We start from the raw sequence: 120,897 nt of genomic DNA, 5'->3' as shown, positions 1-120,897 counted from the left end.
TCATTACAAACCCCAACGCAAACTCCACGTGAGACAGAAAATAAAACTTCTGTCTGTCCAGTGCCATGCGTCGGAATAAGACGAGAGTCAACATCGGGAAGCTTTCAACAAACGGAGAGATCTCCGGTCGTCTCTAGGGCTCAAACGGGTCATAGCCTATACAAAGTGATAACTGAACGTGTTTCCATAATAATTCAATCATAAGTGGATACAGTAAGCACAGGGAGATAGATGGAAACAAAAACCGAAGTTTTCTACTACCCCCGTCTCCCCCTCTCACACAAGTGTGTAATTTACTCGAATGCCTTTCCTTTCATATATTTTAAATGACTTGCAGATTTATTACTGTATTACCTCATTATGACTGTAACAAAAGATGTGTGCCGCACAGTGTGCGGCTGATGCTCCGTTATGTGTGTGTGTGTTCCATGAACGCGCACAGCTCTGGTTGCAGTTTCGCTTGTCGCCAGAGGGGGCGTAGTTCTGCAAAAACTCAGAGACTTGCGTTTAGCTCCTTTAACATTAAGTAATCTAGTAAGAAAAGCCAATAAATTTAATTTTCATCATAGTATATATATATATATGTGTGTGTGTGTGTTTAATTTTTAACCCACAGATGTCAAAATTACCCTGTGCACAAGAACATATTTTCCCAGAAATATGATACATTTTAAACAACAGACGTACAAATTTTGCCTGAAATATATTAACAGAATAGGTACTGTTATTTTTTAACTAATTAAATAATTTGCTTGTATATCTGCCTGTTACCCCTTTATTACCCCAAACTTAACATATTGTTCCGTTATACTTACACTAAAGTACACTATAATTACAGAAACGAACACCATAATTTCAGTGTACTTACAAAGTTATTTGCAGGTTGATATCTGTTTGTTACCCCTTTATTACCCCAAACTTAACATATTGTTCCCTTGTTACACGGAAGTACACTATAATTACAGAAAAGTACACCGTATTTTCAGTGTACTTACACAGTTGTTTCCGGGTCGTAAAATAAAGTGTTACCGATTGGTCAATTAAGCACTTTTTTTTTCTAAACACTTGAAAGTAACTCTGAACAAAATCAAACACAACATATAATTCAAAATGTTTTAATTGACATTCAAATGACGGATAGAACTAGTTAAATTAGAACACAGTCTGGGGGTCAGAACACAGGACCCTTAGAGTCTGGGGGTCAAAGCAAAGTACAATCAGAACCAGCTAGAACAGCCTGGGACTCAGAACACTGATTCCTCTGACTCAATATGATTCTTCTGAGAATTTGTGCAAGTATTTTGTCATCCTCAACTTCCTCAGCCATGCCATTGTAACAGACGCTTTTGTGTTATGATAAAGTCACCCACGAACAGATCTGTGTTTCCTGGATCATTTCTCTCATCCTCAGAGCTCTCTCTCTCTGTCAGACACATTATCGATTGGGACAGGGACATCACTTTCCTCAGGGATGCTAACTAAGATTTTCTTATTGGTTGCTTTCTTTTTCGTTTTTTCCCTGCCAGTTTCTTTTGTCTTTTTATAAGCCTTTTCAATTGACTGCTTCTCAGGAGTATCAGTTAGGATGGCTTGTATTCTGGGGTGGATAAATACACTCTTACCAGAATAGTTATATTAAACTAGAGTTTATTTTAGTTAAAGCTGTTTAAGTTTTGCCAAGAATAGCCAATAACTAGGGGACATTCAACAGGATTCACAGTGGGTGTTTCACTGAATGGGGAAAATCTGTTTAATGTTGTAATCAGAACGGAAGAGCTGTGTTTTGTCCTGCGACTACAGGGTCTCATGGTCACCCAGCTGCCCTGCTGCACAGGCTCTACAGCCAGAACTGAACAATGTACAGAGTTCACTAAGCTAGTCGCATCCAAAGCAGTATCTAAAGCCCTCGCATTCTTACTATCCTCAGTTAAAGTTTGGAAACGTGTCTCTTGCTCAGAAATCTTCTCCGTCAGCCTGATTATCTCCCTGCATTTATCACATTTAAATCCCTCGTTGCTGACAGAGAATGCTACACTATACATGTGGCACAAAGTGTTGCTGTCCTCCTAAACTGAGATCCAGGGTACTGGCAGAGCTGCACACTGGGCATCCGGGTGTCGTAAGGATGAAGGCAGTTGCTCGGAACTATGTCTGGTGGGCTGGCATTGATGCCCAAATTGAACAATTGTCAAAAACCTGTCACTCATGCCAAACGAAGCAAAAATCTCCTAGTCCATCACCATTACACCCTTGAAAGTGGCCGGAATCACCTTGGCAAAGAATACATGTGGACTTTGCAGGTCCATTTGAAGGACACATACTTGATAGTCCTGGATGCTCACTCCAAGTGGCCAGAGGTGTGTGGGATTTAGTCAACTACCTCTACCAAGACCATTCAGGTGCTGAGAGGATTATTTAGTCGTTATGGACTCCCAGAAGTGCTGGTTAGCGATAACGGACCTCAGTTCACCTCGGAGGAGTTCCAGACATTTCTCAAGTCTAATGGAGTGACACACACGTTCTGCACCTTTTCACCCAGCTACGAACGGTTTGGCTGAACACTTGGTCCAGACATTTAAGCAGGGGGCACTACGTTGTTCTAAGGGGCCAACTTCGATTCAACAAAGGCTGGACACCTTTCTACTGGCGAGGAGATACCCGGAACGTGCCATTAAGCCCCCGATATGGTTTAGCCCTTAAGGTTTACCTTGGTGGTATAAGTTATTTTGTATTCATTTTGACAGTCATGGCACTGGGGTTAGGTAAAAGAATAAGAACAACACAGTTCAATGAATGATTATAGTGTTCAATCACAGATGTTCTATATTTTTGGCATTACTCAAAGTACTGTATTAGACAGGAGTATAATTGTGTCAAGAATGTTATAGATTAATATATATATATATATATATATATATATATAGAGAGAGAGAGAGAGAGAGAGAGAGAGAGAGAGAGAGAGAGAGAGAGAGAGATGAAAAAAGGTTACACTGTTCATGTTCTATTTAAGTGTATATGTAACAATGTTACTATATGGGGAGGAAAATGTGATATATGCACTTAATATGCCTGTGCACTAGAGGGCTCTCTAGCTCAACCCCTGTATATGTTGTGTTGAACATGAAGAAGATTGCTCACCAAAATTGGACAGTTGTAGACTGGAAAAATGTTGCCTGGTCTGATGAGTCTCAATTTATGGTGAGACATTCAGATGGTAGAGTCAGAATTTAGCTTAAACAGAATGAGAACATGGATCCATCATGCCTTGTTACCATTGTGCAGGCTGGTGGTGGTGTAATGGTATGGGGGATGTTTTCTTGGCACACTTTAGGCCCCTTAGTGCCAGTTGGGCATCATTTAAATGCCACAGCCTACCTGAGCATTGTTTCTGACCATGTCCATCCCTTTATGGCCACCATGTACCCCATCCTCTGATGGCTACTTCCAGCAGGATAATGCACCATGTCACAAAGCTCGAATCATTTCAAATTGGTTTCTTGAACATGACAATGAGTTCACTGTACTAAAATGCCCCCCAGAGTCATCAGATCTCAATAGAGCATCTTTGGGGTGTGGTGGAACGGGAGCTTTGTGCCCTGGATGTGCATCCCACAAATCTCCATCAACTGCATGATGATATCCTCTCAATATGGGCCAACATTTCTTTTTTAAGACAGTTACCAATTAAGGCAGCACCAATTAAGGCAGTTCTGAAAGCTAAAAGGGTCAAACACAGTATTAGTATGGTGTTTCCAATAATCCTTTAGTTGAGTGTACATACTTTTTCTCTTGCATCCCGCCAGGCCAAAATGACAGCAGCAAAAGGGGGCAGGTATTACAACCGATCGCATCACACCATGGGCGCAGACCATTTTCCTGATCTGATTCTCCACACATATCCAATAGGTTGTCTTGTCTTTCTCCCGCTCCCTGTGTTTTCAAACTTGTGGATTATTATAATAAATCTCTAACTGCACATTAATATGATTCTCAGTAAGATCAGTCTGTCTGCGTCAAGGTAATCACCCCCTTGTTGACCACACTTGAGATTTTCATTTTCATCCGACTACATGTGGATCCAATTCTCAGCCTGCCTGAATACCAACATGTTACACTACATTTATCGTGAATAAAACAATGATCTGAACTTTTATCTTATGATGTTCATGAAGTGTTCATGTAATACAATTTTAAATTGTAAAATTGTATTTTAGATTAATTTCAAACAATTTTCATTTCCACCCTTCTGAAAAAAATAAAAGTGGGATGGCATGTTTTGGCACCTAAATGCAAAAATGCATAGTTACTGCTTGATGGAATTAAGAATTAAAAAGAATTTGATCTGCAATCAATTTTATTTTGTCACACTAAAATACAACTGCATTGCATCTGTTGTAAAAAAAAAAAAAAAGTAAATACAATTTAATGTCATACTAAAGTTTTACACACATTATTTAGCTTCTAAGAAATTATCACATTAGAAATTGTGACACTACATACAGTAAATATTTACAAACATGATACTTAGAGTCGTTCCATACAAGGGTAAGTAAATGAACATTATTATTGTTGTTGAGGGGTGGGGAGTCTATTTCTTCAACTTTAAGAAATACCATAAATCAGTATGATTTCTTTAGATAATCTCATGTTTCTTCAATCGCTTCAAACATGATCTCATGTTTCTTTAATCTCATAATCTTCAATTGCTGCTTGGGTGCTGCAGAAAATGGTTGCCCACTGCTCTAGGTGTGTGTGTCTCCAATTTGCAATGTTTGTTTTCACTACTACACCTAATGTGCACTAACTTGAATGGGTTAAGTACAGAGGACAAATTCCAAGTATGGGTTGGTTACCATAATTGACCTTCACTGTCACTGTCACTGTTTGTTTCCCACTACAAAAAGGACTTTACTAAGTGTAGAATGTTTAAATAATATCTAAATAAATATATTTAGCCAATGCACATGCAAAAGTTGGACTAATTATTTTAGAGAAACAGCATTTATTAAACACTACAGTATCTTAACTACAGTTAACTACAGTTTTTCCTCTTGTAAACTAAGTAAGAACCACCCAAACAATCTGTGATCAGATGCATCAGTTTCACAGTGAACATGCCACGATATGTACTGAGGTAACATTCATGTATCCATGCCAGTGTTGGAGAGACTATTTGAATAGCTAAGACATTGTCAACACATGATTTGCATAGATTCAAAGTCTGTCTTTCATGCTACATGTCTTGATTCATATTTCATTTAAATTTTGTGTGGAATGGTAAAACTGGGAAAACCCAGATAACTTCCAGCAAATTTAGATTTGCTCTGAAAGTTAGTCTGGTAAAGAGCTCATAGGCTTTATGCCGAGCGTCACGTGACCAAACCGGAAAACAGGTCTCATCGCATCCGCTTGTCATAGAAAGTGTTAACGGCTGAGAACTGACTACGATATCTATGGATTTTTAAGGTAATCAGCTAACCTACCTAGTTCACTTTGTTGTTGGCGTTTTATTCCATTTAAATATCTAAACGTTACTGTGGAGAAAAAATAAAACGTGTAAATAACAATCTGCACATGTGAGGGACATTGGTTATGCTAATCTTTGCTCGCTTCTTTTAAGTTATCTTGAGTAAAACCACAAAAAATTTCATGAAGCACATACAAAAGACCTGGACCGGAAGCGATGTGACCTGTTTAACAGAATGCGGAAGTAAGTTGTGCAAAGAGCCTATTCAAGCCCATTTCCAATCCGTCGAAATCGAGGCACCAATCAGAAATGCTGGGGCGGGCTTTACACAATGATTTTGGATTTTGAAGCAGATTCTGTAGCCTACATTACAAAGATGGATGCCGCCGTCAAACGTCACTCGTTCGAATCAGCTATCGCGTCTCTTTTAAGCGATTTGAACGTTTTCTTATTGTTAAAAATCAAGCAAAGAATAACACTCGGAGATATTTCTCCGCCGCTCTGAATACGTCATCTCTAATTGGTTTTAGGTCTATTCATGACGTGCGTTGGTGACGCCCCAAAGTGTCATAGACAATCTTAGACAATCATAGACAAAAGGGTAACACTTTATAATAACTGCACGCTATTAATCATTAGTTAAGCATGAGTAAACAGTTAATTCATCATTTATAAAACATTAATAGACATTAATATGCAGTTTATAAATACAGCTATACATGTTTTTTCTTGATTTATAAGCATATCTATAATGCGTTTAATGATTGTATTTTCATACTTTGTTAATGATCAATTAATAATTTCTAAATGAAGTATAGCATTATTTACAAACCAGTTGTTTAAGAGTTGTTAGTCATTCATAAGATCATTCAGAAAGTGTAAGTAAATGTAGTAATACAGGTAGTTATAAAGCATTTAGTAGTGGTTAGTTAACTATTTTTGTGAGCTAATCTAAAGTGAGGACTATTCATGCTTTGTAAAGCATTTATAAAGGTGATTTAAAGACTCGTCAATCTTCTAAACAGTAAAATGTAACAAACACAACGCAGTGATACAGAACATAGAAATATTTAACAGCCTTTAAAAATGCTTTACAAGGCATGACTAGTCCTCACTTTAGATTAGGTCACAAAAATAGTTAACTGACCACTACTAAATGCTTTATAACTACCCAAATTAACCCTTAATTACAGCATTAATACATGTTAATAAAGCATTTATTAACACATTAAGTTACCATCACTATATGTCTGAATAATAAGATGTATGAATGTACATTTAAATAGTTTATTAATCATTTACTTACTCTCTCTAAGTAATCGTATGAACCACTGAAAACTCTTAAATAACTGGTTAATAAAAAATGCAATTCTTCATTTAGAAATGATAAATTGATCATTAATAAAGGATGAAAATACAATTATTAAACAAATTATAGATATGCTTTTAAATCAAGAAGAACGCATTTATAGCTGTATTTATGAACTGCTTATTAATGTCTATTAATGCTTTATGAATGATGAATTAATGGTTTACTCATGCTTAACTAATGATTATTAGCGTGTAGTTATTATAAAGTGTTACCGACAAAAGTTGTCTATGACACTTTTGCTCAGTTACAACTGAATGGTCTGGCTTTAACCAGGCTAGTGGAATGGCGGATCCTCACTTGGACGGCACTCATTCACCTGATACCACACATTTGGGGTTTGTCTCTGGAGTAGACTCAGTTTACTGGGAAGTTTTTGGATAGGTTGATGGCAAGTTGGCAAGGTCAAATCACTGAATTACTTAAAAATAATTAATTTAATTGCATCATGGATTTTAATACAATCAGAAAAATTCATGTCAGTCATGAAGGAAAAAAAAAAAATGTTACACGGAAATCCAGGGGGTACTGTCCCTAAGAACAAAACTAAACAGACAATCGCCCCCCCACCCCCACCCCCCAAAAAAATTAATTTCATGACTTTCTTTATTCTGCAAAACACTAAATTATTATTTTTATATTTAGTAGACTTCTCTTTAATTTCCACCAATGCAAGAAGAATTCACAAAATTGCACTTTGATCTCAGCACTCACACACAGATCATATTCACATTTTCACTGACTCAGAGGTAAAAAAAAAAAAATACAATCTAGCCATATATAAAGCACTTTTATCACCTAACCCAAGTTAAATGTGGAAAGGATGTGCCGCAGAATGGTGTCCTTCACAGCGCTAAAAACAAAGCGGATATTCTCAGTGTCGGTTGCACATGTGAAATGTGCGTAGATGCGTTTATTTGTGTCCCTGTTCTGTTCCTCATACATACTCAAGATGAACTTCATTGCGGCGTCTGCATCATTTTTAGGGCCTGTTGAGTAAGCAGATAACACAGATTTCATTATGTCAGTGGAGTACAGTGGCACTGCAGCACTGTTGGGGAGTAACTAACAAAAACATTTGCAGTAGTATGAGAGTAGTTCAAACCAGAGTAATGTAGCTTTTCTTTTTAAATATATCATAATTTCATTGCTTTTAAAATAGCTTCCCCCACACTGCACTTTTACAATTTAATTCATTTTTATTTAGTAAACACTGCATAAAATAAGGCCTGTCTTGTCTTTAAAGTCAGTATGAAACGTAAGTGGCGATACTTTTTCTTCATTATATGACGTATATAAGTAAAACAGCTTCTTGAACTATACATTGTTTTGGAGTTGGAGTTGGATTTTGTCCATCAGTAATTGATTATATCATTGGATTGTTGTCATTTGCTAATTGCTGCGATCTCACTTAAGTGACAGGTTGCTGAGCGGGAGGTTTTGGTTCTGTCCTCACACCAGTGAAACCATCATGATTCATGACAGAATAGAAGAGATCGTAAGGGACAGGGGAAATAATTTTTATTCAATAATTACGAGGGCACATGAATTAAAAAAAATAATAATAATAATGTGCACAGAAAAATCATTTAAAATAAATACTGAAATATTCCCTATAGAAAGATTTTGTTCCAGCCTACTGGTAGATTTTTTTTCTTCACTTAAATTGTTTTAAACATGTTTATACCTCAAACAAGTGTGGAAAGACAAATAATTATGTCAAAACAAGTCTTATGCAGTGTTGTTTAAATTATTTATAGATATTTTAACTGAAAATTAAGACACAAATGCTTGTTAAGAATAAGAATTTAAGCCATTGTCGGCACTCCAACCTGTATAATGTGGAAAATACGTTACAAGGTCTGACTTTGAGATCTTCTCCTTCAGGATATCTGTCTTATTGAGGAAGAGGATGATAGATGATTCCTGGAACCAGGTGTAAGAGATGATTGTCTTAAAAAGTGCCTTACTCTCCTCCATGCGGTTCTGTGGGGGTAGAACATCAACAAAATTACCCACCATGAATCCAGAATTGATATGTCAGATGAATCACCTAAGAAGGCAAATCTTAATAAACCATAAGAGCTTTTCGAGAATGCAAGGAAGTGGGCTAACCTCATTCGCACACTCATATAAGACCTGATCGTACTCGCTCAGAGCCACCAGGTAGATGATGGAAGTAACGTTTTCAAAACAATGTATCCACTTCCGTCTTTCTGACTTTTGGCCTCCAACGTCAACCATTCTGCAGCAACAGCAGGGATTTTATCATGTACAAAAATGAGTTACAGTCATCTTCTCACCACCAATAAATTAAAAGTTACCTGAATATGACAGTCTGTAGGTCAAAGATGTATTCAATGATGCCTGTGGTTGGAACTCGGACTCGTAGAATATCCTGCAGAGTCGGCAAGTAAAAAGCTGCAGATATTCTGTCAATGTCATCAAGGTAACTAGTGAAGAGAAAAAAAACATTCAAATACCTTAAAAATGATTTGTCCCAATGAACACCAAAGCTCACCAAACACAGAATTAAGAATATTTAAGATTTGCTCGATAAACCGAGACAAAATATTTTGTTCTTAAATTACCAAGCATATGCCATAATAACTTTTGGTTTTCACAGAACTGTGGTATGTTTGATTGTGTTCTAAAAAATCACTCATTCAAGGAATACATTTTATCAGTTCATGAATTCCCTGGGAATCAAACCTTGCTGTTGCTAGTGTCATCCTGTACAGTCTGAACTATACAGGTATTAAAAATAGCAAAGAGCAGTTTTCTTCTAAATTGTAAGTAGAGCTCTAACAAAAAGCAATATAACACAGTGATAGTATCAGGGGTAAATAGCAGGTTTATATATATATATATATATATATATATATATATATACATACACACTCACCGTAAGGTTTATTAGTAACACCATACTAATACTGTGTTTGACCCCCTTTCGCCACCAGAACTGCCTTAATTCTACGTGGCATTGATTTGACAAGGTGCTGAAAGCATTCTTTAGAAATGTTGGGCCATTATGATAAGATAACATCTTGCAGTTGATGGAGTTTTGTGGGATGTACATCCAGGGCACGAAGCTCCCGTTCCACCACATTCCAAAGATGCTCTATAGGGTTGAGATCTGGTGACTGTGGGGGCCATTTTAGTACAGTGAACTCATTGTCATGTTTAAGAAACCAATTTGAAATGATTCGAGCTTTGTGACATTCCTGCATTATCCTGCTGGAAGTAGCCATCAGAGGATGGGTACATGGTGGCCATAAAGGGATGGACATGGTCAGAAACAATGGTCAGCTAGGCCATGGCATTTAAACGATACCCAATTGGCACTAAGGGGCCTAAAGTGTGCCAAGAAAACATCCCCCACATCATTAAACCACCACCAGCCTGCACAGTGGTAACAAGGCATGATGGATCCATGTTCTCATTCTGTTTACGCCAAATTCTGACTCTACCATCTGAATGTCTCAACAGAAATTGAGACTTATCAGACCAGGCAACATTTTTCTATTCTTCAACTGTCCAATTTTGGTGAGCTCTTGCAAATTGTAGCCTCTTTTTCCTATTTGTAGTGGAGATGAGTGGTACCCGGTGGGGTCTTCTGCTGTTTTAGCCCATTCGCCTCAAGGTTGTGCGTGTTGTGGCTTCACAAATGCTTTGCTGCATACCTCGGTTGTAACGAGTGGTTATTTCAGTCAAAGTTGCTCTTCTATCAGCTTGAATCAGTCGGCCCATTCTCATTTGATGTATTTCCCTTTTCACAACATTCTTTGTAAACCCTAGATGGTTGTGTGTGAAAATCCCAATAACTGAGCAGATTGTGAAATACTCAGCCCGGCCCGTCTGGCACCAACAACCATGCCACGCTCAAAATTGCTTAAATCACCTTTCTTTCCCATTCTAACATTCAATTTGGAGTTCAGGAGATTGTCTTGACCAGGACCACACCCCTAAATGCATTGAAGAAACTGCCATGTCATTGGTTGATTAGATAATTGCATTAATGAGAAATTGAACAGGTGTTCCTAATAATCCCAAGTAGAGTTCAATTCAGTAGTAATTGTTTCAATGCAGTTTCATAATAATAAACAGGAAATGTCATTATAGCTTGCCAGATTTGGGCCAGTTCGGCTTCGTTTGTTTTGTTTATGGCTGACATGTGGCATTGCTATGGATTAATTGTGGTCCAAATCTGGCAAACAGGAGTGGACCGCCCATTGCTCTCATTCCACGCGGTATGAGGGCCAGATGAAAGTGTAGAGTGTGGGCCGGATCTGGGCTACAGCAATTTTGCTTTCTGGGATAGTATTAACATGGTATTCCAAAAGAATACCATGGAAAATGCCCAAAATGTTGTTGTGCTATTGTAAGTCCAAAAAAACAACAACACTGCATTGCATGGTGTACATCTACAATATAGTAGCCTATAAAATACAATGGTATAAAATACAAGTGTCAGAAGTGAAATATTCAATGCACTTACTATTTGGTAGAGTCTGACAACTGGAACTCTCTCCTGCGTTCGAAGCATGTCTGCAGGCCTTGATCTTTCCACATACTCTTGATGGCTTCAGCATATTTAGCCTCCAGTGACAGTACTGTTTCGGGGATCACATTTTTAAGCATTGCAGCATATGTCTACAACACACAGATAGATTTCAGTGTTCTCTCTCTCTCTTTCTTTTTTGAGGGGGGGTATAACACATGTTTAGTTAGATATTATATATAAATATGTTGAATAAAACATATGCTTTGTCTTAGAATTCCTGGTGCATACTGCGTTTTTTCCATCAGCAAAGGGGATGCTCAGGTTCTCCATTGCTTGAAGTATGTGGTGGATGGAAACAAAGATATTTTGGAACACCAGCTTGGCATAGGCCCTCCTGTCTTCCTCACTGTAGCCCCTGCCATGTATAATTCTCATCTGCTTGATGAAAGTGCTCTTCCCGCTCTCCCCTGTGCCTGTGGAGGAACATATGCATAATGCATTGGATGGTTACTGTGTAGCTAAAATATTGTTTCTAGTGAGAGAAAGCTGTACCATCATTAAAGGAATAGTTTAACCAAAAATTTAAGTTCTGTCTTCCTGTCACTTAAACCTTGTTCTTTTAAAGGAGCATTATGACTTTTTTTTTTTAATTTTGCTCTCGGGGTCCCCCTACAGTTGGGAAACAGTATTGTCTTTTACTACTGTCGTAAAATCTGTCATGGTTACACTAGGGAATACACGCGTGCATTTGTTGACAAGCTCTACCCCGAACTCTGCAGAAGGAAGGAGTTCTTACATCTTGGGCAGACTGCCAGCGTTGCATGCGAAATGTCTTCATCCCAGGTACATTGGCATATATTTCTGCATATCATATGAATATAGTTTCATGGGCCTTATTTTTTTCAAATGTCAAAAGATCGAGTAGTTCACGTTTACAAGCCAGCATCTTTATACTGTAGTAACGTTAACCTAATTGGTTAGTGGTTATATGTTTTACATAATTGATATGCTAATTCAATGTTTGTGTGGTAGATAATAGCCATATCATCAATATTATAATATCAAGCTGCAATGAATCTGCAAATTTAAAAAATCGATTTGCATTATAGCCAGAGGCAAGACACTTTCACCAGAAAAATAAATATCAAACATGACTTATAAGCCTGCAGACATAGGATAGTTATCCTGACCGATTATTTTGTCCGTCTAATTATGTATTATTTACGTGCAAGAATATAGCCCCTACCAAACTCAGTAATCAGTATACTTTCACGTCTCGAGCTGGTGCGAGCTGCCTGCCTCGGCTCTACAGGGATGCTTGAGTGTGTTAAGTGCCCTCAAAAGAAAGCAATGAAATCTACATTGGATGCAGCGAGGGGCGAAGCTACACAACACATTACCAACAGTAAACTGATCATGCGCGCACTCTGTTTCTGACGCACTTCATGCTTCAGCTTTAGCTCGCTAGCGTGAGCAATATTGATCTCATCCAGCCTTTTATTTTGCCACTCTCCCTTTTTCTCTTTCTACTGTCCTCCGACAAAACCTTAATCTTCTTGGTTTTACTTGCTGCTTCAGCCATGACAACATACAGAGGGGAAAAAAACGCTTGTTGGGCTCTCGCGTCGGAATTTGAGGAAGTGGGGGAAGTGACGTATGCCGTAAAGGGTAACACTTTAATACGGTTCCTTCGTTAATGAATAACTACACAAGAACCAATGAGTAACACAATATTAACAATCTATTAACTATTATTAACTAACAAGAAAATCTGATTATGAATTAGTAAGTAATATTGCGCGGATGGAAGTGTTACTTATGTGGGAATTACGAATTATTTGGATCCGTATTATAAAGACCATGGGAACTAGTAATGACTCAAGTGTTACTACATGATCTAGTCATATTTGTGCAACCAAACACTAAAGTTATTTCAAGCGTTTGAGATTTTTGGTGAACTTTAGTATACTTTTAGAAAATATCTTTAGTAACTAGTCATTACTAGTTCCCATGGTCTTCACTTTATAATATGGATCCAAATAATTCGTAATTCCCACTTAAGTATGTAGTAACACTTTCATCTGCGCACTATTACTTACTAGTTTGTTAATCAGAGTCTTTTTTTAGGTAATGGTAGTTACTAGATTGTTAATAAACTTTTTCAGTAGTTCTCTGGGAAGCATTAAAAAATACTAGTTATTAATTAGTTAATAGCGAAGTACCACTTTCATCTGTGCACTATTACTTACTAGTTTGTTAATCGGAGTTTCTTGATAGTTAGTAGTTACTAGATTGTTAATATTGCATTACTTATTGGTTCTAGTGTAGTTATTCATAAATAAAGGAACCGTATTCTAAGGTGTTACCCCGTAAAGCAGTCGAATTTTGTAGTTCTCTTTGTGCTCGGGTTCCTACCTGCTCCCCAAAGTTACATCAGGCCACGTCAGGCTATGGCAGACCTGTCATTCAACCTATTGAAAGAAAAGGTTACATAGTGCTGCTTTGCTTTTGGCTTGCTTTTGGCTTGCTTAATCGGGGTTATTTAGTATTTAATATTTATCAATATTATTGATCTGTGTTGTACTACTTTCATGTTATCACTGTGAAGCTGCTTTGATACAATCTGTATTGTGAAAAGCGCTATATAAATAAATGTGACTTGACTTGACTTGACTTTAAAGCTTTATCTGGTCACCATCCAGTTTCATTTGAAAAAAAAAAAAAAATAGCTCTCTCTATTTGTGTTCCATGAGGAAACATAGGCCTACTGTATGTGTTGCAAACAATATTATGGTGAGTAAATGATGACAGAGATAAGGGTTAGGTTTCTTTTTTGTGTGATTATTCACTTATATAATGGCATAGCTTTAAAGACCTCTAGTGGACTACTGCTGTATTGCTGCAGTCAATGGCTAAATGTGTTCACTACTCACTGCTCCTAATGTATGTGCAGTGCACTAACTTGGATGTGTTAAATGCAGAGGACGAATTCCGAGTAAATTCTATTTTCCAAATCACCTGCTGGATGCTGGAGCCTTTCCCAGCATCTCAGGTCGTAGGCGGATAAACACCTTGGACAGATGGCCAATCCATCACAGGGCTGAAAAGACTGAAATATTTATTCATCGTTCACTAATAATTGTCTAAAGTTGTCTTCGACAGTACTTATTCAAATGGGGTTTTGTGTAGTGAAAAAGCAGCTTGGCAATCAAAACATCATAGTTTTTTGTTAAATCGAAGAAAGAAATTCATATTAGTCTGACACAACTAAATGACAGATGTGTTTGTGTGTTGGGGGAGAGGAGGCTACAATCTGTTTATAATATTACTGTTCTAACTGTTATTTTGCAGACAGCCAACTTTACCTACAATTCTCTCACACAAAAGGATATTCACTCATGCTCATTTTTAGAAACACATAAAGACCAGACAAAGACTTCTAGTATGAATTTACTAGTTTGCATATTTGCCTTAGAATATAAACATTGTGAGTGTGTCATCAAAATGGTCTGCCAGTAAGGTGTGAATGATTTGTATATGATTTGTATTAATATGAAAATATGAAACCATAGTTAAACTATGTTTAGACACAACTTTTCAGTATAATAATCTATAGACTGCAATACATCAACTTGAATCTTGAATTTTACTTAACTACTAAATTTGTACGGAAAACCAAACTCAATTTGTTGAGTTTGATAACACAAAACTACGTATGATGCCACCCACAAATAAATCATTCCAACATCGCAGCACTGCATGCTGATCTATTACATGTCAAACAGGTCTGACAAATGGGATGGGAATTTTGCTGAAAGGGTGCAGATTATTATCACAATTACAACAAGGAAACACTGGATGAGCTCATTCATCTCTTCTTTTATTAATTAGTATTAACTTAACTGATCGAAAACAAAATGAAACGAAAATTTAACATACAAGTACACACCAAGGAAAGAATCTGAAACACATGAATAAAAGCTTATACTCTAAAACAAGTAAAAAATCAACATCCTATGCGTGAGGAATTCATAGAATGTTCTTGTTCGCATGCTTGCCGTATCCTGAAATGCTTACTTGCATTTCAGATTCATTAAGAATAGAAAAAAATAATGCTATACTGTATAAGATGTGAATGACTTTCCATTGACATCTTTTTTGCATGTATTTGCATGTCACCACTAACAGTTAGAGGAAATATGTCATCTATACATCCGAAGAGTGAATTTCATAAGTTGTAAAAAATATTTTATATAAGTTGTAGCAAATATCATCTGACATTGTGTAAACAAATTTAAACGATTGTTAGGATTCTGAACAACTCAAATGATTAATATTGACCGTTACACATTTTTGGATGTCAATAAAAAGAAACCCACATACATAAACAAACAAAACAAAAAAACAAGAAAGTACATACCTAAAAGCAAAAGTTTCATTTGTCGGGTTGCATCCTTTTTGTCCATTCTAAGCTGTCTCTCAATTTCATTGTGAATCCTGGCACTTTCCCTGTCTTCACCTGACATGCAGCAGTCCCCCATCCTGGACAGCTTAAACCTCCTCCAGTACTTTGTAGTAAATAGATTCATCAACTCACTCGGCAGTGTTAAAAGAAGTGTCTTCAAGAAAACTCTACAGGAACACGCCTACCTCAGGAGAGGCTTGATACACTGCAATTTACAGGTGAAGTTTCTTCCTCATTCAATGGACGGGGTGGGTAGTGTTAGGTGAGGTATGTGTTTCCTTTTTCCTCTCCACTAATGTCAGTTGCTCTCTGATCATTAAGTAATAAATAAAACAAACAAAAAGTATGACACTGTAAAAAAATCCAACTTCCATTTGGTCACCACGTTTGATTGGACTGTCGAATGTAGAAAAAGTTGGCATTACATAAAGTATTAAAGTCCATTTTTAACCATTTAGTTTGACCAAGTTAAAATATTAAAGAGCAAGAGGTTAAGTTTGGTGTTAAATACAGCTTGCTGTGGTAGAAGTAATTTGATATAACCATTTCAGTTCTACACAAATTAAACAAACTAATAATGTTTTATAGCACTATTATGTTATATCAATGCTCATATAACCTTAAAATGGACGCTAATTAGCCAAAAAACATTATTCATTTTGATTTCATATATAGAACGTCTGGGTTTCTATTGTTACCTTTGTTCCCTTGATGACTGACACTAGGGGGTCGCAACTGGGAGCCCCAAACACCTCTGATACTTCGAGAAAAGCTTAATGACAACTGGCGAGTGGAATTTGCATGCTACTCCCCCAAACATAAGGGTGTGTATCACTCATTCAGGTTTGTGCAATTGGCTGAATACTATTTAACTATCAATTATAGACCAGACCGTGTACACTGGGATGCTGATAGACTGTCAAGGATGCCTTTAGACATGGAGAGTTACATGCAAACCTGTTCACAGGATGCCAGTGCAAGAGTCATAGATGCTGTCACTGATAGACTTCTCTTGAATAGGAGGAAGAGCCCTGGATGTGCCCAATCACCCTAGCTACAATTTGCTCTGAGTCAGAGCAGGAGAAGGTGGTAACTCAAGTGATCAAAGTGATTTTCTGCATCTGGAGGGCTGCATTGGTGGCTATGGATACATCCTGGTATTAATGGACCACTTCACACGCTTTTCTCAAGCTTTCCCAATCCACTCGCAATAACCTCCATTCTTTTCACAATCGCATCAGTGATTTCTACCCCTGCTCCCCGCAGGAGCCCCTTCGTTTTCTCTTAGCTTTCACAAGAGATTCACTTCATGAGCCACCCTATATTTCTCCATAGTGAGAAATATTCAGTGAAATATTCTACTCATCTTTGGGTGGGAGAGGACTTAATTTCTTAAGTCTTTTCAACCAAAGCCTATATCGGCAAACCATTCATGCTTTATTGCCTGGCTTGCTGTCTTTTCAATATTTTTGGGGAGGTTTTAACTCAGCCGAGCCAAGCCTCGGGTTCAAGCCTCCTCCAAAGACAGCAAGCCAAGCTAGTTTAGTTTACTATGAACCTTTGAGCCTGAAAGGGCAGGCGAACTGGTGAAATGAAGTCCAAACATTGGTTCGAGAGGACCCTAAACATTCAGTAGTGTCAATCATCATTACAGGCATACTATATGAGCAGAAGACAACACGTCATCTAATTGACAAATTCTCCTCCTCCCCTTCTAAATTATTGAGTAATTTATCTCTATCCTCTTATGCACAATTCCATCAAGACGAGCCTTGGGTTTAAGCCTCCTCAGAGGAGAGCAAGCCAAGTTAGTTTACTATTAACCTTTAATTTTATTTTTATAATTTATTTTTATAACAAGATTAAACAAACTCGTCAAATTATACATGCCTGGAAAATCATTCCTTTCGACATGCAACACTTGCATCACAAGTACTATGCCTGGGCATGTAGCCCGGCTGGGGTCTCAGGATTACGTGAGACGTTTTGCTGCCAGAGAATGCCTGCATGTCCCCAGCCCTTTTGATGGAAGTGAACACAGTCAGGAAGGCTGTCTTCATAGAAAGGGCACTTGACTCTACTGACTCCAATGGCTTAAAAGGAGCTCCCTGTAGGCCCAGCAAAACTACAGATACAACTTTTCCACCAAGGCAGAACTGGTGCTGGTTCGGAGCCAGAGCCTAGTTTCAAATCGGTTCTTTGTTTTTCGACCACCAAAGCACCAGCTGCGAACCAGTAAAAGTGGTTCTTAAGTAGCACCAAATCATTGCTGGTCTAAGAAGGAAGAACCGCTTAGGTCAGCGGCTGGCGGCGGGGTTACCGTGACCAACAAGATTAATAGAAACTTGTGACCGCCATTTTTTTTTTAAAAAGCAGCTAAACATGCTAATAGTAGCTCGATTGTAATCTCCGTTAATGCAAGTTACGGCGATCTGCACGAATGATGTATGATGAATGATTATGGTATGATTACGAACCATTATGGTAATGGCATGTTCATCTCCAACTATTGGAAATTATATCCTTTACCATCTCTGTCTGACAACAGCTAATTTGAATTACATTTAATTACTATCCCCAGTCCTATTAAAATCCATTTTATATATAGTTTATCATCCCCTGGGTCAGGTTGGCAGGTTCTCGAATGAGTTGGATGTGCTACCCTCATCCTACCCACCTTCTGAGGATGTTACTCTTCTCGTAGATCATGGAGACTTCAACATCCACCTAGCAAAGCCTCAGGCTGCTTTTTTCCACACTCTGCTTACCTATTCGACCTCAAACAAGTATCTACAGCAGCTACTCAAAATTCAGGTAACCAAGTCCTTATTTACACACTACTGCTGCTCCACTGACCATACACTAACACTGGTCACATTTCACACTGAACCCATTAGGCTAATTAATGGTTTAGTTAGTCATGAGTCATACATTAACTCATGATTATCTGTTAAGTATGAATTAATGCTTATTAGTGCACCCGTATTGTAAAGTGTTAAGAAACTTTTATATCCTATATGAAGTGAAACTGTTTGGAAATAAATCCAGAACTTGATTGTATATTTATTTACTTATTTTGAATAAAATAAGTTTGTTAATATAGCAAAGAATTCCATGCTAAGTGACACATTTGTGGAATATTCCACTCATTACATCACCCAAATGAAAATTTGAGAAACAAAATCACATCATCACGTTTTCCGATAGGGACAGGCTGGCTCATCTATGCCTCTTGTCTTCAGAAGACACTGGTTACTGATTACATCAACCAGTTCCAGTTTTCCAGTCTTACACTACGATAGTGAGCCAATAACCTGTGCTGTTTGCCACAAATATGCAGAAAAACATACTGTCATAAAGAAGATATATATATATATATATATATATATATATATATATATATATATATATATATATATGCAAATACAATTTGTGGCTGTTAAAGTGTTCTCTTGAAAGTTTTGTCAAAGGGGGTGCCTTGTCTAACTCCTGCACTAAATGTTCTTCAAATCTTCATGCTGGTTTTTAAGCAGCAGAAGATGGTTTTGTAAATAACTGGAAATATTACATTCTTTGTGAAATATTAACTTCTGTTGAATAGGAACAGACTACATACTTAAGAGTGTAAGGTGTCTTGTGTCACAGCACATTTATGTAATGTTTTGGGATGGAATGAGGAAGTATGAACAAAAACATGCTATTAAATAGCCTTAGTAAATCCAGCCTAGTCCAGAACTTATTAAACTTTTTAACTTATTTGTACTAGATTCAGTCCAATGTCTCCTGAAATTTCTATCAGAAGCATTAAGATATTGCAATAATCTGAGCAGAGAACAGTAATGTCTCATTCCAGCAAGCCTGTTCTGTAACCTGTTTTTAACACTGTGCAGCAAAATCATCAGGAGCATTTAACTTCTTGAACCGATAGGTATGAAATGAAAGTATAGAGTTTAACTTTCACTTTGCACACATGATTTGTTTTCATGTGTTTTCTGGAATGCTCGAAGTGTGGTTCTGCTTATGTTCTTTAAAATACATGCTGCTCGCTTTGATATTTTGTTTAATGCAGTGACATTCAAGCAGTTTTAAGTGGCTTACGTGTGTATGGGGTTTTATACTTATTGGTACCTTTTCAGCAAAAAGTATACAGTTCTCTCTAAAATAGCAGCCTTTTATTGCAAAAAAAAAAAAAAAGTTTTGAAGCAGAAAATTGTCCAGTGATAAACCCAAATTCAGCATCGTTCATACTATGCAAACCACACAATTGTCAGCTTCACTCCAAAAATAAATAAATAAATAAAGGTTTCAGAGGAATACAACAGCAATTGGGTCCTTTACTCTTGGCTGAAGCATCTAATCACATGATACTCTTTACAAATCCGCATTGTCTTTAAAAACAATATTGGCCTAAGCTTGATTACACCACACTAACCACACTGTACAGTCAATACAAATACCAGTAAGAGCATCATTGGCTCACTGAGAACACTTGTTGGGTAATTTATCACACACACAAAATTCAAAATAAGTGCTACAGAAAATCTGAATGGCACATTTGTAGTTTAAGATAAGGATGATTGCACAGGAATCGTCTCTCTTAGCACATCGTTCAAGCTTTGTTAAGGAACACTGATGACCTTAATGGATGAGATCTTGAACAGTATGTCATCATCTTTTCAGAATAAATACAAAGAACTGGTATGGTATAAAAAATAAATGTCACTGGCAAGTCTAACTTATTGCCTGTGGTATGATTAATAGTTTGGCAATACATAAAACTACCACATTAGAGGAACTTTGGCACTTTTAATGTAAACCTTAATGTAATCTAGCTGTTGTCTATTCTTTACCAATGCATGAGCCGTGAAAGGTTGAAAAGCCCCTTATCTACTAAGCTTGCTCTAATTCTTAAAAAGAAACTACCGTGTTACAAATAAGTACATTTCATTGCCTTCTAATGACCACTTACCCCACATAATACTTTATATGTCCAAGACGGAGAAATCTACATAACATTTATAGCAAATTGCTCAACGGGTACAGCTTAAACCAAAAATAACCTGCTACAGAATAAACCTTAAACAAGAGGAAATCATTTCATTTGTAATAAAAAGTTCAATAACAACATTTTTCATTAAAATGGAATAATAACATTCAAGTTGAATCCTGTGAAGTAGCTGCGAGGTGCAAATAAATAATGACAAAGTCGTGAGGAACTTGTTTTACAGTTCTTAGATAGAAATAACTTGTACGACCAATTTCATGGAGCAGAAACGGGGACAACCGAATGCTCCTACAATTAAAGCAGACTTTATTGGCTGACAGCAGGCTCTAGCAGCAGACTGATGAGTCCTTTAACCAGGCCAGAAGAATGACAAAATTTGTAACTGGCCGTTGTTCAGACTAGATTGTACTCCTTCAGTGTGAGCTGCAAGATGGTGTCCTTGACAGCAGCAAACACGAATCTGATGTTTTCTGTGTCAGTGGCGCAGGTGAAATGAGAATAAATGATTTTTTCGCAGTCTGGATTCAGGTCGACAAACATCTTCAGGATGAATTCCCGAGCGGCTTGAGCATCTCTCTGGGCACCTTGGAGAGGACAACAGATCTTGGTTAACTTGGTCATACTGAAAATCAATAAGATTTTACTTAAAATAACCTCTAACTTGGACCACGTTCACATTGTCAGTCCTATAATCTGATCACTTTTGTATCCGATTGGATTCGGATTGTGTATGGTAGTGATGGACGCTTTTGAATCACTGCTTCGTGTAGCTTCGGAATGTCTACGAATCTTTTGCTTCGGGGCATGTATGAAACTGCCAAAGTCATGTGATTTCAGTAAACGAGGCTTTGTTACGTCATAACAGTTTCAAAAGTTTTTGAAATTTCAGTGGTTAAAGGAGTAGTTCACTTTTAAAAAGACTTTTGCTGATAATTTACTCAAACCCTTCATCCAAGATGTCCAAGTCTGTCTTTCTTCAGTCGAAAATAAATTAAGGTTTTTGATGAAAACATTCCAGGATTTTCTCCATATAATGGACTTCATTGGGAACCAAACTGTTCAAGGTCCAAATGAGAGTTTCAGTGCAGCGTCAAAGGGCTTTAAACGACACCAGACCATGAATAAGGGTCTTATCTAGGGAAACAATCGGTCATTTAAAAAATAAATTTAAAAAAAGGTTAAGTTTTATAAGCACAAATGTTCGCCTTGCTCTATTCTGTGATGAGCGTCCGTGACTCTCCTGTTCGAACTCGTTCATCAAAATGAACAAATCCTTTTTCGAGTCATGACTCGAAGGGTCCTAGATACCCATCGTCTGGTGTCGTTTAAAGCCCTTTGAAGCTGCACTGAAACTCTCATTTGGACCTTGAACCGTTTGGTTCCCAATGAAGTCCATTATATGGAGAAAATCCTGGAATGTTTTCATCAAAAACCTTAATTTCTTTTCGACTGCAGAAAGAAAGACGCGGACATCTTGGATGACATGGGGGTGAGTAAATTATCAGCAAAAGTTTTTTTGTTTTGTTTTTAAAGTGAACTACTCCTTTAACCGGTGGGAAAGGGGGTGATGATCTCGAGGATTATGAAAGCGTCTGCGTTTTTTACCAGATCTCTGATCAATTTTAAACATGTAGACATTTTAATGAGACATTAGTGTTTTTAAAATGAATAATAATAGTTAATAGTCTCTCATTGGCCTGTTTAGCTGAGCCATCCATGGAAAAAACAAACAAACAAACAAACAAACAAACAGAAACCTAAAAATTGATCATATTAACCATTAGTTAATTCTATTTGATAGATTTAACTTTCAATAACACATTTGATTAATGTTTGTCCAGAATTTTTCTTGTATTTACATTTTTGACCAGCAGGCGTCAACAGTGAATCACTTTGCGAAGCACTTGATTCAATTGACTCACAGCTTTGTAAGGCTTTGTTTCTCCCATCACTAGTGTATCATAACTGTTCAGGGCTGTGTTTCCCAAAGGCATCATAAGCCTAAGTTGCTCAAAGAGACCATTGGCAATTGTTCTACGATTAACTTAGGCTTACAATGCTTTTGGGAAATGCAGTCCTGATCTGATTTGTGTGTCCCATTGCTCTCACTCTCTTCCATGGTAATGACATTGCGTTGGTAGAACTATGCCAAAAACAACATTGGGGGGTTTGCAAAGTTGTATTAGAATATGACAATGTGTAGCTACAGTGCTAGCACTGGACTATTAATGAAGCAGCGACATCAATGGAAGTGGCTTTACTTCATGCTGCCATGTCTGTCGCACAGTTAAAGAAGTGAAGATATCCCATTACTGGACCACAGAGAGTTGGACCACATAGGTGTCTCACAGTGGATTCAAACCCAGGTCTCTCACAACAAAGGCAATTGTCTTATCCACTGTGCCATCACCACCCCCTGAGATGCCTTCATTATATTACAGTTTTAAGCATGACTTGCACATTGACAACACAACGCAACCTGCAACGTCTGCCGCCTCAAGAGAAAATGGTAAGAGAAAAGCAATGGATTTCCAGATATGAGATTCGAACAGGATTTCAACCCACATATATTTTTGCCGTTCTCACTTGCTAAATATGATCGGAATCCAGTTGGATATGCATTTGGACTGACAGTCTGAACAATGCTTTAAAGTATGAGCAAAAGTATTAGCAATGCATTAGCAAGCACCACAGAAAGACTCATGAAATGCTACATAATGGATCATATACTCACAATGGTAAAAACGGAGTCTTAACCATTAGTTCGTTTCTCAGAAAACAGATTTAACAAAACAACAAAGTATTTTTAGACTTACCATCATATTCAGGAAAGTAATCAACAAGATGTGAAAACATTATTTTCTCTTCCAAAATGTCTTTCTTGTTCAGAAAGAGAATAACTGATGAATTCTGGAACCAGGGGTATGTTATTATCGTCCTAAACAAAGCTTTGCTTTCCTCCATTCGATTCTGTGGGGAGAAATAACATAACAGGGCCATTTCAGTGGTTATTTTAGTCCAACTTTAGTCCAGCAATCAACACTAACATTCAGTTCACTGCTTCTGACAATTTCAGAAAAAATAAAAATCAAAGTACTTTCATTCAAGCATTGCTAAAGTTTGCCAGCTTGCTATTTAAAGTAAATAAAATAAAATAAAAACTAGTTCAATCTCTCCTGGTTACATGATCACATCATTCAACCAGAGCTCAGAGAAAGCTAGTCAGATTTTATACGGTCAGTATAAGTACAAATTTGATTAAAATGTAAAAAAAAAAAAAATGCAGTGGTGTAACTATGTAAAAAAAAAAAAAGAAAAAAAAAAAGTTTCTTATCACACATCAACAAATGTCCCCCTGCCCATTGGTAACTGCAATAAATTTTGAAGGTATTGATTTCACAGATTGAATACAGAACAGTAAGTAATATTTCAAAACAGCTTTACTACTTTTTATTCTTTAAGAAATAACAATAAACAATCTTGAAAATTTTAATTCTATAACTATATCAATATTCTAGGGGCTCTATATTTTTATTCAAAATATTCACAAACTTGTTAACTATATAATGACCCATGATATATTCCAATCTGATTTGTCGTATTTATCAAATTATTGTCGTATTTATTTGTCAATCTGGATCTGTCGTATTTAGCCATTCTCCCGAAATGCGTAGATGGAAAAGGATAGAAGAAACTATAGTTTCCAACACAATGTGTAGGCCTATCTGAAACTAATAAAACACAATCAAATGAAGTATTATATTTAAAGCTACCATAGACACTGATGGTGTATGGAATTTGTATTTGATTAACTATAAATGTATTTTTTTTCTTCATTTAAATGTCTGAAACCTAAAACAAACACTGAATAGTTGTGATATATGAAAAGCACTGAACACGTCTGTCTGTGGCTCAGCGTCAGCATGTTTGAATTTAGCAGTAAAGTACTGAACGTTCCAATCACACCGGTGTGGTCGTATGTGTTAAAGGGTTCAAATCGCGTTTCGGAGGTGGTGGGGAGATGAACTGAAACTGAGAGGGCACACATCAGATATGAGGGAGCAATGCCCCCTTTTGCCCCATCGTCGCTAGGCCTCCCTGTCCTTTAGTACTACATTTTAGTGCTACTTACACTACCTCTGCCCACTGACAAACAGCTCAGACAAAATTATCTACAAGTTTCCGAGGGGCGCTCCTGTAAAAAATAAAGTGGGTGAAACTTCCGGTGAGGCGGCGGAAGTAGCATTCCAATGCTATTTTGTGTGTTAGTTAGCGAAGAGGCTAGCTGTTTTTCGGAGAATTATTTTACTATTTAAAGACGCAAATCTTTGAGAGATGTCGTTACGGAGCTCAGGGACAACATGTGCTGTTCGCGGTTGTACGTATAACCGGACTAAACTAATTCAGTGGCTTAAACGTGATAGTTTTGAACATAAGCTGAAAACGAAATCAGAGTGATCCTGCCAACGACTGTAGTTTCCATCACCTCCCAAAAGACGACGAATCTTCCTGTGTACATTTGTTTAAATTCTTAATATTCTATAAACTCTATCAGCAGGTGTTTGGCTGTTCGCTTCTGATGTTACACCTAAACTCAGGATCAAAGCCTGAGTTGACAGAATACCAAATGTGCCAGTAATGTATTCAAGTAGCACATTCCGTTATAATTTTGAATAAACTCCAAAGCACAATGACTAAGTGTGTATTTTTTTATTTTAATTGTTTGTAGCTCGCACAACTGTGTCACCATGCCTTGATGAGTATTGATTATTAATAATGTTATTATAATACTCCCAATCAGCTACTGCGGAGGGTAAAGGTACTGTTATTTCACCCTTTTGAATTTCGTTGAGGTTGTGTTCCCACATCGTTAGCTAGTTTGGATCGCTATAACTTGAATGACTGTCAACTGTTGAATGAACGAGTGTCAAGCATGTCAAATCGCGCTTTGTTTACTTCGAACCGGAAGTCGCGCCCACTTTTGGCGCAAGGCCTCATGGGGCGTAGGAAACTATTGGAAAATAGTGTAGGGGTAAGGTGCGTGGCAGAGGGTTTCGATGCAAATTGACCAGAGGTTTAAATCCGCCTTTTGCCGAATTCGCTTTACTCCCTTTTCCCCATCACATCATATCGGAAAGGCATTTATTTTCAATAAAAATGAATAAAATATTTTTAAAAAGTGTAAATAAAGTGTGTTTAATAATAAAATGTTTATTGGTTAGGGTTAGCTTTATTGTCCCAATAAGGCGGCATCCATTTAATAATTATAAAAAATTAGACCTTAGTCCTGCCCATGCAGTCTAGAATATAAGGCAACGAGAACTCTCCACTGCTCACGATCAGACGCACGGTCCTCGGGTTCCACCAAGCTGATGCTTCAATTTGTCTTTGAACGTGGATCTCCAGTTGGTCTTAGGTCATTATGTTTTTATTGCATACCGTTTAATGTACAACACTGATGTGCAAATAGTATCTTCCACTATTTATAAGTATAAATATCATCTAACTACTATTTACTCTTATTGCAACGAGAACACTGCTTTTTTTACATAGTAATCTGCTATTTACTCTAAGTGAAAATAGTGATTGATTTTATTTACACTAAGAAATGCTGTTATTTTCACTTTGTTTAAATAGCAATAGATTCTATTTACACTGTGTAAACAGCAGCTATTGCTATTTGTACTTATTTTCTTTGCGACAGATGCTATTTACACTGTGTAAATACTACACTAAGTGAAAATTAAAAACACTGCAAAAAAAAAAGAAAAGAAAAACACATATGCATGTATAAAAACACTGTGTGGATTTGTTGATTATAAAAGTTAAAGATGCCAAAATTTACATTAGATTATGTCACTGAATCTTATATTTGCAATTTAAAAAAAAATCCATCACACAGAATAGTGTGTTTGCCAGCATTTGATGCGACGAACAGCTTTGACTCCCTCTGCTGGTACTTCCTTTACCTCATTGTCAGACTCTACCAGAACTTGGTCATATTCGCTGAGTGCTACCAGGAACATGATGGAGGTGACGTTTTCAAAGCAGTGGATCCACTTCCGTCTTTCTGACCGCTGTCCCCCTACATCCACCATCCTGATGAGAACGAGAGGTCATGAGGTTAAAAGGTCACACGCTTTGGGAGCAGTTTGGGAACATGCATGCATCTGATCACGGGGCTGTATTTTTATATCAGTGCAGTACTAGATGAACACTTGACAAGAAGGGTAACTGTAAAGAGAGGACTTACCTGAATATGACACTGTGTAGGTCGAAGGGGTATTCAATGATGCCTGTTGTGGGCACTCTCACCCTGAGCACATCTTGCTGGGTGGGAACGTAGGAAGGGTTGGCGATGCGATCTAGTGAATTTAGGTAACTGTAGACAAACAATGAACATTTTACAGTTCTGAGGCATCTCTGTTTTCTACTGCAATATAAGAATATGTCTAAGTTGCATTTTACCTCAAACAACAACAAAAAGTATTATATGTAAATCAGGCTATGTTTACACGGAAACGATTCTGAAGAGAAAACGCAAAAGTGGCGTTGCATCATCTTTTTTTATTCTGCGTTTAGACGAGCGTTTTGTGTGGGAAATCTGCGTGCAAATGGAGACGCAAAAGTGTGTTAAATTCAATGTAGTATGCACTTCAGGCGGCTAGGAGTGCATACTACAACAACACCAAGTCAATACGCCTGCGTACAACCTTCACTGTCGAGCAGACTTTCGCGTTTTACCGTTTACACAGGAACGCGGCGGTGGAGCGTTTTTAAGATTTCCACTCTGGAGGGTGGTTTCACTTTTTTACGATTTGAGCCTCAAAAATGCCGTCGCCGTGTAAACGAAAGGCACATCCGATAAAATATTTTTACGTTTTCACCCGTGAGCATTCTCGTGTAAACAGGGCCTCACTCACCCAAAGGATTATTAGGAACACCAGTTCAATTTTGCATTAATGCAATTATCTAATCAACCAATCAAATGGCAGTTGCTTCAAAGCATTTAGGGGTGTAGTCCTGGTCAAGACAATCTCCTGAACCCCAAACTGAATGTCAGAACGGGAAAGAAAGGTGATTTAAGCAATTTTGAGCGTGGCATGGTTGTTGATGACAGACGGCCCGATCTGAGTATTTCACAATCTGCTCAGTATGGGCCAACATTTCTAAAGAATGCTTTCAGCAGCTTGTTGAATCATAGCCACATAGAATTAAGGCAGTTCTGATGGCGAAAGGGGGTCAAACACAGTATTAGTATGGTGTTCCTAAAAATCCTTTAGGTTAGTGTATATTCTGGATAAAGGAAGCTTATTTTGTTGGGATTTTTTGCACTGTGAAAATAAGCTAATTAAGCACATTCCCCATTCTCAGTAGCGTATTTTTTTTTTCTATTTATTTTTAAGAAAAATTTTTAAAAATACATTACAAAATAACACATATAAAAAAACTTTTCTACTAAAGTGATAAAAACAGATTTTTAAACAACTGTTTGTGTAGATTAGAATATAAAAAATACAGAACAATTTCGATGGTATCCCAGAGGTATCAGAATTACATGTTGGTTTAGCTTATTGAGTAAAGTGAGTTTTTGCAGAAGATGTAACCAATGTTTGTCAGACTACAGATAAATATTTCTCAGGAAGATTTCATTGAGTCACCCTGTAGCCAATAATTTTATCCCTTAAAACTTTTAAACGTTTTTGTTTTTTTTCTACATGCCTTAAAATATGTATGAATGTAACTACACCCTTGTCTCATTAAGTGTACGCGGTTTTATAAATATATGCAAATTAGCCCTGCCTCCACTCACTCGCACCAGCTCAGAGATCCACATGTTGACTATTATTTACTAGATACTAGTTTGTGGCGTCAGAAACACCAGTGTTTTCAAAGACTGTCTGTGGTTCACTGCAGAGAAAATACGATGGTGCTGACTTAATTTGGACATGAGTTTTCTTAAAGCATATTAAAAACATCAGACAGACATATAAACAACATTAAAAGCTTGATTTTCACCACAGGGGGACTCTGAGTATCAATTTGGTAACAAATGTTGACAGTAACAGTAAAGAGCTCAGATCATTCAGTCTTGGGAGAATTTGATGAGAAATGTTTGGATGAGAACTTTGAGTGCAGACTTTGGTGTCTTGGCAAATTTGAGCACTCATTAGAATAGCGGTGCCCTTTTCCTAACAAGAACACTCAGAGAAGCAGACGACTTAATTTAAAGCCCAATTTGTCGCCCATTTAATCTCATTGGCGTGTAGGAGAAACAACTGAGAAATTAGAGTGGTCTCATTGTGATTCTTCTATGGAAGGTAAAAAGCACTTACTATTTTGTGGAATCCGAGAGCTGGTATTCTCTCCTCCGGTCATAGCATTCCTGAATTCCTGGGTCATTCCATAAACTCTTGATGGCATCTACATAGGGGTTGACCAACATGAAGACCTTCTCTACATCTACTTCTCTGACAATGTTTGCATTAGCCTGCGAGGAGGAAAACCATTTAAAAACAAGGCAATGCATTTAAAACAGTGATAAGAAGCTGATGCTTCTTCAGCCAATGGGACACAATCTACACTAAACATCATGTCCTACTCCTAGCCCACTTATACGTAACCTGGTTACAACTTTATTGACCCATTTTACTTGAGACTCAAATTTGTTCAAGTACTACTTGTCTAAAGTTCTCACTTCACCTGACCCAATAAGATGGAACTTGATTGAGGCTGTGTTCCATAATATTTCAGCTACGCACAACGGAAAATGGGTTTTCCTTTGGGGGTATCCACAAATGGAAAAAAGCAAGACGGCCAGGCAGTAAAATGGTATAATTAATTTCATAGCTTGGAGGGGTAATTGTGTTAAGCCTAGGCAACATGATTAGCCAAAGTGATTGTATCTCTCTCAGGGTATTTGACTCAGTGTTTGACCTACTTCATGGCAAAGTTATTTGAGTGGCACCTAATCAGTTTCAACTTCAGTGTGTACTTTTATACACATTAATGAATTTGGAGCAGTGGCAAGCAGCACAATTGCTTGGACACAATTTGAGTCCAACTCGCAACATTTCCCCAATTCACTACAATATTTTTATATCCAGGGCTTGACATTAACTTTTTTTGCTCACCAGTCACTGTGGCTAGTGGTTTTGGTTACTAGCCACTCGGCATTTTCACTGGCCACAATTTTTACATTGATACCATAGGGAAAAACTGTCATATAGATATTTTTAATATTATCTCATAATTTGATGCCGATATATTAGGCTGCTGTTACTTTAAGACCTGACTCACAGATCCATTATACTGTTTTATCTAGCCAATATACTTATGTGCGTGCACTTCCAAAAAGGAATGAGTAATAATATGCTCAATACGAGAAATTCCAAGCCAAAATTCAAGCCCTGTAACACCAACAATATTGTTTACACACCACAGCTGAAATACACACTCATTTGGGAGGTTGGCAGTTGTTAATGTCAAGCCCTGGTCATATCTATGGAAGATGCAAAGAAATGCCAATCTATAACATCACAGCACTATATAACGTACTGTAACACAGGCGTAACTATCGGTAAGCAGGGTACACAGTTTCTTACGGGCCCGGACCAATCAGGGGCCCAAGTGGCTGGAAAATATTGATTGACAGCTGGCGCCCCCTATAACATTTTACTACTTTTAGTCTGATCGCATTTTACTTTTTCGCGAATTTATTGGAATAAATAATGACAAACCCGGAAAATGCCCCTATAATGTAACTGAGCATCTTTTTTATTTGTTTGGACCTAGGCCGTCTATGTGTGTGTAGACATAGCAGTAAGTAACTATATGTTATGGTGCACTGTCACCAGCAGTGTTTCTTCAAGTTTTATGGTGCGCATTCACCAGTTTTGTTGTTGTTGCTGTGGTGGTGGTGTGTGTGCGTAGGCTACTCATGATTTTATCAGTCATCTCATCTCTTATATGCTGACTCTATGATCCTATCCTGTCCTATTCATGGTAGCCTACTTGTGGACATTGCGTCATCACGTGCTGTACTGTAGTAGGGGGTCTTGTTAATACTGCATAAGGGCCCGGTGTTGGCTCGTTACGCCACTGTACTGTATATTCCTTCACGATGAAAGCCTTGGCTCACAAGGCTTAACAAGTTTGACCTGTGACCATGTCAAGGTAATGAAATGGAAATCACAAAAGAAAGAGTGAATGGGGTACGACAAATTAATGTACCTTATTATGTTCATATTTGTAAAGGATCTGGAGAGTTTCCATTGCTCGTATCATGGACTGCAAAGATGTGAAGATGTTTTGGTAGACCAGCTTGGTAAAGCTTTTCCTGTCCTCTTCTGAATAGCCTGAGCCATGAATGATTCTCATCTGTTTAATAAAGGTGCTTTTCCCACTCTCTCCAGTTCCTGAAAGTTGTGGAAAAACATGTGAAAAGTAAAGTGTTAAGAGTGGACAAATCGAGTTAATTCAACAAACTGGTTTGTTTGAATGGTTCTTTCCCATAAATAAAAGTGATTGCATTCGATTTTCATGAATCATCACTCCAAATATGTTCGGATGAAGTCTATTTCAAGTCAAGTCACCTTCATTTATATCTGAGCTTTTTGCAATATAGATAGTTTCAAAGCAGCTTTACAGCGATAACAGGACATTAATGCGACAAAGATTGTTTTGGCTGTACCGCAGCTCCAGAAGAAAGTCATTGTCTAGCTTAAGTAAGTTTTTAATTGATTCATTTCCGTTGTAAAAATCCTAAGGGCCATTTACACAACACAGTTTTCAACTGAAAACAGAAAATGTAAGGCCTTCTGACAGATCATTTACAAGACAACATGATCGCCTGAGAAAGCAAACTTAGAAGTAAGTTTCAAAGTGCAAGTTTTTGAAACGGGTTTTAAAAGCGGTACTGTTAACTTTAGGGGCTTTCGCACTAGACAGTTCTAGGATAAGTTCTAGGAACTAAGCACCATGGTTCCCCGAGAACTAATGGGCTCTATGCACGGCGGTATTTCCGGTGAAGGCTAAAGGATGCTCGATAACTTCCGCTGATCACAGAGTCCAATGCAAAACCGAGAATTTATATTGAATTTTATACTCCATGGTTATACTAAAGAAACGTTAGTCACAAAAACAGATAAAACAGACAGCCCTCGTTGTGTTTATGCTTCTTTTTAAAATTATATTAAATAAACCTAACTAAATATAAAATTACATCTAAACGCATGTACTTTTCGTTTCAAAGACGGGAGGACAGTCAATTTTGAAGACTCTGCCATAATCCCGTTTTCCTCGGTTTTCCTCCGCTTTAATCTCCACAACCGGAAATGGACGAGCATCCTTGTGTCAAATGCGGAACTTATGCGTGCATATAGCCCATTTCACAAGATGTAAACAACACTGGTCCAGAAACACTTCCTGTTTCAGTTTGTAACTGTTTTCTTTATTTCACATGTAAAGAAAACATCTTAAAGATGTTTGTTTAACTTTTCGATTCAGTTTTAAATGTTCTGTTGGTTGTATTTTATCCCAGCTTTTATGTAGTGTTAAAAAAAACTGAAACAGGAAGTGCTTCTGGACCAGTGTTGTTTACATCTTGTGAAATGGTCTATAGCCCATTGCTCCCCTAGGAACTTTTCTGGTTGCATTCGCACCGCCAGTAGGAACTCTGAAGTGACAAAATAAGCCGCGCATTGTTGTGACTTTTATTTTGACGGTGTTGAGAAACGCCAGAGCCTAACAAACAATGCTCCCATTTTCCGTGTACATTAGATTACGATCTGTCTAACAGTCCTGTCTAATCTGTTCTTAGATAGAACTATTATACATAGAAAGTAGACAGTAATGAAAAGTTATTAGCGTATGCTGTGTGGTTGATGTCCAGAGATGCTATGGCAGAAATACATAATCCTATTTCACTTGGTCCCCTCAAAGTTGCGTTGGATTTTCTCCTCCGAATAAAGGTTAAGAGGCCCATCTATCACTGTTTTTCATGTTCATAGAGTTAGTTTATGGAGTAAATATATAGGCAATAATTCAGCCAATCAGTGTACACCAATGACATGGATAGTCTATAATGCTGGTTTAACCCTACTCTGAAGTAGGAGCTAAATTAGCCAACGCGAAGTACTAAATTAGTACTTCGACCAATAGTTCTAGGAGGAACTGTGAAAAGGTTCCTCTGGTGTGAAAGCCTTTGAGTAAACTTCAAAAACGTGAATCTGTGAAAACGGTGACGGCGCACAGTCTATAGGCATGTGCGTTTGAATGCGTATGTGCGCAGTCATGTATGTTTGTATAGTTAAATAATCAGTTGTATCATTAAGTAATCAATTAAGGTATGTGAATGAGCACGTTTTCAATAAGGTTAAAGATTGTAGCTATGTTTTGGAGCATGGTAGCTTGTTTCTAGCTGGATGACCATCAATCATGTTCCTAACCAGCTTGACCAATTAAAGGATTGTTCACACAAAAATAACAATTTTATGGTTATTCAATTACTCACCCTCAAAAAGCTTATCCAAACCTGTATAATACTATGGAATTCAATGGGTGCCACCAACTCTCTGGTTACCAACATTCTTTAAAATATATTCTTTTGTGTTCAACAGCAGAAAGAATCATACCGGTTTGGAACAACGTGAGGGTGTGTAAATGATGACAAAGATTTATCTTTTAAGATGATAACTGGTCTCTTTCTGGTCTAAGATAGCAAACTTACACCAACTAAAGACCAGCTAATGTCCAGTTTAGACAAGTAAAAAAACAACAACTGTTAAATTGTATTTTCCAACAACATAGAGAAAAATAGAAGGTCAAAAAATTTTCTCTCTCAATAAATAATTCCCATTGGAATTCAGGAATTAATCTTAAAGGTCCTTTAAAATATTTTTCTTATAAGAATGAATGATGATAATAGGCATATTGTTAATATAGGTTATTATATAAATGTTTTGGGAGTCGACTCGAGTGACCAAAAAATCGAATCAAAAGAACAATTAGCCTATGCATCGAGTTAACATTTTGTTAACAAGCACTAAAGCACAATGTTAAGAGACAATCAAATCCCACCGCACCTGCAACAGTTGTCCCACCTGTCGAGCTTATAAAATTCTAAATATAGTGGATCTTTTTTCCTTCCTCTAAAAATAAAAAAATACGTGCAGTGGTCGAAGACACTGAATCAGTTACCTCAGAAACGTATTTGATTAAATACTTTCTGTTTACATATGCCAATTTAAAAATAAAACTATTTGCATTTGTTGCGCCTTGCTTGACACATGCACGCAAGTTTAGTAGAGTCGCACGGAGGCACCGACCCGTACCCAGCAGGAGCAGTTTGAGCTCGCGCCGAGCGTCCTTCTTGTCACGGCGGAGCTTTCGCTCGATCTCATCGTTGATCCGCCGCGCTTCTTTCGCCTCCTCGCTGAGGCAGCACGCCATGATGGAGTCCAGCGTCATGATTCTCGCCAACAATTCACAATTACGAGCTTATCAGCAATTCCATTGAAAGAACATCTGTCCCAACTCAAATGCAAGCGTCCAGTCCAGATGAGGCAAGAGAAAGAGTCCCCCTGTAGCGCGTTGAGGAGAGAATCCAAACCACATTCAATGCGTAACGTTAACTGAAATCCTGAAGCGGTGTGAGCTGTTTTATATCATTCACAAAAGCCACAGATCCTTTGGGATAATAACTCCATTGCACGTTGTTTTTATATTTGGTGGTCAGTCTTTCTTCAATACAGTGAGAGTTCCTCTTTAGACTGTGTTAAAAGCTGTCCATGAACTTGTGGTGGGGATTGTTTGCATGAATGGACGGTGTTGCCCCCGTGTAAAAGTCTCCACACCGGGCGTGGTATCGCTGAATATGGCCGACAATTCCCTGGAATGCCGTTTGCAAAGGTTGTGAACGCTAATGTTCCAACACACTCGTTCGTCGGACAGGATCCGCGCGTTTGAAGCGATTGTGTAATTTAATCCATGAGTTCTTTACGCCTGTTGAATTAAATCCGTTTGAATAGGCTCGATTTTGACTCTCGACTCTTCCATAATGCAATAGGGATGTATGATTCGCGAACGAATCATTCTTTTGAACAGACTCTTCTTAATGTTTCGAACGAACCGATTAGCACGCATTTGTGGAAAAAGTAACGGTTAGACCGTAAAGACATTGTAGTTAGTAAACCGTACAGCGGTTTGTGTTTTTAAAATATGTAAATGAACAAGCACAAACGGCTATATTTAGCCTACCTCAACATTTATTTTGCTACAAAAGTAACGAGAAAAATGATCAGAGGGACTCAATGAATCAATGTTTGAAATCGACTCAATAAAATGATCCGTCCGAACCAACCGAATCGCTAAAATGACTCGGACTTGTCTGCCAATAGCCTGCAATGTTCATCAAGGCATCAGCATCACAGGGTTCCTACGCAGTTTGAAAAAGATTGGAAAAAATAAAGTAATTTGATTTGAATATCAAATTGAATATAAAAAAAACAGAGCATGGAAAAATACCTATTTGTTTCCAGACTGTAAACTATTAAATTAGAATTTCTAAAATATATGTATTATAGCCTAAGCAGAGTGTTTCATGGCAAATTTTGATCATTAAGTGATTCTCAAACACGACCGAATGGATTCAATGCAAACATTTTCATTACACAAACTGTTAAACCATAAGCGAATCTCTTCTGAACTTCTCTAAAAGAATGTTTATTTGAAAGCCACTCGAACCAGCAACTGATTATCTAAACTGATTCAGATTTTGCTGTTTGCTGAGCGTCCAACATCAAACAATGCAATATCAAATATAGGCTATGCAGGTTATATCGTTTTAGGTTTCTTATCATCACTTAAGTGCATTTTATTACTAGAAAACACATAACAAAAATTATTTACAAATGACTGCCAAATATAATGCATGTATTGTTGCATGTATAAAGATGTATGACCCATTTATGTTAAATATGGTCTGAAAAATCCACAAGGTTCGGAAATTTGAGTCTGGAAAAGAATGGAATAATTTTGAAACGGAAAATGTGGAACCCTGGACCATCTTAATACATTAATGAAATTATATTAGAATTTGGAACCCATAATTTGTAAGTAATCCTTTCTTACATTATTCCAAAATACCACATAAAATAGATTGGAGACATTTTTTGTCCTACAGGGAGCTAAATGATTACAAACATAATCTGTATAGAACAAAGTAATTTAATGAAAATATTTCAGGATTTTAGCTATCAGTTTCAAAATAAAAAAATTTCTCATTATCTGTCCTGATCACCCTCTGGTTTATTTTGACTGATTAGTTAAATGATTTTCACACTTTCTTACAGTCACATGACATGTTTTCCTTTTACTGTCTTTTCAATACTGAAAAACACAACATTCCATAGAATATGATTTAGGAACTTGGCCTGTTGATCTTTGGGTCTCATCAGTTTTATAGTTAATGGTTCCCAATTACGGATATTTCCAAAGAAATCCTGTATTAATTTCTAGTAGTTCTAATTAGTGTTGGGAAATTATTTTCTTAACCTAAATTCATTTATTGACCTAAATTAGATTTTTAGTGAATATGGTAAAAAAAAAGTTCTAACAATTACTTACAACAAATCTTCCCAGGTTATTTAAATGGTAATACAATATGACAAGAACTCAGGGTTATCAAATCAGTTGATATTTCACTGGTTTTGTCCATCCTTCTGTTAGACTGTCTCACAAATTAATTAAGTTGAATAGCTGCTGTTAAATTTAAGTCCACAATTAGATAATACTAATTTAGGTCAACACATTACCAAGCAATGCTTAATTTTGTTCAGTCTGTGGTGTAAAAAGATCACGTAAGCAATAATAAAAGACAGGTCAGTGTCTGAATATATATATATTTTTTTTGGTCCTTAGTTTATATATATATATATATATATATATATATTTTTTTTTTTTTCCCACTAGTGGGTATACTGTCAAATCAGATTTTTCATATATTGGTGATTTTGGTCTTAATAATTGTTTGGTTTGATTATTCTGATTTTTCCAATCCAATTTGACTTCTGACCTGTAATGTCTGAATCATAATCATACACTGTTCGCTCGTTGGCCACGGGTCTGACCGAGCCCGGGTTCTCCCAAGGTTTTTTCCTCTATTCTGTCACATGATGAGTTTTGGTTCCTTGCCACTGTCGCCTTTGTTACCATTGGCTTTTGGCTTGTTTAGTTGGGAACATTAAATTTAACATTTAATGTTTTAAAATAATATTGATCTGCCTGCATTGACACTATATGCGAACTGAACTGGATGTTGACATCTCGGTTTTCTCCAGGGAAGCTATATAATTGAACTAAATTAATAACTTTTTCACAACAAAAATGAACCGAACTTACTTTTACCCTTTCACTCATAGTGGTCATTTTGGAATTTGCAAGGGTTTTGATGGGAAAGTTGCACAGTGGACCCTGGTGCATCATGCATTGCAACAAAGTTGTAAGCCATTGAGTTTTTTCCCCCCTCCGAACCAAGATAGAATGTAATTTTCATTGACGTCTAAAAAAGTTGTGTAAAAAAATGTAATTACATAATTTGTGACTTGTAATGCATTACTTTACTCATTTCATCAAAAAAGTAATCTAATTGTGTAATGCAAACTTCTTAGATCAAAAAATATCTGTTTACTTGTAATGTGTTTCTTTACTCGTAACATCAAAAAGTAATCTGATTACACAATGCATGTTACTTGCAATGCATTACTTGTTAGATCAAAAAGTAATCTGATTATGTAATGCATGTTACTTGTACATTCTTTTACTTGTGACATCAAACAAGTAATCTGAATGCAATATGCCTGCCCCAAAACTGCTCATTTTAGATGAGATTGAAAAAAACGTATCGGTTTTCTCTATGTGTCCATCTCTAACATAATCAGAATTTCAACGCATTCTCACCCCAAGGCGTCACCTTTGACCATGCTTCAATATTTGACGTTTTAGGCGCCCTTTAGCGTCACTTACATGACGCGATCCTTTCCTTTAGCGTCAGTTAGAGGACGCGGTTAGGTTTAGGTGTGGGGGTAGGGTACACGCGATCCTAGGGCGTCATCTAACTGACGCTAAAGGGCGCCTAAAGCGTCAGATATTGAAGCATGTCCAAATGCTTCCCAAGGCGTCAGTTAAGTGACGCCTTGGGGGTGAGAATGGGCTGAGAATTTTCAGCTAATAAAGGTAAATTGACATACTCTGGCACACTGAGGGAGCATCTGAGTGTTTCCACAGTTGTACATTGACAGGCAGACATGTCTGATGGAATCACATCCTCATGTTCTGATAACCAAGATACACAAAGAGCAACTTGTATGCAGGTCAATTGCCTTTGCAATATTTCAGATATATATATATATATATATATATATATATATATATATATATATATATATATATATATTAATCTATTTTATAGTTTTCACATGATGTGATGTAATTGTATTGATTAGTTTGTTAAATACACATAATTTATCTGTTTGATTATTGTAATACACTATCTCTTCACTATCTCTAAACTATAAATGCATGCTGTCCACTGGACATCTGAAAATCTCTGAAAAATGTGTTTAAAAAAAATCAAATCAATTCTTGTTTTTAGCAATAAAAACACAAAGGAAAAAATCCTGACTGAGGATATCATAATTTATACATGAAAGCTGGAATGTGACATTGTTTTCTTCTAAAAACAAACTTTGTTGCATTATTTTCCTGTTATCTCTGTAAAGCTACTTTGAAACAATCTGTATTAAAGCGCTATATAAATAAATGTGACTTGACATGACTATATACATATTTTTTATAGATTGCTGGGTAGATTAGGGGACACCGGGGACAGTTGCAACACTTTTTTTACTCAGATATGGTTTGAATTAGACAAACCAATTGTTTATACAATAATATTACATCTGTCTGTTAATAATCTAAACCATTTAAAGATAATTACAGAATCTACATTTTTCACAATTTGCATTTGAATGCAAGGAGTCAGATGTTGCAACTGTCCCTGGGCCTGGGGACAGTTGCAACATTGTTCGGGGATGGTTGCAACATGTTACAAAATAATATATGTCAGTGTAAGCAAAATGATTATTATCAAAAATGTAAGTTTTAATAATATCACAGTGTTATTTATTCACCAGCTTTGATTAGATGGCAATTGTAGATTTATCTAGATGAATAGGCCTTATGTTCAGATGTCAAATATTCAAACTGATATAAAATACAGTAGGCTTTTAGTGACATAGGAAGAATGGAACCATTTGTGAGGCAATACTTTTATTTAGCCTATTTTCATGTAAAACTCGTTTTAAAAACTATTTTATACGATGTTTATTTATTTATGCATTGTTCATGATTGTTTTATCATGGCTGAACAGGAACTGTTGCAACTGTACCCATTCCTGTCAGCCATGATAAAACCTCATGTGCCAGCTAAACAAGGCTTGATACATGCTAACCATACAGCTTAAATTTAACATATCACTCATTTAAACCATATAAGTTTGAGCTGAATCACATAAAAAGTGACAACAGTATAACAAAAACATACTTCAAAAACAGTTTTTCGTCAATAAATCCTGGAGCAGCTCAGAAATCTCCTTGATTTTTCTCTGCAAGGAGTGTGAGTGTCATCACTTTAACTTGTTTCTGATAAATGACCATGTTGCAACTGTCTCCGGTCTCCCCTACTTACAAATCGTAGTCAGTTACTGATTCCAAATTGCATGACAAAAATTGTAGTTACACTGTAAAAATGAATATGCTTTATCTAATCAATAAAATTGTGGCAACAGATTACAAACAATATTTTTAATAAAATTTTACAAATTAGAATTGAGTAATAATCAATCAAATTATTCCTTAAAAGTTAACCATTTAAAATGAGTAAAGTTTACACCAAATACATTAACAAAAATATCTGAATAACAGACAGACGTCAAAGATTAATTAAGAACTCTTTATTTTATATTGCCAACATTGAAGACACCTGATGTTAACAAGCAGAACCACAGGAGAAACCTAAAACAAACACCGATCACCATAATGGCGACTTAAATGTATGTTTTTTTTGTGTGTAAGTTTTACTCATTTTAAATAGTTTACTTTTAAGGAATTAATTTGAATAATTATTACTCAATTATAATTTGTTAAATTGAATTAATAATATTGCTTGTAATCTGTTGCCCCGATTTTTTTTGATTAGATAAAGCGCATTCATTTTTACAGAATGTAATCCAGATTACTCATTTTAGGTAATGTATTAATTCGGACTACTTTTTGATTACTTTTGACCAAACCTGTTTATCACATTGTTCATTTGAATAGGATATCGTACCATATTGTTCTAAATACACAGAGTAAATATATTTCATTCTTTATCATCAACACAAAGTGCATTCAATATTAAATTTCATCAGGGTTACCCAGACTGGGGTTTGTGGGTTTAATTAAAATCTATATTAAATCATAAAAATTTAAATAAATAATTTTGAAAATAAAAACGCACAAAACAAAACAATTTAAAAAAGGCCTATTTGTTTACCAGCATGTCATGTGACCATTAATATCAGAGAACCATGAACTTCATTTTATTATTATTGACCTAACTTAAAATCTAAGGGCTTACTTCAAGTAAATATAGGCTTTTTTGGGGGCAAAGAGGTTGCAGAGCAACCTTTCAGAGACAGGAATACAAGGTTAAATGAATCACTAATAGATCATTCAAATAATGTGTTTGGCAACTCAACAAACCTGAAAGACCTTCTGAATGTATAGACTTATAGAAAGGAAAATGTAAAATATAACACAATGGGAATCAATGAATTATGAATAATTTACTGCTATTGCGAAAATGTAATCATCATATTACATTTCAAAATAGGCTACTCTTAATCACACTACTTTTCTAATCTAATTAAAAGTACTTCATGTTTGTAATCCAGATTACATGTAATCAGTTACTAACCAGAACTGGGTTCTAGTTCATTAAAATAACCCTGGTTACTAGATTTCCTGCACATTTGAATTCCATCTGTCCCTTTGAAATTGAAATTCATTGGAAAAGCACAACAACCAAGACAAACACACACCCAACAAGTCATGTTTTAGTAAAAGGTGGCACAGATTTTATTTTGAATTTCTTTTAGATTACACCAGAGGAGACAATGAGAAAGAAAGATATATGATATCATGGAAGAGACCTGCCACAATTGTTTTTATTCCCCTCCTCCCCTAAACCATGGAGAGAAAGAAGTCTAGAAAGATCCATCTAAAATGGTAAAAATGCTTACAAACAGACGTACAAAAGCGCCAGCAAGATTTAACGGATCCCAATGTCAATGGAGTACAAACGGTCAATCCAGCTCTTGAAGTTTTTCCAATCTGAAAATCGGGTTGAGAAAACCAAAAAAAAAAAAAACAACAACTCAGGAATGAATCCTTTTCCCATCCTGAATACCTTCATTTTTCAAATCAAAATAGATGTTTATCCTTTAAATAAAATGGCACTGATATTAAAACTTTAAAGAACTGAGCTTAGTATTTACACTTCCCCCCAAAAAGTCTCATCATCAAGAAAACAAGATAATGGGACAATAAATTCATTGGCAAAAAAAGAAACATAAGATTACATTCTGCATGTTGCACAGACTAAGCATGCAGCTCTGGTAAGGCCAACAGCGGACATCACAGATGGGCTCCCTCTACTTACAAAACAGTACAATCAAAAATGGAAAAAAATCACGTGCAGAAAGAATATGTTAAACAAATAAGAGGATCCACTTGCTTTTGAGAAAACCTTTCCCTCAAATATGTTGTTGAAAAAATATTGTTAGGAGAACTGGCAAGGAGCACATCTACCCAAGAAGCAGAGGAATGTAGGTTCTGAAAACAAGTTGAAGTGAATGGGTATGGCAGTTTGGCTTCGATCTCCACCCTCTAGAAGAACCGACCAGAGTACTGCTTCACGCTGAAAGAGGAAATGACACGGATGAAAACAGAGACAAAACCTCACAGTGCTGCTGGGACAGTTCAGCCAGCGGCCAAGTGATTTATAATCGGAAAACGCTGTTACAATAAATACAAAAACTGTTTTATATAAAAAGGAAATACAGGGAGAACATCATCTGGTTTATGATACACAGTGCAGGAAATATTATTAAACATGTTGATTTATTTATGAGAGCATTTTAAGGTTGTTTCCTGACTCTATTAGCATCTTAATGCTTAAGTTTACTCATACTAGCAAGCAACAGGTATTTAAGTCATGAAACATTTTCATACTTTTATTTCAGAGTAAAACAGGATATTCACAAGCACATTACTGCTGGCCCATCTCTGTAATGTCCACACACAGCTGCTTTAAAGTAGTTCATTTTTAAAAAAATCTTTTGCTGATAATTTACTCACCCCCATGTCATCCAAGATGTCCACGTCTTTCTTTCTTCAGTCGAAAAGAAATGAAGGTTTTTGATGAAAACATTCCAGGATTTTCTCCATATAATGGACTTAAATGGGAACCAAACAGTTCAAAGTCCAAATGAGAGTTTCAGTGGAGTTTCAAAGGGCTTTAAATGACACCAGACGATGAATAAGGGTCTTATCTAGGACCCTTCGAGTCATGACTCAAAAAAGATTTGTTAATTTTGATGAACGAGTTTGAACAGTAGAGTCACAAACGCTCATTAAATAATAGAGCAAGGCGAGCATTTGTGCTTATAAAATTTAAACTTTTATTTATTTTTCAAATGACCAATCATTTCGCTTGATAAGACCCTTATTCATCGTCTGGTGTCGTTTAAAGCCCTTTGAAGCTGCACTGAAACTCTCATTTGGACCTTGAACCGTTTGGTTCCCATTGAAGTCCATTATATGGAGAAAATCCTGGAATGTTTTCATCAAAAACCTTCATTTCTTTTCGACTGAAGAAAGAAAGACATGGACATCTTGGATGACATGGGGGTGAGTAAACTATCAGCAATTTTCTTTTTAAAAAGTGAACTATTCCTTTAAAACATCAGGAATTTGACTTTAGCTCAAATTAGGAAGGGATCGACTAGTTGATTAGTACGGATGACTAGATTTTCCATTCATATTTTGTTTTGATATTTTAGCGGCTATGCTTTAAAGTGCAAGGACAATGGCAAATAAATTTGATTTGACTGCCATTTAACTGTTTTACCTAGGGCTGTGATGATTACCGCAATAATGAGACTCCTACTACGGTGTTAAGGTCATCACCGCACTTTTTCTCTGAGGCCTTTGCGACCAAAGTGACAACAGCGTGACTCGCTATTTGGTTGAAGAAATGGTGCCATTCCGTACTGTTGAGATGCCAGCGTTCAAAGCCATGCTACAGGCGTTTGATAAACAATATACTTCCTGACCAAAAGTACTTTTCTCAAACAGCGATCCCTGTAAAGTATCTGTCAGTGAAGGACAGCATAATCCGGGACTTGCATAAACATGATGCCCATACATGTCGCTAAATCGTACATATTTACGAATTGCCCAACTTGTATGAATTGCGAGCAGAGAAGTCAAGACGGTACAGACAGGTGGTTACAATTTTACATAGGGTTAGGTTTCGTCGCCAAAATCAACTGGTCCAACTGGCTCTCTTAGCTAACTTGAGTTGACAAGAGATGTATATAATTTGAGGGCATCAGGGAGCTGCTATAAATATGTGGGGTATTGAAATCACTTTATCAATGACGCTCAGGATATGTTGCGCACCAAAACCTCTGCCATCGTCTTCAGACATCACTCCTCACTCTCTTTACGTCATAATAAGTCTTGGTTCTACAGCTCTTTATGGAACAGAGCAGATGCTTTTAGTTTAAAATTGAAGTTTAATTGTACAACTCATTTGTGAATTCAAAATTGCTATTGAGAATTGTGAAAATTCAATGGCATCTAAAATTTTGCTTTTGTAGCAACCTTATTTCCAGCGAAAATAACTAAATTGTGGTATATCTCAGAGAGAAGAAATATCTTAGTAATTGTATCTCATGATAAGACAACCAGATCAATTAAGAAGAGTAAAACAGGTTTCATGCTGCATTCACAGCATTGATTTCATGCTGACTTTCCATTTAACAAAATGACTTTATACTCATGCAATAAAGGCCCTTTCACACTGAACGCGATTTAGACGCGCGAATAATTCGCGCGATGGTTTTATTTTTTGATCAGCTGTTTGTGTAATGAGTGCTTCCACACCGGACGCGAATCTGCTGCGGCGAAAAAACGAATTTTATTTTTTTCGCTTCAAGGTCGATTTTTTTTTACTGCTGCGGCGACAGAAAAGGCTTCATCCAATCATATACAAGGAAACAAATGTGACGTGACCACAGCAATGACGGATCTTCTGATTCCTTGTGTGTCGAGTCGTCTGTGAATGAAAATCTGAAACAAGGACTGGTGGGACGTTGTGCTCGTTCGTTCGTATCGAGCCCAACCGGGTGTTTACAAGGCTTTTCAGTCTATTTGAGCTTCAATCCGTTTACTAAAAGTGTTTATTTGATTGCATGTAAACGTAGCCCCTGATGAATGGGACAGCTCACCTTCTGCCATATGTTTCTAGCTCCGGTAGCTCTGTGGGTGCCCCAAACCTTCGTTTCTGCTTTTAAATAAAATGAAAAGCTTGTCTTCACTGGATGATAATGATGGTGATGAAGAAGCTGTTCCACGTCATAGCACTATATACCGCATTTTTTTTTTTTGTCTGCATCCTTTTAATAGTCCTTTAAATAACAATTCTACAATTTTAAAAAAATGTAATAAGAAAACATAGAAAATGCACAGCACAGACGCTAATGGAGCCATCACAAACAAACAAACTCTTCGTGGAGAGAGTGTTTGCTCTGATGAATGCTGCGTGGAAGGAACCAGGCAACTGTGGACCTAAAGTGAACTGGTGAAAGTGAGCTACACCTGCCAGTAGTTACTGACATGTACATAATGAAAAAGAAGGCCCTATCGAAGCTGCGAGATCATCAGACAAACAATATAAATTCAAAATGCACTGATCGAATCCGGTAAGAACGCATTCATCTTTATCTTTCCTAATGGACTTATATGTGCTTATTTGAAAATGTGCTATTTAGAGATTGGGATTTTTTTTTTATAAGCCTATTAAAGCATCATGTTAAAGGAACACTCCGACTTTTTGGGACTTTAGCCTATTCACCTTAACCCCCAGAGTTAGATAAGTCCATACATACCTTTTTCATCTCCGTGCGTGCTATAAGTCTGTTTGACGCACCCACCGCTAGCCTAGCTTAGCACAAAGACTCGATGTGACTGGTTGCAGCTTTCATACTGATCCAAATGAGTGGCAAAATAACGCAAACGTTTTCCTATTTACATGTTGTGATTTGTATAGTCACATAATGTACAAATAACAAAGTCAAATGAGACACAGACATCTTTTAACCGTATAAAACCTGGGAACTATTCTCTGAAGGCGAAGCACTGCTACTTTGACGGCGTAATAACCGCATCACCGGAGACACGCCGTGGTGAGGAGCGGAGAGTTCGCTCGGTGTTTGGGTAATAGAGTCAGCAATTTATAAATAGTAAAAGCGTAGTTTAGAGTCATGGGTTTTCGCTCTATTGTAAATAGCTGCGACTGTAAACAGGGGAGGTAATACCATGTTTCACAGAATTCCAACTAAAAACGCTGACTGGATGAAGAAATGGCTAACTTACTCTGGATATTTATCCAAACACACCTAAGATTATCAAGGGACATTATGTTTGCTCGGTACATTTCAATGAGGACGACTATTTTGAAAAAATGGAATTTGCCACACGGACCATAATGTGCTGAAGGATACGGCCATCCCATCGATAGCACAGACAAGTGGATCACCTGCGGCTGAGGTAAGTGTTCCGTTATGTTTTTAGATGACCTACTGTTACAGTGCCTTTAGCCAGATCTAATGTAACGTTAGTGACACTATTATATGATTAGGGTATGAATATGTTTTTATCTTGATGCGGTGCGGACGCGCTTGGGAAAAAAAAACGAGCGCGTTCACCGCGTTGAACTTGCACCCTGCGCGCGGCGCGCCTAGTAGCCTAAATTTGAAATAACCATGGAAATAACGAACTTGAGCGTGCAAAAGGGTACGATAGGCTGTGAGTTCATTGTGCAAAAACAATTTGTGCTATTACTTTCCCCTTATTCTATCCTATAGTAATGCAATACTGTATATTATATAGTCTTCTGTTGAATACATTTGGTTCAGCTAATAAATTGCATTTAAAATATATTGATTCCTGTAATAATAATTATTTATTCATGTGATATTTATAAATCTGGGTGCGTTTTTGGTTGGAAATCAATGAAACATGGTACTGTATTACCTGGTCTCCCCTGTTTATTGTCACAGCTCATACAATAAAGCAAACACCCATGATAAACTATGCTTTTCTATCTAACGTTAGTAATTGCTGACTCTTTATTCCAACGCTGAGCGAAGAGAACTCTCTGCTCCTCGTCACGGTGCGTCTCAGGTGATTGTTATCACTCTGCCCAAGTAGCAGTGCTTCCCCTTCAGAAAATATAGTATTTATACGGTCAAAAGATGTCTGTGTCTCATATGGCCTTGATATTTGCACACTCTGTGACTATACAAACCACAACATGTAAATAGGAAAACGTTTGCGTTATTTTGTCACTCATTTGGATTAGTATGAAAGCTGCAACCATTCACATCCAGTCTTTGTGCTAAGCTAGGCTAGCGGTGGGTGCGTCAAACAGACTTATAGCACGCACGGAGATGAAAAAGGTATGTATGGACTTATCTAACTCTGGGGGGTAAGGTGAATAGGCTAAAGTCCCAAAAAGTCGGAGTGTTCCTTTAACATCACTGCAAAAAGACATCTAATATAAAATCTATATTTATTCACCTAGTAGTAGGCTATAATCATAAGTATAGATTAGCCTACGTTTTCTGATGAAAATTAGGTCTGCTTTCCTCGGCGTGAATGTTTTGGAATGTTGAAGCTCTGAACGTCGCAAATTCGCGTCGCGGCTGATGTGAATGGTTTTGATGCGAACTATTCTCACGCGAACTATTCGCTTTTTCGTTTCGCTTTTCCGTTACGCGTCCGGTGTGAAAGGGCCTTAAGAGTGAATAATAAGAGCGTTTCATTTGCATGAGAACATATCATTGCATGTTACAGACAGGAGCCAGTTTTGCATTAGAAAGCAGTTCCAGTAGAAAGCTATCATGTAGAAAGGCTGGTTTACATCCATGCTGAATCAACAAACAGCAGAAACACTTCAAAACAGCTTGATTTCAGAGTCAGACAGAGTATAAACCAGCAAAGACATGGTCAGATGAGAGTACAGATGTTAGTCAGAGTAGGTTAAAATGGCAGGCCTCTTCAGTTAGGGTGGGTGAAATGTGTTTGAGGGTAGGGGCAGATGATGCTGGGCCTGTGCTGTAGGGCAGACTGTGATTTGTTGTCACTTCATCTAACTAACAACAACAAAATCACAAGTCTTCCACACAGAAGCAAGCCAGCGTTTACTCCATTCTCCTGGATCCCACTCATTTGCCCCTCTGTAAATTATGTTTGGATTCTATCCCAAATGGAACTAATAAAACAAACCCTTTCGTACACATTTCACAAAAGGAAAAAAAATGCGAAAGGTCAGGCAAAGAGAAGTGCATGAAACAGCAGTCAAATGTATATGAAGCATTAAGCAAGTGTGTAGAACTATTGAAAATACAATTTAGTTCCACATACAAAAGCAAAAAGAGACAGGCAATTTGGATAAGCATTTCAGCACCTTTAAAGAGGCTTTCACACCAGAGAGTTAGGATCTAGCCACCAGGGCAGTCCCCACGAGAACTACATTTTTTCCCTGGGGCTATTTTCCTGGATGCAATCGAACCGCCAGTAGGAACTCTGAAGCTGACACTCTGGTTGTTATGCAGGACTTGTATTTTGATGGCACAGCAGATTTAGACACTGCTGAGAAAGCCAGAACGCGAGCACACAATCCTCTAATTCTCCATCTACATTAGTTTATGATCTGTTCAACAGTCCTATATAATACGTTATTACATAGAAACGTTAAACAAAGAAAGTAAACGGTTTTATAGTATTATAGCGTTTACCGTGTGGTTAATCCCCGATGTCACTAAATGAGCAGAAATACGTAATCACGTTTTGCTTGGACGACTCAAATTCGTGTTGGATTTTCTCAGCGCCTAGACCTTTGGTGTCAGTCCATCTATCGCTGTTTTCCATGTTCATGTAGTTGGTTTGTGGAATGAGTCTACGTAAACTGTTTACACAGCTTTCTAAAAGTGGTTGGTGCCAGTGTTTCGTATGACGTGTTCGGCCAATCAACGTACAGTTCCTTCATTGGTAGTTCCTATTGTGGTGGGTTAGACTCTACTCTGATGTAGGAGCTACTTTAATCCCCACAAAAGCCATTCCTATAACTAAAATAGTTCCCAGTTCCTGCGGTGCGAACATGCCAAAAAGCAGGTACCTTCGCCAATAGCTATAGGAACTATGAAAATGTTTCTCCGGTGCGAAAGCCCCTAACAAAATACAAGACTTAGTATACTTAAGGAAACAAGGATTTGTATAACTGTGCTCAAACCAGGTATGACAATATAAAGCAGATGAAAATCGCTTTTTTTTTTTCGTCCAGGATCGTTATATGAAATCATTAAAGAACCGTAATTGTTAAGTGGAATCAGAACCCACTGAAATCTAATTGGTCCAAAAATCCCATTCTGATTGGCTATGATTCCGCACAGCATTTTCATGAGCACCTGTCGCACCTGGTCAGGACACATGATGGTTAGGTATCAGGATGGGGTTGTGGTAAAGTGATGGAATAGGTGATAGACTTGCCTGTTCTGTAGTAGATACTGGGCATTCTGAATCTGGTCCTGTGTGCCTGTGATGGTAATAATCCGGTCCTCTGAGCCCTCCAGAGGCTCATCTATTTTGATGGATGCTCCCGACTCATGACGAATCTGCTTGATCCTCTGTCCGCCTTTCCCAATGATAGAGCCGGCCAGCTAGAACAAGAGTTGAGAAAAGCTTAAGTAAGTACGATTCAGGGTTATTATGGTATGCTAAAACAATTGATTTGAAGACAGTATTGGAGTTAAATTAAATTAAATAAATATCTGCCAATAACTAAAACAACAAAAATAAATAGTTATTATTCAAAGGCAGTATTTTGGGTTTGAATTAGGGCTGGGTATAGACCTTTATCACCGTCCCCACGTCTTCACATCCGACTCCAAATGGTAGCGGAATCGAATTTCTGCCTGCATTGTTAATGGATTATAACCAATTTTGCCAAGAAAATAAAACTTAGTTGAATTTTATAATAAATGTAATATGTAGTATTATGTGATACCCCAGCATTTATGGGTCTCTTTCATTTTAATATGCACCATTATCCGAGCGATCAAGTTGTCAGGGCTGCCAGATTCGCCACAGTCATGTTATGAATAAGGATCTGCATGCTGCTAAAGTTAATGCCAGAGGAATAGTTATAATGCACTGTTTTAATTTGAGTTTTTTTGTTTTTATTGGTGCAACATGTTCATTCTGATTAATCTCGTATTTTGTCTACAATATAATGCCATCTGATTATTGCACTCAAACTTTGATGATGTCTCATTTAAGAGTTTTTAAAAAAATAAATAAAAAAAATCAACTTTGGGAAGAACTTTTCAACTGTACAATTTTGATACTAATTGATTGTATTAGAAAGTAAAGAAAAACCATTAAAAATGCAAACATTCTTTTTCATCTTTATTTGTAATTAATGGTTATTTGCAATTATGTACTACACATATATATCAGGGGTTCTCAACTCCAGTCCTCGCGACCCACTGCTCTGCATATTGTGTATGTCTCCCTTATTTAACACACCTGATTCAGATCCTCAGCTCGTTAGGATAGACTAATATATGTATAAGCATGTGCGCTCCCCTTTAAATCATGAAATGTGTGTTGGAATAACATTACACCACCTTTTCTGTCATTATACTAGATTAATGATTGTAAACTGGTGTTTTTTGATAAGAAGCTGTGATGAACTGAGCATGTTGTGAATTGGACTGCATTGGCTGAAGATTCAGTAGTGGGAGAACGCTGACAAAGAAACTTCTAATTGAACAGAATTAACAATAAAACCAAACTATACTGTTGTGAAAACAGAAAACAGACAGCGCAAAAAAAGTTATCATAAATAAACATGATTAAATATATAACAATGTGCACTATAATTTCTATTATATTCTATTATAAACAGTATTTAAATAATACCAAAATGGCACTGGTGCTTAGATGTCGGGTCATTTCCCACCCACTTCCTCCCTACTATTTCCACTCATTTAGGTGCACCACCAAAAAGCTGCAAAAACTAAAATCTATCTAATATATATATATATATATATATATATATATATTAATTTAAAATATTGAAGAAATGTTCTTTAAAAATGGTATAAAAGCACACACTATAATAAACTTCTATATATATAAATAAATGTGCATATTTTACACTCACATCTTTAGGGATGGTCACTTGTGTTGTAATAACAGGCCCACCAATGTCGCTGTAAGAACCTCGACCACCTGATGACACAAACATCTTACTGTGATTCAGCCATTTTATAGTTATACGTCAGCCTCTCATTCACACTCTTATACAAGCATAATTAAAATATATAATTCATATTCCATTATCACAGTATCTGACACACTCACCAGATTGGAAGGGCTCCCAAGAAGAATTATTGTCTTCAGGTGAAACAAGAAAAGAAAAGAAGATGGAAAAGGTGATCAAGATATCAGAGCTATGACAGTGAAGGATAGAGAGAAAAGCAGGAAACACTGTGCTATCAGGAGGAGAGCAGTGCTCCATTTGACTGGAGGTAACCTTGAGCTAGTGTGTGTGTGTGTGTGAAGCTGAAAAACACTCACCATATCCACCTCCACTCTGTGTACAACGATGGGGGGGAAAAAGAAAACATGGAGTCAATTCCAAGACCACAAGCATACAATCAAAGCACATGGATAACTCATTTTTCAAGCTCCAAATCTGATGCATACATTTAAAATTAAAGCAATAAACCACGAGGCCATGCAATACAGTGATTTTGCCCTGCTTAAAGGTTTTTAGGTCACCGCTTCACACACGTAACATTCCTAACTACTGTAAAACACTTGTAAGGCTTTGGTTCAAGCGGCCTATAGCTTATAAAAATCTGTGACAACAGCAATATGACAGATACTAGTAAAACTGATTTCTATTGCATTGCAACATTTTCATGGCAATTAAGCATATTTATCCAAATTTTTTATTACCGTAATCACATTCAAAACATTTCGAAATATTTAATTAATTGCATTACAATTTCTGTATTACAATAGTGAGCCCACTGAACAATGAAAACAGAAGGAATAAGTATTATGGTATCAGCAATCAAAGGAGGAAAATTGATTAGTTTGTCATGAATTTGCCAGAGTGCCAAAATCCTTCTAGACTGACTTTTTTTAATCGCAACAAAATATATAGCCGTTATAAAAATAAACTATTCTATAGAATTTATTACACTGTTGATATTAGATGATTGATAGATCACCGATAAATTGATATTATAGAAACAAGACCTGGATGCGTTTTTTTTTTTTTTTTTTTTGGCAAATGGTCCAGCTGAGCATATTGGCATATTAATCCGGCTGAGCATATTATATTGCATGTGCTTGATTCTCTATATGGACAACGACAGGCTTGCCATCTTCCAGAGCGCTCAACTCACTCAGAGCAGCGTTGCACAAAGTTCATTGGCAAGTGTGATGGCTTTCACCTACGTATTTAACTGCTCCTTGGTAACCAAGGCAACAAGTGATTCAAAAATCTGTTGCCAAGCAACAGCAGGCCAAACCAGTGCACTAGGCATAAGAGCTTCACATATGCATCTATTACACTGTCACTTCAGAGAGAAAGAATAAGCCATTACACTTTTTTGTTTCCTGAAAGTGCCCATTAATGACATGAAAAAGACTTTCCTTCACAATGATAAATGACAATTAAGTGATGAGTCTCAGTACAAATGTTACAAAAATACAAATTCACATGCAGATGTTCATTTGTCCTCACCATGCTCTCGTAGCGGTCTCCAGGTCGCCCCCTTCGGTCACTGCTTACAGGAATAAGAGACATGGTTCATTTGATATGCTTGTGGTGGGCATGCATCTGAAACCTCTCATATACACATATTTGTGCAGTCAACGTTAACGAATTAACACATGCAATTTTTTTTCCCTTCAGTTTAACGCGTTAAAAATAATAAACACAATTAATGCTGCATCCATAGGCTAGCTTTACACTTTATGATCCCAGTCTAATTCATGAAAATGCTTTTAAACCATTCAATCGCGAAAAGACAAAAGAGAACACGCTGCATGTGTATTTCCTGTGTGTCACACACACGACGCACAGAAAAACGTGAGCCAGTTTTGTGCGTGTTCTGCGGGTTCTCTTTTGCGCTTAAATATGAATTTATGTGAGGATTGTTTTAAGTTCACTTAAATGAAAAGTTGTTATATTTTTAGAATAATAAATGTTATTGTTTAATAGGTTTCAATTACATTAATGTTGAATGACTATTATCATGTTAAAAAAAATCTATTTCATTGAGACATCATGTAGCTGTATTAGTATCAGTGATACTGGCCTTCATATTGAAGTAAAAAAATATATATAAAATAGTAATACATTTTGTATATTAATTATATTAATATTTATAAAATAAATATTATATATTTAATTAAAATATGAATATTTAAAAAATAAACTAATTTTAATCTAGATTTAAATCTAAAAAGTGCTTAAATATAAAATGTGACTAATAATGATTATTATTACTAAATAAAAATGACTACTATTGTGACAAAATAAAAGAAGGTATTTAAGAATAAATATAATATTTTACAGAAAACCTTTATCTTACGGAAAACTGCAGGGTGCCCTGTTATCATGCAGGCTGTCAGGGACACAGGCGGCCAATAACTATAAATCATTAGCCAGGAACACTTCAGTACACAACTACACTGGAAAAAAACATGGATTATCTTCTCAAATTTGATGTTTACTTCAAATTTCTTTAGCGAGAAGTATTATTATTCATATTTTTACCCAACGTTGGGTAAGGTGAGCATTATAAATGCATGTTTGTTTCATTCATACTGGAAGCCGGAGGGCGACCTCGCGCAGATAGTCCAAAATAAGCCTCACACAAGTAAAACTTATAACTTTCCAGAAAATCCCTAATATGGACAAAGGCATCCAGCTATCACTGTAACTGAAGAAAAAAAGATAGAAAAGCTTTAACTTATTAAACAAAGATAATAAACAAGACTACAACAGTTGTGTACAACAATGTTTTTTCTGTATTCTTCAAGCAATCGCATGTATTTTCATAAGAATTAATTATATTTATAAACACAATAAATGCTAATCGACATTAATTAGATTGTAGAAAAAAAAAATTTAAAAAAAGAAGCTACAAAATAATATAAGCTTGTGATAATGGTAACATGTAATATTTGGCACGTTTTGCTTTTCAAATCCACATCATAAGTGACTCAAACTCACAGCACAGAAACGGAGCAGCATTTACTGAACTGATCAAATCGCTAATCACATTGCCACTCCTCACTATTTCATTTAAAAAAAATGAATATAAAAAACCATGCAGCCATTGCCATTTCATATTTAAGTCAAACCGAATCGAGATTTGTTTTATTTCGATTAATCGTTGCAGTCCTACATAACACAAATATTAAAAATTGAAAAAGGCCATCAGCTTTTAAGTTAAAAAACCCATCTCGAGTCCTTAATTGTCCTTTTATGTTGATTTGCAAACATTTAGTGTGCCAGTAAATTTTCTGCTTTTGTGTTTACTTACCTTGGTCTGTCGTCCATATTGCTGTGATAGCTCTGGTGGGAAAATCTATCACCTCTGGAAACAAAAATGGTGTAATCAATTATTCTGGTATGATTTATGATATTATGTGAAGTGAAATCCTGTAGGTTGTAGAAAACACTTTCTAGTGTAGGTTGCACAATAAGCAACATTCTCTACATACCCTCCTCTAGGTGGTGGTGGTGGGGGCAGAGGCAGATTTCGGGCCCTACTGCCCCCACGTCCTCCTCTCCCTGGTGGGGGTGGAGGTGGTCCACGGCGTGGGCTCATATCATCATAATCTCGTCTGGAAGGGGGCATGGGACGGCCACCACGGCCTGGAGGCATACGATCGAACCCTCCCCGGCCGCGCATGGGGAACCCACCCATAGGCCGTCGACCTCTCTCTTCATACATCATGGTAAAACCGCCATAATCATACGTTTCATCATAAAAGTTTGGGTCATAGGGCTGGGCTCGACCTTTAATAGGAGCCTACAGATAACACAGGACACATATTAGCTTTATTTATGAAGCAAAGTGTTTATCTAAAGAAACTGTGGATGTTGCTACAATGTCAAATGAGAAAACTGTATAATAAAAAAGGGGAAAAAAGTCTCTGTCATCATCTCACCTCTGAAATCAGCTCTAGAATGACCTTGATGCACTCAACGACACGCTCAGGTTTACCACCGACTAACACTACGCGGTCAGTGGAGTGGGGGCAGCATTCCTGGAAGAGCTTGATTGTAGTTTGGGTATTCTTAAAAATGAAAACAATGTCATACATATTTTTGGTTAAGCTGATATAAAAATACCACATCGTAAAATAATGGAACCAGGAAGCTTAAAATATTTATCACAGTGCTTACCTCCCTCAGTTCCTTGATCTTGGCACCTTTGACTCCGATAATGCCTCCGGCCAAACTCTGATGAATCAGCAGACGCAGCTCACAGTCAAAGTCAGTCCCGCTGTAATGCTGATACTACCAAATATACAGAGAAAAAAAAGAACGTTTAAGGACGTGCAAATCAACATACAGTCATATCCACAGCTTCTCTATTATTATTCATTGAAATATTTGATAGATTTCATATTTTTAAAACAGGTAATACATTTTTAGCAATGACAAAGGGCCAATCCCAATTCTACCCCTTACCCCTTCACTTTCCCCTTCCCCTCCGTTTTGCGCGTCCACGTGAAGGGGTAGGGCTGTCCCAATTCTCTTTTGGTCGGAGGGGGAGGGCTAGGGGGAAGGGCCAGATAGCCCTTCAAACGAAGATTTTTCGGGAGCACACTTCAAACGAAGGGGTATGAGAAGTGTCACTGCTAACCCAGGCTGGCTGCCCAAGCGACAAAGTAGACCCATAAATTTAATTATTTGTGGCTTTAATAAGTATTATAACGACAAATAATGATTTGCTTTATGTTACATTCAATATTGTGTTCATATTTACGGTCAGTTTCTTCACAGAAACGTTTGTAAAAAAATCGCTAAAATTACTGTAGTTTGCTAGTGATAGTCCCGCAACATATTTTCGTCGTCTCCGTTGTTTCCTGCGAACTTCACAAGATGCAAGAAAATAGCTGTAACCCACGCGACTGAGATAACAGCAGCTGTCAACGGCATCTTGGAAGTTGTGATAAACATCGGCGCATCTCCTGTGACGTAGGCGCTAGCGACGACTTATAATGACGTTTAACGGAGGCGTAGTGGTGTCCCATTTCTTAGGGGAATATTTTCACCCCTACGCATTGCCACTCTGTTTCAAGGGTCAAGGGGAAGGCGAAGTGGTAGGGCTAGGGGAAAGGGAAGGGGTAAGGGGTAGAATTGGGATTGGCCCAAACACTAATGTACTGTATACAAAGTCTACAGTAGGGATGCACCGATACCACTTTTTTTCAGACCAAGTACACTTACATTTGGGTACTTGCCGATACCAAGTACCGATATGAGTACTTAAAAAATTGTTAGAAGTAATGGTATTATTTTCATCAGATGTTTGACACTTTCTGACTGTAACAAAGTAAATATACAACTTGTATAATCAAATTGCTTGTGTTAAAGGAGCCATTTCTCACCCCTCCAAGCATAGTTTGCAGTCTGCTCTACTTTTATCATCATCGCTCATCTTAAATTATCTCCAAACGGCTGACATTACTCCTCCTCCGACTACCTGCTTAGCTGACAAGGGGCTAGGCTAATGTCACGTTGCCATGAGCATTTTTTTCTCGTGCAAATTCGTTATTTCAAAAGTAGACGTATTCTCATAATAGAAGCGGTGCCCTCGTTTTTCCAGGCACGCCTATGTTCATGGTTGCATAGCAATGAAAGACGCCACGGGAGCGTAAGCGCTTGTGGAAAGAAGGAGTAAGCGGTCTGGCTGCGATTTCCACACATTTTTAGATGCGATATGTGACCGGCCCCTTAAAGTGGTATCGGGTGTGTTTTGGGGTAATGGATATGGACTAAATCCTGCAAAACACCAATTTGGATTTCATAGGGTTTTTAATACCTTCGATAGTGGGTTTGGTATGCTCACCTCCTCCAGTGTAGGGATGATCTTCAGCAGAATTTCACCAATGGTCTCTATATCTGCACTCACACTCAGGATACTGTAGCAGAACATCAAGTGAATTGAAAGATAAAAGCAAAAAAAAGAAAACAAAAAAAAAAAGATACAAAACTTTAGATCCTGAGCCCTGCTGCATAGCAAAAAGCAATAAATAAGGGGAAAATAACACTTTAAACCAAAAGAAAGTAAATTATAAAGAGGACTGCTGAACACATGTTTTAAGTCTTCCAACACTGGACTGAGATGTGGGCAATCGACATGCACTCTCGCACATTCAATTAAAACAGGCCTTGAAGAGATGGGCGACAGTGGAAGGGCTGAGACTGAACAGGCACTGTACGGCTACACGAGCCGAGAAAATGAGAGAGAGCAAGACAGGCCTGCCTACCACTATGCCACCACCAGATCATTTGGGAGAAGAAAGGAAGAAATAAAAATAAAAAAAGTCTCTTGCACTTGACTCTATGGTGCCATCAGCACATCACATTCTCTCAACGACGAGAGAAACTAACAGAAGCAGCAAAAGAACAAGGCGAAGGGAAGGGAAGAATGAGAGATTTTTGCAGATTGAGAACCTGAACGTATGTGGGCTAAGAGAAGGGAAAAAAACAAGGGGAAGGAAATGCAGCACCAGAGAAAAATCAAAGACAACAGTGATGAGTGACAGAGAGGGCTGTGCCAGGGCACTGGCTCAGAATCATGGACAGTGATGTTGTGAACAGTGAGGGAGCTCAGGGGTTGGGGGCAACAAGGACAGAGCAAAAGAGAGATGGGCTTTTCCACAGTTCACCGTCAGTATCATCAGCTATGAAAATAATCATCCAAACTAGGGTTGGGCAGTATAATGATTTATAGGACACGATAACTGCTAGATATTTTGCTATATTATGGCAGCCATTATTGCATGCATTCATGCGATAGTCTGTTTTAAGTTACCAAGAAGTAATGTAAAACACTAGCAATGCACTTTTTCGCAAAACAATGTCGAAAAGGAAATTAAAGTCGCCATGAAGTTTTTTGGCTTTTAGTATGAATATGTTAGCCTTAAGGTTATCTGAATACGTTAGCCTTAAGCACAAAGAGGATCGCATGTTGAGTCGGTGCAGATTACAAAATGTAACGGACCCATTTTAATTATCCACAGATGCTATATTTTAAAGCGACATGGTGACGGTTAGGAGGAGAAACGATTGGAGATTAGGATGAAACTTTGGCTTTATCGAGTTCAACGGCTCTGGCCAAACTGTGATATAAACTGAGTATTTTCTTTTTGAAGTTTACCAAAGGCAGTCTCAAAAACGCGGTTTGAAATCGCCAGTGTTCCTTATGTCACAAACTACAACCAATCCTGTCAAATTAACTATGCTATGAAGCAGGGCAGTCACAAGAGAAGCCAGGTTGTCCTGGTATACTTTTGTGTTGATATGAAAAATATGGTACATTTAGCAATATAGAGAGTGAATTATGTATAAGATGTATATTCCGATGTTATGATGAACAATATGCCTTTCTCCACTGACGTTCTAAGTTGTTAAAAGGGTGTTGACGACGATGACTGATCTTCAATGGCACTATTTATTTATTAAGTATTACTAGTATCACTAATATTCTCCTGATATTTCGATGAAAATTATTTTCCCAAATATTTTAAATGAAAAGCTTGAAAAAATAAATTTTTTAAATTTAAGTAAACTTAAGACAATCCTCATTTAACCCATAATAATTATCATATTTAACTGTACCATAAAGAAATTGAATGTTATAAAACAGTCTGCCCTCCATACATTATAAATGAAATATAGATTAATCCTTATCAACGCTACAAGCATTCTTTAGTCAAGTGCAGATAGTAATTTTCTGTTCCCTCTGTTCTTTAGGTTAACTGAACTGACAGACAGAATTAATGCCCCCTGTCACTTTAAGATCTGTCGCTGCTGACAGGATCTCACGCTTCTCATTCTCTCACTACTATTTACTTCCATTTAAGATTTTATTTAACTCATTTAAAGGTATTGTAGGCTGGAATTTTATTAAAAAAAACTTTCCCAAATTTGTTTAAGCTTTCTGCATATATCAATGCATAATTAAAATATAAGTACTCTGAAAAAGAAAGTATAAAAATCGAGTGTCTGTAGACCTCTCACAACTGTTTTAAAGACAGCTCATTATTTCCATTCACTTCACTTCCTCCCTTCTGGGCTCCTTCCAAAGCCACACCCCCCAAAACACATGAACTCCGACACACTGCATGTGAACAGGTATCTGGATACGCGCAAGTGGGCAGGTCCTGTGTGGCAAAAGGGTGGTTGCCATGGTTGCGAGAGAGTGACAGTTGCCTAGGCCAATCCGATGTTTCGTCCCGGATTGAAATAATGAGCTGCTTTTATTGCAGATTAAACGGTCTAGTCACTCGATTTTTATACTCTTTTTATCAGAGTACTTACATTATAATTATGCATTGATATATACAGAAAGTTAAAACAAATTTGGAAAAAAGTTTTTTTTTATAAAATTACTACCTACACAACACAACCTTTAAGACTGTTCTTGAGAGGATATTCGACAAAATAGACATTGTGGCATACATGTGCGTGTTATTGTTCGTTCAAGCGCGAAATATTCAACTATTTCTTCAACTTCTCGAATATTGAACTCAATTGACGCATTCAAAAGTGTGCCGCCGATGTCACAGTTACATCACGGCACTAGCTGGAGGCAAAACAAAGTGAAAACTGGAGGAGGCCAATACAAACCAGCACAGATTTGGCTACATAATAAGGAGCTTAAATTATTGTTACCATTATTAAATGTCATCTTGTTGTGTTGTTTGGTGAAACAATTGATAAAAAATGAATATGCTGTATCTGGAATTTTTAAAATCGAACCGTAATGTCACTCTTTACATTGTTGTCGCCTCGGCAGAACTGCGGATTGTACACACAAGTCTTGTACGGGACCATATAGGCATCTAAAGATTTATATGCCCTCAGTTTCTCTTTACGATCGGTTTCTCTATAAGGTAGGTATAGAAGTCAGGCCACTCAACCGAGGTAAAGTAACGTTAATCCTGTCAGATCGTCCATGCATTGAGTGAGCGTGTAGGCGGCTACGGGTCGGTCAATCTGGTTCCGTCCGTTAAAAATAACTTTTGGAAATAACAATCACGGTCCTGGACACTAAGTGACCTTACACATTAAGATAAAATCGGATTTTCTCCAGTCATTGTTTAAAAAAAAAAACAAGCTAACAATACTTGCTAACTAGCGTTAGTGAAGCGGCCAGAGGGATCGTTCTGCCTCCACCGAAGCTCCACCCACGAAAAATCGTCACCGTGTTTACCAACTAAAAAGGGGTCTATTTTACAAATCTGAACACAGACTATCCAATCAAATTTAATATGTATAGTTTTATTGTTTTGAATCTTTTGTTTTATAAATGTTAAAGCTGTTTTTGCTATCAGACTAATCTGGTATTTTGGTTTGTATACATTATGTTCCAAATAAAAAGAGAAATAAATACCTTTAGCTTGAAAGTTAAAACATATTTAATTAACTCAATTATCTGAAAAGTGGAATTATATCATGGTCATAAAAATAAATAAATAAAAAAGTTGTTAAATGTGTACCAAAATCACATTATGTTCATACCGCCCACCCCTAATCCACACATTCAGCAGAGACTAATATAAGTGCAGTCTCTCTCCATCTGAAGCAGGAGAAGTGATTGATTACATACAATTCTGTGCAACAAAGAAAGTTCGCAAATTATATTCAAAGACTTAATGGGGGTGTTGGGGGAGGAGAAAAGACATTTAAATATATATATAAATAAATAAATAAAAAAATCAAATGGAACAATACACGTTTCTTAAAAGGGGGGGGGGGGACTATATGTGTGAAAATGTTAAAATGAAACAGAAGGCAGGTTATCAAAGACATGTGTTCTCTTTCTAATCAGGCAGTGAGGCAATAACTGGTGGGACATACCGCTCTGGGCCACTGCTGTCTGGGACTGATACACTGGCATTGTACTGCATTGGTCGTGGAGGTTGGCATTGGGCAGGGGCATTCAATCACATGATGTCAAGTAAGGTGCCCGTTTAAGGAGGGGCACGTTTATGGGCGGGGCCAACCGGGGTGTCAGGTGGGCGGGCGGGCGATCAGGGGCGGAGGTTGGGCCAACATCAAGGTGGGCAACGCAGGAGGGGCAAGTCGATCCAGTACATGGGCAACGGAGGAAGGTGGCCAAAAACAAAAAAAGTAAAGGAGAGGGAAGAGGGGAGAAGGAATACATTTTTAATTGAATACAAGGCTTTACTCAATCTACTGTCCAATTTTTTTTTTTCTTTTGAAGAGACTTGGCAAAGAATGCACAAGAAAAAGGGCTGGACAGATCTAAAGACACTTTTAAATGTAGAACCGCTGGGCAACAGTGGTTCATACAGGACTATGGGTCAGCTCAAGAGTCAAGACATCTGTAATTGGGTTTTCGAAGTGGGGGAGAGTGAAAGAGAATGCCTTCAACAATATAACGTTGAGAAGTACTTCCCCTTTTATACACAGTGTCAAAGACTCACAACATAGCCCCATTTCAGAGAGCTTGTCTGTCCAAATGAGCCAACCTATAGCTATAAAACGGAAGATCTGCCCTCAGGATCAAATGCATTCAAATCTTTGGAGGATTTTAGTGGGATTTTAATGGACGGATTGGTGTCATGAGTTTTGATTTCTGGGATTTCAAATCCGACTGATTCGTGTTTTTGACTGGTAAAGCTGAAATGCTCATGAAAACAACTGTTGGTCAAAGAATGTTGTCAGAAGTCTTGTTAATACTTGACCATTAGAGAACATTGTTTAAAAGCTCATGATAAGCATGCAGCATGTTCTTAATACTCACATCTGTGCGCAAGGCTTTAATGTTCTTGCCTCCCTTTCCAATCACAGCCCCTGCATTCTGAAAACACAGAATGACACTGTTAAAATGTCATTACACTAAAGAAATGGAGAAGAAAAGTGCATGTGTATGGCTTCACTAACTTTGCTCTGGAGAAGCACCCTGAGTTCCACCATTTCATCTGCGTTGCGGGAGCGTTTGAATGCCTGTTCCTCATCCATGTCCTCAGCGGGGCGCTTGCCTGAGGGAATACAAATCTGGCACTTGAGCCTCAGCCACAATTAAGACATTCCTGTTTATCAAACTGCTCGTTGTGAGAGAGTGCCACCATGGAATTCAAAACATATCAGACACTAGTGGATGAGGTTCTCACAAAATTTGAGGACCTACAGTATAGAAAGCAGTTTAAAGAAGTCCAGAGGAGACATCCAGAGAAAATGCTTTTAACAATCATTCATATACACATTTAGTGCTTTAAGCTAAAGATTTTGGGCCAATAGAGTGCAACAGTCAGGATCTGGAAGTAAAAATCCCTTTTTTTTCTTAATCTTATGAATCTTTAAAGACTATTAGACCAATTGTGAGCTCCAGAATTGCTAATCAATGGTATATGCTTTTTGCTGAAGCCATCAATCACTCCACAATTTCAACTCAACTTGCACCAAAAGAACATTTTAGTGCCACCCACTCCCATTAAACACTGCAAACAACACAAAGCCAATCCTCATTGTGTGTGTGTGTGTCGTATACAAATCAAAATCATTTTCATAGGTTTAAATAAAAGCTTTGTTATAAGAGACAATAAAAAACACTTAGTTCAAATTTTTTAAGTAAAAAATTGCGTGGGGTACAGAGGGAGGGGAACGGGATCGGCAAAAGACATAGGAATCAAACTCGGGTCGTCGGAGGCACAGGTGCAGTATATGTCGGTGCTCTAACCACGAGGCTATCACCGCCGACCAAATTCGCATCTTAATTGCAGGTAAAAACAGGGCCTGACTGTCTATGTGTTATGTATAATGTACATCTCTGTCTCTGACAGACAGTATGTTGAAGCCATTTATAATTTGATTGTCATTCAAAATGCTTCATGGGATGGTAGTTCTTTCCTCCATTAAAGTTAAGAACACAATCTTGTTGTACAGGTTGTCTTTTTGTCAGATTTTAGTCATGACTTAACTCTTTAATAGGGATGTGCAAGAGCACCCAATACTTGTACGAGACAGCAACAATCGATCGTGAAAACAATGATCACCATGACTTAAACATCGATGTACAAAAATACTGACGATTAATAATCCAGCAGTGTTATTTTTTCTCGTCATGTCTTAGAAAATGTGCAGGCATTCTGATGAAGCTTGAAACGTTAATTACGATTTGACTCACTTGATAAAGTAGATGAAAATACAATGAAGTGCGAGATGTGTAGTGCCAATCTGCCAAACATAACATTATAATGAGCACACTACAAAATGTTGTGAATTCTTTGTGCTTTAGTTGCCGGTGTTTGTCGCCATGAAAATAAAAAATACTTCCAAAACCAATGGCACAGAAAAAGTGGGTGGGCACTGTTGCACTCTATTAAGAGACTAGGCCTATATACATTACCGTTAGTGTCAATGTTACTGAAAGTGGTCTCTTCTTCCTGCTGATCAATTTTTGTCTCCATTGTCTTCAGTCAGCAGTCAAAATGGAATAGGCTGTCCTCGACGGGTCACTCTAAGAGAAAGTGTGTTGAGTGTTAAAAACAATGCAGAAAATACCATTTTAAGTCCACATGAAATCTATATGTAAAAAATATATATATCTTTATGTAAAGAATACTCAGGATGCATGCACAACATATCGTCTACCATATCTGTATCGGCCAATGTGTTCATTTTTTTATGTTATCGATAACAGTTTTGCTTTTGCTTATAATTCTAGGTTTTTATGTTTTTTGAACTGCCTTCATTGTGGCAGTGATTCAACAAAGTGCTGAACGCATTCTTTAGAAATGTTAGCCCATATTGAGAGGATATCATCTTGCAGTTGTTGTAGATTTGATGTAGACATCCAGGGCCAGAAGCTCCCGTTCCACCACATTCGAAAGATGCTCTATAGGGTTGAGATCTGGTGACTGTGGGGGCCATTTTAGTACAGTGAACCAATTTTGTTCAAGAAACCAATCTGAAATGATTCAAACTTTGTAACATGGTGCATTATCCTGCTGGAAGTAGCCAACAGAGGATGAGTACATGGTGGCCATAAAGGGATGGACATGGTAAGAAACAATGGTCAGGTAGGCCGTGGCATTTAAACATGCCCAATTGGCACTAAGGGGCCTAAAGTGTGCCAAGAAAATATGCCATTCTGTTCACGCCAAATTCTGACTCTACCATCTGAATGTCTCAACAGAAATCGAGACTCATCAGAATAGGCAACAATTTTTTTCCAGTTTTTGGTGAGCTCTTGCAAATTGTCACCTCTTTTTCCTATTTGTTGTGTAGATGAGTGGTACCCAGAGGGGTCTTCTGCTGTTGTAGCCCATCCACCTCAAAGTTGTGCATATTGTGGCTTCACAAATGCTTTGCTGCATACCTCGGTTGTAACGAGTGGTTATTTCAGTCAAAGTTGCTCTTCTATCAGCTTGAATAAGTCGGCCCATTCTCCTCTGACCTCTAGCATCAACAAGGTATTTTCGCCCACAGGACTGCAGCATACTGGATGTTTTTCCCTTTTCACACCATTCTTTGTAAACCATAGAAATGGTTCTATGTGAAAATCCCAGTAACTGAGCAGATTGTGAAATACTCAGACCAGTTCGTCTGGCACCAAAAACAATGCCACGCTCAAAATTGCTTAAACCACCTTTCTTTTCCATTCTGACATTCATTGATTGTCTTGAGATTGTCTTGACCAGGACCACACCCCTAAATCCATTGAGAAATTGAACAGGTGTTCATAATAATCCTTTAGGTGAGTGGGTCAAACTACCGGTCAAAAACCGGTCGCACACTACCGGTCAAAAGTTTTAGATCGGTAAGACTTCTTATGTTTTTAAAAGAAGTCTCTTCTGCTCCCCAAGGCTGCAATTATTTGATAAAAAAATACAACAACAAAAAAACAGAAATATTGTGAAATATTATTACAATTTAAAACAGCGGTTTTCTATGTGAACATATAGTGAAGTGTAACTTATTCCTGTGATCAAAGCTGAATATACAGCATCATTACTCCAGTCTTCAGTGTCACATGATCCTACAGAAATTATTATAATATGATGCTCAAGAAACGTTTAGGATATGGTCCATGTTGAAAACAGTTTTTTACATTTTTATTTCAGGATTCTTTGATGAATAGAAAGTTCAAAAGAACACAATTGATCTGAAATGGAAAGCTTTTGTAACATTGGGGTCAGTAAGAATTTATTTTTTATTTTTGGGGGAACGAACTTAGAAAATACTTTTATTCATCAAGGATGAGTTAAATTGATCAAAAGTTACAGTAAAGACATTTATAATGTTAGAAAAGATTATATTTTAAATAAATTCTTTTCTTTTGAACTTTCTATTCATTATAGAATTTTTTTGGGGGGAAATGGTACACGACTGTTTTCAACATTACAACATAAATAATAATTTATGTGTTTTGAGCATAAAATCAGCATATTAGAATGATTTCTGAAGGATCATGTGACACTGAAAACTGATGTGTAATCAGCAACAGTTATGATGTTGAAAATTCAGCTTTCAAATTACATTTTAAAATATATTAAAATAGAAAACAGTCATTTTAAATTGTCATAATAGTTCAGAATATTACTGTTTGTCATTTATTTTTCATCAAATAAAGCAGCCTTGGTGAGCAGAAGAGACTTAATTTAAAACATAAAAAAAATCTTACTGATCTAAAACTTTTGACCGGTAGCGTATATATTTTATATACTATATACACACACATATACGCGCACACACACTTAAAACTTCTCATATCAGATACGTTTGCTTGGTCAACGTGGTAGTAAAACACTTACCGGTGATCGTCTTTAGCTTCAGTGCATGCAGCTCAAACAACTGCTAACTTTAGTTTACCAGTGTTCGTTTGCTCATCAGCGCACACAGCCAAGTGCGGATATTTGAAACAGTAGCCCAGCTAATATTACTAATATGTTTAGCTAATATGTTTCTTTTTAATGATAATTATTAATAATAACAACAAGCACTCATTTTAGCACTCAACAAGCACTCTCACATTATTTTTGATCAACAATATGAGATTTAATTAAAAAAAAGATTTAATTAATTAAATTATTCTCTACACATAGGTCATTCCATTTTATTTATTAGTGGCACATAAATTGATTCTTTATGTGCAAGTAATTCTGTCCAATGACTTGTTTGCATTATTTAGACATCATCTTATTTAGTTGTATGGCAATAGATTTATTTTGTAATAAAGAAAGTTGGCAATAGCAGTGTCAAATTAATTTGAAAAATTAAGGAATACATTGGTTCAAACTAGGCTACTGTATTGTATAGGTTTGTATATGTTTGTAAGTGCTTGGGACATGGCATTGGCCAAAATCGGCACATCCCTAATGAACACACTTTCCTTGGTAATAGCTTGTTCCATATAAAATATGACTTTCAGCTGTTGTCAACAAGGGTTTAATTCTCTCAACCCCCCCCCCCCCCCCCCATCCACCTGTCAGTGGTTCTGATTTATGTGGCAATCTAACACCGTATCAGAATCGTACAACATTCAAGTAAAAGTCCTTAAAATCAAGAATTAAAATGTATTGATTATACGAAAAAATATGCAAAACTGTTGCATATTGTTTGTGTTTGACTGTCTGGACTAATGGTCTTTGACAACCACAGAAAATACAGGAAGTGTTTTCTCGTGAGTCCAGTATAGGAAGAGATAAGCCTGTTTATTCTTTCATCCTAACTACACATGATAACATGGTTAGTTCCATTATTAGCGCCTTACACCATTATTTCCCAGAATAAACTAGTTGAAAACCACTGATACAGAGACAACTTTTCACAATCCAATCATTTCCAGATTAATAAAAACCAAATCCTGTCCTATAGTTTTATCCGGTTCAGTGTTCACTCTAAGATTTGTTATTTTAGGCAGTCAAACAAGTCGGTGTCTGTACCATGGGACAGTATTAGTATTTACTATGGTACTGAATATAATAACCTTTTTCTTGCACAATGTTATTTGCATGGTAATTTATAGAATACGATCGATGAAATTACCACGGTGTATGTCTACAAAAATGGCATTATACCATGATACCTGTTATTTTTCTTGTATGATAAAATACAACTATGTAAGGCATACGGATACATATAAAGCAAATACAAACAAGGTCTACAAGAAAGAAAGCAATTAGAAGACATTCTAAATCAATTAATTTGATCAAACACAAGACCATTTAAACGCAAGGTGAATTTTGGGACCTGACGTTAACTAATATTCACACTGGTTATAAGGACTAGTTTAGGGCTGTGTCAAGGCCCGGTGCTTCAAAATGGTGCGCAAGTAACGTTAGCATTTAGCCAGCTAGCCTTCCAGTTACAGTTACCATAACAGTACAAGCCTTCACTAATTGACAACACAGCTGCATTTACTGAACTTCACAAGAGAAATGCATGTCAATTTTGCGGACTTTAACAAGAACATCTGTCTGAACATTTTTGCACAAACGTCCTATTTTTGCACAAACGATCTATGGGCACAAAATGGCTTGTAAAATGACAACACGGTTAAGTTAGACCATTTAACTTTCCTCTTTTAATATACAGTTTGTTTCTGCGTGCAAGACTCTGCTTTAGGTTCATAGTATGAGGAAAATTATTAACTGTTGACTGTTGCGACTGAAGAGCAGGAAACTCTCCATTTTGAAAAGGCTCGTCTTAGCAAGCTAGGAGGCTAATTTACAGAACGGCGACGTATTTAATGGTCTAATAATTACCCTTCGACATTTCTGTTATTTATTATTCCAAGAAATAACAGCACAATTTCCAACGGAAGTGTCTTTGTAGGAATGTGGTTCAAAATATTTAACAAACCTGCAGGCAGCCCTTCCGTCACACCAATTTTCGCCCGAAATTTCTGCGCCTTCTACCTTGATTTCATTGTAGGTTTACGTGCAATTTTTTAGCTTCGTGATTGGCTATGCCAGATTTAAACGCGCAGCTGTATTGGTTAAAAAGACTGTCAATATAAGGGCTAACAATCTAATTGGGTAGCGAGTCTGTCAGCCTTGTGATGTATATTGCCCCGCCCCTTAGCAGGCTATCGTCATAGCAACTGAGAAGCGCTGTAGTTGTCTAACAGCTTGGTATCATTTATCATAAATATAATAGGCAATTTATAATTTGTTTTATATACATATAAATTTACTGTCGATCAAGGTGCACGCTCTCATGTCTTTCACATTAGACTGTTTTGGTGAACACTGTATTGCAAAAAATAATGGGCTACAAAACCCAGTAAAACAGATTTAGACCGATACGAATTAGGACATATCTTGTAAGTTACAGATGCCTCTTTTTACGACCAAAAGGGTGGCTTTAATGGCAGGAATGTAATCATTTGTGCAGCTCACATGACATTGACCGTGATAAAAAATGTTCTGCCTAATGTATTTGTCGCCCTCTCCTGGTAAAAAAATATAACAGGCCGTCGCCTTTTACTTCATCTTTTGGCTTGTGCTGTAGTAATTTCCTAAACCAAGGGCCCTCAGTGTACACATGCTGAAATGTTCATATCTATTGTGCAGATGGACTCTTAACCTCTCTCCCAAGATAAAGACGGATGCTTAATGTGAGATTCAAACGCGCATTTTCCGAATTCATCATATAGGCTAGGCCTAGCGCTCGCGCCATACTCTTCAGTTCACATAAACTGATATTTTGGTAAACACCCCAAACAAAGTAATATAATTTATAATTTATTGCTAATATTATTTCGTCTTCCTGTCATAGACTACACTGCGATTGGAATGCAAGACTCGCATCAGTTAAAAAAAAAAAACATCCTGGCATTTTTGTTTAGTAATTATTTTTGTAGATGCAGCCCATCTTGTGCGTCAAACAGCACGTCACACTCTGGTAATGGCTATTCATGAAGTTGTGGTAGGATTGCTGAAAAGAGGATGGAAAAGCAACACAGCCAGCTCATACTGAACTGTTAAACAGACGAACAAATGAAAACAATCAAGCAATTTCCCAAATGACTCGATATAAAAACCATATTTGACAACCTATACCAATCTCCTCGTCCCTGTCAATATGCATCTCCCAAACATAGCCCCTTGACAACATAGGTGATCAATTATTGCCGATATGACATCGCTGAGAGCATCTTTAACGTCCCCCTCCACATGTAATTACAGCGATGGCTGAGGGAGATGCGGTCGGTAATCAATAGGCGCTTGCAGGTACGCGCTGCTGCCTCTTCACACGCGCGCGCACACGCACACTGTCTCGCTTGTTTTCTTCCTCAGCGCTGGATGTGAGACGTCAGCGTCACCACCGCAGCCCGTAGACACACACAGCCTGCGGCCACACGTTTTACCACCGCGTCTGGAAGAAGCGAAGCCCGGATAGCGCAACATATTGGCACGCGAACATTTCCCCGTTGCGTTATCACCTTTCTGCGGAGACCAGAAAAGGCCACTCCATGACAGTCTCGCGTCGCGCACAACGTCTTTGCGCATCCCACAGCAGCGGCGTCTCATCTCGGAATTGCTGAAAATACTACGAGACATTATACAACAGTGAATGCATCGCGCTAGACCTGCTATGGCCACAGGGGTTCATGGAATGGCTCGCTGGGGGTTGTGTGGGGTTTTATTCGGGCTGCTGAGGCTCAGCTCGGCTTGTCCGGTGTCGTGCTTTTGCAATGCCTCGAGGATCTCGTGTATCGATCAAGAACCGGGGATTGAGGATTTCCCTGTCTTGGTGCCAGAGTCTGATATGGAAAACATTACGGATATGTAAGTGCAGTGTTTTAGTGAGAAATAAACCGGGAGACCTGCTTCTCCAGCTTCACGGATGCGTGAAGGAAAAAAAAAAAAAAAAAAAACATGCGCGTGTGTTTGTGAGCGTGTGCGCGTGAGGTGTGTGGGTAGATTCCTCAATTCGTCGAGGGACAAAATAAGTTTAGTGCAGTGCTATTCCATGACATCCACAGCCTGACCATTTCAGCCACCGCTACGAGCATGTGTGGAGTTTGCTACGATCATTCAGGGCGTGCATACGAGCTCTTGACATCAAACAAGACCATAGGGTGACATGCAACAGACATCATGTCGTGTGTGAGAGAGGATGAGAGCGGTTGAAGGGAAGGTGTCGGGGACACGGACGGTAGCCTATACAAGCAAAGTTGACATAATAGCATAAGGTTTTTTTATTTATAAAGGTGATCAGTCAGAGAATAATTTAGTGGGGCTGCTGCTGACTCACCTCGACTGACTTTCTAGCACAAAAAAAATAGAAAACACAATCGGCTTACACTCAAATGTATAAATCGGCCACATAACGACATAACTTAACTCTTTTAGATGCATATCGGTGAAGATACAGCGTCCGCTTCACAGAAATTTAAATCAGTGATGATCTGATATGCATTAGGCAGCACTGACTGGCTTGAGAGACCGTCAAATGTCTTGATGCTGGGAGAAAAATGCCCTTTAGGCCTGCCGTGAGGGAAACGCTTATAAACTGCTGATATTTCCGAATAAAATTCAGTTTTACTCGAACATTATTCCATTAATTGTTGTGTACAGGCTAGTTGGGGAGTTGTCTAACGTGTCCGCAGAGCAATAGGCATCGGCGCCTACGCAAATATGTCACTCCGTTTCCACGACAACGGCTCACTGGACGCACTCCAGGCATGTGCGCGCGCTGTAGTGAAATCATGGCCTTTTCACGCGCACCTTTATTAACTTGTTCATATGGTGACAGTTGATGTCAAATAAGCGTGCGTCTATGTTAGCTGTCTCTGAAAAGAGAACTGCCTGTTGATATTTTCATTTTTGCTTTAATTTTATAATCACTGTTTGTGCGCCCTGAAAACAGCTGGCTTGAATGTTAGAGACCGGGGGCAATTGTAACAGGGGCCAATTGTAACACATTCAATTCCTTCAATCAGAAACAAGCTAGAGTGATATCACTTATACATGCCCAGTAGGATTCTCTCTATATCTGTGGAAAAGAAGCGAGAGATTTTCAACTTTAGCAGAAGTTAACAACAAACTGATTTTGAGGTATGGAAGTTATTTTTTTTTTAATGTAGCCAATACAATATTTTTCTTCTGCTGTCTAAAATTTAGATGTCTGTGAATTTAAACTTATATACATTTGATTTTATCCCTATAGGTTATTGAATAAAAACGAACATGAACAATATATGGCTACAGTATCGGGGGCAATTGTAACACTGTGTTACAATTGCTGTTACAATTGCCCCTGAGCCACAAGGACCATTGTAATAAGCTTGTCTGTGTGTGTTGACATACTTTTCTGTTAAAAAATGAACATATTTCACCAAATTCTATTATAAAACTTTTTTATTCTATTGTAAAAAAAAATAAAAAATTAAAGGGTGTATTAAAATAAATGTTTGTTCCAGTATTAACAAAGTAAACTTTTATTTTTTGAATGCGTGTGATGCCTGACATCTAAAAGAATTTGAACCATATACAAAAAAACTCTTAAGTAACATATTAAATACAACAGCAGTAAAGTGATTACTTGTAGGCTTTTACTTGAGATAAAGTAGGTTAATAGGAGTTATTTCTCAGTGTTACAAATGCCCCCACACACTGTTACAACTGCCCCCATGGCGGCATTTTGCATTTAATTAAATATTTTAGTCTTGTTCTTATACGTGAAAATATATAAATTGTATTATGAATTACTGCACATATATATGTTTCTTGTATCAAAAGATGGCTAGTCTATCTCAAGTAGTTTGTGAGTTATTAATTAAGGAAAATGTAAAATATGTTACAATTGCCCCTGGTCTCCCCTATTTGTTAGACGCGTAGCTACCTTGTTACTGTATATTGTGTTTTCATATAATATTACGGAAACAAATTAATTAGCAAATCAGTTGATATCATTATTTTCTTGAAAATAGACTGCAATATAAATACCAGCCTGTACGTTTTTGTAAGGTCAATATTCGCTGAAAACAATTGACTTTATTAATTATATAGTTACCTATAGTTCATATATTCTAATACTGAAACTTACTAATAAAAAAGTAACAAAAATACAATCAAAATGAGTTTTTTATAAGGTACCATGGTAATAACATAGAAGTTCTTTGAAGTAAGTAATAGCATTCAAAGGTTTAGTCAGTAGGATTTTTTTTAAAGAAATTAATAGGCCTACTTTTATTCAGCAAGAATGATTGAAATTGATCGAAATTGACAATAAAGCCATTGTTACTTATTTTCATTGAACTTTCTATTCATCAAAGAATTCTTTTACTGTTTTCACCTGAGTAATAAGCAGCACAACTGTTTTCAGCACTGATAATTATTTTTTTAATTCAGATGCTGAAAATTCAGCTTTGCCATCACAGGATTAATTTACAAGGAATATTGTTAAAATAGAAAATAGTTATTTTAAATTGTAAAACTATTTCACAATATTACTATTTTTACTGAATTTTAATCAAATAAATGCAGCCCTGGCTAGCATAAGAGACTTATTTGATCAACTTTAAAAATAATAACAACATAAAAAAACAACTTTTTAACAATAGTGTATAAATCACAGTACTATGGTACAACTTTGTTTTTTAACATGAAATTTCCATGATAGTTAAATTAAAATATCATTATACAAAGATGAGAATCATGTTCAATAAATCATGATGCTATTGTGGTATATTCATCAATGTACTACAGCACATTTGTAAGGTAATCATTCCGTTTGCTTTCCACAGCTATATCTCAAATCAAAAAAGGCTTTTTACAATTAACGAGGACCATATGAAATTCTACTCGAATCTCAGGAATTTGTGAGTATTTGATATTTTAATAAAATATTGACAATTTATGGAAGAGCAGGACTTATGTGAGCATTTACTGTCTCCCACAGAACAGTGACCAATACTCACCTTACATATGTATCTACATTGGCCTTCTTCAACAATTCTAAACTTCAATATCTGTGAGTCTATTTTTTTAAAAGCTTAATTGAAATGTAATTATTTAGCAAATCTGTGATGTTTTCAAAGAAATCTTTACTTTCAAGTAATTGAGTCTTTTTTTTCTATCTATAGGAATCTCAGAGGCAATAACTTATCAACACTCTCCTGGATGGCAATTCGTAATTCAAACTTGTCGACTTTGTAAGATCTTCTTTTCAATAATAACACATACAAAACTATGTACAGTGGGCTGTTTGTGCATCATACAAAGCAGCCTTAGGTTTCTGAATCTGTTTGGCTTTTCTATAGGTTGCTCTCTGGTAACCCTTTGCAATGTGCATGTGAAAACATCTGGATCAAAGTCTGGTTGGATGATAGTGAGAGAGAGGGTCTGCAGTGTCGACTAGAAGGAGGAGGGGCTAAATCCCTCTCTAGACTCACTCTACCATCATGTGGTAATGGAACTCAAACACTTAATGCACATCTAATTTGCACAGTTTGTGGTAAGAAGTATTAAAGCATAGTTCTTAAAAAACGTTGCATTTCTGTCCTTATTTCAGAGTATCCACGTGTCGATGTCATCCCTGCTGTCGTTAGTCAAATGGCAGGAAGTGATGCTACTGTGATATGCAGCAGCGTGTCTGGATCCCCGACCCCTGAGCTATCCTGGAGCTTAAATTCTAGTGATCACCCTCCTCTCTCAACCAGCCATGAGGTAACACCCTGTTTGCCCTTTAAGTATAAAGCTAGTTGGAATAGCAAACTCTTACTGTTTTTGCAGTATGCATATTGCAGTCAGCAAAGAAAAACATTGTGTGCAATATTGTATCCCACAATGGAATGCACTTTATACTTCACATTCCAATTTTTGTTAACAGATGTAATTATAACCATGACTTTAAAGGGGCACTTGGCAACTCTAGTCACTTCTTCGCTGATTTTCACTTCTGTTGTCTCGCGTGTTCTCCTCAGCGCCCCCTACAGCTGGGTGTCATATATTTCACAACACTGTCATAAGTCACGTTTCCACCGCAGGAACTTTCCCCAGGAACTAGGAAATTTGGGGTGGTACTCGGGTGTGTTTACCCCCCAGAAAGTCCCTGCTGGTGAGGTAGTACTTTTTCAGTGTTCGGGAACTTTCGGGGTGGGACTTGTGCTCTGAACATGCTGATTGGTTCTTACCACTTGTTCTTTCTGCTCGATGGCAGCATTCGTCCCATCCGTCTCACGGTCAATGTCAGCTGATGTCCGCGGTGTAAACGCAGTAAGCAAGCGGTCTGGGGCAAAAAAAGTTCCAATGAAAAAAGTTCCTGGGACAAATAGTTCTTGGTAATTGCGGTGGAAACGCGGCTATAAAGAAACTCACTTGCGGCACCTTCCTCTCGCTTTCTACTGCTGCTCATGTGCTTCTGTTTTTATCGGAGCCGGCCAACTCTATCGTGTGGAGCTGTCTACCGAGTGGGTAATACATCACACACAGTATCATAGAATTATGTTGAATTGACCCTTCGCTTAGCCACGCCCGAAAACCGCCACTGGCCAATCATGTCTTAGCAACCGTAACTATGCGCGGGAGGTCTGGCAAGCTTTCGAACGAGGGAAACACGCTGAAGCATTGTGCGTATGGATTGTGCAAATCTGATACCAGTATACTAAAAGTTTGGACGGGGGAGAGGAATTGTTTTCCTTCCAGAAAATCTAAAAGCCAAGGGGAGAAATGATTGGCGTGATCTAGCGTCTATGTGAGAGACCCATTCACAACTACTGGTAAATGTCGACATGCTTAACAAAAACACCTATTGCTTGGAAATATTGACGGTTCTTTGGTCATAATGATATAACGTAAAATAAGATGATTAAAGAGACAAGACAAAGGCTCACTGACATACTTTAAAATATATTTCAGCATTTTGTTAATCGACGTTAACGTTACCCCTTACTAACTAAGTAGCCTAACTTAACCCAATCCGATCATGGCTCTCCCGGTATTAGTCTTATTCCACAAGATTTATTGATAAGCTGTTTGATTTATAATTATAAAGATTATTTTCACATACCCTGCTGTGTATGAACATAGCTGTTCCTCAATTTGTGTTTCCCATTTGAACGGTCAGCGTATGAGGCGCTGCTGCTTGCGCTGGGACTATAACTTAGGCTTTAACTTCAATTTTCAAGAAATGATTCTCTAATCGGTTGTATATAATGTCATGAATATATCCCTCGAATGCATACTGTAGTCCCCTTTGTCTTGCTCTCTCAGATATTTCACTTGTTCGCCGAAAATTTCTAATTATCTCATTGAAATGTCTGACACCGGGTGCATCCACACTATAATAGATGGGCCAGCCGCGAAAGCTTGACAGGCGTAGCAACAGTAACTAGGGAGGGCGGGGCTTAGCGAAGGGTCAATTGCCATGAAGCAGCTCGTGTTTCTCGCTCATTCTCGCTTCTCACAAGACTTCTATTTCCAACTTACCGGGACCTTAGTCCTCATGTTGCAAGGTTGGTTTTCCACCTGGAGACGCTGGGGGGAACGGGGAAAGCCCCCATTCTCTCCTGAACAGGTTATTGAACAGGTTATTGAACCATTCAAATGATTTCTAAACAGTTTTATTAAGTTGGAATAGTTGCCAAGTGCCCCTTTAAAGGGGTTATGACATAAGAAATAAATTTGGAGGATCCCTCTGGAAACAAGTGGATGGTCTTGATTCGTGTCAAAGGATTATTTGTTTGTATGAAGAATTTTGCTTTGTAAATGAGGCACATTGTAATGTAGAGTTCCCAAAGAAACTTTTGTTGAAAGATGAAGCAGCCAACTCTATAGAGCATCACAGTCCCGCCCACAGCCCGAGAGAGCGCTGGTGCCGGAAGTAAATTTCCCATTCATTTCTCCCATTGACATTTTGTAAAATCCATATCTAAAGAGTATTAGAGCATGTCTGAGGATAATCAGCTACGGCTAAACTCATAAGCATACAACACATCATTTCGAGTGAAAAAACGAAGAGAAAATCCCCAAAAAGTCGAGGGTACAAGCCTGTGTACATATTTTCATTTCCGAGCAAAGGAACTACTCCTCCCATAAACCACCGCGCCTCAGTGAAGTCGTCTGAAAGCCACCGTGAAAGAGCCTCCAGTGAATTTTATATAGTGAATGTGCAGGGAAACTCATTTCATTTTTTTGCAGCTCGACATGCAAAAACATTGAGTATCTGGCTCGCTCATCAGCTAAGCTGTGGCAACTGCACATCCAATGGCGTGCGGGCGTCTCAGAAGTGTGACCAATGAACTTAGCCCTACGTCATTACGTGATCTTCAGTCTTCACGTACCTTTGCGGGGTTTCAGACACGTGACACGACTTCCACCAATCAGATGCATCACTGTTGGATTGTGGGATTGTTCAGGATTGTGGGTAATGAAGTACTTATCCAATACATCACGAATAAAAGGCATTTATCTTAAAACAAGGTTAGTGCCCCATGAACTTTTGGCGTTTATATGAGCATATGCAATCGCTTAGTAGCTGGTTTTAAGTCTACGATATATGGTTACCAGTGGCGGCTGCTGGTCTTTCAAAGAGGGGAAGCTCTTTTTTCTTCTTCTTTTTTTTTAAACTCGACTGTCAGGTGTGGGGATGGTGAAAAGAGCGAGGATTCGATGCAGAGTTGATGGGCTTTATTTTATTGATAAAAACAAACAAAAAACAAACAAGGGGAATAAATTGGGAGCAAAAAAGGCAGGTAACGAGGGAGGACAGGTGGGGCAAAATAACTAATAATCAGGAAACAAGATGGGAGTCACAATGACAGGAAAGCACATATGGCACAACAAACACATGACAAGCACAAGCCATGTGCTCATACCAAACATGACAAAAACACATGACCAATAAAACAAATTAAAAAGCAATTGTGCTCACACAAAATGAGACCTGAAGAACGATGAGAACACTCATAAGCAGGCATGTACTGGCCATCGGGACTACCGGGACATTCCCGGTGGGCCGCGGTCTGGTTGGGCCGGTGTCGTGCCAAGGTACTTACCCCTGAAAGGAAGTGTATCCCCGGTCGCGGGAGCGCGCACGCATTCAGCAGGAGGTGTGTCATTACTTTGTCCAAGATGAATTAAACTATAACACGTGAATTGTTTAAGTCATCGTTTTACTGTTGTTGTTGTTTTGTTTTTTTTTATCGACGAGGTTTAGCAAAGACAGATATCATGTGGCCCATCAAAAACTAATTATTTTGTGGGCAAACGATCTAGCTTCATGCACGGAATGGATCAATTCTCACGAGAATGTACTGAAAAACTAAGACGACCATATCGTTTCACAAGCAAACAGCCCGTGGATATAAAATTGTTCTTACCCCCCCCCCCCTCCTCCTCCTTCCATGGTGAATTATTACCAAAATCATTCAATAATGCATTGCACTTATACATAGGCAAACAACGATTTTACCGATGATGGCCTATCATCAAGTGTTTTATTTTATGAATACTGTACATCATGTCTAATAACAGCAGTGAATATGAACACATTTCCTATTTCCTGACTAAAGTTATAGTGGGATACAGATTTTTTCAGACCGTATTTTCGACCTGCCAAAATATGTACCCCCCCCCTAAAATCTACAGGTGATGGCCTATCATCTAGTGTTTTATTTTATGAATACTGTACATCATGTCTAATAACAGCAGTGAATATGAACACATTTCTTGTTTTCTGACAAAAGTTATAGTGGGATACAGATTTTTTCAGACCGTATTTTCGACCTGCCAAAATATGTATCCCCCCCCCCCAAAATCTACAGGTGATGGCCTATCATCTAGTGTTTTATTTTATGAATACTGTACATCATGTCTAATAACAGCAGTGAATATGAACACATTTCCTATTTCCTGACTAAAGTTATAGTGGGATACAGATTTTTTCAGACCGTATTTTCGACCTGCCAAAATATGTACCCCCCCCCCCCCCTAAAATCTACAGGTGATGGCCTATCATCTAGTGTTTTATTTTATGAATACTGTACATCATGTCTAATAACAGCAGTGAATATGAACACATTTCCTATTTCCTGACTAAAGTTATAGTGGGATACAGATTTTTTCAGACCGTATTTTCGACCTGCCAAAATATGTATCCCCCCCCCCTAAAATCTACAGGTGATGGCCTATCATCTAGTGTTTTATTTTATGAATACTGTACATCATGTCTAATAACAGCAGTGAATATGAACACATTTCCTATTTCCTGACTAAAGTTATAGTGGGATACAGATTTTTTCAGACCGTATTTTCGACCTGCCAAAATATGTATCCCCCCCCCAAAATCTACAGGTGATGGCCTATCATCTAGTGTTTTATTTTATGAATACTGTACATCATGTCTAATAACAGCAGTGAATATGAACACATTTCCTATTTCCTGACTAAAGTTATAGTGGGATACAGATTTTTTCAGACCGTATTTTCGACCTGCCAAAATATGTATCCCCCCCCCTAAAATCTACAGGTGATGGCCTATAATCTAGTGTTTTATTTTATGAATACTGTACATCATGTCAAATAACAGCAGTGAATATGAACACATTTCCTATTTCCTGACTAAAGTTATAGTGGGATACAGATTTTTTCAGACCGTATTTTCGACCTGCCAAAATATGTATCCCCCCCCCCAAAATCTACAGGTGATGGCCTATCATCTAGTGTTTTATTTTATGAATACTGTACATCATGTCTAATAACAGCAGTGAATATGAACACATTTCCTATTTCCTGACTAAAGTTATAGTGGGATACAGATTTTTTCAGACCGTATTTTCGACCTGCCAAAATATGTATCCCCCCCCCCTAAAATCTACAGGTGATGGCCTATAATCTAGTGTTTTATTTTATGAATACTGTACATCATGTCAAATAACAGCAGTGAATATGAACACATTTCCTATTTCCTGACTAAAGTTATAGTGGGATACAGATTTTTTCAGACCGTATTTTCGACCTGCCAAAATATGTATCCCCCCCCCCAAAATCTACAGGTGATGGCCTATCATCTAGTGTTTTATTTTATGAATACTGTACATCATGTCAAATAACAGCAGTGAATATGAACACATTTCCTATTTCCTGACTAAAGTTATAGTGGGATACAGATTTTTTCAGACCGTATTTTCGACCTGCCAAAATATGTATCCCCCCCCCCAAAATCTACAGGTGATGGCCTATCATCTAGTGTTTTATTTTATGAATACTGTACATCATGTCTAATAACAGCAGTGAATATGAACACATTTCTTGTTTTCTGACAAAAGTTATAGTGGGATACAGATTTTTTCAGACCGTATTTTCGACCTGCCAAAATATGTACCCCCCCCCCCCCCCTAAAATCTACAGGTGATGGCCTATCATCTAGTGTTTTATTTTATGAATACTGTACATCATGTCTAATAACAGCAGTGAATATGAACACATTTCTTGTTTTCTGACAAAAGTTATAGTGGGATACAGATTTTTTCAGACCGTATTTTCGACCTGCCAAAATATGTATCCCCCCCCCCCCCTAAAATCTACAGGTGATGGCCTATCATCTAGCGTTTTATTTTATGAATACTGTACATCATGTCAAATAACAGCAGTGAATATGAACACATTTCCTATTTCCTGACTAAAGTTATAGTGGGATACAGATTTTTTCAGACCGTATTTTCGACCTGCCAAAATATGTATCCCCCCCCCCAAAATCTACAGGTGATGGCCTATCATCTAGTGTTTTATTTTATGAATACTGTACATCATGTCAAATAACAGCAGTGAATATGAACACATTTCCTATTTCCTGACTAAAGTTATAGTGGGATACAGATTTTTTCAGACCGTATTTTCGACCTGCCAAAATATGTATCCCCCCCCCCAAAATCTACAGGTGATGGCCTATCATCTAGTGTTTTATTTTATGAATACTGTACATCATGTCTAATAACAGCAGTGAATATGAACACATTTCTTGTTTTCTGACAAAAGTTATAGTGGGATACAGATTTTTTCAGACCGTATTTTCGACCTGCCAAAATATGTACCCCCCCCCCCCCCCTAAAATCTACAGGTGATGGCCTATCATCTAGTGTTTTATTTTATGAATACTGTACATCATGTCTAATAACAGCAGTGAATATGAACACATTTCTTGTTTTCTGACAAAAGTTATAGTGGGATACAGATTTTTTCAGACCGTATTTTCGACCTGCCAAAATATGTACCCCCCCCCCCCCCCCCCCTAAAATCTACAGGTGATGGCCTATCATCTAGTGTTTTATTTTATGAATACTGTACATCATGTCTAATAACAGCAGTGAATATGAACACATTTCTTGTTTTCTGACAAAAGTTATAGTGGGATACAGATTTTTTCAGACCGTATTTTCGACCTGCCAAAATATGTATCCCCCCCCCCAAAATCTACAGGTGATGGCCTATAATCTAGTGTTTTATTTTATGAATACTGTACATCATGTCAAATAACAGCAGTGAATATGAACACATTTCCTATTTCCTGACTAAAGTTATAGTGGGATACAGATTTTTTCAGACCGTATTTTCGACCTGCCAAAATATGTATCCCCCCCCCCAAAATCTACAGGTGATGGCCTATCATCTAGTGTTTTATTTTATGAATACTGTACATCATGTCTAATAACAGCAGTGAATATGAACACATTTCTTGTTTTCTGACAAAAGTTATAGTGGGATACAGATTTTTTCAGACCGTATTTTCGACCTGCCAAAATATGTACCCCCCCCCTAAAATCTACAGGTGATGGCCTATCATCTAGTGTTTTATTTTATGAATACTGTACATCATGTCTAATAACAGCAGTGAATATGAACACATTTCTTGTTTTCTGACAAAAGTTATAGTGGGATACAGATTTTTTCAGACCGTATTTTCGACCTGCCAAAATATGTACCCCCCCCCCCCTAAAATCTACAGGTGATGGCCTATCATCTAGTGTTTTATTTTATGAATACTGTACATCATGTCAAATAACAGCAGTGAATATGAACACATTTCCTATTTCCTGACTAAAGTTATAGTGGGATACAGATTTTTTCAGACCGTATTTTCGACCTGCCAAAATATGTATCCCCCCCCCCAAAATCTACAGGTGATGGCCTATCATCTAGTGTTTTATTTTATGAATACTGTACATCATGTCTAATAACAGCAGTGAATATGAACACATTTCTTGTTTTCTGACAAAAGTTATAGTGGGATACAGATTTTTTCAGACCGTATTTTCGACCTGCCAAAATATGTACCCCCCCCCCCCCTAAAATCTACAGGTGATGGCCTATCATCTAGTGTTTTATTTTATGAATACTGTACATCATGTCTAATAACAGCAGTGAATATGAACACATTTCTTGTTTTCTGACAAAAGTTATAGTGGGATACAGATTTTTTCAGACCGTATTTTCGACCTGCCAAAATATGTATCCCCCCCCCCCTAAAATCTACAGGTGATGGCCTATCATCTAGCGTTTTATTTTATGAATACTGTACATCATGTCAAATAACAGCAGTGAATATGAACACATTTCCTATTTCCTGACTAAAGTTATAGTGGGATACAGATTTTTTCAGACCGTATTTTCGACCTGCCAAAATATGTATCCCCCCCCCCAAAATCTACAGGTGATGGCCTATCATCTAGTGTTTTATTTTATGAATACTGTACATCATGTCAAATAACAGCAGTGAATATGAACACATTTCCTATTTCCTGACTAAAGTTATAGTGGGATACAGATTTTTTCAGACCGTATTTTCGACCTGCCAAAATATGTATCCCCCCCCCCAAAATCTACAGGTGATGGCCTATCATCTAGTGTTTTATTTTATGAATACTGTACATCATGTCTAATAACAGCAGTGAATATGAACACATTTCTTGTTTTCTGACAAAAGTTATAGTGGGATACAGATTTTTTCAGACCGTATTTTCGACCTGCCAAAATATGTACCCCCCCCCCCCCTAAAATCTACAGGTGATGGCCTATCATCTAGTGTTTTATTTTATGAATACTGTACATCATGTCTAATAACAGCAGTGAATATGAACACATTTCTTGTTTTCTGACAAAAGTTATAGTGGGATACAGATTTTTTCAGACCGTATTTTCGACCTGCCAAAATATGTACCCCCCCCCCCCCCCTAAAATCTACAGGTGATGGCCTATCATCTAGTGTTTTATTTTATGAATACTGTACATCATGTCTAATAACAGCAGTGAATATGAACACATTTCTTGTTTTCTGACAAAAGTTATAGTGGGATACAGATTTTTTCAGACCGTATTTTCGACCTGCCAAAATATGTATCCCCCCCCCCCTAAAATCTACAGGTGATGGCCTATCATCTAGCGTTTTATTTTATGAATACTGTACATCATGTCTAATAACAGCAGTGAATATGAACACATTTCCTATTTCCTGACTAAAGTTATAGTGGGATACAGATTTTTTCAGACCGTATTTTCGACCTGCCAAAATATGTATCCCCCCCCCCAAAATCTACAGGTGATGGCCTATAATCTAGTGTTTTATTTTATGAATACTGTACATCATGTCAAATAACAGCAGTGAATATGAACACATTTCCTATTTCCTGACTAAAGTTATAGTGGGATACAGATTTTTTCAGACCGTATTTTCGACCTGCCAAAATATGTATCCCCCCCCCAAAATCTACAGGTGATGGCCTATCATCTAGTGTTTTATTTTATGAATACTGTACATCATGTCTAATAACAGCAGTGAATATGAACACATTTCTTGTTTTCTGACAAAAGTTATAGTGGGATACAGATTTTTTCAGACCGTATTTTCGACCTGCCAAAATATGTACCCCCCCCCTAAAATCTACAGGTGATGGCCTATCATCTAGTGTTTTATTTTATGAATACTGTACATCATGTCTAATAACAGCAGTGAATATGAACACATTTCTTGTTTTCTGACAAAAGTTATAGTGGGATACAGATTTTTTCAGACCGTATTTTCGACCTGCCAAAATATGTACCCCCCCCCCCTAAAATCTACAGGTGATGGCCTATCATCTAGTGTTTTATTTTATGAATACTGTACATCATGTCTAATAACAGCAGTGAATATGAACACATTTCTTGTTTTCTGACAAAAGTTATAGTGGGATACAGATTTTTTCAGACCGTATTTTCGACCTGCCAAAATATGTATCCCCCCCCCTAAAATCTACAGGTGATGGCTTATCATCTAGTGTTTTATTTTATGAATACTGTACATCATGTCTAATAACAGCAGTGAATATGAACACATTTCCTATTTCCTGACTAAAGTTATAGTGGGATACAGATTTTTTCAGACCGTATTTTCGACCTGCTATAAAAGGTATCCCCCTCTCCATATTCCACAGATGATGGACTATCAACGTCTCCACTTCCTGTGGCGCCAAGAAAGCAAGATAAGACCCCCGCCATCCATCTTGAGCAGCACCCGTCCCACTTTGTGCTGGACCGCACGTCGCATATTGAGATAATGTCCCGCATCAGTCTGTTGGTTTTTAATAATTTTAAGATGATAAGACACATACTTGGAAGGTGTAATAATACAACAAGATTTAATCAATAAATTCCTCCGGAACAATAATGTACACAAAATTAAGGAGTACAAGCAGTACACAGGAAGGCCTCCTCCGTTGGTGGGCTTTTAACACACATATGGTGGAACCACCGCAAACAAACGTCACACTGAATCTGGAAAACAAATTATTTGGATTCAGTAAGAGGTTGCAAATTTTCATTCCTGTGTAATTGATATTTGTAATATACTGTACAGTAATTATTGTGGAGATAAAATAATTATGTAATGTTTGTAAGTCCTGGGCAAAATAGAAGAAATATAATATAAATATCCAACATAACACTACAATAAAATTCTTAATAACTTTATATCAAAACATATTTCATTTCACATTTCTTAAGTTTGATTTACCCAGCTCAAATCTTCCTTGGGTCCTTCTGATCCACAGAAGTGACATATGTCAGTCAGGTCATCTTAGAAACAAAACAAAACACAGAGCATGAATCTATAATTCTTAGTTTTTCCACACAAATATTTTTTAGGTTAGTATGGAATAATTCTGATGGCTCCATAAAATTAAAAATTCAAATAGTATGAATAATGAACAAATAAAATATACACCACCATTAATTTAGATCATTGACAGTTTTATACATTGAGAATTTATTAAACCAAAAACGTTCACTGCTGTTATTAGACATGATGTACAGTATTCACAAAATAAAACACTAGATTATAGGCCATCACATGTAGATTTTAGGGGGGGGATACATATTTTGGCAGGTCGAAAATACGGTCTGAAAAAATCTGTATCCCACTATAACTTTAGTCAGGAAATAGGAAATGTGTTCATATTCACTGCTGTTATTAGACATGATGTACAGTATTCATAAAATAAAACACTAGATGATAAGCCATCACCTGTAGATTTTAGGGGGGGGGGATACATATTTTGGCAGGTCGAAAATACGGTCTGAAAAAATCTGTATCCCACTATAACTTTTGTCAGAAAACAAGAAATGTGTTCATATTCACTGCTGTTATTAGACATGATGTACAGTATTCATAAAATAAAACACTAGATGATAGGCCATCACCTGTAGATTTTAGGGGGGGGGGGGGGTACATATTTTGGCAGGTCGAAAATACGGTCTGAAAAAATCTGTATCCCACTATAACTTTTGTCAGAAAACAAGAAATGTGTTCATATTCACTGCTGTTATTAGACATGATGTACAGTATTCATAAAATAAAACACTAGATGATAGGCCATCACCTGTAGATTTTAGGGGGGGGGGGGGATACATCTTTTGGCAGGTCGAAAATACGGTCTGAAAAAATCTGTATCCCACTATAACTTTAGTCAGGAAATAGGAAATGTGTTCATATTCACTGCTGTTATTTGACATGATGTACAGTATTCATAAAATAAAACACTAGATGATAGGCCATCACCTGTAGATTTTGGGGGGGGGGATACATCTTTTGGCAGGTCGAAAATACGGTCTGAAAAAATCTGTATCCCACTATAACTTTAGTCAGGAAATAGGAAATGTGTTCATATTCACTGCTGTTATTTGACATGATGTACAGTATTCATAAAATAAAACACTAGATGATAGGCCATCACCTGTAGATTTTGGGGGGGGGGATACATATTTTGGCAGGTCGAAAATACGGTCTGAAAAAATCTGTATCCCACTATAACTTTAGTCAGGAAATAGGAAATGTGTTCATATTCACTGCTGTTATTTGACATGATGTACAGTATTCATAAAATAAAACACTAGATTATAGGCCATCACCTGTAGATTTTAGGGGGGGGGATACATATTTTGGCAGGTCGAAAATACGGTCTGAAAAAATCTGTATCCCACTATAACTTTAGTCAGGAAATAGGAAATGTGTTCATATTCACTGCTGTTATTAGACATGATGTACAGTATTCATAAAATAAAACACTAGATGATAGGCCATCACCTGTAGATTTTAGGGGGGGGGATACATATTTTGGCAGGTCGAAAATACGGTCTGAAAAAATCTGTATCCCACTATAACTTTAGTCAGGAAATAGGAAATGTGTTCATATTCACTGCTGTTATTAGACATGATGTACAGTATTCATAAAATAAAACACTAGATGATAGGCCATCACCTGTAGATTTTGGGGGGGGGGATACATATTTTGGCAGGTCGAAAATACGGTCTGAAAAAATCTGTATCCCACTATAACTTTAGTCAGGAAATAGGAAATGTGTTCATATTCACTGCTGTTATTAGACATGATGTACAGTATTCATAAAATAAAACACTAGATGATAGGCCATCACCTGTAGATTTTAGGGGGGGGGGATACATATTTTGGCAGGTCGAAAATACGGTCTGAAAAAATCTGTATCCCACTATAACTTTTGTCAGAAAACAAGAAATGTGTTCATATTCACTGCTGTTATTAGACATGATGTACAGTATTCATAAAATAAAACACTAGATGATAGGCCATCACCTGTAGATTTTAGGGGGGGGGTACATATTTTGGCAGGTCGAAAATACGGTCTGAAAAAATCTGTATCCCACTATAACTTTAGTCAGGAAATAGGAAATGTGTTCATATTCACTGCTGTTATTAGACATGATGTACAGTATTCATAAAATAAAACACTTGATGATAGGCCATCATCGGTAAAATCGTTGTTTGCCTATGTATAAGTGCAATGCATTATTGAATGATTTTGGTAATAATTCACCATGGAAGGAGGAGGAGGGGGGGGGGGGGGTAAGAACAATTTTATATCCACGGGCTGTTTGCTTGTGAAACGATATGGTCGTCTTAGTTTTTCAGTACATTCTCGTGAGAATTGATCCATTCCGTGCATGAAGCTAGATCGTTTGCCCACAAAATAATTAGTTTTTGATGGGCCACATGATATCTGTCTTTGCTAAACCTCGTCGATAAAAAAAAACAAAACAACAACAACAGTAAAACGATGACTTAAACAATTCACGTGTTATAGTTTAATTCATCTTGGACAAAGTAATGACACACCTCCTGCTGAATGCGTGCGCGCTCCCGCGACCGGGGATACACTTCCTTTCAGGGGTAAGTACCTTGGCACGACACCGGCGGCCCGGCGCGTTATGTATTTTGTTTTTAAATCATTATTAATTGTAAATATAGCCTATTCTATCGTAAGTATATTGTTATATTGTCCAATTCCGGGCATGTGTCTCTCTCATGAAGCCGCATGAAGCTGACGCGAGCTGCGAGACTAACAGGTTTGATGGCCAATCGGAATCAAGTTCAAATCTAGACTTGAAAAGCGGCCGCTTTACAACAACTGCAGTGATGCGATGTGATGATGTGCAACGAAATTCATGTCAAAAGAGTAACATCTCTAAACGTAAAGGGGGACCGAGAAGTCGAGAGAGAAAAAACGACAAGACAACGACAATAACTTGAGGCAGATGCCACCAAATGTGTTAAAATAAATGAATTATTTGCTGGACTTTAGTGAAGATGTCAGCAGGGCGCGCCTGACTGCTGAGGTGAGACATTTAGAATGATAGGCTACACGTAGCCTTCTGCATTGTTTTGTTTAAGCATGTTACGATATTCCAGCTGTAATAGGCCTCCACTCACTGATCGATATAAATGACATTTAAAATTCTCAGCTCTCTGGTTCTGTCCATTTTATTACGAAATTCAGACAATACCGTTTTGCCGCTAAATAACGTGACAGGTCGCTTTAGCGCCTCAGTTCAAGTAAACCGATCATCTGTTACTTTTTATTTAAAGATAAGATACAATAGCCTACAACTTATCAAACGGTATATGCCTCATAAATAATATCAATCAGTGCTTTTCAACAACGGAAAGAGATTAATAAAACAGCAGGAGAACAATTATGTCACAGAACGTTACAGTTACCTCAGGAAAGCCATTTAATGACAATAGCACATAGTTGACTTGAAAAATAGCTATAGAATGGAGTATTTTGCATACTTGCATACCTTTCAAATAGCTATAGAAAGGAGTATTTTGCATATAAATATCCACATATATATATTTTTTTTTCAATTTGTATCCCTGAAAGTGCCTGGCAGAAGCCTTATGTGTCATAGGCTAAATGTGAACAAAAGACAAAGATAAATAACTCACTGCTCTTGACTAATAGCTTTAACAATGATTTATATATATATATATATATATATATATATATATATATATATATATATATATATATATATATATATATATACTATATACACTATATAAATGATATAGTATAAATGAAATATAGGTATACTATATAAACTATATTTCATGAGGTGAAATGTGAGATGTTGCACCTCATGAAATATAGTTTATATAGTATAGCCTAAGAATATTCTATTAGAATAATAAGCGGCACATAAATTAAGACCAGTTATTTACAATAAAGCCTTATAAAATCATTTCCATTTTATTTGTTTATTATTTTAATATTTTTTTCTTGGTTCTGGTTCTTGGTTCAGTAATTTTACATGCAGATTAATGCACGTATAGATGTGTGTGTGTTTGTGTGTGTGTGTGTGTGTGTGTGTGCATAGTGGGCCGGTCTGGATGAAGTGTCCAGGGCTGATTTTTTGTCCCAGTCCAGCCCTGCTCATAAGACACGTGTTCACACAGAACATGACAACATGAAAGCACACAGCTAGTGTAAAACACAAGCTGTGTGCTACACAGCACAAGACAAAACATGACATGAAAGCACGCGGCCGATGTAAACACAAGCCATGTGCCACACAATACACAACACACTGAACAGAGCGAACACGACAAGACAGAACGCTAACGTTACGCATGAGTACGACCATAAGGTCATCCTGTGCACTCACAACCGAAAACAAACACGCGGAGAATGCATGTCCGAATCCCAACACAAAAGTGAAACCAAACTAGACAGATGTGCCGTGATTCAAACACCACGCCCGCACATGTAACAACAAGACACCTGACATCGACGGAAGAAATGTGGGAATTAGGTTGAACTGTGAAATGTCTGATGAAAATTGCAAATACTAAGAAATATGTTACAGTAGTTCGTCTTTCGAGTAAAATACACACAAAATTCGCGACGAGACTGAGCACGAAGTCTTTAAACTAGCTTCCGCGTCAGCGATTTTTTTATTGGGTGAAATCGCTGTCAATCAAAAGGAGATGCAATCCTCCAATCATCACGCGGACGCCAGGCCAGCCCACTTCCCTATTAACCCCAGAGACGCCCGGCGTCCGTGGGCGGGACATAATCGCAGCATTTATCCAATGACCGTCTAGTTTAACAGCACTGAAAAAAACTGTTCAAAGCAGCCCCATTGAAGTCAATGGACGCCGAGCTTCAACGGGGAAATGCCATAGGAAAACGCATGCACTGTGACGGGCTACAGGAGGCGCTGCATGAGAAGGAGATCAAGTCAGCCAACCTGCTATTTGTTGCTTAATCTGAACGAACTAGAAAGAACTGTTCTAACGCATTTTTACTCATTAAAATGTTAACACAATAGTACACATTTGATTATTATTTGTTTGACATTATAGGGGAAGCTGAGCTTCCCTTGCAGTCTTAAAGAAATCTCCACTGATGGTTACGTTTTTATGGCTTATATCTCAAATGTCAATGGTTGTATTGAATTTTTACTTCCGGCACTGGCTGTGGGCGGGACTGTGATGCTCCATTGGATCTGACCGCAGCTGCATCACAAACTATAAGAAAATTATTTAATAATGCTTTGTCTGTAAATGATGGTTGTGTATGGATAATGTTTTCAAAACACGTCCAATAGCAAGTGTACGTTTACAATGCATTAGCCAATTATGCGGTGGGAGGAAAAATGAACGAACGAACGCAAAGTTTCTTGTGGGAACACAAAAGCATTGAAATATTTTTCCTCCCATCTCGTATTTTTTCTATCACCATGTCCCTCTAGGGCCTCGGTCGAGTGTTTAACAGTGTTACAGTATATACATTGTTTAACACACTAAACTGAAGTACAGTGATCATGTTTTATGGTAGCCCTTGTCGTAGCCCTATACGCATCTGTCATCCTCACATCTTTTTTAACCTCTTTACTCCTTGCACCAGTTTTACACATAAAGGAAGTTTAAACATTTAATCTCTGTAGCATCCTATAATGGGCTTTCAAAAATCATGACTGATCACAGTGCTGAAACCACAGATGCATTATGTTTCCATTAATATTTAAAATGCTCACTATACTTACATTAAAGGAGCCTTCACCCATGGTATAGCAGCCTGTATGACAGATAAAATACACTGAGATTTATACTAAGAACATGGATTATTTAGCTCCTGTTAATGGTGCTTTGTTCACCTGGGATGTTTGGTGTGACTGCATAGTTAAGAAGGCTATGGCGAGGATCACATAGATCATTAATCATGTAACTCGCCTAGCACTGTTTTGTGCTACAGATATGAATGATTTTGTAAGCAAAAAGATTAGTATTTTTCCCTAGTGATAAAATGACATCTCATAAACTCGTGAGAAATCTCATAGACTCATAGAGGAGAAACAGTGAAAAGATATAGAAAATCATGGTTTGCAGGTTAAACCAACCGGTTTTAAGGTGAAGCAAATAATATTCAACACAGAAACAATTAAAAAATTAATAAAAATTATAATACAATTTGAGAAAAAAAATAAAAATAAAGTCCTATTTCCAGAAAAATTGGGACATTTTATAAAATGCGATCAAATCAAGAATGTGTGATTTGTTAATTCTTTTGATCCTTTACTTAACTAACAAAAGTACAAAGAAAATAATTCCAAAACTGACCAATCTAATTGTATTTTGATTTTGATGGATGCAACACACTCCAAAAAAGTTTGGACAGAAGCAAAACAAAAGTGAAAAGGTTATAGAACACCCAAGCTAAACTATTTTGAAACAGCCCACAATAAGTATGAGAATTGGTGAGGGTATTGGGATTGAGGGTAAAATGAACATCTTCATAAGCAAAGGCTGGTCATGGCTTTTCACAATTTCATGAGAGAATTCTCAAACAATTCAAAAAATGTTTAATTTATATTTAAAATATTTCTCAATGCAAGATTGCAAAGAATTTGATGCAATAGCAAACATCTGTCATGGTATGGGGGTTCATCATTGCAAACGGTATGACTTGCATTAAGTGTAGGTACCATTGAGGTGAAGGCAGATACTGCCATCAAGATGACATCTTTCAATGCCAGGCCTCATTCTGCACGTGCTACAACAGAGTGGTTTCTTAGACATAGAAGGGATGTGCTTGGTTGAGGTATATTCAGCTGCAGACCCGCAGCACCACCAGTTTCAGAATCCCAGCGCCAGAACCGGAAGCGAGGGAGGGGCGGAATTATATTATTGAATTATAGTTCTTTTTGAAAGAATGTAAGGCCTGAGAGTAAGTTCCTTATTTGAGACATTGTAAGTTAAATGTATACAGGAATGTCATGATAAAATGGGCTTAGGGGTGAATTGGTCATTTGTTGTTGTATAACAAATTTTTATTTTTTTATTTTAAAACAATGCTGAATTTTCTCTCTCTTTTTTAGATTTTTTGACATTATTTTACATAAAGAAAAATGCATGCTGCACTTGTTCTTGTGAAATAAATTTTATGTTATATAAAATGGCCATGAGTTTCATTATGCATTATTTTTATAAGCATTATTTTTCACCATCATGATCACAAAGTAACTCTCATAATACAATGAAATCAATGTTTTAAAATGCTTATTGTACTGTACCTTAATATATCATTATAACATACATAAAGTATGACATTTCGTGCGTAATAAAAACATACCGTTTCATGTCTAAGCAAATTGCAAACGTTAGGTGGCGTTACTCGGTTTAGCTCCGCCCCTTACTTCCAGTCCAGGCGCTGGTGTTAGAATGTAAGCTCCGCCCCTTACTTCCGGTTTGGGCGCTGGGGTTTTGAAACTGGTGGTGCTGCGGGTCTTCAGCTGGATACTATTGGCTTGATTGCTTGTCTGCAGTCCAGATCTGTCTCTTATTGAAAATGTATGGCCCATCATGAAAAGGAGAATCTGATAACAACGACCAACGACTGTTGCAGCGGTCTTGTATCGGGTGAGATTGGGCAAAAATTCCACTTGCAAAAATGCAACACTTAGTATCCTCAATTCCCAAACATTAATAAGTGTAATTAAAAGTAAAGGTGATGTGACACAATGGTAAACATGGTTTTTATTTACAAAATACACTTTTGTAAATAGTGTATTTTAATAGTGTAAGTCGGTCAATAAAAACATTGGAAATCTTGACTTTTTATCAATTAAATGTCCTAACTTTTCTGGAAATGGGGTTGTAAATTTGGCTGTAATGATTGAAAGAATGTTTCTGGTTGGTCCAAAATTGGTGTACCAGAATTTCAGAAAGTTGTTTTGGTGGTCTTTCTTGACTTTGGTCTGTAAGAAACCACTTATAAATGACCCTGAATACCCTGAAAACCACATAACAACACCCTGGCACTCGCGCATTAAACCCTAGCATCATGGTACTTGTTTTACTTGGCCAAGTTCTTCAGTAAATTCGAAAGTGTAAGTTTCAAATGGAGTCTATCTAATCCAATGAAGGATAACAACAGCCAATATTAGATTGATGTATAAACACATTCAAGTTGATGCGCTTTCTTTCTCACAGATCAGCAAAATGGAGCTTCAGTCTGTGCTGACTTTGAATGGACTTTCACCTGATGACAACGGCAGAGAGCTCACCTGTAGTGCCGAGAACATTGTCGGCCAGAATGAGGCTTCAGTCCTTCTCAATATTCTTTGTAAGATCTCAGTCTCATAAGTGGATTTGCTTTGCATTGTTTTGTTAATTTGAGTGAGTCCCAAGTTAAGTTTCATTCCAGTTCCCCTCTGACAGAAGGCCTAGAGCGCAAATAGTGGTGAAAAGTGGTATAGACCGAGCACACAAATTCTGTTCTTGAATTAAAGAAACTTTGATGAAATTTTACTCCATAATTATATACAAATATAAATATTATTCAAAATGTATATAAAACCATAAACACTCCTTTTAAATTTTAAAGAACTACTACTACCACAATTACTACTTATTATTTTTTCTTTTTTTTTCTTTTAATATGCTCCTTCCTCATGCTCAAAATACCAATTTAAAGAGAGAGGGGTTTAATCTCTTCCTAGCCAGATATAATAGAGCTAAAACAGGTTAGAGTTCAGTCCGACATTATTATGAATCATTCAGAGTCAGTACACTGCTCTGGGGATCTTATTACAACCAGTTCTTGGCTTATATTTTGTTGCACAATACTAGTTTAGTGATTTGTTAACTTGTTAGACTCATTCCAACTCATGTCCACATTAGTGGTCCAGGAGCGCCACTTTTGGCTGACCCTGTCTGATATTAGGAAAGCGGAGAAGAACAAACTTCTCAACTTCCCCGTATCCCAGGGCGGCCTTTTCGGCAACGCGGTGGAGAACTTAGCCCAGGAGTTCTCCGCCACCCAGAAGCAGTTGCAGGCTGTACGGCATGTCCTGCATAGGAGGCGGGCTGCTGCGGGCCCGTTTCCTGTGGCCGTACAAGCTCTGGCTGCTCCCCGTCGCCGAGGCCATCCTCCGGCACCAGCTCCCCCTCCAGCGCAGCAATCCAACCCTGGAGGCGGGAAGTCTGATTGTAGGTTAACGGCCCAGCCCGCTCAGATGCCCCGGCCCCTTCCCTTAAGAGGAAGGGAGGGAAGCTCTCCTGACTTGGGCGATCTGAGGGAGGTCCAGGATTCTGCTCTTCAGGGGGGTGCCTCTGCACATCTTTTTCCCCCGGGGGAGGGCCGGGCAAAATTTTTTTGGCTGTTCCGCCGCTGACCAAAATATCTGTAGTAGAGCAGTTTTCTCCTTCTTCAGGTCATCTTCGGTCGAAACTGATGGGCACACAGTCTCCTCCACCCAAGAGGGTCCGAACGACAGTGGATGCTGTCTCCGAGCAGCATCGCTCCCGTTCCCCTCTTCCCAATCTGCGGATAGCAGCGACGCTTCCTCGGTTGCGTCGCTCCTGTCTGCGGTTGGGCCCGGAGGGGCAGAGACCAGCTCACGAGGAGGCAGGGCCTCGTACCTCATCTCTCCCCCTCCCCTCGCCACGGGTCGCCCGCAGCAGAAAGCCCATGGGCTCTCTCTGCCGTCTGTCCCCCGGTGAAAGCAGGTTCCTGGCGAACTCCACGCCCAGACCCCGCTTCCTGTGGCTACATTGCCACTGGAGCCAGGTCCCTGCCTTCCACCTCACTGCCCCTCCACGGGTACGCTGGTGGTTCAGGTGGCTTGTTGGGTCGGTACCTGGAAGCATGGCTAGCGCTTCCAGGTCCGTCCCGATGGCTCATCCGCACCATTCTGTTCGGCTATGCAATTCAGTTTGCACACTGGCCTCCCAGGTTCAGGGGTGTTCACTTTTCCCATGTGTGGTCAGTGGACGCCCCTGTCCTGTGGAAAGAGATCGATGTCCTGCTGGCGAAGGACGCAATCGAGCTGGTCCCTCCTGCCGAGATGAGGTCCGGGTTCTACAGCCCCTACTTCATTGTACCCAAGAAAGGCGGTGGGTTACGTCCAATCCTGGACCTGCGAGTTTTGAATCGGGCCATGCACAAACTCCCGTTCAAGATGCTAACGCAGAAGCGCATTTTTGAATGCATCCGTCCCCAGGATTGGTTTGTAGCGATCGACCTGAAGGACGCGTACTTTCACGTCTCGATTCTTCCTTGACACAGACCGTTTCTACGGTTTGCTTTCGAGGGTCGAACAAATCAGTACAAAGTCCTACCCTTTGGGCTGGCCCTGTCACCCTGTGTCTTCACGAAAGTCGTAGAGGCGGCCATTGTTCCAATGAGAGAACAAGGTGTTCGCATTCTCAACTATCTCGACGACTGGCTCATTCTGGTTCACTCGCGAGATATGTCGTGCGATCACAGGGACATGTGTTGTGCGATCAGCCGGTTGGGGCTTCAGGTCAACTGGGACAAGAGCAAACTTTGCCCCGTGCAGAAGTTCTCTTATCTCGGTATGGAGTTGGACTCGGTCGCCCAGACAGCGCGCCTCACGGCGCCTCCAGTCAGTGCTCAACTGCCTCAGGTCCTTTCGAGGCAGGACAGCGGTTCCACTGAAACAATTTCAGAGGCTCCTGGAGCATATGGCAGCCACAGCCGCAGTAACGTCGCTTGGCCTGTTACATATGAGACCGCTCCAGCACTGGCTTCACAATCGAGTCCCGAGGTGGGCGTGGCAGAGCGGCACGTTCCGGGTCGAAGTAACCCCGCACTGTCACCAAACCTTCTCCCCATGTTTGGATCCTGCGTTTCTTCGGGCCGGAGTGCCCTAGTCCAGGTTTCCAGGCATGCTGTGGTTTTCACAGATGCCTCTGCCATGGGGTGGGGGCCACGTACAAAGGGCATGCAGTCTCGGGTCTGTGGACGGGGCCCCAACTGCATTGACATATCAACTGCCTAGAGTTGCAAGCAGTATGCTTGGCTTTGAAGGCTTTGAACCCTCAAGGGGTTTCTCAAAGACAAGCATGTACTGGTCCATACGGACAGCACTGCTACCGTTGCGTACATCAACCTTGGCTTGGTCTACGCTCCCACCGCATGTCACGACTCGCCTCCCACCTCCTCCTGTGGAGTTAGAAGCATCTGAGGTTGCTTCGTGCCACTCATGTTACAGGGGAGCTCAACCGTGTGGCAGATGAGCTTTCACGGTTGCCTCTCCTGCCAGGAGAATGGCGACTCAACCCCCAGGCCGTTCAGCTGATCTGGAGTGTTTTCGGAGTCGCACAGGTAGACCTGTTTGCTTCTCCGGACACGACCCACTGCCAGTGGTTTTACTCCCTGTCCGAGGGGACCCTCGGTGTGGACGCCCTGGCTCAGAGCTGGCCCTGAGACCTGCGCAAGTATGCCTTTCCCCCAGTGAGCCTCACAGTTTTCCGACGTCCGAGATGAGAAATCCGAGGAAAGGGGGTGTGTTGCTAGGCAACGTCTGTCTTCCGATTCGGATCTCCAAGACAGATAAATAATAGAATGCACCAAGATTAAAGATTAGTTCAAAATGAGCTAATCGTTCATGACCAACCCATAACTAGTACTGAATATTATTTTTTGTTCTTCCCTGTTCCTTCGTCATCTTGGCTTTATTTTTCATAAAGCTATGATAAAGATACATCCACTCATTGTGTGTTCGTGCATTTTGGGGGCGAAGCAATAAATGGATGGGTGTGATTGTTTGGGTGGGTGAGTATTTCTCATAAATCACTTACTGCGCCTTGTAATTTTAGATTTCCATCAGACTATGTTCCAATTTTTAAAATAAAAGTAAAATTGTCAAAACTATGAAATAAAACTGAATGGGAATTATGTTGTGAAAATTTTAAAATATAAAGTATTATATATTTGAGCTTGACACCTTTTGCCCTTTACAGGGTCAACATTTGTATTAACATTTGACACTCTGGACTTCCCTCAACCAAAATCATGAGGCGCATCCTAAATTTAAATGGTATTGAAGGAGTTTACATGCTTGCTAGACACTTGTTGACTGTATATATAGCTTTGAAGGGCAATTGATACTGAATGTAGGCAGTAGGCACAATTTATTTTTTTCTACAAAACAAATTTGAAGCAGTCAAGTCAATCATAAACCATTAGATCTAAAGTGCAAGGAACATAAATTCATGTTGAGTGTGTCCATACTTTCAATTGGGGCTGTAAGTAAAAATCAGTCAACCTCTAATCGTTTTACCATTTTTCATTATTATTTTTTAGTGGTGGAATGTGGCTGTTTATTAAAGGTGCAATTTGCTTCTCAGAATTTGTGAAAAATAATTAATGTCATTGAGCAGTCACACTCACAAACACTGTAAGTAATTAATATTTTTCTATGATTTGTATGTTTGATGTCTTCCATTTATATTTTGACATTTTGACAAAATAATAGGATTTTAAACTGAATTTGAGGTCCTGGGTCATTAGACATGCATGTGTGGAGATTAGATGGCTTTCTTTAAGAGAATAAAACTATTGGGGAGTTTTTAAGTGCTCAAGATACATTTGAAAATGTGCCAAATGCTTAAGATTCAGGAAGTTTCCCCTCAAGCTATCACATTAGTCTACTGGGCCTGACAAAACTCACATTGTTGCATAATACTGCTTGAAAAACTTTTCAACGCTTTCCCACTCAATAGTTAGCTTTAAGCCTTCTGGTAGAATTTACCCATTTCATTTTATGTGGTTATTATTGCTACTTTCATAGTTAAAGGAATAGTTATAAACATAAAGGGAAAAAAAAAATACTCACCTTCATATTATTTCAAACGCTACCAGTACCTGGAACACAATGTTTAGCACAAGCTCCAAGCTGTTCTTTTCTATAAAATCAAAATACACTACCATTCAAAAGATTGGGGTCAGAAATAAATTGATAGTTTTAGTCAGCATGTGCATTTAAAAAAGCGTGAGTAAGATTTTAGAGAATCTAATAAATGCTGTTCTTTCCTGAAATAAACAAATAATCCTGAAAATATTTTTTTATCAGGATTTGAACTCCAAATCATAATATTAGAACGATTTATGAAGGATCATGTGGGATTTGAAGACTAGAATAATGGCTGGTGGAAATTCAGTTTTGTCATCACAAAATTAAATTAATTTTTTTTTAAATATATATTGTTTGAACGGTAGTTTATTCGTACAGTAAACTGGGTCTGAGAAGCTTTAAAACATATTTTAAATGTCCTGAAGCCACACAATTCATGCTTGCAACTGAAACATGGCACAATGCAAACGCCCAGAACCAATGCAAGAAAAAATGACTTTTCACTTAATTGACATCAAACATGGCTCATTGCATCTTGATGAGCAGCTTGGAAATTCTGCTGGAAGATTCTGCTGCTAACATAACATCTAATTTTCTCTTAACCTATCAGTGACAAACCAGTTAACAAGCTTTTTTTTTAGTCTTTGAACGACATCATTTTATCCATTTTGCTTTTGGTTCTGCATTGCATGTTTCTTCATGTTGTTTTGTAATATTACAGTAAGCCTCTTCATTTCTTATCATTCTCTTGTATTTCTCACCCTAGAATCCTTCTTTACTGCCCCTCCATTCCATGTGCTGTCAGACACTTTCCTGTCGTCAAACTACAGCAAATGTTTCCACGTTCCTCTTGTTTACTCCTGTGGAACATCCTGTGATTACACTTCCTCTCCTCCCCTCTCTCCTTCTTTCTTGTTCCTCTGCTCCTTCTTCTTTCTTCTGGGTTAGTTCCCCCTACTATAGTGCAGCTATACCAGCCTGTGAGGAACCAGGACTGGTGCATCCCTTTCACTGTGACGGGCAACCCAAAGCCTGATCTACAGTGGTACCATGAGGGAAAGCTGCTGGAGGAGCAGCAGTACATCAGGACCGAAATCCATGAAATCACAGATACGGAGTACCATGGCTGTCTGCAGCTTGTCATTCCCACTCACATTCACAACGGCATTTACACGCTGGTGGCCAGCAATGAGTTCGGAGAGGACAGCGGAAACGTGACGGCACACTTCATGCACATACCTGATGTGGACCACTCAGGGACAGGTATGGCTGTATAATGTGATTTATTATTATGTTATATATGTCGTATTATAGTGTACAAGCAAACTGCAGTCATATTTTTGTTTCCACAGAGGGAGCGTTCTATTACGGTAAGATAATTTTGGTGAATTATAGCAAGCAAAATTTTAAATACAAGTAAGCTGGATGAATCTTTTAAAAGGAAATCACTCCCCAACAAAAAACTTTCACCCTAAAATCAAAATAAATAAAGGAATTATATTTTGCATGAAGAAATCTGTTTAAGACCTCTAAGACTTTTTTAGCATAGTGACAGTATTTTTGATGAGATTTCCCCCACTAAATTCTTCATAACTGTGCTTCATTACTGTAATCCAAGGAGGAAGAAGGCAGACAAAGTACCATGGTGGTAATTATGTTACCAAGTACCAAGGTGGTAATGATGTGGGGGGGGGAGGAGCCAGACTGGCCAGGAATGGAGGAGTAGGCAAGAATCCAGAGAACAGCCAGGATGAAACCCCACGGTGGAGTCGACGGAGGGAGGAGCCATGGTGGAGACTTGTCTGACAACACCTGGGGCGTGACTGATGGAGATGATGCCGATGGTAGTGGTGCCCTGGGCGCAGATGGAGAACAGATGGAACCGGACAACACGGATGGTCCTGGAGGCCTAGGCTGAACCTCAGCAATGAGCGTCCGAGATGGAGCCAGGGTGCCTGATGACAGAGGCGAAGCCGGTGCGAATGAGGACCGATGTGAAGCCAGAGGCAAGGCGGAGCCAGATGGCCAGACGTCTAAGTTCTTGGCTCAGGCAGGGTGAAGTCTGACAAAGGCAGAGCAAGATGGATGAGGGAGCCTGTTGGAGCTGTAAAGATGATGGTATCTGGTGAAGCTGAGGGAGGGAAGATCCAAGGTGGGGAGCCAACAGGTCGACAGACCGAGGTGGTGTGAGAGGATCAGGATCTAGAGCCAGGGGATCCACTTGCCTGGGCGATGCTGGAGACTGAAAGACCTGATGTAGTTCAACACAACTGAGTGCCATTAGAGGAGAAATTGAGGTGCTGAAGAAAGCCCCAGCAAAGACGGGGCTGATGGACTGAATCGCAAAGCAGAGGTTGGAGCACGAGGCTGGGTGGGATCAACGACGATGACACGGACTTTGTGGTGACGAAACAGGCTTTACGCAGGGCGGAACTAGTGGCAATGAAGATGTAGAAGACTTAGAGCTGCATAGGACCAGCGGCGATGATGAAGGTCAGTAACAGCTCACTCTCAGTGGTGGGAGCATGGGAAGGGTCCTCCTCCATTAACCTCAACCTCCACTACCACTCTCATGTTGGCACAGGATTTTGCCGGCTCACACACCTGGTCAGACTCACTGTGGGACTCAGGCTCCAAGGCGATGGCTGGCTTAGTCCTCTTGTTTGGCTCGTCCATCGCGGCAGATTTGAGCTCCTGCCTGCGGTGGGCTTTGGCTTAATGTTTGTGCATGCCGTTCGGGACGGTTGGCTGGGCTCTGGACCTGGCGTGGTAACGGGAGCAAGGTGGGGCTGGACGATGGTAATGGTATTTCTTTCAGCTTCATCCACAGTAAAAGAGGATACATCCACCCAGAGCGCAAAGTTGATGTACTCAGCTAATGTCCAGCAGGTATTCCCCTGGCATCGGGAAGCCTATCCAGCCCCCACCTGAAGCCCTCCAGGGTGAAGTCATCGCAAGTGGCGCGGTGGCAGATTTAGTCATGAAAATCATCCTGTTCGCATGCAATTATTTATTTTCAATTATTATTATAATTTAAGTTCATTGCAACAAATACTATACTTGACATTTTAATTTACAACACACCTTTATAAATCATTTATCATAAATTTTAAGTAATATATATTTTATAATTACATTCATGCAAATTTTCGCATTACAATAGACTACTGGCATTTGGAGTTGCCACAATGCAAAAAAATAGTTATAAAAAGAGACTGCATTTTCTTTATGCAAAATATAGTTTCATATCATAATGGGGTGAAATATTTTGTAGAAATTTCTTATCAGTTTTCATTAGATTTACCCAGCTGCTGATAAAAAAAAATAAAAATAAAAAACATTGCTAAAATGCAGTTTATAGAATGATATTTATCACTGAATAATTCATTTCAATTTTTTTTTCCATTTAAATGATGTAACACAGACACAACATTTAGTCCAGGTAAGACTGTTTTTTCGAGACTTTAGTTTAGACTGCATTTTCTTTATGCAAAATATAGTTTCATATGATAATGGGGTGAAATATTTCGTAGACATTTCTTACCAGTTTTCATTAGATTTACCCAGCTTCTGAAAAAATAAAAACATTGATAAAATACAGTTTATAGAATTATATTTATCACTGAATAATTCATTTCCATTTTTCTTTCCATTTAAATGATGTAACACAGACACAACATTTAGTCCAGGTAAGACTTGTTTTTTCTCTTATTGCTCACCATTTATATGTATTTGTTCAAACCTTCGGATTTTGAACTGCAATCGTATACTTAGTGTTATTTGTTTTGTCTGTTTTTAAGAAACCCCACCTCCGGAGGAGAAAGTTGCGGTATGTTTTTTTGTATAGAGTCAATTACTGTAGAAAATTGGGTAACTTTATTTTAATGTGTATTTGTAAGTTACATGTAGAGTTACTATAGTAATAACTATAAATTATGCATAATTTCATGCATCTAACCCTAAACCAAACCTAACCCTAATCCTAACCCTATAGTAAGTAAATGTAGTTAATTAAAGTGTAACAAAGACACCTTAAAATAAAGTGTAAGCAAATTGTTCTTTCAGTTTATACTTAAACTAAAAGTCAGTGGAGTCAACTTTCCAGAGAGTTTGAAAGCAGAAAAATGACTCTTTTAGTTTTGTTTAAGAGCCTCTGTAAATAATGTTCACATGGTCTCTAAAGTTGTCTAAATCTTTTTTGAGGTGGTATTACTTTTTGTAGGTGATTGGATTTTTCCCCAAAGACTTAATTTGTAATGCATTTGTTTGCTTTTACAAACTGAGAGAGAAGTCTCATTATGTTCATTGGTAATCGATAGCAAGCCTCAGATACTGTTGACAGAGATTAACATATATTCACCAGGAATATTCCAATACTTCTTTGATATATTATTGGCCAATTTACGTTTGCAACAATATTGTAGTAGCAAGTGATTTCAATATATAGTAAGTTACGTCTATAAATTCGTTAGGTTTACTGTGTTAAATCAATTTAAACTGACCCCAAATTGGAGTTGCGAAGTAAAATCTACTTTATGTTTTTATATTCTAGGTTTACATAGTGGTTGGGATAGCTGTGGTTGCTTTAACTGGATGCATCATTATGTTAGTATTCCTCAAATATGGTAGAAGCTCCAAGTTTGGTATGAAAGGTAAGTTCATCATTTAAATCCTTTCACTTCTGTCAACATGAAATCAAAATGGACCCTATTTACCTTATTAATACATATTTGTATGATGCTCCCATGTATGTTATTCCAAATAAATGTTGCCATTGTTTTAGCATTTAACATTTTTGGGGCCATTTACACTACCGTTTTTAACTAGAAATGGAAAACTTTTTATGCATTTTGGTCTTTCATTTACAAGACAACTGTGTTTTGGGGGCCTGAAAACAAATTTTTTTAACTATACCGTTATCCTCTCTGTGTAAACTACAAAAACATGAATTGTCATGCATATTACGTGTTCATTTTAGGCGTGTAGTTTTTCTTTACTAAGTGACATCGCCAACTACTGGCCTGGCAGCATAACAAATCGCTTTTAGTCATTCCCGCCGATCCGTGTGAACAGAGAGAGACAAAGGAACGCAAAGGAAAAATGTTTCTGTTTTTAGTATGTCGTTGTCATGTAAACATATCCTTATTAACAGTCAGGTCTGTCTCTATTCTAATATGGAACGCCCACTTTTCAGTTCTCATTGGAAAAATATTCACTCAGAAATTTCGTTACATTTTGTAAAGTAAAAATACTTTATTAATGGCTGGCAGATAATACTATCTATTGCAGTAACATACATACCACAAATAGAATAATAACATAAAATAATATTAATTTTACTATTTTTTTTAAATAATTGTTATTGTTTCCTCTTATAATAATGCACTTTTTTGAACACATTTGTATGGTATGTTTATTCACGTATATTGACCCTGCAAAGTTTTTCTCATTTCTATGGATTATTGTCTGGGATTTTTGCCCTCTCCGCCAGGCTCCTCATCTGTCATCAGTAATGACGACGACTCTGCCAGCCCGCTCCACCATGTTTCCAATGGCAACAACACGCCATCATCCTCAGAGATGGGCCCAGATGCTGTTATTATCGGAATGACAAAGATTCCAGTCATCGAGAACCCCCAGTACTTCCGCAACCCTGGCAGTATGCTGAAATCGGACACTCGTGAGTTCCCGTGGCGTGTTGGGCCGTCAGCGGCCCCACTCCATCCTCTGCAATAGATTCCAGCCTAGGTTACCACTGGTCAGTTGTCATAGTAACCTCCCCTTCTATCACCATGGCGATGATATCAGGGATGGCTGACGCTGTGTAACTTAATCACTGTTAGACTGTACATTTCAGCAAGCATTCTTCTTCATTCAAATTTAAGGATCCAACACAGTTGATTTGTATCTTACCAACCTGATCAGTCATTAGTGGCGTTTGCTAAGGCAAGCATCCCACACTGGGCAGCTCATATGTAGGGTTATGTCAGCATGAAATCAAAATTTACCCTATTTATTTTATTATTGCACTGGTCTTATTATGAATGTTTAATTCATTAATAATTAATCATTCGTACATATACTTTTTTGACCTCTAACGTTATCTATCTTTCTTTAATGTCATAAATTACTCTTCCTGTGATATGAGTCACATCTCTCTGCTGATGTATGCAATGTCAAGGTGTCATAACAAAGACATCTCAAACAATGTCATATTTGCATTCAAAATGTCATAATTGAGCGAATGACACTTAATGATAGTTGTCGCAAACATGCATAAAACTTCCTTCATAATCATAACATATGTCATGATTATGAAGGTGTCATGTTAGTCTTAAGCATACCCCTTCAGGCAAAGTGTTACCAAATAAACATTAACCAAAATAAAATAAATCAAACAAAATACTAAAACTAATAAAAATGACAAAACACACAACAAAATTAAAAACAAAACAAAAAATAAAGAAAAAATAGAAATATTAACATATTATACTGTATAATAATTATATTTATTAAAAAAAAAAATAAAAAAAACTACTATAAAAATAGTTGTGTTTGGCTAAAATAATTTAGCCAATCACATTCCAGTACACAAGCTCACTTTTTACAATCCAATCAACACCAGATGGATAAACTCAAGTCTCACCCTACATTTTCTCTCTGAATTATGTCAATTGTAATGTAGTAAACTTGAGTTTTTTTGCAGAAATGAATGGCTGAACAACAACACTTAAAGGGATAGTTCACCCAAAAATGATCATTAATCATTAATTACTCATCCTCATGTCATTACAACCCTGTAACACTTTCGTTCATCTTCAGAACACAAATGAAGATCTCTTTGATGAAATCTCTTCCATCAAATTTCTGTCCCTCCATTGACAGCTACGCAACTACCACTTGGACACTTCAAAAACTTCATAAAGAGATCATAAAACGAATCCATATGAAGGTTAATTCTTGTGTTGCGCAGCACGTTTGAGCTTCTATAAGAACCAATGAGAATTGTTTTCATGCGTCAAGCAGGTTCGGTTGAGCTTCTGTTTATGTTTGCTGGTCAGTGGTTAATGTTTATACAGTATGATGTGAATAAAATCCTAAATTAAATCTGTTCATCATATAAAGCGAACGTGTCTCCTCAGAAAATTTGGACAAAACCTCTCAATTCATATGGATTAGCTTTACGAAGTGGTAATGGGTGGACAATTTCATCTTCATTTTGTTTTACGAAGATGAACGAAAATCTTATGGGTTTTGAAACAACATGAGGGGGAGTAATTATTGACGGACCCCTGACAGCTGCCTACAATGCCCTAGTTTTTATATGAACAACCATCACTCAAATAGTAAAAATCTAGTTTTAACTGCAAGTGTTATTTGTTTTGCAGTTGTCCAACACATAAAGCGCCACAACATTCTGCTAAAGAGGGAGCTTGGAGAAGGAGCTTTTGGAAAAGTGTTCTTGGCTGAATGCTATAACTTGTCTCCTGACCAAGAGAAGATTTTGGTGGCTGTTAAGGTATGGTATATTTACACAACAAACACTTCATTGAAATTACGCAAGTAATTATAAGAGATAATACATGGGGTCTTGTCTCACAGACTCTGAAAGAGGCCAGCGAAAGTGGGCGAGCAGATTTCCACAGAGAGGCGGAGCTCCTGACCAACTTGCAGCATGACCACATTGTCAAGTTTTATGGCGTGTGTGTAGAAAGTGACCCCCTCATCATGGTGTTTGAATACATGAAACATGGAGACCTCAACAAGTTTCTCAGGTTTGTATGAGAGCGTTTATAACACCCACACTAAACAGCAGTTTTTATAAACATTGATGTTTATAGGTTACATGCAAGTTAAAAGGATTGCTCACCGACAAATATTTTGTTTCATCATTTACTCTAATGTCTATGAATTTTTACTTTCGTCCTACTTTTGTGAAAGTTAGTGAGGTCCAAACCTAACTTGCTCCACTTAAGACATTCTACTAGCTAAAAGTAACAACAACAGGTCAACTAACTCTCATTTTTAGTAGACTGTTTAGTCATCACATTTATATAGCGCTTTTCTCTGCACTCAAAGCGCTTCACGTAGAGAGGGGAATCTCCTCAACTCCTCAATGTCTAAAGTGGACCATTGAAATAAAGTGTTACCAGAATATCTTATCATGTGTTCTACAGAAAAAGAAAGACATACAGGTTTGGGAGGCAAATATTTGTGGCCTTTGCTAGCGAAAGGAGTCTCTGAATGCGCTCAGGCTAATTCTGAGCTACAGGTAAAACAAGTGAAAAATCTGAAGTTTTGGTCGATTTTGTGGATTTCACCTGTGTAGCGATCCCAATGCTCCAAATAGCAATTAAACTTATAAAAGTATCTTTATTTGTGTTTTTTTCTGAGAGGAGTACATCGCTTCTCACGCTTCATTTCTGAAAATTTGATCCTTTTGCCAGCATTTATGTAAAGCAATGCATATACAATGGAAGTTTTTGGGGCAGTAAATGTGAAGCTAATAATCCTAAAGAAAATGGATTATTTCAATAAAGAAATTGTTCAGTTGATCTGTAAAGTTGAAGTCTAAGAAATTTCTGATCTTCAACTTTTTTCAATCATACACATGATTATATACACTCGATCATACACATGTTTTCATCCTTTCTTTCTCTCTCAGGGCTCATGGTCCAGATGCTGTGCTGATGGCGGACGGACAGCAGAGTTTGATGGTGGAGTTGACTCAGCCTCAGATGTTGCACATTGCTCAGCAGATAGCAGCAGGCATGGTGTATCTGGCTTCACAGCATTTTGTGCACAGAGACCTGGCCACACGTAACTGCTTGGTGGGAGAGAACCTGCTTGTAAAGATAGGAGACTTTGGCATGTCCAGAGATGTGTACAGCACCGACTACTATAGGGTAAGTTTGGGTCATATTGCTATGGTCCTTTTAGTCTGAGGAACCCAAAATCTACTACAAATGTCTTGTTTCATTTAAATCTGAATGCATAACTAAATTATATATGATCATACAAAATGATGATATAAAAAGAGAATTATAGATAATAAATTCCATTTAACAAACATGAACAACTGCGTTAACAAAACTATCCACCATACAGGTTGAAGGGACAGATTTTAGTCATTGACCCATTTTAATTTTTCACCGGTTGATAAAATAATTACATTTTGTACTCTATACATCTCCAAAAATTGATTATATCAATGTTGAATATTCTACTGAATTTGAAGCACTGAATTAGTCAAAGTGAATTTGTAAAGCAAAATGAAATGAAAATAAAATGGGCCGAAATTTTCATTTAATAATGAAATTGAGTGTGAAATGTTTTCAGATGAAATATTCACAGCCTAAATATAGAGCCATAAAATGCAAGCCCTGAAAATACAATACATTAAAATACAAGCACTGTTAATGCAATGATTTTTTTTATTTATTTGTGTAATTTGACATGCTTTTTCGTTTTAAAGGGGTCATGAACTGGCTATTAAAATTTTATTATATTGTTGTCTGAGGTCAACTTAAGACGTTCGCTTGGTTTTTGCATTCAAAAACATCAAAATGAATAAGTAATAGGCTATTTTGTACCCAAGTTGTGAGCCTTCCTGAAAAACGGTCAGTTTTTATGGGCGTGTCGCACTGAAGACTTGGAACGCCCACTGCTGCGAGTGGAGAACAGTTTTGCATATTATAATGAGTTTAACTCACCCGTCGTTGTATGTGGGGGAAAACGTCCAATGTTGTCAAATGGCAACCGGATTCGCCCATACATGTTCGACCCAGAGTCCGTGTGTTGCACAATTCCTGTCAGATCCAATATAGACGGCACAGCACCGTTCTTTACTCTTAATCGGTCTGCAAATCCAGTCTTGTTTACAAAACAATCCTCAGTGAAATGAAGCGAACAGACGACGATGTTTTACCCTCATCAGCTGGAACGTCATTAAAAATAAAGTTTATCCATGAAGTTCTATTGGAATCCAGAGGAAGCTTATGCAGCGACTGTCTTCTTTCACAACCAGGCACTGCAAAATATTCTGTATTGCTCGGTAGAACGATCCGGTTTCATCACGAGGTAGTCATGTAAGTTAGGCTACTTAGCTATGCGTGTAATGCGCGAATCGGTGGGCGGGGCTAAACCGGCCGTGTTGAAGTAGGTGTTAATCTTCTTCTGCAGGGGTGCGGTGTTTTAACCCCTTCGACGTCATAGTTTCCCACTTTTCAAAACGAGACGTTTTCAGAGGCTGGTGTAAATAAAAGCTTTTATTAGACTAACAAGGACGTTTTCAGTTCTGAAACTTACAGGATATTCTTATAATATGATGACCTCTTAGATATCAAAAGCTCAAGGAAAATTTGATTTCTCAGTTCATCACCCCTTTAAAGACATGTATCTCTAATTTACTTCCGTAGGGTTTGTTAATCAATATGAATTAACTATTAATGTGAATTAACTATTCTGTCTCTCTCAGTTACTCAAAATATACTTTAAAAATATGTTGCTTTGGTTATCTGTTACAGCAAAAAAACAGTAGCTGTTTTTGTTATTTCATTACTCAAAGCTGCATTTTTTAATTTGTGACACTAAGCAGAATTGCAAAAAGAAAGACTGTTTTTGAAGAAAAACTTTGATTGAGCCAATGTTGCCATGTTGTGACGCCCAAGTAAATATATTGCAATTGTGTTTGTTGCCACTAAAAGCACAACAAATGACATATTACAGTGTTCAGAACCAATCGTTTCAAAACGAATTAGAACCAGCCTATTAATATGCTGCCTATCCATAGATTCTTATTGGGTGTTCAAACTAAACCACTGAGGAGTGTGAACACAGAAACTCTCTTAGAACTGGTCCACAGGCCCTGTTCAGAGACAAATCTTTGCTTAAACATTTACGAAATGTGAATGCAAACATGAACACGTGATGCAACAAAATGTGCTAGAGGACTTTTAAAGTTCTAGTTTGGGTTATTATTTCCCAATCCCATCTCTCCCTTTTGTTTCCTGACATTTCTTATTTGTCATTTGAAGGCAAAACACTTTTTAAAAAAAAAATCTGTTCTAATTTGTTGAACACAGATCTGACATAGGGAAAAAATGAACACCTAAAAGCAAAGGACAGTTTGTATATGTCCATAATCGATAAGATTACTTATTTATGACTGAATGATCATATTCCTCTTGAACACTTTTGTTTGTATGATTTGTTATGACTAATAATTATTTAAATGCATGCATCTGAACAGCTGATTAAATACTGTAAATATGAAAGTGCCTCAAAACCCAACAGTTCCCCACAGTGAGTTCTTCCAGAAAAAGCCCAGACCATCTGACACTGAAGGGCTCTCCCAAACCTGCATGCTGCCAACACAGCCGGAAACACTCTGCTGTGTCAGCAGCCATGTGTGTGTGTGTGTGTGTGTGTGTCTGATGAAGGAATATCAGCTTCCTCTACTGTATAACAAGAGGAAAAAACAGGATTTTGTCATTGCATGATTTCCAGGAATCTTGCAATGCAATGTCAAGATAATGAGGCACCTAGTGGACTTATATTAGACATTAGCCACAAACTGCATGTTTCATATCAAGCTTATTCTCTCCTGTTTGCTGTTAATGCCCATATGCTTAACCTGAGGGTGGATGAAGTGTCTCCCGTTTTTCCAAGCACGATTTTCAGTGCCACAATTCCTATTATTCTGCTCTTGAATGAGTGGAAAGTTCATTGTGCTATCTAATGAATTGTTCACTTAAATATGACATTTATCATCACTTAGTCATTCTCGTGCTATTCCAGGTCTTCTGAAGCCACAGCTTTGTAAAAGAGACCCAAAATTGTTGAAAATATTTCCCTTCTGTGTTTGCTCTCCAATCTCATTTACACTTCTGCCACATTGTGATTAGTCAATAGTCATGATACACAAGAACCAATGACATCTGGTACTTGAGAGCTGCAATAGAGGGGAAGCTTAACAATGAATCCTGTCTGTTCTCCGCAAGGCTATTCTATTGCTTCAGAAGACTTGGTATATAGGTATATACGACTTGATTTATAACTAAGGGAACTTAGGTTTAGGTTTAATGGTATTACATAGTTATTACCCAGTTATTGAAATTACATGACTGTTCAAAAGTTTGGGATTAGTACCATAAATGTAATACTTTCTATGAAGACCATGCTTATAATGAATTATAGCTCCATTTATACTTATAAGTAAGTATTATAATGTTATAAATACATTTATAAAGATACGGCCTGCATTGCTAATGTTATTATATTATAGTTAAAATCATTTTTTATTAATTCAGATTTATTTATCTCAAATAAGTGACTCTATTTATATAAATAGCGGTGTTGTGTTCATATGAATACTTATTGTGAGGGATAATACAGTTACTAACCTCTATAAATGCATCTCAGTCTTTAAGTAAAGTGAAAACATAGGATGAAAATTTCCTAAGGCAAATGTTAAGAAATCATGAAGATGTCCTGATTATACATTTTACGTTGTTAACTTGTATATGTAAAAAATGAACAATAATTTCTGTAATAAAATAAAGAAAAGAAAAAAACAGTTGAAAAAAGTAAATATTTTTAATGTTAGATACTAGCAAATGTGTTTTTTTAAAGGATACTTCCAAACTGCTATAACCAATACCATGCATATGGCTGAGGAGATATTGACTTCATGACCTTGAATGCATTCATTAGCCATTCAAGACATAACTGATAACTAATTGTTACAGAAAACAAGTGTCTATGGAACTGTTTTATATTTGATCATTTATAAATTATAAAAAAAAAAAATGTGACTAGCTGTTCTTATAATGCAGTATATGTTTTAATGAGTCTTTATGAATATATTTATAGAATAGTTTCACTTATAAACAAGTACACTCACCTAAAGGATTTTTAGGAACACCTGCTCAATTTCTCATTAATGCAATTATCTAATCAACCAATCAAATGGCAGTTGCTTCAATCTATTTAGGGGTGTGGTCCTTGTCAAGACAATCTCCTGAACTCCAAACTGAATGTCAGAATGGGAAAGTAAGGTGATTTAAGCAATTTTGAGCGTGGCATTGTTGGTGCCAGACGGGCCGATCTGAGTATTTCACAATCTGCTCAGTTACTGGGATTTTCACGCACAACCATTTCTAGGGTTTACAAAGAATGGTGTGAAAAGGGAAAAACATCCAGTATGCGGCAGTAGGCAAAAATGCCTTGTTGATGCTAGAGGTCAGAGAAGAATGGGCCGACTGATTCAAGCTGATAGAAGAGCAACTTTGACTAAAATAACCACTCTTTACAACCGAGGTATGCAGCAAAGCATTTGAGAAGCCACAACACGCACAACCTTGAGGCGAATGGGCTAAAACAGCAGAAGACCCCACCGGGTACCACTCATCTCCACAACAAATAGGAAAAACAGACTACAATTTGCAAGAGCTCACCAAAATTGGACAGTTGAAGACTGGAAAATTGTTGCCTGGTCTGATGAGTCTCGAATTCTGTTGAGACATTCAGATGGTAGAGTCAGAATTTGGCGTAAACAGAATGAGAACATGGATCCATCATGCCCTGTTACCACTGTGCAGGCTGGTGGTGGTGGGTTAATGGTGTGGGGGATGTTTTCTTGGCACACTTTAGACCCCTTAGTGCCAATTGGGCATTGTTTAAATGTCACGGCCTACCTGAGCATTGTTTCTGACCATGTCCATCCCTTTATGGCCACCATGTACCCATCCTCTGTTGGCTACTTCCAGCAGGATAATACACCTAGTCGCAAAGCTCAAATCATTTCAAATTGGTTTCTTGAACATGACATGTACTAAAATGGCCCCCACAGTCACCAGATCTCAACCCTATAGAGCATCTTTGGGATGTGGTGGAACGGGAGCTTCGTGCCCTGGATGTGCATCCCACAAATCTCCATCAACTGCAAGATGATATCCTCTCAATATGGGCCAACATTTCTAAAGAATGCTTTCAGCAGCTTTCAAGGCAGTTCTGATGGCAAAAGGGGGGGTCAAACACAGTATTAGTATGGTGTTCCTAAATTAATAATCCTTTAGGTGAGTGTATATATTACTGATCCCAAACTTTTGAACGGTAGTGTACATGCAGAACAGGACTGTAAAATAAAGTGCTACCAATAGTCCTTTAGTATGCAAATAATAGTGTTTTAAAAAAGAAATGTCTGTTATGATACTGATGACAGAACACTGCAATACAGTACTTTACCTATTTTTTAACAGTGTCATAAAATTATTAGTGTTTTTAAATATTAACATTAATTGTTAATGATGAAAAAGGCCATCTAAATGTCAAAGTAAGCTAAGTTAGCATGCACAATTAAATATCAAATGTCAACCAATTCATTCAAATAAAACATTTCCATTATTGGCAGATAACTAATATTGTACTGATATATTGTTGTGCATCCCTTAAATGTATATAGTTTTCTTTGCTTATTAAAGAGACACTATTATTGAAGTGGTAGGAGATGGATATAACAAGTGCATGTGCTTCTATCACTCACTGAACCCACTGTGAATCTGTATGTCTTCTATCAGGTGGGTGGTCACACCATGCTGCCCATCCGCTGGATGCCCCCAGAGAGCATCATGTACAGGAGATTCACCACAGAGAGTGACGTTTGGAGTCTGGGTGTGGTACTCTGGGAAATCTTTACCTACGGCAAGCAACCCTGGTACCAGCTCTCAAACAACGAGGTAAGACATCATCAGATGTTACATACCTAATCATACATCATTTACAAGCAGGGAGGGAAGTTTGACCGTTCACACACAGCGATTACTTTTGCCTTGTAAAAACTACTGTTTCTAGGCAGACAGATGCACCCATAAAGGAGCCTGCATTCAGTTGTCATTCTGGACCGTGTTTGTGCTGCCTCCCGCAGGTGATCGAGTGCATCACACAGGGACGGGTGTTGCAGAGACCTCGTACTTGCCCCAAAGAGGTGTATGACCTAATGCTGGGCTGCTGGCAGAGGGAGCCCTACATGAGACTCAACATCAAAGAAATCCACAATCTGCTCCAGAGCCTGGCCAAGGCATCGCCTGTTTACCTGGACATCCTGGGCTGATCCGTTTGCCAGTATGGGTGTGTAATTCTTTGTAAGGAAGAGTGTGTGAATGCATGGAATAAAAGGAGTAAGGGATGGAATATAATTTGAGTGATTGAATGTAGATTCATATAGAGAGAGTGTGTGTGTGTGTGTGTTCATAAAATGGCTTGTGCTTCAGCCTTCTCACCACATAGACTAAAGGCCTTAAAGTTGACTGTGTGCATTGCTTTGAGTTTTTCCATGTCTGGACATCTCCATATCTGTATTGCATCATTGTGTTTTCTAAAAACCCCAAATGGTCTACAGACGGAAACATCTGATTGTTGTAAATATGCATCAGAGACAATGCAGACCTTTTGTTTTAGAACCTTTTTGAAAAAGGGAACTCGGTTTGGGAAAGTTTACACTTGTTTTTCTGTCCCAATTTGTTTATCGAGATGGACAAAATTTGGACTTGATGAGGACCCCGCCATTAGCTGATGCACAACCGCTGATGACACCCTGGCAGATGGCAATACTATTCATACCGCAAATTATCGAGTAACAATCATGGAACTGCCATTCATTTTTTTTTGAACACATCTGATATCATTTTAGACTATTCTGTGCCAAGTTTTGATGTCTAACGCTGAGGTTGATGAAAGGCGTTTTTGGACGTCTCAGTGCACCATCTAACTCAGTGCGAACTTTGTAATAGAAGCACAGCGACAAAGACTCCTCCGATTTAGTTTTTTTCTTTTTCTTCGGAAGAGGCTTGAGGTTGGACATAGTGTTTGGAGTGAGCACAGAGGCAAAGTCACCAGCAGTGGCACTGACGTATTTCTCAGACTTTGTTTGGCTCCCTGCCCATATGCGCTAAAGTTCTGATTCAAAGGGCAACTTGTCTCTCGAACTGTGTCAGTCAATGGTAACATCTTTTTTTGTGTTTTTACACCCCAGGGTGCTTACACACTAGAAATGTATCTGGTGGACTGACCATCCGTCCGTGGTATTTCCCTGCCTTCAGCCCAATATACATAGGTTTTGGAGAATAGATGGATGGTAGTTTGAAATCAAGCTGGAAACACAGCCAATTGGATTTCTGAAAGCACAAGTGGACCCGCCTCCCTGATCAAATCAACGAATTCCCAGCGAACTAGTGTGTAGGCGCCCTTCTCATTGTCATGTCGCAATTTGATGGACCTCGCCTTTGCAAAGACTGAAGATTTTTATCTTAACTGTTCCTGGGGAGAACAAACCATACATAGATGTTGTCCAAAATGCAACCAACCTGCCTGAACAGCTGGATTTGATTTGCTCTCTGATTATTCATTATTACGTTTATGTAACAATTGCGAAATAACTGCTAAATAATATGTGTATGTGATAATAGATGTATTGTGGTCCGTTTCAAAGCGATGGGCTTGGTGGGCACTGTGAAGTGAATGTTCTTGTGAGAATGACACAAGTCGTACTGTCCCTGAGGTCACGACAGGAAGGCCCAATGAAGGGACTGTCCCGATTCAACTTGTGTTCCAACCCCACCAAACAAGTTACCAGAGGAGGACTACAAAGGACTAAATGGAAACTTAAATTGGTATTATTAGAGGACATTATACATTGCCTTTGGAAAGTATTTAGAAACTGTCGTTCGTTATGTTGCAGCCAGTCAACGCTCCAAAGAAAATAACAAATGTGTGAAAACTTTGCAAATGTGTTAAAAAGGAAAAACCGAAATGTCACAATGATTTAAGTATTCAGACCCTCAACTCAGTACCCGTCCTAATCACTTTCGGTACGATTACGTCCTAGAGTATTTTCGGATGTGATGTGACAAGCTTTGTGCACCTGGATTTAAGGATTTTTTGCCTTATTTGCTGCGAATTTAAGCTATGTCAGGTTGGATGGGGACTGTTGGTGGACAGAGATTGTCAGGTCTCTCTGGATTCTGGTTCAATTTTCAGCTCTGGTTGCATCACTCGACAACATTCATAGAGTTGTCCTTAAGCAACACTTGCATTGTCTTGGCTGTGTGCTTAGTTTGGAGGTGAACCTTTGGACCAGTCTAAAATCTTGAGAGCTCTGCAGCTTTCCTTCTATATTTACCAGTTTCTCAGTCCCTGCGTCTAAAAAACACCCCCACTGCTTCACTTTTGGGATGGTGACAAGAGGTGCCTGGTTTACTCCACATGTGATGCTAAGAATTGATGTTCATCCGACCAGAGAATCTTGTTTCTCAGGCCCCGTCCACACTACTGCGTTTTCGTTTAAAAACGGTGACCTTTTGCTACGTTTACACCTCCCGTCCAGACTAAAACGGGAAAAACGAAGACCTAAAATGGAGAAGTTTAGAAACGCTGCAACTCCATTTTGCGTTTTGAATCTCCGGAGGGCGTTTTAGCGTAGACAAGACGAAACGGAGGACTTCAGAAACGATGACGCAGAGGCTCACGCTCGGCTCTATGATTGGGTGTTATCAGTCATGACGTATCCTCCCTGATTCGTCAATCACTGTTTACACCGGCACGCGCATGCCCAGTGTTGGTGAATGGTCAAGTGATCCGCGTTTTCAGTCGTTTTAATGTGGACGGAGATCATTTCGAAGCAGATAAAACGCTGGTGTGGACCAAGCGGCAACATTCTAATCTGAAAGATGAAGCCTACCCGGAAGTGCGAAAAACTGCAATACATCTCAAATCCGCTAGAGGCCGGTCCCAAAAGGGAGCAAATATCCATAGACGTCATGTTAAAATATCCGTTTTCACAGCATAAATTCATATGTTTACAGTTTGGTCCCATGGACTTTTATTGTAATCTTTAAAATGTTCCTCGTGCCTGACAACTGTAAGGGGGATGAATTTTTTTTCTAATTCGTTAGTTTAGATCATATTTAGATATAAAATGTATGACAAATAAGGGCGGTTAACTTTGATTGACAGCTGATAACGGGCTGCGCCGTTTGAATTTCACGTCTCGGCCATGATCTGACACAACACATCATACCAACTCTATTCGTTCTGAAACTTTTGTATTTTGTATTTCTCAAGATTTTTCCAGTATGGCGCTGCCCATACATACCCCCCCATAAACAGCCTCAAACCCGTTTTTCAGAGAGTCCATGGGTGACGTCACAGATGCGTTGTCCATATTTTTTACAGTCTATGGTGTGGACGGAGATCGTATTCATTCTCTGTTTATAAAGGGTAACTAAACACCAAAACAACTTTTTTTAGTTAATGATCTGTAAGAATGGAGCTTCATAAATGCTGTTAATAGATTCGAGTACATTTTTTGACAATAAGTATAAAGTATTTTGATTTTCAAATATATGGTGTAAAAACGTCTGAGTGCTGCCCTCTTCAGGTTAAACGGAAAGCTCCTGCTGTAGGGGTACTCTCTGACGTAGGGAACTCTCTGACGCCACTCTGTCACGCCCTTGGTGCGAGCTCACCACGCCCTTGGCAGCCCCTGGTATAAAAGCATCTGGTTCCGTCAAAACTACTGTAGCGAGTCAGGAGTTGGATTTATGAGTATTGAAAACGATCAGGATAGCATATATTAGCATCTAGTTAGCATAGCATTTACAGTATATAGTTATTTAGATTATTTAGATTATTTTTGAAAACGATCAGGATAGAGTATTGTTGCATCTATTTAGCATAGCATTATAAAGATAATTTAGATTATTTTGTGTAGCTAGTAGCATAGTACAGTTAGGATAGCTTCAAGTTAGCATAGATTTATCAGTGTTTAGTACAGTGATCAGGATAGTAACGGAATAGAGGTGGACATGGGCTCCGCACGTAGTGCCAAACACTGCTCCTCCTGCATAGACTCCTCCACCGCAGCGGCGTCTTGATGTGAGTGATCATGGATATATTTTAATCACAATTTATGGTTAGGATAAAGTTAATCCTCTGGGGTCGATAAACGAGCCGGCGCATTTTGCTGGATTTTTTCACATAGCGGCAGAATATCAATATGAATATATGCCCACAGAGCGTGCGCTATTGAGATCAACTCGACGACAAAACTCATCAGATGTCGGTCGCGATGCGGGAGTTAAGACCGCAGTTTGAGCCAGCGGCTCGAATGGATTTGGCCCTGTGTCTACATACAATTCACCCTCATCCACTTCAGGTGAAGGTGAGGTAGAAAAGTCCTAGACTTCAAATGGCCGCTCTCTGTTGCAAAGGCAGCTACTTGCGTCACTCCAGTCTCTCTCTATTTTAGAGTCTGACAGCAGCTGTCACTCACGGGCGGATCTCAGGTGCACGCCCCCTGGCCCCGCTGGGGTCTGCCCATTTTTTCAGCATTTTTCAAATATTGCTAGTGGGTGGAGTCAGGCTCTGACCAGGGGTTTAGTTACCCTTTAAACGAAAACGCAGCAGTGTGGCCTCAGTCTGAGAGCCATTTAGTTTCTGTTTTGTACAAATTCCAAGCATGCTTTCATCGGTCTTGCACTGAGGTCAGTTTTTACCGATATGAATTTTCATCTGTTAGTTAGACCTTAAACAGACAAGTGTGTGCATTTCCAAATTACAGCTAATCAATTAAATTCGCCAGATGTGGACTCCAGTCGAAGTGTAGATATACAGTATCTCGATATGATATATAGAAGATATGAAAGATAGATCGAAGTGTAGAAATGGGATTCTAAATTTCAAATTTCAAGTCAACTTAATAATTTCAAGTATCTAGGCAAAGAGTCTGAATACTTATGTCAATGTGATATTTTAGTTGTTTTTTTTTTTAATACATTTTTGAGGCCCAGTAAGAGTTAAGCCCACTACACCAAACTGCCATCAAAGAATTACGATAGCTAAATGTTTTGCCACCTCGCATCTGCCAAACGCTTATGGTTCTGTTTTTGCATGAGAGGAAATAACTGTCTATTCCAGCAGATGGCAGTAGTCTAAATTCAACATTCGTGCTTGCTTTTAAAAAAAATATAAATTAGGTTGATCAGTTGGGCTTCACTTTCTCCATTCTTGAAGCTCTGTGCTATCACACACTTCACACAGCCCATGTGACAGTTCGGTTATGTGGTATGGAGTGTAGATTGAGGTGAAAACACTTAAGCATTTAGGTTAATTTATTTCACTTTTAGGGTAAACATTAAGCACTGTGAATTTTCACAGGAGAAATCCAGTCACTTCAATAGGAATTGTGTGAGCTCTACTGTGTGAGCTGTACTTTATAAATCATTACACTATTGAAAATAGTTTTTTTTTTTTTTTGTCCACAAGATTGTGACTGCACCTTAAAAAATAAGGAATCTAAATACTTTCTGAATGCACTAAGTATTTCCAAAGTGGAGTTTCTTTAAGCAAGCGTCACTATTACTGTTGTTCAGACTTAGTGACTAACTTTAATATTACACAAAGTATACATTCGATTCAGTTGTATCTGTAAAACCAAGCCGGTCAAAATGAAATCTTGTCTAGTTCTTTAACCTGACTATCATTACTGTTGTCTAATTCCAGGGCTACAGTCCTCCTCTTGTCCTCCTTTCTTTCTTTTTTTTCCAGTTCAGATTACTGGGGCTCCTCGTGGTCCCCAGCAACAGATTTTGCACCGACTGACTGATTCTTCAAGGTGTGAAGAACTGGAGATGTGTTGCTTTGAAAGCGTCTGTATATATGCAATTAGACTGTAAATATACATGAGCAGGATCAATCATTGTTTGTACACTGATGTCAAATTCTTTCCAAACGGTTTATTGGCAGGACCTACTTTTAACAGCCGACCTCACTAGTCGTCGAACAGTGTCCAATCGAGTCAAGTGTCGGTCGTTACGGTCATGATCTTTTGAGCAGTGACTTATGACCTCTTAGAGCTTTGCACTTTCTTTATAGATGTACTGCTCATATTTTTGTAGTTTTCACCCTACAATTGTAAGCACTGCAAAAAAACGAACAAAAAAACTAAAAAAATGCACTGAAAGAGGTTATTTACATTGAAGGGGATTATTTGCTAATGTTACCGATGTTGGAGAAATGTATTCGGTCAGTTACGCTGAACAATGTTTCTTCTGTTGCAGCAGACTGACTTTACATGAAGACTTTATTAAACAAACATGGCATTTTCTCCATTTTTTTTGCTATACAGATTTCTGTCTGTTCTAATAGCCAGCCTGTACTTTATAATCCATTCTGTACAGTTCTACTAGATGTCTATATAAATAGTATGTTCTCTCTATATATTCTGTTTTAAACAGGCATCACGTCAAATGTGTGACATTATAAAGAGAAGAGAAAAAAAAAAAATCTAATGGGCCTCTGGCAATATGTGAGTGTACAGTTTATTTTTCGTAACAGTGTATTTCTTTTTCCTGTGGTTGTTCATAATGAAAATATGATTATTTTTTTTTATATCTGTAATTAATCAAGTAGCCTTTCCCCCTGTGTAGTAAACAATTTGACGTTACCAACACTTACTGCGCCCTTTTTCTTTTGTTTGTTTAACTGAGGATTGATTCACATCCAGAGGAAAAGAGCCAAGAGAACTGCCATCCTTGTTTCATTTCTGAAAAGCTTTTAACATTGTATATGAAAGAAGAACTGTGATTGAGCACTGGAACACTGTTTATGCATTATTTATCTTTTACACAAGCTTTTTTTGGGGGGGGTGAATCCCACTAAAACTGTCATGAAATGTCCTGGTCACCCCAAAATCAAAAGAATACATGTAAACAAAACACTCTTTTTAGAACATTTACACTTTTTTTCCTTTGATTTTGGGATGGAATATATTCTGGACATTTCTTTGTGAAATGCACTTGTTTAGGCAACGGGACTAAGACATTTATGTTCCACTTTTCTTTTATTGGTTTAGATGGATCACTGGTGAGTGAGTGAGTGTGTGAGAGAGTGTGTGTGTGTGTGTGTGTGTGTGTGTGTGTGTGTGCGCTCCCGGAAGACTCAATCTCTCATGGCTTTAGGTGTCAGTACTCTATGCTTGTGCATCCTGTGAGAAGCTTCTCTGCAGTCAGTGGAAATGTTCCTTGTAATACTGTGCATTAAATAAAAGTGGTATGTCTTACAACATTGTTTATATGTTGCAAATTATATTCATACTTTTAAAGGTGCACAAAGTAAAAAAAAAAAAGTCATATCAGTTGCCTAATAAAAGATTTTATTTTGCATACAGGTGGTTTCCTCTCACAGTTTAGTATTAATATCCATACCACTGTTCAGGATCAACCAGCTATACATAAAAATGATTTTGTGCACCTTTAAAAACCTATTCCACATATATACATATATGTAATAAACACACGCACACAGAACAAGTTTGGGGGCAGTAAAACTTCTTAAACTTTTTTGATATTCTCACCAAGAATATCGCTGTGTTTATTTTATTTGGTCAAAAATACAGTAAAAAACTAATATTGTAATTTATAATTTGCATTAAAGGAGCTGTATGTAAGAAATGTATTTCAAATAATCATATGGCCCTGATACTGTATGTCACATTAAGAAATCATGTTCATTTTCAAATTCTTATATCACTGACAACAGTAGTCCGGCCAGGATATTGTCATTTAAAAAGTGAAGTTGCAGGGCCCTCCATAGCTCACCTTGGGGTTCTAAGCATGCGTCAAAACTGCCGCCATCTTGGAACCGGGGTCTTGTCATAGGAAGTGGCTATAGTTAACGCTGCTATCTCTGCCTTTACTTCGAATTCATTGATGGTGGTGGACTTTTGTGCAGCGTATGATGTTCACGGATGAAATCTGAACTAGGAAGAGTGTTTAAAAAAAAAAAATTCTTTCTGGAATCAATGATAAATACATGTCTGACCATTGGAACAAACCAAAAAAACAAGAAAAATCACATTTATGATGATTTAAGGTGATTTTTTTCCCCGTTAGACCTGTCTACTACATTGACGCTGATGCATTAAAGTGGAGGGGCTCCCCTGTTTCAAGATGGCGGCTCTATTGACGCATTCGTTCCAATGAACTGCCGTAGCCAAGGTGAGGTCTAGTGTATGTCTATGGCAGCCCTCAACTGGGGCCCGTTCTTCGTACGTTGCTTAAAACATCCGAGATCAAATGAGACATTTAAGATGATATCATCACTCCTGCCGGTTATGATTAGTATCGCTGGATTGAGTGATCTGAGATAACTGCGCGTTCTCGAATCTCGCGTTGGTTTAAAAGGGGATATGTATCGATAGCAGAAACAGTGATCAGCAACGCTGCTATTGGCTGTTCATCATGGCCAAAGAACACACCCATTTTCTCTCAAAAGCAGAGAAGGTTATGCCGAATTTCAGTCATTAATTAAAACGCCAGGGAACACCTCAAAGTGTGCAAAAGCCAGGAGAGAGTGCTGGTAAAAGTAGAAGACAAATTAAATGCGTTTGTGGTGGCCATGTTATACGTTTTAATAACTTATTATTATTATTTTATTTCGTCACTGCACTATAATAAACATGGTGAAAGTGAAGTACAAAAATATTCTACTTAATGGTAATTTTTACTAGGCCCTTATAGGCCTATTAGTCTCTTATAAAAAGGCACTGTTAAACAAATGATTGAAAAAACAAAAACAAACAAACAAACAAAAACAAAAAAGGGACCAGTAGCAGCAACACCTTCATTACTGGGAAATGAGATTTAAATTATCTTTGTACACTGTGAAATTATTTGTTGCTGCATTAAATTAAGTAGGCCTATAATCCAAATTGGCTGTTTTCATTTCAACTGTTAAATCTTGAGTAATGCTAAATTGCTTTGTCTTGTGAAAGTAATAACTGATAAACTTATGTTAATGTAAAAATATTTTGCCATGAGTTATTCATCACATTGCACTGGAGAGTGAAGAAACCTTCTCAGATGACTTTACTTTAAGTTAATTGATGGCTTTAATTGATTTCTACTTGTGCCTATATTATTTTTGACAGGAGTCCACATGTACGGAAATGCCTACAGAAGAGTCTGCACACAGCAGTGATACAGGGGTGGGCAGTGTGGAGACAACTTTTCCTTTTTATTTGTTGCAAGAGGCATGTGTGCCACAAACGACACAGGGTGAAATTTGTTTCCTATGAGTCTTCAACAGAAAATAGAGCATTTTGAAAAAACAAAAATCAGGGTGAGAAATAACTTGACTAAGAAAAAAATTGCACTAGAAATAGAGTTGCTTCAAAATAAAATAAATACACTATTTCACTGACCTTGCATAATATCTCTTTTAAAAAGATGACTGAATAACTGTCTTTTCTTTACAAAGAACTATTGAAATAAAACTCTAAGCAAATAGAGTTTAGCAAATGTGTCTTGTCTTTTATTTTAGGCTTAATTAAACTTTTTTTTTTCTTTTTCTGATGTTGGCAATGTTGTG

At 37.9% G+C, this 120,897-nt stretch overlaps 4 protein-coding genes and 1 long non-coding RNA gene across 9 annotated transcripts; 1 reads left to right on the top strand and 4 right to left on the bottom strand.

Annotated features, from left to right (window-relative positions):
- Positions 1-7,411: 7,411 nt before the first annotated feature.
- On the bottom strand, positions 7,412-16,023 carry gna14 (guanine nucleotide binding protein (G protein), alpha 14). The gene is made up of 7 exons (XM_039662065.2): positions 15,764-16,023; positions 11,632-11,816; positions 11,338-11,492; positions 9,161-9,289; positions 8,952-9,081; positions 8,669-8,822; positions 7,412-7,825 (listed from the first exon to the last, which is right to left on the bottom strand). The coding sequence occupies exons 1-7, from the start codon at positions 15,930-15,932 to the stop codon at positions 7,635-7,637; spliced, it is 1,113 nt and encodes a 370-aa protein (XP_039517999.2). The 5' UTR covers positions 15,933-16,023; the 3' UTR covers positions 7,412-7,634.
- A 3,942-nt stretch (positions 16,024-19,965) lies between these two features.
- Positions 19,966-34,900, bottom strand: gnaq (guanine nucleotide binding protein (G protein), q polypeptide). The gene is made up of 7 exons (XM_039662380.2): positions 34,148-34,900; positions 31,047-31,231; positions 29,150-29,304; positions 27,067-27,195; positions 26,783-26,912; positions 23,630-23,783; positions 19,966-21,397 (listed from the first exon to the last, which is right to left on the bottom strand). The coding sequence occupies exons 1-7, from the start codon at positions 34,281-34,283 to the stop codon at positions 21,207-21,209; spliced, it is 1,080 nt and encodes a 359-aa protein (XP_039518314.1). The 5' UTR covers positions 34,284-34,900; the 3' UTR covers positions 19,966-21,206.
- Positions 34,901-40,970: 6,070 nt separating this feature from the next.
- hnrpkl (heterogeneous nuclear ribonucleoprotein K, like) lies at positions 40,971-67,517 on the bottom strand. 4 transcript variants are annotated; one of them, XM_039662370.2, is made up of 16 exons: positions 67,372-67,517; positions 62,915-63,025; positions 61,450-61,547; positions 61,310-61,366; positions 60,400-60,443; positions 56,381-56,453; positions 54,709-54,822; positions 54,471-54,599; positions 54,021-54,331; positions 53,840-53,893; positions 52,030-52,072; positions 50,850-50,865; positions 50,634-50,666; positions 50,434-50,501; positions 48,756-48,925; positions 40,971-41,835 (listed from the first exon to the last, which is right to left on the bottom strand). In XM_039662370.2, exons 2-16 carry the CDS (start codon positions 62,973-62,975, stop codon positions 41,805-41,807), a joined length of 1,302 nt encoding a protein of 433 aa, XP_039518304.1. In that variant the 5' UTR covers positions 62,976-63,025; positions 67,372-67,517; the 3' UTR covers positions 40,971-41,804. The 4 variants fall into 4 exon arrangements, with proteins under 4 accessions (XP_039518304.1, XP_039518305.1, XP_039518306.1 ...); XM_039662371.2 differs by having other exon boundaries at positions 52,030-52,069; XM_039662372.2 differs by lacking the exon at positions 50,634-50,666.
- A 1,197-nt stretch (positions 67,518-68,714) lies between these two features.
- On the top strand, positions 68,715-118,593 carry ntrk2b (neurotrophic tyrosine kinase, receptor, type 2b). Of its 2 annotated transcripts, XM_039662364.2 has the most exons (19): positions 68,715-69,302; positions 72,266-72,340; positions 72,421-72,492; positions 72,605-72,673; positions 72,782-72,927; positions 73,033-73,187; positions 91,802-91,934; positions 97,420-97,734; positions 97,824-97,841; positions 99,896-99,913; positions 100,143-100,160; positions 100,272-100,300; positions 101,024-101,123; positions 101,963-102,151; positions 103,860-103,990; positions 104,074-104,246; positions 105,137-105,377; positions 111,051-111,209; positions 111,398-118,593. In XM_039662364.2, the coding sequence occupies exons 1-19, from the start codon at positions 69,088-69,090 to the stop codon at positions 111,581-111,583; spliced, it is 2,442 nt and encodes an 813-aa protein (XP_039518298.2). In that variant the 5' UTR covers positions 68,715-69,087; the 3' UTR covers positions 111,584-118,593. The 2 variants fall into 2 exon arrangements, with proteins under 2 accessions (XP_039518298.2, XP_039518299.2); XM_039662365.2 differs by lacking the exon at positions 100,143-100,160 and having other exon boundaries at positions 68,716-69,302.
- Positions 82,779-86,217, bottom strand: LOC148981626 (uncharacterized). Its single transcript, XR_016168236.1, has 3 exons — positions 86,141-86,217; positions 83,506-83,567; positions 82,779-83,267 (listed from the first exon to the last, which is right to left on the bottom strand). It is a non-coding gene; the product is annotated as an uncharacterized LOC148981626 (long non-coding RNA).
- Positions 118,594-120,897: the final 2,304 nt, after the last annotated feature.

Source organism: Pimephales promelas, chromosome 4, assembly GCF_988280905.1.
Source record: "Pimephales promelas chromosome 4, fPimPro1.hap1.1, whole genome shotgun sequence".
Taxonomy (NCBI): Eukaryota; Metazoa; Chordata; class Actinopteri; order Cypriniformes; family Leuciscidae; genus Pimephales; species Pimephales promelas.
The sequence above is the reverse complement of the archived record's forward strand: the minus strand, read 5'-3'. Positions and strand labels throughout refer to the sequence as shown.

Excerpts from the sequence above, each read along its gene's own strand:
- gna14 (XM_039662065.2), bottom strand. The coding sequence starts at position 15,932 with ATGAATCTATTTACTACAAAGTACTGGAGGAGGTTTAAGCTGTCCAGG. Across the intron at positions 9,082-9,160 it reads CTACAGACTGTCATATTCAG|AATGGTTGACGTTGGAGGCC; the intron begins GTAACTTTTAAT and ends CTGTTGCTGCAG. Across the intron at positions 7,826-8,668 it reads GTATTTTCCACATTATACAG|GCCCTAAAAATGATGCAGAC; the intron begins GTTGGAGTGCCG and ends CTTACTCAACAG.
- gnaq (XM_039662380.2), bottom strand. The coding sequence starts at position 34,283 with ATGACGCTGGACTCCATCATGGCGTGCTGCCTCAGCGAGGAGGCGAAA. Across the intron at positions 29,305-31,046 it reads ACAAATATGAACATAATAAG|GCTAATGCAAACATTGTCAG; the intron begins GTACATTAATTT and ends TCCTCCTCGCAG. Across the intron at positions 23,784-26,782 it reads TGGTAGAGTCTGACAATGAG|AATCGAATGGAGGAAAGCAA; the intron begins GTAAAGGAAGTA and ends TTCTCCCCACAG.
- hnrpkl (XM_039662370.2), bottom strand. The coding sequence starts at position 62,975 with ATGGAGACAAAAATTGATCAGCAGGAAGAAGAGACCACTTTCAGTAAC. Across the intron at positions 61,367-61,449 it reads GGGTGCTTCTCCAGAGCAAA|AATGCAGGGGCTGTGATTGG; the intron begins GTTAGTGAAGCC and ends CTGTGTTTTCAG. Across the intron at positions 53,894-54,020 it reads CCACCACCACCTAGAGGAGG|AGGTGATAGATTTTCCCACC; the intron begins GTATGTAGAGAA and ends TTTTGTTTCCAG.
- ntrk2b (XM_039662364.2), top strand. The coding sequence starts at position 69,088 with ATGCATCGCGCTAGACCTGCTATGGCCACAGGGGTTCATGGAATGGCT. Across the intron at positions 72,928-73,032 it reads ACTCACTCTACCATCATGTG|AGTATCCACGTGTCGATGTC; the intron begins GTAATGGAACTC and ends TCCTTATTTCAG. Across the intron at positions 104,247-105,136 it reads GACCTCAACAAGTTTCTCAG|GGCTCATGGTCCAGATGCTG; the intron begins GTTTGTATGAGA and ends TTTCTCTCTCAG.